Below are 144,179 nucleotides of genomic sequence, written 5' to 3'. Positions count from 1 at the left end.
AGTTAATAGAGGAGAGATACTTACGGCCTGAAAATTGTGAGAACCTTTGTGTTCCTAGGGTGAATAAGGAGATTTGGACTGCACTGCCTCGACAGGCCCACACTGTGGATTCTAAAATGCAGGAAACCCAAAGATACTTTGTTAAGGGGTTGACCCCCATTGTTCAGTTGGCTAATCATTATTGTAAGAATGAGCCATTAGATGTTGATAATACTAGAAAGCTATTGTCAGATTCTATTTGTTTATTAGGCCATGGTTTTCTTTCTCTGACGCAGAGGAGACGCTCAGCTCTTAGACCTTATCTTAATGATAAGTTCAAACCAATTTGCAATTCTGATGTTCCGGTGGATTCGTGCTGATTGCATGAAGCAGATGAAGGAACTTGGTGATTACACTAAGATTCCAATAGCTAATCCTAGATTCCTTGGTTGAGGATCCAGGTCTAACAATAATAGCGCTCCAAGCAGCTATAGTAGAGACCAATATCAGTCTTTAAACTCCAGAGGCCCTGTCGGCCGACAGGGCGGACGGCAATTCCCCTCCCTAAGGGGCAGAGGGAGAGGTTTCCCGACAGGAAACAGAGGATCTCAAAGAAGTCACAACTCTCAGAGAGGGTTCTACCAGAACAACCATTTTCGACAATAGTTAAGGTGAGAGAACTTAATTATCCCAAATAGGAAAATATTACAAGTGATCTATGGATATTAGATACAGTAAGAAATGGTTATAAAATTGAATTTGATGTTGTGCCACAAGGTTCATCTTTTATGAATGAGATACATTTCCCTTTACATAAGGTTGAAATAATTTCAGAAGAAGTTCAAAAATTATTAGCTAAGAGAGCTATTAAAGAAGTTGTTTCATTGGACAACCAGTTTATTTCCAATATTTTCTTAGAAAGATGGGTCTTAAAGGCCTGTTATCAATTTAAAAAATTTAAACAATTTTGTGGCTTATCATCATTTTAAGCAAGAACATTTATCATTTGTTTTAGATGTAATTCAAAGGGATGATTATCTAACATCCATAGATCTCACAGATGCTTATTTTAGTATTAGCATTAATAATGATTTTAAGAAATATTTGCGTTTCATGTGGAAAGGACATTTATATGAATTTCAGGTTCTTTGTTTTGGATTGGCTTCTGCACCAAAAGTTTTTACTAAGGTTTTAAAACCTGTCTATGCATTTTTTCGAAAAAATGGCATTAGATGTATTTATTACATTGATGATTCTCTTATTATGGATCAGAATTTAGAAAGTTGTATTGTAAATACAGAAAAAATGGTGCAGAAGCTTGATGAACTTGGTTTCAGAATAAATTATAAGAAGTCTGTCCTTATTCCTTCAAAACGCATTGTTTTCTTTGGTCTCATTATTGATACTGAGTTATTTAAGATTTTTTTGACAGATGAGAAAATAGACAAAATTATCTCCCTTGGGAGAAATATTCTTCAACAGAAGTGTGTTACTGTAAGATGCTTTGCATTATTTATTGGTCTTGTTGTACATGCTTTGAATGCAGTATCTGTGGGACCATTACATTACAGAAAAATGGAGAGAAATAAAGTTGAAGCACTGAATAGTTGTTATGGTGATTTTGACTCTGAAATTATTATCACACAAGAGTCAAAAATTGAAATTTTTTGGTGGGTTAACAATTTAAATTCTGAAAATGGAAAACTGATAAGAACCATACAAATAAATTTTTGGATTGAAACAGATGCCTCATTAGAAGGTTGGGGATCCAAATTTGAACGACAGTTTGCAAGTGGTAGATGGAGCTTGTCAGAACGCTCGTTTCATATAAATTACTTAGAATTGTTGGCTATATTTTTCTCTTTAAGAGCATTTTTTAGTCACAAAAACTCATGCCATATTGGTATACGATCAGACAATACAACTGCAGTAGCTTATATTAATGAAATGGGAGGCATGACCTCATTGTCACTTGACAGGCTTGCTGCAGAGATTTGGGCTTGGTGTTCAAAAAGGGATATTTTTATCACAGCTCAGTATATTCCTGGAACAGAAAATTTTGATGCTGATCATATGTCTAGAAATTTTACAGACTCCACAGAGTGGCAATTGAAAGTAGAAATCTTTGATAGAATTTGTAAACATTTCTTTGTTCCAAACATTGATTTGTTTGCTTCACGTTTGAATTTTCAAATCCCTAGATTTGCTTCGTGGTCTTTTGACCCACAAGCTACTTTTTTGATGCTTTTACTTTTTCATGGTCTGATTTTAGACCATATATTTTCCCACCTTTTTCTTTGTTGGGGAAAATTTTAATGAAAATTATTAGTGACAGAGTTGAGAAGGCTATTTTGATTATTCCTGTTTGGCCTGCACAATGTTGGTTTTCTTTGCTCATACCTATGTTAATTTCTTTGCCAGTTAGACTGCCTCAACACAAAGATTTAGTTATGATGCCGCATACAGGAGAATGCCATCCATTAAGGAAGAGCCTTAATTTAACCGTGTGAATTGTATCCGGAAATCGCTTATTGATAGAGGATTTTTAGAATCATCTGCAGATGTCATCACTGCATCTTGGAGACCTTCTACAATCAAGCAATACCAATATTCTTGGAGAAAAATCGTTATTTGGTGTGTTCAAAGGAAAACCAATTCCTTTCGACCATCTGCAAAGGATGTAATAGATTATTTGATTTTTTTTAAAACAGTAACTTTTCGTATTCAGTGTTAAATACTACTCGGTCTATGTTGACACAGACTTTATCCTTTTTTGGAGTAGATGTTACTAAATTTGTTTTTGTTGACCGTATGTTGAAAGGTTGCTTTAACCTGAATCCGCCAAGAGCGAGATACTCTTTCACTTGGGATGTGAATTTAGTGCTAACTTTTTTAAGTTCTTTATATCCATTGGAGGATTTAACATTGAAGACTTTGACTTTTAAACTTGTGTCTTTAGTTGCCTTGACTACAGCTGCTAGGGCACAATCTATATCAGCTCTGGATTTACATTTTATGTCTTTTAGTCAAAGACAAGGCACTATAGTTTTTCATATACAGGAACTTTTGAAAACTACTAGACCTGGTTTTAGTCTGCCTAATGTGGTGTTCAAGCGTTTTGATAAACCAGAACTTTGTGTTGTTAAGACAATGATTAATTATGTTTTGCGTACAAAAGATGTCAGGAAGACATCTAGTTTGTTTATTTCTTATGCAACTTTTCGTAAAGTTTCAACTTCTACATTATCTAGATGGTTAAAGACAGTTCTACTTTTAGCAGGCATTGATATCAACATTTTTAAGGCTCACTCATTTAGATGTGCCTCTACTTCAGCTGCATTAGCTTCAGGATGTTCTATAAAAGACATTATGGCAACAGCTAACTGGACATGTGCTAAAACATTTTATAAGTTCTATTACAGGGAATTGAATAATACTGGCACTAAGGACTTTTCTTCTGCCGTAATTACTGGATGATCTTGTGATTGTTTATACTCAATTAAATGTTGCATTTGTATGAATTTTGGTTTTAGTTTGTGTCTACACTTTAAACAAGCTAATTCATTACTTGAGACCGAAAGGCGAAATATGAATAAGAATGTTCCTTCATCCAGGCATATCTTGGATGTGCAGGATGAAGGTCATTCTTAGAATATGAGCCTGAGGCTCGAAAGTAATTAATTCCCACCCTAGGGATTATCAGTCAGACCCACCCTTTTCCTATTGGTTTTATGGTCGACACAAACTTACTTTAAATTATGACGAGTTATTATGGAACAGGTATTTATATATTAGGGTCATAGTCACTGGCTATCTATGGTCTGGTGGTTATAGTTTGTATCTTTAAACAGAGTTATTACATGTTAACTTCACCCCTCACACAAGTTAAGCTAATTAATTACTTTCGAGCCTCAGGCTCATATTCTAAGACTGACCTTCATCCTGCACATCCAAGATATGCTTGGACGAAGGAACATTCTCTTACAAAACACGCTTGATTTACATACAAAAACGATTTTATTTGGAGCTTTGTTAGAAGGAACAACAACATATTTATCATAAATAGATAATAGACATTTCACAGCTTATTTGTCTCTGAAAACGGACTTTTTTCTATTATTTGCCAAAATTAATAATTTTTGAATCTGACGTTTAGTCAGACACCTGATTGTTTTGACACATTCAGACAGAGTGTCCAGTTTAATTACTTCTCGTTTGGTGTATGCTCTGGCGAAGTCCTCAATGGACATGATGAACCACGAATTTGTTTAGACCAATTAAAGGTATGTAGATATGTAGAACGTATTTCAGATTCCACGATCATCCTTTTGACTGCATTTGAATTATGAGCTTGTTCACTTGTATGTTCGTGAATTGGTTATTTTCTAATGTTGCGACAATATTATGGGAATACATGTTTTTCGTTTCAAATAGTTTTTAATAGTTTGACAAATTATGACTTTAAAAAAAATAGTTTGATCTATTCAATCGAGGATAATGAATGACACAGAAATAAAAAAAAAAGTCAACAGTTATGGATATCATTTTCAGAAAGTTCAATACAGTTGAATATAAGTACTACAGTTGCATACATATGCATCGCCTTATGTTGGAAGGTTGATATTTCCATTTAGCATGTTTAGCAGTTTAACAATGAAAACAACTTCTTTATTTCAGTTTCAAATTTAGTGAAACGTAAAAAAAGACACACAATACCGAAGAATGATGCATTTTTATTACAAAATTGACAACGGAAGTATTGACCAGAAACTTCGTCTGCCATTTCTTGATATACATACATGTTACTGCAACCACTGATGTCACATTTATCGCAGTGAAAAATGTGGTATGATTGCCAATGAGACAAGGCCCCATAATGACAGATTTTAAACAATTGAAACGCGAAAAAAAGCGACCTACGAGCACCAATAGGGACATGCAAAGAAAAATAAATATTGTGCGCACAAAAAAAAAAAAAAAATGTTTTGCGCACAATTTGAATATATTGTGCGAACAGTATAAATAGATTGCGCACAAGTCAAACATATTGTGCGCACAGTATACATAGATTGTTCACACAACATACTATATTGTGCGCAATAATACATTTTTAATACAAAATCACGAAGTTCACACTTAAAATACCTACTTTTAGTGTGTGAAAGTGTTATTGCTAATTATTATAAACACGATAAAATCATTTTCACACAAAATTACAAAATCCTTCACGCATGCAGAATATTTTTTTAATATATGTGTTGTAAAAAACAAAGCCACACACTCATACACATAATACAAACACAAAAAGATATATCTTAAAACTTTATTGTAAACTTTGTCATAACGAAAAAAAAAACCAGTCATGATAAAAAAAAAGGTGCATTTAAATGGATAACTAATTTTTAAGAAACCATCAACATGTAATTAGCATATATGCTGCATTGTGAATGTTTAAAAAATATCTGCACTGCAAAAAACATTAAGACTGGTAATCCGTACTATATGTGTAACTCAGGTTTCAGACAGGGTGATTACTGTGACATTCCCAGCTGAGGGCTTATATCCCCTCGCCTTCGACTCCGAACATATATAACATATATAATATGGGTATATAATATCAGTGTATTATATAGAAAAATGGGTACTTTGTGTGAACTACTTTATGTTTATGAAACTTGACAAACTGTGCGTAAAAGGATGAATCAACAATATAATGGTTTCTATTTCTATAGATATGCAAATCCTATAAGAATTGTTGACATTTAACATAAATTTTCAATCAAATAATAATTTTACCTGTTCTTTTAGAATCTAAAGACAAAACTCTCGATTATTGGAAGACATAATGTGTTTTCAATGTCCCCCAAATAGTTTTGGTGCATATAATAGAGTTAGTTGCGTTTTTTTTTTCTATTTCAATTATAATCATTATAATCATCACCTTTTGCAACGATGTATGTTGAGGAACAATACTCAGAGACGACATTAAACAATACATAATACTATGACAATAGTGTTTGATATATAATATGGTTAGTTCTTTCTGTAGTAGCATTCAAATACCAAAAATACATAAGAAAATATTTGTTTGCTTTTATTCTTCTTCAAAGTATCAAGGTATAGTGTTGCTTATTCGAATTTAAATGTTTAGTTATGTCATGTTTTCTTTGCAAAAGAATTTATAATCATTATTATCATTACATGTGTAGCAGGATCTGCTTACCCTTCTGGAACACCAGAGATCATCTCCATTTGTGTACTATTGTTTATCTTTAGTGTCTGTTTCTTTTTTAGCCATGGCGTTGTCAGTTTATTTTTGATCTAAGAGTTTGAATGTCCCTCTGGTATCTTACGCCCCTCTTTTGCATCGATGTTTGTTGAACAAAAAACTCAGAGACGGCCTTAAACAATACAAAATATTAAATAGTTATCCTTCTTTTTAACTGTTATACTTGTCTAGAAGCAAAGTGTAACAACCACTTCAGTTGCAAAATTGACGACAATTGCATTGGTGAATATCTAAGGTGCGATGGGAAAAACGACTGTCTAGATGGTTCTGACGAAGAACCGACTATGTGTAGAGGTATGTACATTACATCAAAATTTTCAAAGGAAATGGTGTATTAATAATGTATATGTATTACTTGTCCGATGTGTAAAATATATATACAATATTAGGTCAATGTCAGAAAAATATATACTTTTTTTGTATGAGGCTAAGAAACAGGGGAAGGGCGAGGTTCAACAGAGCACTTCCCCAGTTTTGCGCCGAATACAAAAAAGTTAATATTTTTATGACATTGACCTAATGTTGTTTGTATGCTGCAACTTAAATTAATACATTATAAGCTTTTTTAAATCGTAAAACAAATGTCAAACTTATTTTTATCCCTGGATGAACCCCTGATTATGCAGAAAGTGTTACATGATGAAATTGACATTGCACAAAATATAGCTGTGTTACTTTATTAAGGAAATAAACACAACTAGTTACACTATAAAATATAAGACTATATTTGCAGTATTTGGCAAAACCTTTCGGAAATTTGGGTCGCCAATGCTCTTATACTTTGTACTTTATTTGGCCATGTTTTTTTTATTTAAGTGACGTTCACCTTCATGGACAAACAAATGGAAAAAAACAAGCAACAAAAAAGTAAGGATAGTTTGACAAGTTGAGTAGCGGCCACATTATATTGTTTGAAAATCAAGTTTCAGAACCTGCATAAACACAACATCAAATTTATATTACACTACCAAATGCAAAGATAATATGCAATGTGTATATTTAACCGTTTTTGTGACGGAAAGAAGGAATGCTACGATAAATCAGACGAAGATATAAAATTCTGCAAAGGTAATGTCTAAGGATTGATATAAATAGAAATCAACACTCAATTTCTTCCCCTCAAACTAATTCTACAAAATAAAGATAAATACACCTGTATGTTAAAGACAGTCGGTGGATTCTGAAGACAAATTCAAACTTCATCAGTCGAAGACAAACTGTCAAAGCCAAGGTAAAATATACGGATTGAGGACGAATGTTTAAACAAAAGATCTTTAAAACAAATATAGAAAACTAAATACTGAGCGAAAAAAAAAAATGCAATCAATACTTAAAGATGATATCAGGTGCTGAATACAAATACACGTATTCAACAGTTTGAAGGATGACATTGAATTTGCTTATGTACATGATGTAGCAATTAACAAAATAGAAAGTGAAACGGAGTCTTGTAAATCTTTTTAAGTAAAGCTTGGATTTATTGTCTTTTACAAATTAATTTGTTTTCAAAATTACCACACGTATATAATAATTGTACTACAGACAAAAGCAAGATTAAAAAAATATCGGCTTTATATACCTAACAATAAGCAATGTTCTTACAGCGATCAAATGTGATGAAGGCTGCGTCAAATGTCGGAATGGTTTTCAATGTGTGTATCTCGGGAGTATCTGTGATGCTTAATATAAGCCTTGATGCAAAACATTTTCACTTGACTCATAGCATGTTACATTTAACACAATTTCGGGAAAGACTGAAACAAATGATATTTGACTACGACAGCGCCGTAAACCACATTAAATTTTACAAATGATTGCGGATATCATGTTTTTTCACAACCTTCTAAAGTGTTGGAATACACATCAAATAACTGTTTCAACAAAATAAAAAAAAAGTTACAAACCTTACAGCTATTAACAATTGATTTTTGCAGTAATTGTTATTCTTCCACAGACTAAGACAGTCATGCAATGAATGTAACTGCTATGGATAGTTGTTTCATCGTCCATTAATGCTGGCTTGTATTAACATTACAGAGTACGGGTGCCATTAGTGAAGCAGGACCTGCTTATCCTTCGGAGCAATTGAAGTTTTCCCCGGTTTTGATTTGGTTCATGTTACTTAGCCTTTATTCTTGCATACAATTTTATTATACTATTGTATATTGTTGTTTGTCTTTTTTGGTATTATTCTTTCGTTTTAGCCATGGTGTTCTCAGTTTATTTTCTACTTATCATTTTTAATTGTATTGATATATCCGACAGGAAATATGTTCTTGTGTACGTCTAAAATCAACTCAAATTAGCATTTCCTGCGAACTTTTTGTTTATATAGCGAAGAAATGTCCTGAGGACTTCGTGAAATGTAAGGATGATCTTCAGTGTCTTCATCTCAATGAACTGTGTAATGGTAACCGAGATTGTCGTGATAGTTCTGATGAAGATCATGACTTTTGCAAAGGTAAACTTCTAATCAATATATATGTGCTCAATTTCTACTTTTATTAAATACCATGTACAGTAAAGAAATTTATAAAAATTGTAGAATATGTAGGCACAAATAGCAAGGGTAGAACCCTTGCTATATTACTTAGCTTTTAGTAAAGGCATTGTTTCGCTCATATATATCTTTAAAATTTTCAGACTCCTTGAAACTAATTATTTTCAATTAATTTTGATCTTAAAAAAAAGTCGACATGGTCAAATTGATAATTTACTCATCACAAGTGTTCACATTGTTGATAACTGACTTCCAAATTTTCATGAATAGACATTCCTTTTACAGCAACAAAATGTGGTGAACCATTTGTAAAATGCAAGGACGATCTTCAATGTTTGTTTCACTGGGACCTGTGTGACGGAGACAGTCAGTGCCCTGATAAATCAGATGAAGTTGAGGAATTTTGCACAGGTAAATGATGAAATAGTATACTACGTTCATTGCCTGCATCAATCGTAAGGAACACAAATGATCACTGTATCATCTTGATCATTTAATCGCGAAAGGCACTCGAAAACATAAAAATAAAGTGTGCATTTGAAAAATCTGTTTGATATATTGAATAATAAAAACAACACAAAACGTCAAATCAAGCAACCACAAATGCATCAGATAAGTAATCATACAATCGTATATGTTGTTATCTATCAATTTCTTAAATATCAGTCTTAAAATGATATAAGTCAAAAAGTGCTGAGTACGAGACGAGTTTTATTGAAATATAGTTTGTTGGTGTTTGAGAAACGTTTTGCACGAGTATACACTGATTTCATTAAATTAGTATTGACGTGTGCTTATCACATACTAGTAGATTGCCCTTTATGAAATGTTGTAATATGAATAAAACCTGAAATTTGTATGTGGATGTCCATTTTGAAATAGTTATTAATGTAGCATGGGACATTGATATACCGTCTTAAATTAGATTGTTCTATGTTGGCAATCTGTCGCGTAATATTTAGACTAAAAGACATCCGTACTCACAAAGTATTGTCTGAAAATTCGTCAATTTTGTATATAATCACATGATATTCCAAAACAAGGCTGACTCTTGTTCAAGTAATGTTTTTTTTTACATTGATATCAATTTTCGGATTATAACCTATATGTTATACTTCAATGATGTAACCAGGTTATATTATATTTCAAAAGGCTACCATGTACGTTATTATTTGACAATATGAAAAAATCTGAACACTTTCCAAAATAATCTTACACAATTCTATAAAATTCATTAAAAACATCATACTTACTCTTAGTATATACATGTTTAAGACGGATGTTAACGAAAACGATATATAAAATTTGTGAATCACTAACATTTTATATTTCCTTGAAACACAATTTGGCTTGTTACATAGCCCTTTAACAGTTGTATGTTAACAATACAAGGCAGCAACAAGTTTAAATAAAGGGTGACTTTATTTGACTGATTTATGTATGTATTCAGAGGAAATGAGAATTGGTTGATAGCCTACATGTATGGACAGTGACATGAAATATATTTACCTTTATGTTTATTGTTTATCTTTTATGCTTCGATTAATTGTATAATATTAAAAAGTAAAAAAAAATATACTTGCTTACAATATTCTGAACACATTGTGCTGTTTTGTTATCCTAATTATAAAATTACCCAATGAAACATCTTCAATGAAACTACTGAAGGTGTGAATCATTTCTCCAAAACAAAAAATGGGAAGTAGAATATTGTATAGTCAGACCCATGTTAACGAAAAGTGGACATTGAATCAGAATCTGTTAAAAGTTAATATATTTTCTGATAAATGCATAAACGTTAGTCTATGTTAATACATAAATAGTGATATCTGAACTGAATTGATATCAGTACCAAAGTATACACTTAAAATACGTAAAATTACAAAAATTCCGAATTCCGAGGAAAATTCAAAACGGAGAGCCCATAATCAAACGGCAAAATCAAAATCTCAAACACAACACACGAATGGATAACATAATTATATTCCTGACTTGGTAAAAAAAGTGGAGTTAACCTGCTTTTACAGCTATCTAAACCTCTCACGTGTATGACAGTCACATACAATTCCATTATATTGACAATGGTGTGCGAACAAAAACAAGCAAGCATAAAAGATCAAATGCAATCAATTGTTTTCTCTGCTTGGTTTGTTTCTTCGCTTTTCACTTTGAAGGTTTCACACACTAGTAGCAATATTTAAGTCTGAAACGGTCATTTTGGTTTGATCAAGTATTAATCGACTGGATTTACTGCTAGCGAAAAACGTCAAGACTTTTTCAGACTTTCAGACGCTGTCACGATATACTGTGTTAAGTCCGTTCAGTCATGTCAAGATAAACAAGATAGATTCCGCTTGCATCCGATTACGACTTGATCAGATCATGTTCAGATCAAATCAGACCAAAGGTAAAAATGCTGTTTAGATTTTGTAAGATCGTGTTCAGTCGTGTTAAGATTTTAAATAATCGCATGCAAAACGGGCGACACTTTCTTTGTGTTTATCAGGGGTTGTTCCCCCTTTATGAATAAAATCGGCAAAGAATGGAAGGTATTCTTTTGTGGTCTTTTAATGTTATATTGTATGTCTATTAATTAAATAACGTTTGCAAACTTGCAATTCATTTTTTCCGATGTTTTTTCAAGTCAACATTTAATTGGTTATATAAGAAAAAAATAATTGTTGTCACCGGAAAAATGTGTAAGTCATAAAAACTTTGCCGTCGTGCTTTCTGGCATTAAGTAATTTAATTTATTCATTCCGTCTGTAAAGTTATAAAGATTAGAAATAAATATAAAAAATGATCTTAACAAATTTTCGTCTGTGATTGAAAATAGATGTTCTTTTATATATTCTGAGTATCTTATTTACTTTATATTTTTCAAATTTTTGACAGATAACAGATGTTTGGTGAAGGTTATTTACATTTCAATATACGGATTATCTGAGCAGTCAACCGAAACGGGTTGTCAATCACTATCTTAATAATTATAAATACCCGTGCAACGCTGTGGCTGTTTTATCCATGGAAGTTAAGTGAACTATATTTCCATGTTTTATCATATATAAGGATACACCGGATAAAATTATTACATTTATAAATTATAAAACATTATTTCAAAATAAATGAACAAGAATGCAAGCATATTTCAAAGATCTAGGTAACAGTTTATATTTAGTATAAGTACCTATAAAACCCGATTTTGATACTTCTCTGACCTTTTTTTAGCATTAAGTCTTTTTTAGCAAGAACTAATAAAAGAATAAACTGTATTATAGTAAAATATAAAATGGAATAAGAAATGATTGGTAAAAAGAATATGTACATAATTATAAATCTAGTTTACAGTTTATATTTCTGTTTCGTAGCAGATTTGTTTTATATAGCACCCGTGTTACTTCTCATTTTTAAAAAAAAAGTCAAAGTGGCTTGGTACCTTAACGGCTTTACAATGCTTAAAAAAATATATCTTTTTAATAATTAAAATTTAATAAATCTTCATTTATCAAGGCCAATGAACAATTTCCCAAACTGTAAAAAGAAAATATGTAATAAAACGTAATTATTTCAAGATTTTTCTCTTATATATTCAATCAATTGTCAACAAATTATTTGTGACTTTTTGTCCTATAAAATTTGTAACTTTCTGTCCTGTGACTATTTGTCCGTTGTCCGTTAGAAATGACCTCCCGCACTCAGGGAGAGAAAGCTGCCGAGACTACCAATGCTAATTGTTAGATAGAATAATTAGTACATCAGTAATTCTCAATTTCATATATATATATTCATAATATGCATGCTGGTGCTTAAAAAACCTGTTTCAAATGTTTAATTAAGGAATTCTCTGATTTCAAAACTTAAATAATTCTCTTTTGCTTTCGGTTGATATCATTCACATACCATGTAATATTGTTCGCTGAACATTCAACTAGCTTATCCAAGCATGTGCACTGCGGAATGCAACCTTTAGAAAATAATAAACCTGTTTTAAATTATGTACATTGTGCGAGTGTCGTGTACGACTTATAATCCTTTAATCTTTGAAATAGTCATAAATTACTATGAATATAATTATTCTGTTGCATCTACGTAACTCTATATGCGTGTGTTTTACTTAAAAAGATGTGAATATATTTTAATTTTCTTTCAACAAAATTTCCTTCTTCAATTTGCTACTCGTCTAAAAAAAAACCCACATTTATTGTTGAGTTTTTGCCATCGAAGTTCTTGATAGATATGTTTTTTATGATCTATCTATCAGGTAAATACAAAAAATGAATCGAGAGTTTTGCAAGTACATTGACAGCTGTGAATTATAAGGATTAGTTTCTTTATGGAAAACTCATTTAGCTGAATGGTAATATTAACCTTAGTCTGTCTTTTAATAATTTGATCATTTTTCCATCTTTTGCAAATTATAGATAAAGAATAAAATGAAAATGTGTTTTCGATTGCATTCAGGCAGAGAGAAACATAATTTGTTTTTATTTCAAATAATTGCAGAAGATTTTTAGTCCAATTTGCAAATATAATTTTGTGGGTTTTTTTTGCACATGGTAGATGAAAATTGTATGATCTAACTTCTTTCAGAGGTCTGTCAAATCTTGAAAATATGACAATTCCGTGAATAACACATTGCTACATAGAATTCTTGCAAAAATCAGAAACTTGCGGTTATATTTTATATTTCTCCGTTCAAAAAGAAAGTGTTAAAATTAGAAGGTGAAAACGGGAAAAGGGGGAGGGTTGTTACACGACACGTTCTTCGCAATTAAATGTTGAACAAATAGAAACTATCTTACTTTTTTTAAATATCGAATACACAATCAAATCTCTAACTTGTAATTTTTTGCTGTCATTATTTTATTGACAAGTTTCTGGAGGCATTTGATTGGACATCAGATTAATGAAGGCGTGGCAATGTATCACTTTTATCCAATCAGCTGTTTTATAAAACAAACCTGTGTGCGATTATGCTTGAATTGAACAGTGTCAATAATTGTCGGCATAGTTTTTTTATAATGAAATCTACATTAAAAGGATGTTGTTGCTACTGTGGTCTTGTCATATAAAAATAGACAACATTTATACCTATATTTATCTTCCACTGAGTATATTCATGGCTTGAGGGAAATTAACTCGATAACCCTTACAGTTATGATTTAAAAGTTATCAAACGGAACTCAAACTGTTGGAGATGTGGGTTACACGTCAATATGACAGCAATCGAACAACAAAAACAACATAAGAACATATAAGAACCATACAGATTAAATGACATACACCGATTTGCTTGCTCAATAACTATAACATATTAAACGCTGTCCTAAACACTGCTAAGGTCTCCTTTGTGCACTAAGGACTTATAATATGCCACTAAGGACTAGAAGGGGTGCTGTTACATATACATTGTTTTCATATTATGGCAGAAATTGATATTAAATACATAAATCTCAAATTTTATAGAAAAAGAACCACAAATAAATGAGTAATTGAACAATATATAGTGGCACGTGCCTTTTTTTCTTTGATGTTGCCGAAAATCAGTGAAACGATTGACACGAGCCAACTTATATAACAACTGTTAAACAATCATAATCTTTTTCATTTCAAATAATTTAAAACAATTGTAAAGACTAGTGCTAAATATGTATAATTAAATATTTTGTTCTTATTTACAAAGATTAAAAGGACAAACTATTTTGTTTTTGTTTTATTTCTCTTCCGATAAATTTATCTGCGTGCATGGCTATGATGTGCATCAACTATTAAGTTAGAATGTGGTCAGCTTTTAATATGTTTATGTATAAAAGAGTTATCAAGACAAAAGGAATAAAAATGTCGACAATAATAAAAAATGATATTCTATGCTCAAAATAGATATAGTTGTGGTATGAGTGCTAATGAGTCAACACTCAATCTAAGTCACAATTTGTAAAAATTAACCATTATCGGTCAAAGTTCGGCCTTCAACACGGAGCATGGCTCACACCGAACAGCAAGCTATAAAAGCCCCAAAAATGACTAGTGTAAAACCAGTTCAAACATGAAAACAAACGGTCTAGTCTATATGAAAAACGAGAAACGAAAAACACTTATGAACCACATCAAGAAACGACAACAACTGAACAACAGGTTCCTGACTTAGGACAGGTGCAAACAAATGCAGCGAGTTTAAATGTTCAAAAGCCTTATTATACGAATAATTCCCGAGACTTACCTTACAATGCTCTTAATATTTTCAGAATCGTATGTGTTAATTTAGAGTAAAAGATATAATTTTGTCAGAAAAAAATATGATTCGTACAAATTTAAATAGCTTAGAAAATATCCAAATGATGAGATTTTTTTTTAATTTGTAATACTTATTACTTCATAATCTTTCTCTGATACGACTTCTATTCCAGAATATGCATGAAATGTTTGCCGCTGGACGTTAAGCAGTCAACACTCAATCACTGATCAAAGTTTGCCCTTAAAAATGAAGTAGACAATATAAGCTACAATTGTATCCATCACTTGGTGTCTGTTGTCTGTGTGTGCCGTAAACATACTGAATTTGTTTTTTTCCAGAAATATATTCCTTAAACGAGTTCAAGTATGTAAATATGTAAATATATTCATAGGGTTATGTGGTAGTTGAATTATTCAGTGCAATCATTTTGTGTCCGTCGTCGTCTTTCATACATCAAATGTTGTATCCACTGTTTGCTCTTCGTGTGTTCGTCGTCTGTTGTGTATGGCAGTCAGGCCTCGCTCTTTAAATTTTAGCCTCCACTTAAGTAATGACCAATCATAGGGGTGTGCTTTTTTTTTCTCTCGGGACAAACTTTTTTTCTTTACTAAAAAAACACTAAACAATTTTCTATATTTTATCATAAATTAACCGATGTATACTTTAGATTTTAAACTATAGAAGTTGAATTTAAAAAAAAAAAGATTTAAAAACAATGATAAATCCTTAAGTATTTTTATGGTAAACCAATCTAATGTTTGGGTTATTTTTTTATGCAAATCATTAAATTTTCATTTTATCTAATCAGTTATGTCATTTGACACGTGTCTTACGGTTCACGGATTTTCGGCAAAATCAAAGAAAAACCGGCACGTGCTTAAACTAGTACCATTATTCATTGATTTGGTGTCTTCAACCTATACCAACAACAAACAGGGACGGATTCAGAACCTTGATGTCCAGGTGGGGGTGGGGGGGGGGGGGGCACCATGAGACCAAAATTAAATATTTATTTAAAGATGTATATATGCGAGTGTGGGTGGTAATGGTTTGGGGTGTCAGATCATCGTTTTTATAGTTCTAGATCTTTAAATTTTTGTATTGTTTATTCTTCTGCCAATTAGTCTGTATTGTAATTGTTCTAAACATTCATGTAATATTTGCCACTGGACGTTAAGCAACCAACAATCCCCTCTTTATTCTGTTATTTATATTTTTTATATTTATTGGTCCCATTATTCTCTTTTCTGTAAACCCCATCAGTGACCCCACTCATATCCTCATAAATGGTGACCCATTCCTAGCCTCATACATGTATGTACGTGGTTATTGAAACAGGAAACATATACTGTCATATATTAATGTATGCTTGGACTATTGGATAAACGTTACGGTATTAGTTCCAGATTATGTTTTATAACATACAATTGCGTTTTATTAATGATTATATATTAGACAATGACACTCATTTTTTTTTATGGAAAGAGGAAAGAGGGGGGGGGGCAGTTTTTTGAAAACAAATTGTTGGTTTTCTTTGAAAATAGAAGTGAAAAGAAAATACCACATTCAGTTTAAAAAAATGTTGTTTGAAAAAAAAGTTTGTTGTTGAATAAAGTCACAAAAAAGACAGTTTTGAAGAAAGAAAAATCACAAAAATGGTAATGTGAGAATTTTGTTATGAAGACATATCCCATATATCGATACTCACATTTTTGACACTAAACATTTATTTGTACATATTTGTTTAAAACACAGATTTTGGATAGTAATGTCTTTCCTGAGTTCACCTGTTAATCGATCTTAATCTGTGATATTGTATCAAAAACCAATAAAAAATATTCGTACTTTTCCAATCAACATGTACCTGTATATATTTTACATCTAATCTTTTGAAAAAAGACATTACACAAAGCTGTTAATATTTACACACCTACCGATAAGTGGTCATACATCACACATGTTGAAGCTGGGGTTAATAAACGGCCAGTTAAGAAGTCAAATCAAGCTGTGAATAATTTCTGACCAATATAGCGAAACAAGTAAAGTATTTACAAGTTCATGAAATTTAGAATCAAGGCTGGGACTATTATACTTTTTAGTATAATAGTCCCAGATCAAGGCATATACATGCAAAGCTATTTTCTTTTGAAAGAATAATTTTATGTAATTCATTTTGTCTTTGTTTGAGGTAAAGCTTTATATGATAATATAGTGTCAAACAGTTGTAGGACAATATAAGGTGCCAGACTTACTTGTCATGGTCGCGATGTTAAGACTCTATAGATGTGTAGTATGGCGTCAGAGGAGGGACGACACTCTGCACGCAGATTTCTCTCGGTCGCAGCAAGTATTATACTTCCATGCTGCGACTGAGAGAAACTGCGTGCAGAGTGTCGTCCCTCAATATAATACTTCCATGGTCGCAGTGATATGTGTCATTTGTTATTAGCCCGTCATGGAGTGAACATAGCTGTTGTCTGTTCTATGGTCGGGTTGTTGTCTCTTTGACACATTCCCCATTTCCATTCTCAATTTTATAGATATAATAGCCATGGCTATTATATCTATGGTGTGAACATCACCTGGACACTCAAAATTTGTTGTTTGAAATTATAAACATGAGCAGTAATACACAGTTGTAGTTATTATACAATATTCCTACATGATAAACAAATTTGGTAATTGTCATTTTTTGCGGGGAATAAAATAATTTTTCCCGTTATTTAACTGCTAAATCCGTTGAACTTACCGGTATTTCGTACGACATGTTGTGTACATTATGTACATAAATCAAATCGAATACTCGTTTTTTTTTTTATTCTTTGAATTGAGTTTAAGTTTTTATTCGGGACAAAATTGTATTTGATACGAAATTATCAATATTGGAATTGTTGCATTTATCAGTACAAAAAAACACACAAACGTTTTATCGGCTTACTATGCAGCAACGAATATAAACTTAATGAGACCTGTTATGTTCAAGGTTGTATGAACAAAAAATTCTTTTAATAGTATAAATTGCAATGATGTTTACATGCAAACTAAAGAAATATTAGCAAAAATAAGTGCCTTGTATTTTTACAGAGATCGAACACAAATTCCCGTCACTATGGGACATTAATACAATTTTTCAAAAAGAAGTAAAAAATCATTAAATTTCTTATGTAATAGTTATTTTCGATCTTCAATATATCTTTCTATGAGAAAACTCACTATAGTTTTAATGAATTCAATAGAGTATATTTGATATTAAAAAAAAATATGCACAAATCGATCTTTTTCATTATTCAAAATTTCCAAACGCGGGAGCTGAAATCGTACCACGTGATCTGAAAAGTTTGCACGCCTGACCTAGGCTGTCTTCCTTCCTCTAATACCAACTATACAAATACAAGAAATACCAGATCTGCGACTTTTCGTATTTATATTTTCTCTCATCAAGGAATTGTATATTTAAAAGGAATGGAAACGCGGCTCGAGATCAATTGGGATACCCGCAGAGCACCCGCAGAGCTATAATTCATGTCTGACTCGGTCGCAAGTATGATAAATAATATAAAGAATCATGACGGTGGTCCATTTCCTGTCATATAGATCGGTCTTTTAAATTCACGGGGTCATCTTGCTTGAGAAGATATAAAGGAGAGAGAAACCCAAAATCAAGAATTAACTTCCATTCCGTGAATAGTTGAGACCTTAGGTATCATTTTAATACCTCATCGAACATACGTTTGTAATATTTTATTATGAAAATTCTTATTAAAATAGACCTCGGTCTTGAAACTTGAGTGAGTTTCATCCGCATTACAAAACAAAAAATACAGTGTTTTGATATAAACATACAATTCCTTTCTCTCATTAATATTTTATGCATAATTGCAATATTGGGAATGATTTATTCCCCAACAAGCTACCTAAATAAATTAATCAACCCTCTAGCTGATCAGACGTTAATACAACTACTATCAGTCTATACGGAGTGAAGTATCTTTATTTCTTCAAATAGGCTTTTTGGGGATCATTGTACGTCCAGTGGCATATATTATATGCATATCGGAACAGGAAATTGACAATAGGTACTGTTAGAACCATGTTTACATTATTATACATTATAGCCAACAATTGTGTGATGACGAATTTCTTAAACTGTTCGAGAACAATCTTATTGAAATATAAATCTGTGATTTTACTATGTCCATATCTTCGACGAACCAACGCAAGTTAGATATCGACCTGTATTTAAATCCGATTGGTTCTGGATGTTTCTCTCTTATATTCAATATACATGTATATATTTTAAATTGCGACTATCTATATAAATTTGTTATCATTTCGATAGATGTCACACTGTATAGCAAGTGATATTGTTCGCTGAACGTTAAACGAGTCACAGTAGTCATAATTAGATTAACTATGTTGGAAACGTCGAGAATGGCAATTTAAAAATGAAAACAAAATAAGAATAATTTTAGGGTCACCATTCCGTATTATATAAGCGGCCTCGGTGGCCAAGTAATCCAAGTAGTCGGACTATTGTGTCACTAGCCTGTCGAATTCTGCACTTGACAGGAGCCCTCGACTCCAATCTTAATTTACAAGGATTATCAGTTTTCCTACCGAAGGTCTGCGGTTCTATCCGGGCATTCCGGCTTCTTCCCCCAATAATATAACCATCACGATATGGCACAATAGTGCTGAAAGTGGCGTTAAACACCAACAATCAATCAATCAATCAGTATTATCTTACCAATGTATCGAGATTGTTTTGTAACAAACGAAAAGTTTTCTGCTTTTATTAACACCGCTGGGCTTCCACTTGAAATTTCCACGGGAATTTATGGTCTTTACTTTAGTCTTGTGTTGTCATCCGTATCAATAAAATTGCAAATTTGAAGTGAGATTCACAAACGTCTTGGATAAGTGAGAGATGTATTTATGTCAGAACAGTAGTATCAAATATACAATATTAATATTGCACACAATTTTGTATACATATTTTTAAAATAACGAAAAGGCTTCATAAGCATATGCGTGCCTAAGTTGTATGATATTGTTGGAATATATTTCTATTTTGAAAATCGTATGCATGTGATCTGTGTTAAATCTGGTGATGAATCAGTGGTCAACGATTGTGACAATGATTTTCCGTGTGAATTGGATTTGCAAATTTGAAAATGATATATTTGTTAATTCCTGTTCTCTAAGATGCTTTTAGTACATGCAATTAGCATCTGTCGGATGACATGTTACCATTACGTTGTCCGAATCACTTGCAAAGGACGAAAAGATGAATTACGGACTAGATCTGATTTGACAATCTTCTTTTTGAGACATTTAGGTTTAAAGCGATTTCATGTATGGACTACTAGCCAAAATAATTGCATGCATTTTTCTTTAGTATATGTCTTTTTTTCGACACGAATAGCTTATTTCAAGATAACATGGATTCGTATTTGCAGCTTAAAAAATCCGTTAAAAATACCTTAAAATTGAGAATTTTTATAATACACAAAATGTACATTCTACACAGATACCGACATTTGTTCATATCATTTTTTTTTTAATTACAGAATTTAACCGCAAATCTCTGCCGCAAATAAAAAAAAAATCTAAATTATGTTTATTTCGGTTATCCTTGCAAGTAGTTCGAACACGGTTGAAATGACACGTCTACATTCACCTTTTGTCATTATTTGAACGATTTGTATTACATAAATTTGATAACAGAACCTGTATTGATTTACATAGTCTTAAAATTTCATGTCGTTTATATACAATTCAATTTTCTAAAGTGCATAATGACTTAATATTACCTGAGAGGAGAGGACTGGATCGTAACTCTTGCCTAGCGAAGATGAAAAAGAAAGAAAGAAAGAAAGAAAGAAAGAAAATAGATAAAATAAATAAATAAATAAATAAATTTATTTTAATAAATTGCTGTTGAAGGCATATAAAAAAAAACTTCCGAACTGTACAAGTGTTTGTAAAATTTTGTATCGAAGGACATAACTTTGGACATAACTATGAATAAAAAGAAATAATGTATTTCCAAAAGACGAGATGTAAAAAATATACTGCTTACTCCGGAATTTTGGTTTTTTACTGATTACAGCTATTCTCCAATCTTTTAAATGACTACTCAAAATTGCGGTTTTGCAATATCTTCATGTTTAGGGTTAACTGTGTCATTTGTAGTCAACTTATTTTGTATTATACATATATGGATATTTATTCTTTTTTTTTTTTTTTTGGCTGTTTCTTTGTTATCGATATCAACCACACTTGCATTAAAAGGCATAAGATATTTAAAAAAATATTAAAGATTCTTTATGTACATATTCTTTAAGAACTTAAATAGTTCTCATTAATCTTTTTTTTATCTCATTGTTTGTATTGTATTATAAAAATTATTGATGTTGTAATGTTTATGCCCTTTGGGGCCCATCATTGAAAATAAAATCTTCTTCTTCTGTAGTGTTCAGAAAGAAGCCATTATAATATTGTTCGAACCTTAAACTACACACACCGAGCTATGATACTATGATAGATGTAATTGTAAAATAGTCATGTAATTAATTGCCAATCTTCTTTCATGCGTTATGGATCATTGGGTTTATAACCTGTTGACCCGATTGATTATTGCACGTGCCATTGATCTCATTCTTTAAAAACAGAACATACTAAATTACGACAAGGACATGACCGACCGTGCAAGGGCTGTATAGCCAGTCAAGGTCGTTAAAAACTTCCATATATACGACAAGGATTTGTATAGTAAGAAGGATTGGAATCTCGTGTGTTATCGTTTTATCTTACTATATACATCATTGATTAATTATTATTATGGGTACTGAAAAATAAATAAGAATATTGTTTTAATGAGAAGCTCTATCCGGTGGTATTTTATTTATGATTTTAATACTGTCTCATCACGGACTAAGTACCGTTTTAGAAGCTTAATGCACTTAGGCGGCCTTGGTAGCGTTTAGATGCACAACTGTGTGATGTAAATCATTGTTAAAAAATATATTGTACAATACAAGGTAAGAAAATAGAAACTTGTCCAAGTTTTACAAAGTAACCCGCACGAAAGTAACAAGTTTATGAAATGCCCTAAAGTAAATTTCCAGTTTAAATACAAGGAAAGTATCAACAGATAACGAATTGTAGCACCTGACATAAAACATACTAAATATGTTGTAATAAAAATTGCTAACGTTCACTTCACTTGAAATATGACGGATAGTTCTCTCATTGGCAAACATACCACATCTCCTTTTAATTCATATTGTTAGGTTTAAAATTTCCAGTGCAGTTACTTTTTTTTCAAAGACATAAATCAATATCCGTACACATTTTATTTGGGATAACGACAACATGTTTTACCTGTCGGTTAAACAACATGTTAGGGTGAAGTGTATAACATACATATCTTGTAAGTAACGATGTAACGATTGCATACAAAAAAAACCGATTTCCCAAATACACGCAATTTCCGTCTATTTCAAATCTGTTTTAATATGGTAAATTCTGAGGGTAACTTTTATAATCCTTAGTAAATATACATGTATACATTTTATATCTTTAAATACAGGTTTCAGCAAATAATAGTAAACTTTTATTCGCCGATATACATTTAATAAATAATAAAATAAACTAACATTAATTTGAAAAATAAAACCAACGACATTTATAGACGAAAGTCCTCAACAAAACAACAACAGAAATAAATAATCAACAGATGATTTTCTTTATTTATTTATTCGAAAGTTACGCTTTTAATCAAAAGCAAATATTTCTCAATTTAAAATGTATCATCAATCAGAAGGGGCGTAACTCGTAGTATCATACTAGCAAACTGAACGGATCTAAACACAGTCTGACAAATTTGAAAAGATTTTTTAGGTTTGGTCTGATTTCGTCTGAAGCCGTCTTAACAGACTGAAACGGACGCAAGCATAATCTGTCTTGTTTATCTTGACATGACTGAACGGACTTAACACAGTATATCGTGACAGCATCTGTAAGTCTGAAAAAGTCTTGACGTTTTTCTCTAGCGGTAAATCCAGTCGATTAAGACTTGATCAGACCAAAATGACCGTTTCAGACTGATATCTTGCTACTAGTGACACCATCAATTAAAAATCCTTATCTATTCGATAATTTTTTTTTATTTTCACAGATTTCTTGATATTTTACATTAAGTTTAACTTCGTTGAAACAAGGTATAATATGGATTGTACATGTAGCCCCTTTCTATGAGCCAATTTTTGACCGATGTTGAAGGTCTTGTACTGAACGTTTTGTAGTGACATATACCAAAGGAAATGTCTTGATATTGACTTCTAAAGGTGTCACACCACCATATAAAAATCTCTATATTTTCAACCATTAATTTGTTTTTTTTTTTCTCATGTTACAGTTTTCTAAATCAAGGGTTATGAAGAGTTATGGAATATTCCCTACCATTGCCTATTGTGGGCATAATTTCATTAATACTTAACATATGTCAATGTAGCATTTTTCAATTACTACGAGTCAATGATATTGAAACTGTTATTTAAAACAACTTATTGGTTTGGAATAAATTTGTTCAGGTTCTACATAAAGCTATACTATCAGCTTACACATGGCATAAGGCAATAAGAAACCGGCAAAAATCAAATATATTCATGAAATCGTTATAAAGACAATTTATTTTGATAGTTTATAACAATCTCTGTTTAACTGTGTGTTTAATATCCATGAAACAACTTACTGTGCATTGATACCAATTTCCGACATGCGTTTTATATGCATGTCTATTGTACGGGTGAACAAATTTAAACAAGGTAGCACACATTTAGGTTAAATGGTTTTATTCAGACAATATGGAATAATTTTGCCCAAAAAACGAGGCAGTGTGGCTACCTACATTTGAAATGATCAGGAAGGGAAAAAATTCAATTGTTTTCTGCTTCTTTTATTGTGTCATCGCTGTTAGCTTTGAAGGTTTCACACCATCAAATTCTTATCTATTCGATAATTTTATTTTTTTTATTTTCACAGTTTTCTTTAGTTTTTTACTTTAGCATGTTAAGTTAAACTTCGTAGAAACCAGGTATATCCTCGATGGTACATGTATCACCTTTTTACTAGCCACTTATCGACTGATTTTTAAAGTCTTGTACTGAAACACAATCGTTGGGAAAAAAACTACTTCTAAAAATAAATCCCTGGTATTCTTCAAATCTTAAAAAAAGTATAATATGGAGCACATCAATTATTATATTACATTTCTAATGCAAATATTAGCTCAAACTGTTCTAAATATATGTCTAATTCACCAAAAATGTCATTTCTGCAAGTTGGTTGGTTTAACGTCAACAAGGACATAAACATAATATGTTTGTCTAGGAAGTGCTTTTAACCATATGTGGATTCTTAAAAATTCTAAAGAACTTCTGGACAATTTTAAATCTCGGTCTATTTCTGAAATTAATTCTAACATAACTTTTGATTTTTTAACCCTGTATACCAACATTCCCCATGTGAAATTATAAAATTGTTTTGAATAAACATTGAATGACAAAATTTCTTCTTATGTGACGTTTACATTTTCTGACGTCAGACACGCGAAGCAATGAATGTGGATTTTAATTTGATAGATGCTTTTGTTCTTTTTTGTAAATAATTGTTTGTTTTGATATTGTAACACAGTGATGACTGCTGTACCCATATTTTGACTATTTTATTTATAATGTCTGTTTTGTTCACGCATCGTTGTAAATATAACGGAATTTAATAAGACTGTCGTACAAGTGCGAGGTTTAGCGCTATAAAACCAGGTTCAATCCACCATTTTCTACATTTGAAAATGCCTGTACCAAGTCAGGAATATGACAGTTGTTGTCCATTCGTTTGATGTGTTTTGTCATTTGATTTTGCCATGTGATTAGGGACTTTCCGATTGAATTTTCCTCGGAGTTCAGTATTTTTGTGATTTTACTTTTTCTCTTACAGAATATGTTCTAAAATGGAGTGGTTGAATTGGTTCATCTGACATCCAAAATTTAATTTAAAAAAAACATGTTTTACGAAAGGTTTTTTTTTCTTCTTACAGCAACCAACTGTCCGAACGAACATGTTAAATGTAAGGGCGATGATCTTCATTGTGTTTACTATGCACTGTGGGATGAATACAGTGATTGCACAGATATATTTGATGAAAATCTGGACTTTTGCAAAGGTAAACTCCATATAAGTATACATGTTCAAAGTTTTTTTTTGTTATCTAATACATCATTGAATTATCTTATTTCTACTATACATTTGTGTCATACATAAGGTTATAGAATATCAAAATTTGATTGAAAAAGCGTATTAAAATTTTGAAATTGTATGTGAAGACAAGTAAGAAATAGTTAAAATTTACATACTGATACGATAAATAACCTTTGAATATTGTTTATACATAATGGTGCATTGCTGCAAGCAGAACATTTTACTTGTTTCTTTATAAACAATATTCTACTTTGTATTTGATATGACTTTCCAACTGTTGATACAAACGCGGCTGATAGGCCTTTTTTGAGTCGACATCTCGAGATGCTTCAAAAGGGAAGACACAAAAGGCTAGTGTTTCTTGTTTATTGTTAGAGTTGTGATTAGGCCGTTACTTTTCTATTACTACTTATTTTATATCTTGTCATCCTTTGGTCTTCTGTAGGTAACTCTTTGTTATTAGTTTAACCCTTATCATTCTAGAGAGAATTGAAATGATTGATACGAGAGTAAGAATCATCCTAGTCGGAAAAACATGTTCCTCATTTCTTGTTAAACAATTTAACTGATCATCATTATATGCAGTTTTTATAGAATTAGGGATGGAAATGGGAATTATGTTAAAGAGACAACAACCCCACAAAAGAGCAGAAAACAGCTGGACCTACATAAAAATGTGTACTAGTTCAGTGAAAATAGACGTCATACTAAACTCCCAAACATATAAATGAACTAAAATTAAGTAATAAACATAAAAGACTAACAAAGGCCAGAGGCTCCTGACAGGCACAAACATGCGGCGGGATTAAACATGTTTAGTGAGATCCCAACCCTCCCCTATATATTTAGCCAATGTAGAAAAAATTCTGTAATTCTCACAGTAAAATACAGTTCAAAAGAAGTTCGAGTCCGATGTCAGAATTGGTAACAAAAGAAACTAAGCAAAATGACAATGATACACAAATTAACAAAGGACTAATAGCAGTTACTGACATGCCAGCTCCAGACCTCAATTAAACTGATTGAAAGATTATGTCTGCATTATATGAAAATCAAACACAATCCCCCCAGTTAGGGGTTTCGTATCATACATGTCATACTATGCTTGATTTGAAAATTTCCAACAATTGAAAAAAAAGTTAACATGGTAAAGTATAAAATGTAAGACCTTTGCATTATGAAAACTCATTCTGATAGAAAGTTAATTTGTAGATTTTTTTATACGGGACTCTTTTGCTTGATTATAATAACGTTGAAAATGTCATACTCACTCTTTAAGGAATCGCAAGTATACAAATTGTGAATATTTGACCTCTAAAAACGTGGTTATTACAGCAAACAAATGTTGGGAACCATATGTGAAATGCAAAGATGGCATGGATGTGTGGATCCCAGGTTCAAATGTGATGGAGACTACGACTGCCATGATTGGTCTGATGAAGATGATGATGCTTGCCAAGGTAAATAATGAGTATACTACGTACATTGTTTGCAAATTTAATACGCAAAAAAAAGGTATTACCTGAATCCTACATTTTTAAGACGCGATACTACATAATAGTAAAATTGTTAATTTTTCACTCAGTTCTTTTCAAATGTTTTTTTTTTTCTTCAAATTACCTCAAAACAAAGTAGTTTATATGTGAACGTTAATATAACACTCAAATCAGTTTTCTAACAATTTACAAAATGTGTATAGATAATGGAGATTATTTCAAAAGTACTGACTTTTGTACGAGTACTGTATGTTAACAACAATACTCATGTTCCATTTATGATTTGAATGATATAATTAAAAAAAATCATCTGATTCTATTTCAACTCAGACAGATTCGTTATAACGTGACATGTGAGTGGAACTTTACAAAATAATCTATAAATAGATTTCCAAATTTCATGTTGCTTAAAGGTATACCCAATCTACAAATATTTTTGTATTACCTGAATATTTCACATTTTTTACTTCAAAGTTTAAAGAAGACTACGTCTAATCAGGCTTTCTTTTACACGCTGTACCATTATATTGTTTTCTTTTCTTTTCAGAAACTAAAAGATCTTTTCGTGATATCCTGGTTTATAGCAAACAAAATTGAAGACTGTGACGATTGCATGCTGCAAGCTTTAATTTTTGCACTCATATTTCCTTGTCAAATCATTGATATTATACTTGTAAAAAAGAAAAAAAAACTAATCCTTATATAAGTTCTTTGTCGAAAGATGTCATTGATATTCCATTTACATGGAAAAAAAACTCATGTTTTTCCTTATCAATTGCAGAAAGATATCAAGGATAATTGAACTGAAACCAAAATCAAATAGGAACATAATTTGTTTCAATTGTATAAAACAATAATAATTTCGTCCTCCTACATGTGACTAGTAGTGTCTTACTGCAAAACAAACTGTATTTAGCAAGTATGTTTATATAGAAATACGAAAAAAAATAAAAAGGAATATACAGTTTTAATTCAAACATTATCTCGTTATCATATACATGCGAAGGTTGTATTATATTTATAGCAAACAAAATTGAAAACTGTGACGATTGCATGCTGCAAGCTTTAATTTCTGCACTCATATTTCCTTGTCAAATCATTGATATTATACTTGTAAAAAAGAAAAAAAAACTAATACTTATATAAGTTCTTTGTCGAAAGATGTCATTGATATTCCATTTACATGAAAAAAAAACTCATGTTTTTCCTTATCAATTGCAGAAAGATATCAAGGATAATTGAACTGAAACCAAAATCAAATAGGAACATAATTTGTTTCAATTGTATAAAACAATAATAATTTCGTCCTCCTACATGTGACTAGTAGTGTCTTACTGCAAAACAAACTGTATTTATCAAGTATGTTTATATAGAAATACGAAAAAAAATTAAAAGGAATATACAGTTTTAATTCAAACATTATCTCGTTATCATATACATGCGAAGGTTGTATTATATTCTGTTAATGTAAGCTGCAAAAAAGCAGTCCTTTCATCTATTAAAGGTGTTCACTTCTTACTTTTTTGATACTTTTTATCGGATATTCGTAATCCTCTGGTTTATTCATGTAGTGTCATTAAAAATGTTTCCACTAACCTTACTTCTCTTTTTATATTTTTATAACATATAGTTTAAAAAGGCGTGTTTTGAAAATCTAATTCAATCCTTGTTATAATCAAAGTTTGAGAAAGACGGCAGCAATGTTAAATGTATGAAAAATATAGAGAACACAATTTCTCGCCTTATTTGAAATTAATAATATCTATAAAAAACAAAGAAAAAGAAAAAAAACCAGGCCTTTCATTTTCGTTTGTCTTTTTTAATATCGTTATTTGATTACTATCATTTTATAACAGTCTTTTTTAAAACTTGTTTTAAAACAGATGAGCGAACATTATAAAGTAAGGGGAAATTAAACAGAAAGGTAATAAAAGATGCATTCTAGAAACTGCATTTTTTTTTTATCCAAAACAGCTTTTCGAGTTTCATAACAGACTGTATGGTAATGCTTACTTCGAAAAAACACATTTAGAAGTAAAACGTTTAATTAAATCTCAATTGTACCATTGATGCTGCTTTGTGTTATTAGAAAGGTTATATTCAAGTTTTATTGAATTTCAATTGAAAATGTTTCACGCAAGTATTGCTATCTGTTAAACCAATGATGGGATATAAAAACAATTTGTTCTCGGTTCTGTAAAACAGAAATCGCAAGCACGACACAATATCGAGATGTCAAGAATAATTTCAATCATAGGACATTATATTACTCCAGGAAAACCCAATGACGTAATACTTTAAGTAAATCTAATAGCTTGCTCATACTTATCTTTTCTTAATGCGTCATATATAATTTAATAAGCAGTTTCAAAATTCTTATAAAACCCTTTGTATTTTTCTCATAGTCCTAAAGAGAAGAAAAGTGCCAAAAATAAATAATAAATTATAAATGAAAATTCCAGGGATATTGATTAACTGTCAAATTTGCAATAGTTTATAAAAAAAAAATGCCTGTACCAAGTCAGGAATATGACAGTTGTTATCCAATGTGTTTGAGCTTATGATTTTGCCATTTGATTAGTGACTTTCTGTTTTGAATTTTCTTCGGGAGTTCAGTATTTTTGTGATTATGTTTTTTTATTTATGATAAACAATGACACCAATCTTTTATCATTTTCTCTGCTTTTTTAAAACTTTAATTTACACGATCAATTAATAAACGGGATCCGAAAAATAACAAAGGGATAATCAAACTCAACAGACATATAATCGTATACAAAACATGCAAAACACACATAGAAAAATATAAAACAGAGACACACAAAACATTTCAAAACCAAACAACAACCCGGAATGAAAGTGTATATACGATTTTTTCAAGTGAGTTTTTCTTCTGTCTATAGAAAGGTTTTGTATGAAATCTGTGTTACAAGTCGCACAACAGGGAAGAACATTGGTATCCACTTCATAACGAATTATTTCTTGAAATAGCGATATCATCCACAAAAACTTAACAGATATATTAGCAAATAGTGCATTATGTTCATGATATAATTTCCGGTGTATTGATGATTCTTTTCAAAGTGCGCATTTCCATGACCTTACACCAGAAATGTATACCTACGATTATTAATTTTGGTAAAAAAGTTCTGTTTAATTAGAAGTCGTATTCGATCTTTCAATCAATGATCATACAGTACATACATCGATAACATTAAAAGTGTTAATATTACTGCAAAATTGTCAGGAATATGTTTTTTTTCTAAAAGCAATGCCCATATATACATAGCAAATGAATCTCATTGTCTTGAGACGTCTCGAGACAGTCTTGAGATATACAACTTATGTCTTGAGACATAGCGCATACGTCTTAAGACATGAAACCATTTAAGATGTGTCTTGAGTCATGGAATCTATGTCTTAAGACATGTATCTTTAAGACATTATTGAAACTTCAAAAATTGTATCCTCTCATCCAAGACGTCTTGAAAAAAAAAATGTTGGTGTCTTGATGACATTGAAACAAAAAAAATACCAGTGGCCCTTAAAATATATTTTAAACATATAAAAAACGTTTTTATATGCAAAATTTATTTTGTTAGAAGACAACTGATTTTCAGAAGATTATACGCGCGTCTGGCGTATTAAATTAAAAACCTGGTAGTACCATTTGATAGCTATTATTTGTGTGCTTCTCTGTCCTATATGTTCTCCGATTTATTTGTATTGTAGTAATGTTGTCATTTTAATGTTATATTCAACATTGCCATAAAAGCGAGAGGTTTGGCTAGCCACAAAACCAGGTTCAACCCACCATTTTGTTTCAAAATGTCCTGTACCAAGTCAGCAAAATGGCCATTGTTATATTATAGTTCGTTTCTGTGTATGTTACATTTTAGTGTTTTAGTTCTCCTCTTATGTTTGATGTGTTTCCCTCAGTCTTAGTTTGTAACCCGGATTTGTTTTTTTTAATCGGTTAAGTTTATGAATTTCGAACAGCGGTATACTACTGTTGCCTTTGTTTAAGGTGATATACGTGAATAAGGGTAAGAACTTTTTTTGACGAAGAACAAAATTTTATAATAACATTGATGCAATTTTAACTTGTTCTGAGAGCAACAATGATTCCGGATTTTTTTTTAAGGGACAACTAGAATTCTAAAGTTCCTATGATACTATTCCGGGTTAAAACATGTCATGGAGGATAGAATTTTTTATACTTCGCTCATGAGATACTAGGATGTTGCTCCACAAATAACCAATATTCAAAGATAAAATGTCTAGAAAACGTATGTCCTAGATATAATGTTTCCTTCACATTCATATTTAATTGAACCTCCAGTGGTGACTTGGGAATAAAAGTCTCCTTTGTACCAGCAGTTAAATCATTGCAAAAGTGGGCCATCCATTTGAATGTGCGGCACTGTAAAAGTAAGCAGTCAGAACGGGGATGTTCAATTTTATTCCTCGCGTAGAGACAGTGACACCCTCTGCATGTTAAGAACCCTTGCAACAAGTGGTGGCCTTTTGCAAGGCGAAATTTCTGTACTACCTTTTCACTATACCCTCATTTTCAAGTGGAAGTTTTAATTTTAGACCTTCATTCCCGAAGGCTTTTATTAAGATCTCTCTACCTAGTATTACATGTATTGTTAATTTGTTCTTCTGTTTTACACCTGTCATTTTGGGCCCTTTATATCTTGCTTTTCGTTGTGAGCCAAGGCTCTGTGTTGAAGACCGTACTATGACCTATAATGATTTTACTTTAAAGATTGTGACTTGGATGGAGATTTCAAGTTGTCTCATTGGCACTCATACCACATCTTCTTATATCTATGAAATATTAGCCACTGCAAATTTTAAACCAACCAATCAATCGCATTGACATATTCTTCTGATATGCATGTACTAGTAGGCATAAGTCTAAATAATAAAGTGTTTTATATCGATTTTTACGAACATCTGTATTTTTGTTATTATACCAGAAGGATATTAAATGAGTTGGTACATTACCAACCGTTGATGTATAAACACTATTGAGGATGAACTGGTTAGAAATTTATTCCAAAAAAGTAAGATAAATAACAGAAATAGTGTTTATCAAATATAAAAAATATAATAATATGTCATTGAATAGTATACTTTTGCTGCATTGATTACTAATTGGTAGAATTACAATGTATACTAAAAATGTACGGTTAAAAAGTGCTATGAATGACAAGAAAATTTGTCCATGTTATTTATATGAAACATTTAAAACTGAAGATCACAAAAAACAACCTTAAAAATGTTCCACTTGTAAGTAATAATCTATTATTTTTTTTTTAAAATACAACATTTCAATACTACAGAACCATGATATAACCTGTAGGTGTCAGAAACCTTTTATGAATTTTATTTTCTTTTTGTATGTTTTGTATTTTTTTATAAAAACATTTTATGTTTCTAATTATATGTGTTCTATTAGTTTGAAATTCAAGCAAAAAAAAAAAGATAATTTCTACTGACTAGCACATTAGTAAATTTTATAATAAAAAAATAAGCCTATAAAGAATGAATACTGCGATTAACATTTTTATTTTTGAAGATTTGAAACTTTTAATAGTATAATTCGTGTTTATTAATTCAAAAATAATACATAGATACAGTTGAGTAGATAAAATACTCTACCAATAGGTGATAAACATTAGGGTCGCTAAGAGTGTATAAAAATGGACTCTTATCCAAGTATAACTTGGAATATGAAGGATGAGAGTCATTCTAGTAATGGAGCCTGAGGCTCAAGAGGATGTTACTATAGCATTCATTTACCGATGTACAACGAGGCATCTCATTTAAAAGAGGTCAAAATCCTTGACCTATGGGTATGACGTAGCTATACCTAGCTATAAATACTGCGGCTATTACCTGTGCCAATCATGATTCAAAGTTTGTTTGTGCAACCAAAACAATTGGGATGGGCAAACAGTACCCTCCAAACTGGGTGGGTAAATTGTAACATCCTCTTGAGCCTCAGGCTCCATTACTAGAATGACTCTCATCCTTCATATTCCAAGTTATACTTGGATGAGAGTCCATTCTACTAATTACGCTCCTCGGCTCTTCGAGGATGTTACTATAGCATATTCAAAGTGTTGGCACAAACAAGTAGCTCCCTGAACAACTAACAGAGAGCAAATCAGAATTTGCTGAATCAGTCCAGAATATACTGGAGACTAAGATAGTAGTCAATCTAACTTATCTCTCTGACTTAATAATAAATATAATCTAAATATCAAGTTAAAGTACCAATATTGTTAGTCCAGGTATAAAAGATAGTTTTAAAAACATTTAAAGTAATTTTGAAAATGAAAACACAACAAAATGTATATTTCTCTCAATATATTTTGTAGTCTGAATTTCACTATTTTCAAGAATAATAACTTATTCTATACATTCAAGACAAATTCTCTTAACTATATAAAGAGCATAACACTCATACCACATCTTCCTATATCTATATAACAAGTTTTGAAGTTTCAAAATACCATTTGCCTGATACTTGCTTACAAACTATTAATTGTATATCTAAATATCTACTGACATATTATTCGGCAACACTTTTCTTAAATATTTGAAAGTGTTTAATTCTTTAGCCCTTATTTTTGTACTCTTCTAACATGACACTCTCTGTAGTTCAGATGTGTATGAAAAAACAAGAATTTGAAGACAAATTCAGGAGACAGTAGTTTAAATAACGATGTAAACACAGCCAGATACAGATTTTCATTAGAATTCTGAAGCTTTCAATATTATGTAGACATGATTTATCTTATATTAATCCATGGTAAAATATATATTATATTTACTAGCTAAAAACTGTCACTGCAAGTTCTACAAGTATTATCTCTTTGCATGACATTTGCAATTCAGTCTGTCTTTAATATTGTAAGAACAGAAAAATTGATTCAAAAGCTCAAGTAAGCAACGAAAGCTTCAAATAGTGTGAATATTCATAACTTTAACATAACTTAGCAATCAAAAACTCCTCTCTGAGTCATATTAAAAAGTCATAAATAGGTGATTACTGTCACACTAAGGTCACCTGTTAAGTAAAGGTTGACTTATTTAAAACTACATGCAGTTGTCAAAGATGAACAGCCTCTACTGTAGTTCTTATTCAGGACACTTAATAAAGTGACTATATTTACAAATTTCTTCTTATTCATTTGTATCTGGAAATACCAACTGCAATATAGTATTTGATGTCTGGTTCAGTAAATTTACATTCCATGTTTGTTTATGACAATGAGTATGTAGTATATGAGTAATATAAATATATATCAAACAGTATTGATAATAAATTGAATCTAAAAGTACAACACTTCATACAGACTAGGTCTACATATACATACTGCATCTAATGTACCATTCTGAAGTAAATCATTTCAAAAGTATCATCGTTATGATATTTCATTAAGTGTAAACAAATTTACAAAAAACAGTGTAGCTATTTAATATCTTATGTTATAAGAATTAATATACATCAATATATCCAGAATTAAAACTTGATCCAGCGTGTTTTAAAAATCCTAAGATTTAAGTAATACTGTTCTGTGAACACTCATCTGATAATCTGATAATTTTCTTAAAAAGAACTGGAGAAGGGTTACAAAGTTTATACTTCATTGTAAACTGTAACATTTGAAAATGACCTTCACCCATCCTGATATCCATACACATGTTAGATATTGAAGGAATATAACTATTTCTGTATATTAACCTTTATCAGTCAAGACTTAAACTGCTCCTTTGTACAATATGCTTATGATACATCTTACATGTACTATTTTTTCTATATATATACATCTAATGTTATATATGGCTATGAAATATTTAGAGCAATATAACTACATGTAACTAAGAAAAGTAATTTCTATCTGAACTGAAAAGAAAATTCAGTGTACATATTCAAAATATAAGTTTGTAATTTGCTTTGCCCATTCTAATGCTTTATAGAATACTTTGCATTTCTCGATGGAGCATAAAAATATATAAATGATATATAATACATATATATATATATCATACCATGAATATGTCAATTCTTATAAACTGATGATACAAAAGCATCAATATAGCAATTCTATTTCAAGTTCATGGAGTCTAGAAAGATCAACATTTTCAATTTTCATTTCCATCAAGGATTTCAATAATACAGATGCATAGATGCAATATTATCATTTGCTTATCATTATAGAAACTTTATAAATTCTACATAAATTCATGTAATACTACTTTCTTCAGTATTGGCTATCTGACACGAAAAATGTGTAGGAGATTAGTCCCCTAAACATTATATACAATTGTTTACAGTGATATGACTTAGCCTATAACAAGGCAACATTTAGTCACATAAAGATTAGTGATGCACATATCTAATGTACATTATAGTATTCCTTTTATAAAAAGGAAAATATGTCAGATATTTCATGTCCAACATCAAAGCAAAATTTGCATGTTGAGAGAAAAATCTTCCTGTTTTGTATAGTTCTTTAACATTCATTGCTGCTACCATTTGCAATTTAATAAATATATATTATAGCTTATCATATCTAGTATCATTACTGAGATTGTAAAGCGCAATTTTTCTTATCAAAATAAGCACATTTATACAATATTTTCTGCAAGTCAAAATAGGACTTTTGGAAAGAATCTTCCTTTCTTGGCAGAATCTAAATAATTTTTATAGTTGTATCTCAAACTATATTTTACAGTAAAAAGTTGTTTACTATTACTGATACCTTGTAGACAACAAGATCAAGATCTACAATTGTGTTCTGATTAATGAGAACAATAACTTTGAACTATTTCTTCAGAAAAGAGTAACTGTTTACCTATTCTAAGGCTTTGTTTTTTATATTTAAGATATGTTTGATGCACCGTACCTGCATTGTCACAATTTGTATCAAATATGAAAGAACAAAAGCCAAAACCATCTTCAATACCAGCTAAACACTTGTTGATCTAATAAATCATCTTAGAGGCTGTATATTTGCATGTTTTTTTTCACACACTGATTTTCTAAAGTATACATATCAAAATAATAACATGCCACTAAACTGATTAGCTGCAAGTCTACAAACCTGTTTTTTGTTTTTTGTTTTACAAAGATATGCAAATATTGTGCCCAGTCTATAATCAGTGTTCCTGAATTATTCTGTACGAAACACCTTATATTCTATTAACACTAATCAGTGAAAATAAAAACAAAGTAGATAAGCAACCAATCGTGTTATAGTACAGATCATGTGACCACACTTTGCTTACAAGGATCTGAACACACTCCATTCTACTTTATGTTCTTGTAATTATAACTTTAACCAATGAAATTGATGCCTTTATAAAACCAAGGAATCCCTAAAGTCTTTTGAACAAAAAGTAGAAAAAAGTGTCTTCCTGTATCGTAAGCGAACAGTGAAAACAGGATTTGTCGTTTAATCAAATCGTTATAAAAGCGGGTACATATCCTGATAAATAAAAACACTCCAGGTTATGATAATTCATAATTTCTATCTCTGGACTTTCGACAATGAAAACGAATTAGGAACAAGATACACACTTTACGTTTTGTATTGACATATTAAACATGAATTGTATTTTTATTGACGTCCAAAATCAAATAGATGACCATTCCTTTAAAATTATATTTTTTTCGTACAGCGATCAAATGTTTGAAAGGATTCGGTAAAATGTAGGGATCAGCTTCAGTGTGTGCAGACCACTGGCCTATGCGATGGAGACGAGGATTGTCATGATATATCTGATGAAAATGAGTACTTTTGCTTTGGTAAACCACACTCATATATATTTGTGTACAGTTTCAACTTTATACAATATACATTTGTATTCCCCTACTTATTATACATTTGTGTTATACACAAAGTTACAGAATATCAACATTTGTTTAAAGTACCATATTTACATTATTTACATCAAGACCAAAATAGTGAAAAAGACATTAACCGATGGGTCGATGAATAACCTAAGAGTATGATTTGTATATTTTGATGTTGTCGTAAGCTGAAAATTCCTCAAGTATCAGCATTAAGATATAGTACGCCACTTAAAGAGGAAGACTTAAAAGACTTATGTTTTTCGTTTAGTGTTGGAGTTGGAACGTTGCTTTTGTCTAATTAATTGACCGCCTCTGTGGTGAAATGTCTTCCTATAGGCTGTTACCTTGTAAACTAGCATGTAAAAAAATCCGGCTCGGCGTGTCAGTCTAGAACAAAGTTGGGTTAATATTCATATTACATTAAAATGTTATCGTCCTGAATATGCATATCAATTTGCCACTGGACGTTCAGCAGTCATTCATCATCAGCATCATCTAAATAATATTATTTTCAGGGTGGCAAGTGTTGTGAAGAATTAACTCTAAAACAAAACCACTCTTCTTACAGGAAACGAATGTGAAGTACCGTATGTAAAATGCAAAGATGGATATCAATGTGTGCATTACCGGTTCTTGTGTGATGGAAAAAGGGATTGCCGTGATGGATCTGATGAAGCTTTGGATGCTTGCCAATGTAATTGTTGAACCACTATAATGTTTAAATTGTTTATCGTTGTATTATCATGATCATACCTTTTATGCTCACCTGGCCTGAAAGGCCAAGTGAACTTTTCTGGTCACTTGGCGTCCGTCGTCCATCGTCCATCGTCCGTCGTCCTCCGTCGTCTTCCGTCGTCGTCGTCCGTTAACTTTTACAAAAATCTTCTCCTCTCTGACTTTTGGGCCAAATTTACCCAAACTTGGCCATGATCATTATTGGGGTATCTAGTTTAATAAATGTGTCCGATGACCCGGCCCAACCAACATCATGGTCGTCATGGTTAAAAATAGAACATAGATTGATTGATTGATTGTTGGTTGCTTAACGTCCAGTGGCAAATATTTCATGCATATTCAGGACGAGAACAAGTTCACAATAAATACAATAGGTAGGTTCTGTAATAGATTAAGGGATTCAGGTCGGAGAAATTTAGACTGCCACGGGAAATGAGGGTATATTGGATAGGGACAGAAATTTAGCCTTGCAACAGGTCACCTACGGACCCCTCAAAGAGTTGTTGCAAGGGTTCTTAACGTGCAGAGAACGTGGCACTTTCTTTACACGAGGCATCGGATTTAACGTCCCCATTCTGACCGGACGTGGCTGCAAATTTGTACATCCCGCACAGCCAAACGGACGCCCCACTTTAGCACGGGTTTTACTGCCGGTCGGAGGAAGACCAATGGTGACCATACTTCTATTCCCCAGTCACCCTTGGGGGTAGAACATAGAGGTGAAATGTAGATTTTTGCTTATATCTCTGAAGCCAACATCTATCTACACTGGATTTTTCAGACGAATGTTGTTAGGTTGCTGCCCCTAAATTTGTAATTTTAAGAAAATTTTGCAGTTTTTAGTTATCTTGAATATTATTATAGATAAAAAAATAAACTGTAAACAGCAATAATGTTCAGCAAATAAAAATATCCAAAATGGTCAGTTGACCCCTTAAGGAGTTATTGCCATTTAAAGTCAATTTTTAACAATTTGTTGTAAATTCTTGTAATCTTTTACAAAAATCTTCTCCTCTGAAACTACTAAGACAAATTTAACAAAACTTGGCCACAATCATCATTAGTGTATTTAGTTTAACAAATATGTCCGATGACCCCTCCTGCCAGTCAACATGGCAGACATGGCTAAAAATAGAACATAGTGGTAAAATGCAAGTTTTGTCTATTTTTTGTACCGTTATAAATAGAAAAAATCTGAAAGGAGCAAAAATGTTCAGAGTAATGAACTCTACCAATTGTCCACATACGTCAACACTGTTAGACTGTTTATGCCTTATATGATTTAAATTATAATAGATAAATAAAGACTTTAAATCACAAAAAATAACAACAAGGCAAGATCTATTAAAAAGTCAAATTTTACCAATATAGTTAGTAGACTGTCACTCTTCATAGGAGTGATTGCCCTTAAATGGGGATTGTTTTACCCTCTTTTGTGTTTTGAGCAAAAACTAAAGAAGATAGATAGAAACTAAACAGACTAAACGATTAGTAATAGAAGATCAACAAAATAGAGATTTTTGTCATGATGTCTATTCTCGTCTACAATTTTGGAGAGTATCCTTTGTTTGATATGCACATAGACCAAGGTGAGCGACACAGGCTCTTTAGAGCCTCTAGTTTAATTACACAAGACAGCACAATTCAAAAATGTGTTTGATTCACCGTAACTGCGTAAGGAAAATTTGTTGATAAATTGATTACTAAAAGCCAAGCATAACGTCAAATACAGCTTCCACTGGTGAATCTGGTATAAATAGAATCGTCTGGTGCCACTTAATAGATCTGACAACGCAAACAGAAGATTTTTACTAAGATATAGCACTTATATATGATCAATTCAACTCCTTAAACATTAAAAAAAAAAATTATCCTCCAGGAATTGCATTTCATGGGCAGGAGTGTTGTCATCCGCCCAGTGGTGGAAATTAAAATTACATGACACTGTTAGTTTAAAAAACAGAAAACTTCGAAAAAACTATTTCTTTTCTATTTCCTTTAGTCACTCAGCTTATCAATACTTATGCGTCATTGGTTTCCAATTGTTATTATTGGTTTGAGAGTTCCAACTGAAGGTAAATCCAGAAAATGCTTCGAGTGCACCAAACTTAGTAGGTGTTTTTTTTTTTCATTTTATGACTTAATGTTGGTAATCATATAATGTTTATTAACACTGTTCCGTTAAGAAAATTTAGCTATCTTTCCATTTCAGCTCGTAAAAGATCTATTTCTAATTTCAAAGATTATCACCAAGCAGAGCGAAGATGAAAAACAAAACGAAGACATATTTATATTACTACTTGAATTTACACATTGTTTCTCTTTTTTTTTCAATTTCTAATTGCTCATGACATACTATAGATGCAATATCAATTAATAAAATAGTTACACATACAATAGCATATAGTTTTATATTGAAATAGAATGTTTTGTCTGATTTGTACTGTTTAATGCCACTTCTCGACCCTCGGTCATAAAACTTTAATCAGTACTCGGAGTACAAAGTTTGTGCTAAAAAAAACACAAAATCCAGCATTTTCATTGGTTGATTTCTGAGTCTGAGTACGATTATCGTGCTCAATAGTTTTATGACCGCATGGTACACAACATGTAGTTTGTTTGTTCTATCTCTCTATTCCCCAAAAAGGTTTTGTCGTCAATTTTCAATTCAAGTATCTGCATTTTCTAACAAAGAAGAAGAGAGAAAAAAAGGACAATAATATTGTATTGACTTGACATAAAAACAATATAACGATAGTACTGACAATACAATACAATAGTATGAGTTCAGAATGACTAAAAATGGTATTGAGCGATTGCTTTCAAGTCTTTAAGTTTTGAATAAAATTGAGAATGGAAATGGGGAATGTGCCAAAGAGACAACAACCCGACCATAGAGCAGAAAACAGCCGAAGGCCACCAATGGGTCTTCAAGACAGCGAGAAAATCCTGCACCCGGGGCGGGCTTCAGCTGGCCCTAAATAATAATGTGTACTACTTCAGTGGAAATGGACGTCATACTATACTCCAAAACATATAAATGAACTAAAATTAAAAATCATACAAGTCTTACAAAGGCCAGAAGCTCCTGACTTGGGACAAGCGCAAAAATGCGGCGGTGTTAATAGAAAATGAAAGGATATGGAGTAAATGTACATGGGACAAAATCGCACACAATACATAGTAAAAATAAAAATTTATCAATGAACAGGGCTTTTATTCCTGTTCTTCATCTTGACAGTTGATGTAGGGTCTTCAACAATGAACGAATCATTAAACATGTTTAGTGAGATTTCAACCCTCCCCCTATACCTCGAGCCAATGTAGAAAAAAAACACACAGCAATACGCACAGTAAAACTCAGTTTAAAAGAAGTCCGAGTCGGATGTCAGAATAGGTAACAAAAGAAACTAAGCAATATGACACTGATACATAAATTAACAAAGGACTACTAGCAGTTACTGACATGCTAGCTCAAGACCTCAATAAAACTGATTGAAAGATTATGTCTTCGTCATATGAAAATCAAGCACAATTCCTCCCATTAGGGGTTTAGAATTGCCAACAACTGGTTTTAGAATGAATGTTTTAATTTCCGATGCGAAGACCAAATGAGTGAATCAATATTAATACCAAAATATGCCATCTTAAACACATGTTTAATGACCTGACAACAGTATCGTAACTATATCTCTTCTGATAAGTCTGTTTAAAGATTTGGTTAGCTTTTGAGGTGAATGCCGACTTTTTTGTGTTTTGTAAAGAATATTACAATAAAAGATTGGATGTGAAATACCTGTTGTTACATACACGAGCGAATCGAACAAGCTGAGATATATAAACACCAAAAGATGGCGACAAGGGAACGTCACCATCTAAAAATAGATAATTAGCAATAGGAAATGAAAAATCATCTCTTTTATCATATATTTTGGTATTAGGCTTCCTGTTAAATATATAGATATCATGATCCAGGAAAGGGCAGTGTTCATTGATAGTATTAGCTTTATTCAAAGTCAGTTCAGTCGGATAAATCTCTTTAGTGTACAAACTGAAGTCGTCATTATTGAGGGCAAATATATCATCAAAATATTTAAAAGTGTTATTAAATTTGTATTTCTGATGTTGTTTCGATGGGTCTTTGCTGATTTTGGTCATAAATTGTAACTCGTAACAATACAGACACAGTTCCGCAATAAGTGGTGCACAGTTAGTTCCCATTAGAATTCCGATAATTTGACGATATACGGAATCACCATAGCGAACACAAATGTTATCTTGTAAAAGTAAAAATGCAAAGGCAGTTTTAGTATAACGCAGGTCCAATTGACATAGTTATTTTGTTTGTTGTTACTAAAAAATGACCTAAAAGAGTTTGAACATATATATATTCGCATTCTGACTTTTCAAATCCCCATTTATTTTAGTGTATGATTTTTTTCCTATTACGATTATGAGGCAAAGTGGTATATAGGGTGTACAAATCAAAATTTTGAGCAGATTCGAAATCACCAATATAAGCATGCAATTTATATATAATAAGCAAGTACTTCAAACGAACTTTTTGACACTCCAAAAATAATAAATTCCACTATTCTCAAAAGCCTTATTTGAACAATGTATTACCAGGTTTTTGATTGTACCAAGTGTACTAGTAAGTAGAATAAACAGTTTAGTAGTGGAACAATGGCTTGAAGACGGAATAAATCCATATTTGTAAGGTGTTTTGTGCAGCTTCAGAGGCCAGTACATAGTTGGAACTTTCACTGTATTTGGTTCTGCTTGTAAAGAAGTAGTTAAAATTCTATGTTTGTTACAGATGTCATTTTCCGAAAATGTAGTCAGTTGGAATGTGGGTGAATTCGTGATTTCCTTTTGCAGAACCTCAATGTAATGGATATTATTAGCAGCCTTATCAGCCGGGACATAAATATATTCCTTGGCGAGTTCTTTTGGCTTATGTTTGATACAAGAAATAGGGGTATTATGGTTGTTGGTAGGAGTAAAATGTTCTTTAAAATGGTGTATACGTATATCAACTATGTTCGTTACTGAATTAAAAAAACAATTTAAGGTATCCTTGTCAGCTTTTTCTCGTTTTATCCATTTTGAGCAGTAAGTACGGAGTGAGTCGTGAATGATGTTACGACAATCATTCCAATTAAAGGTTGACGGGAGACGATATTTAGGTCCTTTACTGAGGAATTATTTCAACTTTCGGTCAAGAACGATGTTAAGGTCTCCTGTTATAATATGGGAACTGGGGCCATAAATGTATTCGGAATTACTACAGTGAGTGTATTGTCACTGATATTTACATCTTTATACACTTCGCAATAATTCAAAACATATTTCCGGGTAGATTTTGTGTAAACATATAACAAATAAGAGGGAGTTCAGTATTATCAAAATAGCCAGGAATTTGTTCTTTAACAGAATGATCATTAAAAATGCCGCCAATATTTACAAAAATCAAAACCTTTATTGTCATATTTAATTTTAATAAGATATTTTTTATGATCTTCAGGTCGATCAATTTTGGGAAACTGTTTAGAATAACAATATGCAATTATGATCTGGACGATTTCATACTTAGGACTGCAATATGGAATTGTCTTGCAATCCTCTAAAATTTGATTTAATTCATTAACAGGTAAAGAACAGAGCTTGATTAACAGATAATATCTGCCGTTGTTTTTTGAAATAGAAATTAGGTCCGAAATATTTGTATTGTGGGTACGAAATTTTCTTTATTGCGATTTATGCTACGCCCATGAGAACGGTTTTTACGAACAGTTTTAGAAACTTTATCCAAAATGTTAACAAAATCGGTTTTTAATATTACCAATTCCCGTGATATTATCATTAAGACCGAGAGGAAAGACTGTCTGTAATTTTTTAATCCAATTTAATTCAATTATTTTCCGTGATCGTACAAACTTTGAATGAGATTCCCCAGGCTGCTTATTTACTACTTCTAAAGGTTGAACTGTTAAATAACTGTTGTAATAAATGTTGTTACATTCCAACAAAACAGATTTAATCAATCCGTTGACGCAAAAGATCCATTCAAACAGGACGACACTGGAACCACTGTCGAAGGTAACGTAAGCTATTTAAAATTGCTAAGGGAGGTTTTGAAAGATAGCCTTGATGAACTAAGTCTTAATGGTATTTATTAAAAATGTTTCCAACCATACCGATCTTATATGTTAACAATGGCATCTAATATGTTAACAACGATATATATTAACAATGACATCTAATTTGTAAACAAGTTAACAATGACACCTTATATGTTAACAATGACATCTAATATGTTAACAATGAAATCCGACAACGCATTGTTCATGACTCAGTTAGCGGATATATATTTTGTAAATTATTTTCATTTTAAATTGTTTCTTGTATTTCATGTCTACTTAAAATATCAACATTAGCACTTATATTTTTTTTGTATATGGAATTGACAATGGAAATTGGGAATGTGTCAAAGAGACAAAATAGAAGAAAACAGCACAAGACCACATATGGGTCTTCCACGCAGCGAGAAAATCCCGCACCCGCTTCAGCTGGCCCCTAAACAATAATGTATACTACTTTGGCGAAACTATACGCCACATTAAACTCCAAAACATGTAAATAAACAAAAATTAAAAAACACACACCACTAACAAAGGCCAGAGGTTCCTGACTTGGGACTGCCGCAAAACTGTGACAGGGTGAAACATGTTTTGTGAGATCTCAACTATCCCCTTACACCTATAGTCAATGTGGAATAAACAAACACATAGCAATATGCAGAGTAAAACTTAGTTCAAAAGAAGTCAGAGTCTAGAATAAGTAACAGAAGAAACTAAGAAAAATGACAATAATCAACATAAATCAATGGATAGTATACTGCACATTGCTAGTAAACGAACAAATTTTGCTGCAAACGTTGATCATGTTGATCATGCTGATATTTTAATACAAGTATTTATAAAAATATGAAAATATATAGATTCGCTAACCGAGTTTATGTGAGTGAAACCGTGCAGTTAGCATAATGGGATTTAGAGGGCAGGGTCCAAGGCCCCCCTTTTGTGTGAAATATTTTGTGGATTATTTAAGGAATCACTGGAGCGGACCCCCTCTTATGGCAGTCAGTGCCACAAATTTTGAAAATATTATGAGGATTAAACATGAATAACCTCAATTAAATATTACTTTCGGATGATCCATGGTGAGTCTTTAAGTAGACATGTTAGCATGTCGGACTCCGCGAATGTTTCTTAGAGTGACTTTAACCTTTAGAAAGTCAGCAGTGACGGATGCAGACATTTTCATAAGTGGGGACCCCCCTCAAGTCATGCTACAGTGATTCCCTATATCATCAACCAAATTTTTTCCACAACAGGGGGGCCTGGACCCCTTGCCCCCTTATATCCGCCTCTGGTCAGTACACCGTACCTACAGATTTTGCTGAAAGTTTACTGCATCGATTAAAGGATTACGTATTTCTAGAGTTGCAGGAGGAGAATCTAGATCCTGTTGAACAGGTAAAAGAGCCAAACGTCCGTATCATGCAGATACTGAGATAGGATTATGAAATTAACGATGTCTTCTCTTTTTGTTTCGTTGAGTCGTAGGAGTTTAGTCTAATTGAAGCCGAAGAAAACAGACAATGCAAATACCAAACAGAAAAGAAATGAAACAAAGAGATGAAACAACTGTCTCACAACACCCTATACAGAAAACTAAAGATTGAACAAAATAAGCCCACAAAATCGAGGGAGGGGGATTGAGTTACAAATGTAGGTTCTCCTGAATGGTAAACAGTCTTAGATACATAATTTGTTTTATTAGTTCTGCTCCAAGTGACAAGCCTGTAATTTAGTGGTTGTCGTTTGTTATATATCATTGTTTTTCCTTTATTGTTTTCTAGGTAAATCAGGCGTTAGTTTACTTATTTGAATTGTTTTACATTTGTCATTTCGAGGCCTTTTATATATAACTAAACAGCGGTATGGGTTTAGCATATTTATTGTTGAAGGCCGAACCATGACCTATCGTTTTAAACTTTTACGTCATTTGGTGTCTAGTGAAAGTTGTTTCAATGGCAATCATACCACATCTTTTTATTTTTATGAGGTCAAGAGTGACAATATGTTGGTAATGGACCCATTCCGATCCCGTGATGCTTCTGCATACAAAGTGTTGGGACTATAAGGGAGCTACCGTTTGATTTTTATTATGGGGGGCGGGGGGCTAGGATGAAAAATGTTGTCCTGCCTTTTTATTTTTCCCTCTATTTGGTCCTGCCTTTTTATTTTTCACTCTATTCGGTCCTGCCTTTTTTTTTTAAAGTTTATCCTGACTTTTTTTTTACCTAAATTGTCATCCTGACTTTTTTTTGCAAGTGTCTCATCCTGCCTTTTTTTTTACTCAAAACTCCTGTCCTGCCTATTTTTTACAAATTTCATCCTAGCACCCCCCCCCCCCCCCCCCCCCCCCCCATAAAAATCAAATGGTAGCTCCCTAAGTGATACTGTACAAAAGTTCTGCACCGATCACAAATCAAACAATGTTTTATTATAATAGACAAATGATAGAGGTCAACGCCAAGGTCAGTGTGATACTTCTATGTACAAAGTTCTGTTCTTCTAAGTACTTCTGTACAAAAGTTATGCACCAAACACAAATCACTGATTTACTCTCATAGGGTCAAAGATCAAAGTTAGGGTCAGCTTAAACTGCCTTTGATATTTAAAACAACCCCATCCAATGATGCATCAGCATACCAAGTTTCGTCATCCTAATGTGTACGGTATAAAAGTAATGTGCAAGACACGAATCAGAAGAGGTTTTACTATCATATGGGGTCAAAGTTCAAATTCAAAGGTCAGATTGACCGGACTTTAGTATGTTGCACACCCTCAGCCAATTATGCATTTGCATATCAAGTTTGATCAACCTATGTTCTATTGTACAAAAGCAAAATGCGCATGACACAATTCAGACAAAGTTTTACTATCAAAGAAGTCAAAGGTCATGTGTATGACACGAAGTCGGATGTTTTCCATAAAAGAAAAATAATTTTATGAAAGGAATTGCATGGAAAGCAAGCATAGTTCTTTCTCTCAATGTTGAAGGGTTGTTTTAGCTATAGAATAAAGAACAGCAATTAAATTACTGATCCTTTCCTTTTCTCATGTGCGAGTAGTTATTCTGTGTCCTATGTCATTAATCCATGGTAGGCACAGAAACCCGGCCTGTACTCAAGATTCCGAACCAGGACTTTGGTCAGAAACCCAGAAATATAAGGAAACTTCAAATATCCTGCAAATCATTTACCACTTATTAAATTTTCAGTATGTATTCAAATGTTGGTCATAACTAAAAAGATCAGAATCTACCTCTAATGGACTAACACTATTCTGTGGATAATTTAATATTTAGTTTGCTTGGGCCCTTAAAACTGACTAAAGGGTATGGGTTTTGCTCATTGATGAGGACTGTATTGCTTACAACCATAGCATATGGGATCTGTTGGATAGTTTTCTCATTTGGCAACCATACCAAAGCTTCTTATTTTATACTGTCTAATTCAAATTTCCAATTCCTAAATCAACATATACAATTCATAAATATGTGACTTATGACATTTTTTAAAAAGCTTGTGGTATGATATAGATGTAGGTTTAATGTTGATAGTGGAATACCTATGTTTAAATGTTGATTTTGGTAAATTGCTATTGTTGGGTTGATGTGTATCTTGTGTTGAAGAAAACAGATTTGAAAATTCTTTATAAGTATTCATAAAATTTTTAAGCACAACTGTAGTAAATTGTATATGATATACAAATAAAATAAATACATATATTGATTTATACACCCATAAGTGTAGACAAATAGTTTGCTATGAAGCAAAAAATTCAAAATATGTCAAACAAAATTTAACAATAAACCATCATATTTCTAATCATCCAAAACAACATTCATTACATCAATTTGAAAAATTACAACAAGTTTAAAAATGCCACTTAAGTTAGTTTTTAAGATTAACACAATTACACAATTGGACTTTTTCTTGTAATATCATATTTTTTCATCATGCTATCCCTGCTAGTTTATTACTCCCAAAACTATTTCAATTCATAAGAGAACATTTTAATCTTCAAAACAAGTGAAAAAACTACAACCATACATGCTACTCTAGATCTGTTATCAGATACATCAATATGAATTCTAAATGGAAAATAAAATGGAATAGGGGAATGTGTCAAAACGACAACAACACAACCAAAGAGCAGAAAACAGTCCAAGGCCACCAATGGTTCTTATTCTCAATGGTATTTTTAAAGATGGAGTATCAGTACTTTTGAATCATATCAACAGTTAAGACATCATCATGATCATCAGATGACTGTTAGACACATATTCATACCCATACTATCAAAACACATTAACAAACTATAATATCAGTTTTTCCCCTATCCTAGAATAAAGATCATTTATAATACAGTGAATTCAGAAATTATTGTGCACATTTATTATTGGGATTTTTGAAGAATGGACAATAATGCGAGAGTAATTATTTTGAGAAAAACGTATCAGATATGGGAATGTGAGTTCTTATTAATGAGATTCTCACACAGTTAATTCACATTAATAAAAACCTCGCAATAATTTTTGAATTTACAGTATATTTATTGCATTAACAAAAGTCGAACAATGTAAATAATTGAGCAAAACATGAAAACCATCAGACAATCTTATTTTGTTAAAAACAGAGAATATAAACATGATAAATGAACACTTTGTCAAAAGAAAGGCTGTGCAGGGGTTGAAATATGTTTCACATTCCCACACCTTATATAAGTTTTTAAAAAGTAAAATAGACTGTTCAAATAAATTCCATCGGCTTGAATAATATGCAATTAAAACCATTTGTTTTATGTTTTTACATTGTAAGATGTTGACTATGGTTCACTCCATGTACTCACCCTTTCTCTTCTAAAACAATCTGGCCAGCATGATATAACCAAGCCTGCTGAAAGTGATGTTTAACACCAACACACAATCAATCTAAGGTGTTGATTTGACTTTAAGGGAGATAAATTTGTAAAAATTAAAACAAGGATGTCTGGGACCTTAATTCATAAAAAAATGAACACAAGCTGTGCACCAAATTTTGGAATATTAAATAAATAAAATGTTTGCTGCATTGTTAGCTGGTACAAGATAAATCATAATCTTCATTAATATCATGTCCCTTCTGTATTTTTCTCATGATACTGTGCTCTTGTCTCTTCTAATTCCTTCACCCATTCTTGTACTTGTGGAGTTTTGAACTTTCCTGAAAAAATAATCATGAGATCTTTTCTTGCTGGTCATTTTTGCTGGTTTAAACAAAAACACTAAAAATGGATAAAAATTGCCATCAAAGGGCAATAACTCCAATATGAGTCCATCAGGCGATTTTGGTGTTACTTAGTTTAAACAGTATTTATAAACCCTTTCATGTTCCGCCAAATTGGACCTAAACTTATGAAAAAGACACTATCCAAATTCGATGGAATATAGCATTCGCACCAAAACTCATACAAAGGTAATTTTGGATCCATATAAAAAAGATAATTGAATATTTCAAAAAATTTAATAAGAACAAAATTTGTCTTTTTAAGTCAAGAGGTATCTTTCCAAAATTTAAAGTCACCTGACTTGCAGGAAAAATGTGAAAAATACAAAATTCTTGTGGGAACGTTGTGTAGAGAAATTTGTATGCGCCAATAGAGTATAGTTTTGGTATCAAAGCTAATAGAAACAGAAAAGTTGCCATAATGGTATAGAAAAGGAAAAATGTGCTATATGCCTCGAAATGTTGATGCCCGTAACATAAAAAATAAAGGACTTCAGCAGTTTTTTTTTGTCTAAATCTAATCCTTGACATAAATTTCTGGCTTAATCATGTTCATTCAAACAGCAAACAAAATTTAGCCTTTACAAGTAAAGATTCAATGATTTACCAATAATAACTTGGTGTTGTGGCCAATACAGGACTGTAGCAATGGCAAAATGAGGAGGGGGGTGAAATTAGGCACACAAATTCTTTTAAAACAAGCATAAATCGTTCTTAACCTAATTTTTGCATATATTGAGGACTCTTTTCGAAATTGAAAGTAAAGTTAAGTTAAGTTACATTTAATATAGGAAATTATTTTTCACCTCCAGCTATGAGATTCGAACACGCAATCTGCCTGTTGTGTGTTGGTTCAGTTTTCCACTGCACCACTGGAATACTTGGTCAAAATGTTGAAATTTTAGTAGTTAACTGTACCATTAATGAAGTGAGAGAAAAAAAAAATCAAGCCTGTTTTCCTTTAGAAATTAAGTGTTGAGATAATACATAATTGTTGCCAATTCCATCATTTTAAGCAAAAATAGGAGGATATCATACCTTAGTCTGGAATTTTTTTTCTTGGCATGTGCCTGTTCCTTTATTTAAACAAAGGTGTTTTCAACATGACCATAAGCAAGCACTTAAAAAACAATGTTTCGTTACATCTATTTCAACTTCGGGAACAAATTTCATGATATTTTGGGTTTTTTTTTTCCCTTTTCAATTAATTCTGTAAGAAATGACCAAACATTTTGAGTGCATTTCAAGTTTATGATTGCATTGGTACACTTTGAATCACTTATTTAACTCGTGTACAAGTTTTAATCACAATTTGAATAGTATTCTTCCAAAATACACAACACATTTAATAAAAAAAAAAGTCAAACTGCCCCCGAAATCAATAAAATTGAGAATGGAAATGGGGAATATGTCAAAGAGACAACAACCCGGCCAAAGAGCAGATAACAGCCAAAGGCCACCAATGGGTCAACGCAGAGAGAAAACCCTGCACCCGGAGGTGGTCCAGAGCTGAGACCTAAATAGAAATGTGTACTAATTCAGTGAAAATGGATGTCATACTAAACTCCAAAACATATAAATGAACTAAAATTAAAAAACATACAAGACTAACAAAGGCCTGAGGCTCCTGACTTGGGACAGGCGCAAAAATGCGGCGGGGTTAAACATGTTTTGTGAAATCTTAACCCTCCCTCTATACCTCTAGCCAATGTAGAATAAAAAAACACACAGCGATACGCACAGTAAAATTCAGTTTAAAAAAAGTCTGAGTCCGATGTCAGGATAGGTAACAAAAGAAACTAAGCAAAATGACAATGATACATAAATTAACAAAGGACTACTAGCAGTTACAAACAATTGCCAGCTCCAGACCTCAATTAAACTGATTGAAAGATTATGTCTTCATCATATGAAAATCAAGTACAATCCCTCCCGTCAGGGGTTTAGTATCATACCATCATAAAATATATGAGAAGAACATAACCTGTATCATGCCAAAAACTGGTTTTAGAATAAAAATGTTTATTTCCGATGCAAAGACCCTATGAGTGAATCAATATTAATACCAAAATATGCAATCCTTAATAACTTGACAACAGTATTGTAACTATATCCCTTCCAAATAAGTCTGTTTAAAAGTTTGGTTAGCTTTTGAGGTGAATGCTGACATTTCTGTGCTTTGTAAAGAATATTACCATAAAATATTGGATGTGAAATACCTGAACGTATAAGATGTCTGCATGTTGATTTATATTTATGAATGATGTCCTTGTACCGATGATAAAATTAAGTAAATATTTTGACTAGTTTGTGAAATCGAAAACCCTGGTGTAATAATTTTTCAGTAATACAGAGATTTCTTTCATTAAAATCAAATATGTTGTAGTATACTTTATCATACTCTATGGAAATAGTGTCTTAAAATTATTTAAAAACAAGAGTGCTCTCACTGAAATGTCTCGCCAGCTTTACTGACCATTGATTTTATGTTGAAAGTCTTAAAGGTAAAAGTTTTACTAAAAGCATTACAGAAACTTAACATTTTTAAAGATCTATGACAATGAGAATAATAAGGTCAAATAAATCCTGTCAGACAGACATATACACCTTACAATTTTTATATACTCCAAATATAGATGACCTATTGTGTATGTTAATTGAAAAACAGACCAAAACACAAAAACTTTACATTGACCAATGAACCACGAAAATGAGGTCAAGGTCAGATGAAACCTGCCAGACTGACATGTACCCATTACAATCATTCCATACAATAAATATTGTTGACCTACTGCTTTTTGTATTTGAGAAACGGACCTAATCATGTAACTTCAACCTTGATCACTGATCCATGAAATGAGGTCGTGGTCAGATGAACTCTGTTTGATGGACATGTAGATATTGCAAGGAACCCATATAGTTAACCTATTACTCATAATAAGTGAGAAATTCACATGACAAAAAAACTAAAAAAAATTTCCAGGCAGTCGCTGAACCATGAAAATGAGGTCAAGAAAAATGGACATATGTTTTGTAAATTTGTAACACATTATTGTGTCATTGGACACGTTTCTTATACTTAATACCCCAATGATGATTGTGGCCAAGTTTCAGAGGACAAGATTTTTGTAAAAGTTAACAGACGTTAGTGGACGACAACAAAGGATAACGGACGCCAAGTGAGGAGAAAAGCTCACTTGGCCCTGTGGGCCAGGTGAGCTAAAACATAATAGAGACCCTAAAATGCATGTTTTTCCTACATAAATTTGTTGAAGTCTGACCGCAAATTAAGAAATTCGTTTGTGCATTTATCATGTTTATTATTGCAAGTGTTGAACAACTAACAACAATGTGACATTATTATTATGATTTAAAGAAATGCTGCATATAAATAAAACATCTTTCCCTTATTCTCTGTCGACCCCTATCACAGGGCCTTCCTATTATATTTATTGTTAATTTGTTTTTGCCCTGAACATACATTAAATATTTGCCACTGGACATAAAGAAAACCACATTTAATCCATCAATCAGGATTAAGAATTTGTTTTATTTTTAGTACAAAATGTATGTATACTATCAATGGTCTATGATATTATACACCTGTCTTTTATACATAATTCCACCTTATGTAATAATGCTGTATTTTGATTGGATGAGAGACATGGTATTTTTCACCAATTTCTATGTATTGAGATTTTCTTTTCTCTGCAGGGTATTTGTCATTAGGAAATTCCATGTGCCGGGGTATTTGCAAGCTAATTACACCTTATGTAAGAATCCTGGGTTTTGAATCAAAACTTCCAAAACGGTCATATATGCCGGACATTTGTATAATGTCCGGTAAAAGTCCGGCTGGGAAAAGCATGAAACGGTCATCTACTTTTTAGTTTTCAAGGCTTTCTTAAGAGACGGTCATTTTAACATAATTCGCAATCTTTTTGACCCAACATTTTGCCTTTAACAGCCACATATTTCCGGTCATAAAAGTGACATGATCATTAAGTACTATCAAAACAACCCCTACTTTAATACCTTCTCATTTTAATCAAGGCTAATTAGTTGTCGAACAGCTGAAATTTACCTGTTCAGGTGACAGGTAAACTATTTTGAACTGGACATTGATCGGTCTATTCAAAGTTATTTTCTTACATTTCAGCGGTTTGCATCTAATTAATTTAGTCAAAAAGATTTAAATTATCAGAAATACATTTACAAATATGATTTGATGAAAAAATTAAAAAGGTGAAAATGAAAAATCGTCATAACCACATTGTTTGAACCAGAGACATGTCTCTGTTTGAACTAGTACACGTGTGCGCATGTGCGCAGGTGTGACATTTAATTATGCATCCTAATTTCTTCAAAAAATGCATTGATACCTTTATCTCAAGTTTATTTCGAATATATTCTTGAAGAAATAACGTAGAAAGATTTCATACTTTGCAAACGTCTACGGAATTTACGTATCCGTCTCTGGTCCATGTTTTACCATTGTCAAGATAACATCCGGTATTACTTCAAAAAACGAAAGTAAAGTTTTTGACAACGTTATTTTGCACAAATAAAGAGTCTAAGGCAGATATAAGTACGCTGATGTTGCACACTTCGAATGGTGCACTGCTAATTTAACAGTTTACGTCAGAACTTCAAATTTGAATCAAAGAAAGTTTAATATCGTTTTTTTTAATGTCAATCATTGGGATGGCCAACTCTGCAACTGATTACCATAATTGCCTTTCGTTTATTTTGTCTTAAGGGATTAAAATCGGGATAGTATATAAAATGTCCGGCTGGCTAAAAATAATTTTGGAAGCCCTGGTTTTGATTGGTTGATAGCCAGTGTATTTTTCACCAATTTACTGTTATCAAATGAATATCCTTCATTTTTTAACGCAGCTGGGGTATATGCAAAAAGTATATGCCTTTTTTACTCTCTCTGCCATGGTATTTGCCAAAAAAATACTCTTTCCGACTGGACGCTTGTAACGTCACGATCATCAATGCGTTTTTGAACATTAACATTCTGTGTAATTAAACAGATATAGCATGTTCTTGAGGGGTATTTGCAAAAAATACCCCTCCTTAATATGATATATCTGTTCAAAACGCTGACCTATAGTCTTGTGTTTGGTATGTTGATGTCTTATTGATGTACATGCCAAATATCAAATTATTCAAATGATCCATCTCTTTTTGTTGATCTTGCATTGCTAATAACATTTTCTTTTTTCAGTTTCTCTCTATCAATTATTGTTTTTTGAACAGATATATCATGTTATAGAGGGGTATTTGCGAAAAATACCAGTCAAGGGACTGTAAAATTCCCGAGCCGCTAGGCGAGGGAAATTCGGTCTTAAGACTGGTATTTTTTGCAAATACCCCTCCGTAACATGATATATCTGTTTAATTTCTCTCGCCAAGAGGCTTGGGAAATTCGGTCCCAACTTCCAAGACTGGTGTTTTTCGTAAATACCCCTCCATAACATGATATATTGGTTTACATGTTTATGCATAATTTTGAGGATAAGAGGATATTATCATAGAACCGCTGGGAATTATACATGTACTAATATGCGTTAGCTCGCTTTTTTATGTAACGTCATATCTGAAAAAAATTTGGCGGGAAGATGCTCAAGAGTGTAAAAAAGGAATATCCAAAATGGCAAATACCATGGTATTTTAGGCAAATTCACCAGCAGTGGTGAAAAACAGTCAAATTTATTTGAAATGAGGAAAAAATATTAAAATATGCAAAAAATACACTGGCTATCAACCAATCAAAATCTGGCTTTCTTATATAAGGTGTAATTAGCAACAAAATACAACAATGGGTAAAAATCATTATTTAAAGCCTAAATCTTCTATAAGAAAAGGATATACAAGTTCAACTTTGTTGATCTATTTGAAGATCTAGTCTAGATGATCAATTGTGCTGTTTACACTTTCCTTTTTTCTTCTATAGTTTTTGCCAAACACATAAAAAAAGGTAAATATCATTATTTAAGGGCAATTACTCCAATAAGGAGTCAACTGACAATTTCAGCAATGTTTAATTATTTGAAGATCTTGTCTGAGCTAGTATTGCTCACCTAGTGAAAAGTGTCAGTCTCTTTATGAGGACTTTTATCTGCACATACTAGTTATTTTCTTGTGTTACTGAGATTTTTTGCAAATAACACTTTTATCTTTTACAGTTTTTGAAATAACAACAAAAAAAATCAAAAAAAAAAAAAAATATTTCAAGGATAAAAACTTCAGAATAGGTTGTCTGATTTCTTAAATTTCTGAGTAGATAGATCTTGTCATGCTCAATCATCCTTTAAACAATTTAAATGTTTAATCTTAAACTTACTTCTATAATGTTCAAGATAACTGCCAAAAACTGTGAAAATTGGTAAAAACTTACTTTTCAGGCGCAATAACTCATAAAGGGATCAAAATTGATTTTACAGATATAAAAATCACAGATTAAATAGAGCTAATTGTGTTGACCATTTTAACCCAATGTAATTTTTTCTCAAATTCATTGCATTTTCAAGGTATTAGCCAAAAAATGCATTGATATATTTTGTATCTATCCACTGTAGTTATGCTTATGTAGGTTGATCAACCTGGACGAAAATTATAAAATTTATAGTAGATTTCCTAACTATGAAGTAGACAAACTTTGATTTAAATCCATTCAGTGGTTGCAGAGGAAGAATTTGAATAGAAAAAATTAACTGATACAAAGTGATGGCAAAAGTCCTCTGGCCAGGTAAGCTGAAAATGAAAGATAAAATGGTAAAAAAGTCATCATTTTAATGGATTTGCATGGCTTTTATTTAACCCTCTGAGATTATCCTTTTTTTATTCATGACAAAATGCACATTTTTCATTACTTATTAAGTAGAAATTCTGAAAAACAGTCATTAAAAATACAGCAACCAATGAGTTTTCTCATGCCTACTGTGAATGTACTTGACAATATATTTACCTTTAGTACTATCAAAAAATTCTTGTAGAGATCCTGGTTTGTTGGCTAATTGTTCATACTCATGTGCTTGGAATACCATCTCAAACTTATCAAGATCCTTTACAAACACTGCTTCTGGTGTAGTCTGGTGCTCATATTCCTAGGGAAGTAAAATGTAAAACTTTCATTTTTAGGGTTTTTTTTGTCCTTTTTTCTATGTTAACTCTAGGCGACTGTCATACAAGTAAGAGGTTTAGCTAGCTATAAAACCAGGTTTTAACCACCATTTTCTACATATTAAGGAAATGCCTGTACCAAGTAAGGAATATGACAGTTTTTTTTTTCTTTTTTTTCGTTGATGTGTTTGAGTTTTTGATTTTGCCAATTGATAAAGGACTTTCCGTTTTGAATTTTTCATTGGAGTTCGATATCTTTGTTATTTTACTTTTTAATATCTAATATTTAAGTTACACAAATTTATATAATGATGTGATATTGGTACATTAGATTTGTGAATTTTTGTTTCTGCAATATTTTTGATTATTTTGATTTTAATAGGACCTAAACGGTATTTCTATAAGTCAAAGCATACAAAAAAAAACACCTTAAGAATGTTTTGCTGTTCCCTTTTCCTCCCCATGAAGTATTTACATTTTCATATTGAATCAGTTTAAAAACTAATAGCAGGGTAAATATATGATGTTTTAATAATAATAACAGATAATACAAATTTTTATGAAAGCAGCTAAAATATATATATTTTATCATGATAGAAATGAAAAAAAAACAGGAATGTTAACAGTAAGTGTGTGCACATGTGTAAAACATATTTTGTGCTAATTAAAACATGACTTTTTCTTTACAAAGCAAATTAAGGAGGTCATATTAGACTGCAAAAATTGCGACAGGATATCCAATAGGTTTAAAGAAGTCGTATTAGACTGAGAAAACTGCAACAATATATTCGATAGGTTTCTCAAGAATAAAATTGAAACTCTCATTTTAAATTTTGATAGCATTATTAGTATGCAGCATTTCCTGAAACCTAAATAATTAAAAGGGCATTTCTGTCTGTACAATGATGGCAATAACAAATAGATGCAAACATTTACGAATTTACAGTAGATTACCATATAATTATAAGATAAAAAAAAACCTTTTATTGTTGGCATGAACATCCAATTCTTTACAGAACATTATTTACACTTACCTGATATACTACCCACCTTCTCCCCTAAGTAATTCTTTTGGCAATCCGTTTGGATTTCGACGGGAAATACTGAAGGGGTTCTCAAGCTTGATCTGATTCCCAGAGAGGTTTGAATTCTTAATCAGTCAAGCGTTTGAGCGAGATGTGACCAAATACAGGAAAGATAATCCATAATGTAAGGATATCAGGTAAGTGTAACTACGTTCACAAAATTCCAATTTGTGAACTAAATTGTACAATTTTATCCATGTGATCATTTATTATAGAATTGTTATTTCTTTGCTATATTATATTTTGTTTTTGAAACTAAATACAGTTAACTCTCGTTGTCTCGAACTTGGTTGACTCGAAATTTCGGATGAGTCGAAGTATTCTCGTGGTCCAGAACTTTGTTCCACATAAAAACATGTATTTCAACTCCTCGTGAGTCGAAATTTCGATTGATTCGAACTGAATTTACGGTCCCAAGGTTAACAAAAGCATTCAAAATTCATTATTTATCTCGAACTAATACACATATGTCAAAACATGACCTCTGGGATTTAAATGGATTGAAGTGTTAATCTGACAATACACATGTAATTAAATTTCTGGTCACTGACCACTGTATTGATTTATGACATTCTTTTTCAACGAATGTTTACCTAAGATTATCTTAGATCATTGTGATAAATAATTAATGATAATATTTATGAAAAGTTATTTAAAATGTTTTAAAAACAATTAATCGTTATCATACACTAATGAGCTTGGCTGTGTATAAAGTAGTGATTAAGACTTCCGTTGGTGATCAACTCAAAACTACTATATCGGCGTCTTTATCTATTTGTGTTTTCTCTTGCAGAAAAAGATTGAAATAAAAGAAATGAAAAGAAATCTAATTTTTATAAAAATCTCTAGTATACAGGAATGAACAATTTTGTCAACTTTAAATAATGCTAAGATCGATTGAAAATTACTCTTTCGGCTAAAAGCCACAGGGAAAAATTGTAACTGTACAAAGAAATGAATAAGAGACATACAATGTTATTATAATAATAAAAGATTATAACATACAAATACATCGATCTGAGACCAGAATATCGATCCCCTACCCATATTCATCCTTTAGACTCACCAAGCTAAGCAAGAGTTGTGTCCCTAGGTCTATCAAACTTCCGGTTTTCATTTGAGTCAAACTAAGGGTATCTCGAAATATTTCTATGGTCCGGATGACTTCGAGATAAAGAGAGTTGACTGTATGTTTATACCGGTATGACAATAAATGGTAGCCAAGGGAAATAACTTCAATTGTAATTTAGTCAATATAACACTATCTATATGATTTTGTCCTTACCTCCCATAAAGAGTACAGTTCTTTACCTAAATCTTCACTAACCAAGTCGGATATATGTTTCATAGCCATCTATAAAAAAAAAACTTCAATGTCATTACACAATTGCAAAAAAGAATAAATTGTTTGTTTTTTCAATAAGAAATTTCTTGTTCTATACCTCCTATGGTATCATCTTACCTTATTTTACTTCAGTAGTCCTTGAAGTTACCAAGTTCTTATGTTTGTCGTATATTTAAAATAATGCATTACAAATTTTTGTATTATTTTTTTCAACTCTTCTTGAGGAGTTTTAAGTTTTGGACCTGTAAAGTACTGTACTATGGAATGATTACATTTTTTTGTTGTTTTCAGTGAAACTTGCATACCTTAGACTGATATCAGCACTGAATTTTACATCTCATCATAAGTTTGAACCAATTTATATGAACTTTGGTACATTTAGCCTGTATTAAAAACACAGTTTTATGTATCATTTGTCTTTATAAATTTGGCCTCTGTGGACCAAAAAATATTTTAAAATTTACTCTTGTCACTGAACTTTTGATTTAGTGTAGATATTTTGATAATTAGTTCAAAATTAAATTTTGCTTCAACAAATCAATCCATGGAATGTGTTCTAAGGGAGATAACTCCATTCAAATAATTGCAGAAACACTAATTTTTGTGTCAAGATTATATTCTTATCTTAAATAAATGACAGTAGATGTTCATTTTTGGATAAACTTTGAATTACAATAAAATATTTCAGATCTGAATTATCAATTTGTTCTGTACATCAAATCATTAGACAGAATTTTATCATCCTATATCGCCAGCAACTGAGACTAATATTACACGTGTTTAATATATAAGCCTCAGCCGGCAATAACCTTTTGTTTCACTGTATCCTAATTTGTTTCACTGTATCCTAACCAACAAGAATGATTTTACATCAATTCCCATATACGCCTGCTGTAAACTGTAATTTGTCATTAACACTTTTGTAGTCATTGACTCAAACACTGTGGAAACTATTTCATTTACTAAGAACCTCATTGCAAGAAATATAGAAAAGTTACTAGATTATTTTGGTCATTTTCACTAAACTTTCAAACAATAAACTTTACTGCTAGGTGAATGATATGAATCTGTATGTTGAGACAAGTAAACAGGTATGAAAAATGTTTTGGCATTTGTTCAAATTGTTGTCATAAAATTATTTAAAATGACACTGTTCTCATAGCTGTTAAACATTTTCAGGGTTACAGTATCAGACCTGGGTGGTTAATTTTGATAAGGAATTGGTGGAAATCTGGAGTCTTCTATAATACATGTATACTTAATTGAGAAAACTGTAGATAAATATATATTAGGTATAATACCACCATTGATTTTCCCCTATAAGTCTTTGTTAAATTTGCACTTTTAAAAAAAATTGTGCAGAAATTATCTTTGTTTCAAATAAAGAAATACTTGGCATGAGTAAAGTTTTATCCAGTCCAATTCTATAGAAAAAATTTCACATAACATTTCATTGCATATAAGAAGATAACCATCACTAGAAGTTAACCAATCAAATTTTCCCCCTTTTTTAACCTGTGTACAAGCTTTAGTAACTATGTAATCTCAAGTTTCCAAAATATTCTATAGAAACCCCAAATAAAAAAATAATGGTGCTTTGAAATACCCAAGATATATGTTTATGACCCAGAAATGCTTTACTGCAATGAAATGTAGGATCAATTACCTACAACTGTCAAATTCAAGGGAATATTTTTTTCGACCTATTTTCGTATGCAACCGGATGTGACGTACATGTACTATGATTTGGTGGTATTACACCTAAAGAAGACTTTTTTGTTAAATAAACTGAATGTGACTTTTTTCCTTTGTAATACTGGTTATTTCAAGCATACCTGTCAAGTTTTGTCATAATCAGTTCAATAGTTTGAAAAAAATCAAGTATAATGTAAGACAACATCTACAGCGATTCGAGCAAAATTTCTTCCAAATATCCAAACCAAGCCGCATCATGATAGAATATAGTGTGGACCAATAAATGGTCAAATATTTATCTCATCTGCCTACAAAGAGTTGAATATGATACAAAAAATGACTTTAGGATGATAAATACTACTAATGGACCTCTTTGTCTTCCTTATAAGGTCTCTTTTGGTCCATTTATACCTCTCATTTCCTCAAAATTTCTACTTTTTAGGCCAATAAATAAAAATTTTGGGGTAACTTTCACTCATTTATGATAGAAATGTTATAAAAAATGATCAATTGAAGTATTCAAGCTGAATGAACTATCCGTATAAAAGTTTACTGTCTCCAAGAAGGTTTCAATAAGTCCTTACGTAAAACTTAAATTTATGCCGCGTTCCAGAGAGGGACATAAAAAGCTTCTCTTTTGGTGAATAATTTGTTGTTACTGCTTTAAAAATAATTTCATTTACTTAATACTATATATTTATTAAAGTATTTCTTAGGAAAAATTTTCTAGTATAGCAGAATATAAGAAATAAGGAGAAAAAGCTCCCCAAAACTCTAAGTATGGCTTGTTCTGTCAACTAATATTCATGGTAAAGTCCTATTTCAAGAAAATTTTCTCATAAAATGTGTTTTGGAGACTCAATCCACTCAGAATATTTCATTATTTGTAATATTTCACTTGAATAGAAAGAAATTTTAACACATGAGAGTACTCACAAGGTCAAAGGTGCATGTACAGCTTCCCATATTAGGTGTAATACCACCATTGATTTTCCCCTATTAGTCTTTGTTAAATTTGCACTTTTAAAAAAATTGTGCAGAATTTATCTTTGTTTCAAATAAAGAAATACTTGGCATGAGTAAAGTTTTATCCAGTCCAGTACTATAGAAAAAATTTCACATAACATATCATTGCATATAAGAAAATAACCATCACTAGAAGTTAACCAATCAAATTTTCCCCCTTTTTTAACCTGTGTACAAGCTTTAGTAACCATGTAATCTCAAGTTTCCAAAATATTCTATAGAAACCCCAAATAAAATAATAATGGTGCTTTGAAATACCCAAGATATATGTTTATGACCCAGAAATGATTTACTGCAATGAAATGTAGGATCAATTACCTACAACTGTCAAATTCAAGGGAATATTTTTTTTCGACCTATTTTCGTATGCAACCGGATGTGACGTACTATGAGTTGGTGGTATTACACCTAAATGTGATTTGATGAAAATTTAAAAAGGTAGTAATAAAGGTTTTAAGTGAAAAATTGTCAGAACCACATTGTTTGAACTAGTACACTCGTGCACATGTCCACAGGTGTGAGATTTAATTATGCATCCAAATTTTTTAAAATGCTAAAATTATCATGTTTGTCAAATGCTACACATATTTCAACAGCTTTGTATTCTCTGTGCATTTTGAACCTAGATTCAAGATCACCTCTCCTATAAAGTCAGTTTTCTCTATTCCCATGGGTGACCTTTATATGCAAATTCGACAGCGCATTGCTACTTTGTATTTTAAAGCATTACTTCTTCTCGTATCTGTTTCTCTGATTTATCAATACGATCAGCTGGTGTCAGATCTCCCACTATGCTCTCTGCCATATCATGTACTAATGACAACTTTATACATCTGAAATATATATCAGTAAACAAGCATTAAATGTGATTTTCAAGGCCGATGGTAAGGTGTTTGTTTGAAATCTTTATTTCACATGTTTTTATTCTGTTTCGTGCAAATTAGTTAAAAAGCAAGGTGAAAGCCATTTTTTTATATTTTTCTTCATCATGAAATGAGCATTTTATTTACCACTCCTCCCTGCATACATCCACTCCCCCTTTTGTGTCCGTCTTTAGGAGGTATACCTAGCGGTTAAGTGACATACACCTTATGTGAACTATGGCAGCATTTGTGAGATTTTTTTTGCCCGTAAACTAGAAATGAAATATAATTTGTTGATATTACTTCTACCCTGTGTTATTTAATGCTGACATCGAACAAAGAATTCTGCTCAGACCTATGTTTGGATTGTCTTGAAATTGCAGTGAGATGTTAAATGCCATTCTAAGACACAGATGAAGAACAGCAATAAAATCTCAGTTCCTTTGCATTCAACAAGTTTGTGTATAGATTTTGTGTCTTAATATACATGGTACACCATATCCATTCTTTTTCATTAATATATTAATTTTTTTAATACATGTACAAAAGTATATGAAAAATTAAAATAACTGTAAATGTTGAATTGGACAATAAAACTGATATGCTGAATGAATGATTTTACCAATGGATCTGCATAATATGACATTTAACAAAAATGGTATAAATCTACTATTAATTCTGGACTAAATGGTTGCATTAATGATCTAAATCTTTGACAGTTTACAACCATGTGACATATATATGCATCAATTAGGGATCTGCTGACCCTTCCTAAGCACTTGAGATTACACCTGTTTTTTCGACTAGTTTGTCTTGCCCTATCTTTAGTTTTTTATACAGTGTTTTGTAGACTTGTGTTTGTTTTTTCATCATTTTTCTTTTTTGCCCTCATTTTGTCCCTCTCCTCGACTCATGGGTTTTGATTCTCAATTTGAAATCGTCTGTCTTTTTAGTATTAAGCACTATTCCTGAACATGCTGCAGTAATATATTACATGTACCAACAAAATTTCAAACTAAGGATTTAATCTTTGTCATGCAAGTAAAGTCTGCAACAAATTGCATATTTTTTCTGAATTCACAATTTTGATAAACAGTTTTAAAATTAATGAGTTAAAAGACCGCACAGGTACATGAGGTAAAACATAAGTTTTTTTCATAAAATTGGTTCATTATATATTACATACACATGACACTCATTCATGTCATGTAGGATTAACCAATTAACAATAAATATTTATGAGATAACTTTGGACTGATCTTGTAGCAGACATCCCATTTTTCCTGATTGATGAGGGACTTCCCTAATGAAAGCCAAGGTGTTGACCTGACTTCATTATATAAACTAAATATCCATAAACAAGCATTCATTAGAATTTTGATCACATTTAAGCACATATATAGATATTAGAAGATGTGGTATGAGTGCCAATGAGACAACTCTCCATCCAAGTCACAATTTGTAAAAGTAAACCATTATAGGTCAAAGTACAGTCTTCAACATGGAATTACAAATATATATATATATACTCATTTATTACCATAGAATATTAGATTAAGAACACTTATTGTTTTAGATGTTTATTTGGTCTTATTCTGTTGATGTTGTTATATTTCCCAATGGAAATGTTCATGGAGATAAAATATTTAAGAGTGGTTGGATTTTGTAAAAACATGAAAGAAGGATGAAATACTTAATAAATGGGGACAATCAGGCCCTTGGTTTTTCTCTTTTGAATTGATCCATATTTTGTCATACAGGGCCCTTTTACAGCTTACTTCACAGTATTGGTTTGTCTTCATTGTTGAAGGCTGTATGATGAACTGTTCACATCTTAGTCCTTTTGGGTCTTATGATTGTTGTTTCACTGGCAAATCATGCCACATCTCCTTATTTTTATACAGAATAAAAAATTGGGACCCATCATTTATCAAACCACTTTCAGTCAGGGGTACTACTTGAACAAATTATTTTTGTTTACTTGAAGAAGTAAATAATAATATATTCATAAAGGTAAATTTGTTTTATTCATATATTCTTATAACATGTATAAGGTTTGAATAATCTCCCCTTAATTTTCTCAAAAAATTTACTTGTATAAGTAATTTTATTTTACACTCCCTAAAATTCTCAAGTTTCTGGATGTAAAAACATGCCTTAAACAATTTTTCTCTGGTTAGCTCATAATTTTTTATTAAGAGTTTAACATTTCATCTCATTAATTCAACAAAGAAACTACTTGCGCAAAGATCTTTAGTAATTGCGCGAGGCCTGCAAAAATTGCCCCTTGGATGCTTGTAAATGTTTTGAAGATAACAGACAAATGAGATTTTCATTGTCCATGAAATTGCACTTAAATAATTAGTAAAGACATCTGCAAAAGGACAGACAATTAAAAATTCTATTAGAGCAAAGAAGTCCTGAGAAATTCAAGAAAAGAAGATAGTATGACTTATTTACTTGTATAAGTAAAAAAATCTGACTGTCTAAGGGACATACATTTGAACTAAGCCATTTAAATAATTTACATAAACAAGTAAATAAAATACACTCATATAAATATCTTACAAATTTTCTTATATAAGTATATTAATATTTACTTCTTCAAGTAAATAAAAATAACTTTTACAAGTAGTACCCCTGACTGACTTTCCTATTCCAAATGTTATATTTTATTTTACTCAATGATGAAATTTTAAATACTTTTCTTTGTTCAGCCCTGTACTGGGGTCCACCAAGAAAGATAAAGTAGCCATTCTGTACATGTGGTCAGATACACTCTCTGGTTCATTTACATGTTTTAACACCCAACCTGTTCTCTTCACTCTCTGAAAAACATAAATCAATTATCAATATATATATAAAAATAAGAAGATGTGGTATGATTTGCCAATGAGACAACTATCCGCAAGAGATGTACATACAATGTATCATGCATATGCATGTCATAAGATGTGATATAAAAATCCATGCCAAAGGAACCCAACAACATTTTTTCATAATTTTGCCAATGTAGATCAATGGAGTAGAGGTCACAAAAGTCATAAGATTATCAAGGATATGAAGAATCACACTGCATAACAAGATCTAAATTTCACTGTGTGTACAATGTGTGGAAAAGTTGGCAATCTGATTTGTTTAAAATACAGATTCTATTTCCAGGTTTCAGGTACCATACAAGGATGTGACAGTGCTCAAATTTTTGGGTGCTCCAAGTCATTGAAAGTGTGTACTTTTTCCACAAAATCTGATGGTCCTAACAAAATTTCAAACAGAAGTTTGTTGCAGATTCCTGTTTGAGACAGAAAATTCTCTTTTTCTCAATTGTGATCTACAGACTAATTTGTAATTGCCATGAGTAACATGATGGGTGCCACTGGTGGAGCAGAAACTACTTGTACCTTTCCAGACAATGCCAGAGCACCTAACAAAAAATCAAATGTGGTTCGATTGCCAATGAGACAACTTAGTTAACAACTATAGGTCATGTCAGGGCCTTTATAGCTTGTATTGTGGTATGGGTTTTCTCATTGTCAAAGGCTGTATGGTTACCAATAGTTGGGAATATCTACCTCATTTTAGTCTCAATGGCAATCATACCACATCTTATTTTTTACTAACACATTTTCAGGTTTGAACATTTTCCATTTTTTTAATTTAAATAGATAGGTATGGACATATATCACTGTATATGATTATACATGTACATGAACCATCACTTCAGTATGAACTCATATCAATTGGAAACTAGAAAACATTTTAAAAAGTTATATTGAGAATGGACACATAGAATGTATTAACATTGATCAAAGAGACAACAACCTGAGAAAAGAGCAGCCAACGGCCACCAATTGGTCTTCAAGGCAGCAAGAAAATCCTGCACTCGGATTAATGTTATATATCCTAACTTGACTTCAATTTATAATCTAAATATCTCAAAACAGGACTTCAAATGAGTTAACTTTACATGTATTTATTTAAGCACATAAAAACTCATTTTAAACCATAGCATAACAGATTAAGAATAAGTACATTTATGCCATATGTTTCCAGTGCTTAGGAAAATATTTGTATGTAATAAAAAAATGTTGATCGGGAGGGTGGAGCATATAATGTTGGACACCATGGAGAAGAATTCAGAGGAAAATCGTTTCCATCTTTAAAAAAGTGTGATGAAGTACATAATTCTTTATTTCAGCAACTGTAGAAAATGGAATTTCCAAGTTTTCAAACCATGTCCATTAATTTCTTTTACTTCACTGTCAGTTTGAGCAAGTTAATATGTTTCATGATTTTCATTTCAATAGTCTATACTAAGTATTCTGAACGCGATTAACAACCTTCAGTTGTCCCATCAAAGACATAAATTCAAACAACTTTCCAATATTCGATTTGGCCATATTTTGTCAACAAACTGGTATTTTAACTAGCTTTCCACGGACAAAGAAAGATGATATAAAACGGATCCAGTCATCGAACCATGTGCTTCCGGTTTTGATTGGCCAATCACGGTACTGGTTATATAGAAAATCTAACTAAAAACCAAATTAAGAGTTACAGAATGCAATATATGCCATTGATACCAAATTATGTTCACCCGCTGAATATCCAATTATATTATGTATATATGGACGTCTACGAACTACAAACAACAAAAAGTGTAGTCCTAAACATCTTCAACAAACAGTGCAAACAAGAATCTTTTAAATGGGACAGAACGATATGCCATCAGTTGAGAAATCCACACATCTAGGCCGGAATCATTAGCACTACATCACTCAAAGGCAAGGAAGTATGATATGAAACAGATAGATAAATCATGTTCATACATGAGGGATATTTCCGAAAAATTCAATTATCTCAAGAAAATTTCCTTCTATTGCCGCTGATGACTGATGGTTTTTGGCATATACCACTGCTGAACATGATATATCTGTTAAAAAATATTTTTATCCAATGAATTAAGTTCGTAATTAATATCCATCTAGACATTTTGCACAAGGATAACTTACCTTCAAGTTCGTGGTAGTTGCGAAAACGTTTATGTCTAACGTTATTTTATTCTTCCCGGAGACCTTTTTCGCTATTAATATCTAGACAGCGAAATAATAATGGAACAAAATTAATTAATCTGACCATCTGTATGAGGGTATGGATGGGGTTTACAGAATAGGGAAGAATGGGCAAACAGTGCAGAATAGAGGCTTAACACTGAAGAATAGAGAAACATTGGCAAAAGATTAAAGGAGATAGACAATATTAGGATGCTAAAATATGAAAGAATATAGTGAATCAATGGCGTAGCTATATCATTTTTAAGCCGGTTTACGCCCGAACCTCGGCAAGGGGCCTACGGGCCCTCATCGGGTCCAGGACAGAGGACCTCCTGGTAGAAGGTTCCAGGGGGCAACGCCCCCGGAAGCTCACGCGTTATCGAAAAAGAGATATACCACTTCTGTCATCAACAACTCATAAATAGAAACATAATTAAGAGTCTAATTTGTTTAATTTTGTGTTAAATTCATTCATTTTGTTTATTTGGAATGCAATGATCATTGGTCTTAGAAAAAAATGTGAAAACCAGTTACTGTAAAATATGTTAAAAAGGAGATGCATGTGAGGTAAAACAATCAATCGTCAAAAAATCCAAAGTATTGTAGATAGTGAACAGCAAGTCTCCATTCTGGTCAATGATGTCGTTCATACAATATAAAGGAGTTGGATTGCGATAAGAGAAACTGGGAATAAGCTAGTTGCGACCGGATGCGGGAGTCAGAAGTGGAAGCGTGGACAAGGGGTCGGGAACGGGGGAAAGGTGGGTTAAAATAGGGATTGTTGCAGATGCCATCCATTGCTTTCTAGAATGACAATTATATTATAACCAAAGAATATCTCCAGTTAACGATCTTATAAATATGAACATACACATTGATATTGAAACACTATTGTTTGGAAAAGATGCATATACTTACGAAACTAACTCTAAAATGTTTGATAAAGTTTTTTTTTCTTTCTACCCATTTGCTTTATTTAAAGTTTTTGTTTGTTGCCATGTTAACGTGTGACTCCTTCCTTTATTTTCTATAACTGATGCTATATTATGCATGTGTTTGCTGTCATCAAATATGTGTATTGTATTTGTAAGGAGAGGACTTAATATAAGTTGTAATAACTTGTGTCCAATCCTATTGCTTGACTTATGCAATAAGATATTATTAAATACAAAATAGGGATATACTTAAAAAGTTTCTTTGATTGATTTTCGTCTTGGATTAAGAGAGGAGGGGAAATTAAGTGGGAGTTTGTGAGGGGGGTCAATGATCTCCTTCCATGCATTCTTCTACATTGGCTAGAGGTATAGGGGGAGGGTTGAGATCTCACAAAACATGTTTAACCCCGCCGCATTTTTGCGCCTGTCCCAAGTCAGGAGCCTCTGACCTTTGTTAGTCTTGTATGTTTTTTAATTTTAGTTCATTTATATGTGTCGGAGTTTAGTGTGACGTCCATTTTCACTGAACTAGTACATAATTTTATTTAGGGACCAGCTGAGGACCATCTCCGGGTGCAGGATTTTCTCGCTGCGTTGAAGACCCATTGGTGGCCTTCGGCTGTTGTCTGCTCTTTGGTCGGGTTGTTGTCTCTCAGTGACATATTCCCCATTTCCATTCTCAATTTTATTACCCTCATAAAATAAGACTGAAACAGTTGAATCTTAACATCGGTAGAAAATTTGTTAAATTTAGCTTCAGCATATTAACCTTTCTGCATTTATTTTGAAATTGTCTCTTTATGTCAAAATCATCATTTAAATCAGTATAAACAATATGTCCAAGATATTTAAATGCATTAACATATTGTTTATGTATGTCCTATTTAAATAACAACCACCATTAAAATTTATTAATCTGCATTTAAAGTCATTTATACAAAATAAAAATCGGGGGAGGGGGGGGGGGGCTATTAATATCGTCCATTGCTGTTTACTTTAATTTTAGTAGACCATGATATTAGTTGTCCAATCAACTCCACTTGTTATTTTTAATTTCATTGGACAACTCATGATTTAAAAAAAAAATGGCTGCCTCCATGTTGTCAACAAGAAATTTGTGCCGATTCATAAATTTTCGAAACAGAACTAAGCTCGTGTCATTTATGTGTTCATCTACAAGTTCAGACGACCCTCCAACAACACAGCAAACAGACAACCAATCAGAAGATAACCAACATGTTCATAAAGTTGTCCAAGCTTTCGAAAAACTAGACAAAATCGCCCACGACGTGAAGGTCGAAGATGTACCAATTAAACAAGAAAAACGAGTTAACCCAAATGAAAGCTTTGCTTCCTTGCTAAGAAAATCAAAATTATTACAGATTGGTAAACCTGCAGGAAAAGTTGTAACTGGAAAAATAATTGAAGTGCAGGATGCAGATTTGTATATTGACTTTGGAGGAAAGTTCCATTGTGTTTGTCCTAAACCAGCAGTCAAGCCAGAGTAAGTATTATTTGAATCGCATTGCTTTGCACAGGCACTTGTCTCAGAATTTTTTTCCCCTATATACCTTAATATTACACTAGGTACTTAACTCGCATTTTTCAAAAAAAATGTGACCCGGCTTCGCAAAATTCCGTTATATTTCGATTTCTCGGTTGTCAACTGCACTTAAACTTGATATGCCATAAATCTAAATTGATTTATCTACACAATGGTGCATAACATGCCTACCTTTGTTGTTGGAATCAATCGTAGCATGCCTACCAAAGTATGTCAACCATAATTATTTCGTCTACCAACACCCGATTGGAAATAAGACTCACAGTAAATGATTAATTATAAAAAGTATTTAAAAAAAACCTGTTAGTTTTTGTCTGATTAGAACTTATCATCCATGTCATGATTGTCATCCAGATAGTAAATTTGTAAAAGATTCTGTGAAAAAAAATTTAACAAGTTTTATTTGAGGTATGTCTAATGAGCAGTGTTGAGTTACAAGCTTCTTTTTTTAGACTCAAATTTTCCCATTCCATCAATGTCATTCAGACTCTCTCTGGACTTAACATATAAAATGAGATATCTCCAAGAAACATTTATTTTTAGCAATAGACATTCCCATAATATTTGACCAATCAGAGACCGAGATATATAAAGTGGAAAAATACCTTTTACTGCGAGTCTTATATTTCCAATTGAGTGTTGGTAGACGAAATAATTTTTATGGTTGACAAACTTGGGTAGGCCTGCTGTGAATGATTCCGACAACGAAGGTTGGCGTGTTATACACCATTGTGTCGATAAATCAATTTAGATTTATGACAGAACAAGTTTTAGTGTGGTTGACAACCGAGAAATCGAAATATAACGGAATTTCGCGACCGGGTGACAATTTACAAAAATGCGAGGTTAAGTACCTTGTGTTATATTAAGGTAAATAGGAAATTTTTTTCTGAAAGAAGTGCCTGTGTTGCTTTGTCATCATGGTCATGTTATATAAATGTGAAATCTTTTGAGATTCTTTATCCAGAGTGATTTTCTGATTTAGCCACCCTTAGGATCCCGCTTTCAAGACGTTTCAACCACAGTACCACTTCTCCACATCAATTCATAATCTTATTTACGTATGTACATAAATATATATTTGATATCAGGCAGGTGTTACCTGTGAAAGGGGGACGAAGTCCATGTAAATTATTTTTTTAATTCAAGCATACATTTGTATTTTAACTACAGAATCTGTTGAAAAAGAAACGGAAATATGGAAACATTTCCGATGTTGGTCCTGTTGTTACTGATTTTAGTCAGTCAGGGGACTTACTTAAACGAGTGATTAAGAAATCACTGATTCAATTAACATTTTTCCAGAAATGTTGGAAGTAAGAATAGTCACCTACCATGCCTACATTTGTATTAATTAAGTATTACAAATAAATCAATAGACTAAGTGATTTAATTTTATTGTAGCTTTAAATATATAATACTAATGATCCAGGGACTAATTTTGTTGCTAAAATTATCAGAACCAACATCTGTGTTTATAGGATGACCAGTCATGTCAGGTGATGACCTTGTACTGAATCTGAGATAATGACATGAAAATCACTTCAATGTTTAAGTATCATACCTCTAGTTTCTTTAAAAAAAAATCACTTCTTTAAGTATTATTATTTGAAGTACCCAAACTAATTTCAACACCCCCGAACAGTGAAATTTTGGTCATGAACTTAATAAAATTGTGATAATTTATATCTTTACACATGTTAAACGACAAAGATACTAAGACGGCTTTTTATTTTTATCAGATACTGAAATCTGAAGTTAATTGATTAGGTTAGTTTCCCAAGAAACACATTTTGTTTACTATAAAATTGTATGTTGATCAAGCTCCAGACTCATTTTAAAATGTAAGGAATTTATTTTAATTGTTACATGTAAACTGGCAGTTTTTTTCCGTATTCAAAAACAACAAATTTGCGGAAACAATATGATGCTTCTTCTTATATGTTATTCAAAGTCCCGTGAAAAACAAGACTGGAAGAAAGAAATAAATTTGTGCACAAATGCGGGAAACTGAAAAAGTTAGAAAAAAAAGGTTAACGAATTTGAGTTCATTAGTAGATTGATTTTTTAAAAAATTTTTTTCATTTTATTGATTTTCTTCATGTTCTTACTGTCATGACTGTAATTGGGGATTTCTTCCCCATGTTATGATCTGAGGTGGCCAAATCAGATATTCGTCCGGACTCAGAATTCCAAAAGTGATTATTATGTACACTGTATTAACTATCATGACTATTGAGATAAAAGTTTTGTTTTGAAAATGATCATAATTTAACAAAATGTCATTTTGTCATAAAGTGCCAATCTGTATTCTGCTGTGAAACATACCCATGACATGCATGAGATTGTTGTAACTACTAACTACATGTAATTTGATTCATATGTGTATAAGAACGATCTAAACAAGGTTCATTTTGTTTATTGACATATGATACATTTTGTAAATAGCAATAATTATATACTGTACATAATAAATACACATGTAAAATGTTAACCGGAATCTGAATACACAATCAGGATTTTAACCAAAAAATTATATAAAAAATTCACTTACTGTCAAATCCACAATTGACATGTTTTGAAATTTTGGGCCACCAATGCACATGATGCACAATTTAAAATGTTCAACAATACAAAATATATATATATAATTGACATGATTGAAAATAAAACAACACATACATTTGTTTACATGTACCTCAAAAGTTTTAACGAGATATTATCCAAATCTGATCCATACAAGTAATGAAATTACCTTTGGTTTGAGTGTTTTCATTTGTATTAAATCATGTTTTGGCATGACATTGATACGCCAATATCATCCATGAAGTTTTCAGGAAATTAATTTTATCTTAAATTTATCATGTTTATACTTACATGTATTTCAGGCTCTAATGTACTATCAGTACATGTATATATTTCTTTTTGTGATGCATAAAAAAAAAGAATAACAGCATTGTAATTGAAGAGTTGCTGCCGTCAATTTAAATTTGACAGTCACATATATCTGTTTTATCTTCTCTGCTACGCATTGCCAGTAAATCTGCATTTGCAGCCCTAAAATCACCAATTAACGACAGCAACTCTGCAAGTACAGTAATAATATTCCTTAAGTTTAAAATCTTTACCAACATGACGAAGGGACCCTTTAAATTTAAAAAAAGGCTAACCCTAAAATGTTATCATTTATATTTTTTGGTTTTAAGCAAGCAAGCTTTTTTCTGTATTTTCATTTCTTTTAACAGATTCTATAGTTTTGAGCATAATATCTCTTTGCAATTTGAAAAATTTTTGAAACAACTTGACCAAAGTTTTGTAGTCCGCAATATCACAGCTTTGTAATCAGATACATGTCAAACATGCTTGACCTGACCTTAATAAATTTAAATCTGACAATTTTTATACGACCGCAAAAATTAAAAAAATTTTGGTCGTATATTGGTATGATGTTGGCGTCGTCGTCATCGTCCGAAGACACATTGGTTTTCGCACTCTAACTTTAGTTTAAGTGAATGGATCTCAATGAAATTTTACCATAAGGTTCAATACCACAAAAGGAAGGTTGGGATTGATTTTGGGGGTTATGGTACCCACAGTTAAGGAATTAGGGGCCAAAAATAAGCATTTTTGTAACTTCCAGACATAACTTGTGTGTAAGTGTATGGATCTCTCTGACATTGAACCACAAGGTTCCATATCACAAAGGGAATGCTGGGATTGATTTTGGGGGTAATTGCCTCCAAATTTTAGGAATTAGGGGCAAAAAAGGGGCAAAAAACAAGCATTTTTCTAGTTTCATGACAATAACTTGTGTGTAAGTGTATGGATCTCTCTGACATTGTATCACAAGGTTCCATATCACAAAGGGAATGCTGGGATTGTTTTGGGGGTAATTACCTCTAAATTTTAGGAATTAGGGGCCAAAAAGGGGGAAAAAAACAAGCATTTTTCTAGTTTCATGACAATAACTTGTGTGAAAGTGTATGGATCTTTATGAAATTGTACTACAAGGTTCCATATCACAAAGGGAAAGCTGGAATTGAGTTTGGGAGTAATTGCCCAAAAAGTTTTGGAATTTGGGGCCAAAAAGGGGCCAAAAATAAGCATTTTTCTAGTTTCCAGACAATAACTTGTGTTCAAATGTATGGATCTCTCTGAAATTGTATTGCAAGGTACCATACCACAAAGGAAAGGCTGGAATTGATTTTGGGGGTAATTCCCTCAAAATTTTAGTAATTAGGGGCCATAAAAGTGCAAAAAAACAAGCATTTTTCTAGTTTCAGGACAATAACTTGTGTGTAAGTGTGTGGATCTTTATGAAATTGTACTACAAGGTTTCATATCACAAAGGGAAAGCTGGGTTTGAATTTGGGGATAATTGCCCTAAACGTTTAGGAATTTAGGGCCAAAAAGGGGCAAAAAAACAAGCATTTTTCTAGTTTCCAGACAATAACTTGTGTTCAAGTGTATGGATCTCTCTGAAATTGTACTGCAAGGTACCATACCACAAAGGGAAAGCTGGGATTGAGTTTGGGGTGATGAATCATAAAGGGGTTCAAAAAATTGGGGGGGGGGGGGATTTTTTTTTCTTTAAAATTTTCCATTTTAAATTGGTTATTTCTGATTTATATATAAAAGCAAATAATAATGATATGGTTTGAATAGGTAAATTAAAAATTTTTAAGTTCTTAGACTACTTTCATTCTGTGTGAGAAACCTATGCTGTGTCAAATATTTAATTACAATCCAAATTCAGTGCTGTATCAAGCTTGAATGTTGTGTCCATACTTGCCCTAACTGTTCAGGGTTCGACCTCTGCGGTCGTATCAAGCTGCGCCCCAGCGGAGCATTTTATTTGTCACTAATGTCATGTTTGACCCAAACTTATCAAGTCCTTTTTTGTTTCACAGGTAAAATAATGAAAATCTATGTTTATATCAGAAAAATCACACACACAGGGCTTACACATGTACATTTATCCCTACAGTTTATATGTACCGATTATCAGGTTGTCTGCATATTGATATTGTAAAATATCAGCTGCGAGTCACAATATGAAGCTTTTTGTCCAGTGAGCGCAGTGAACGAGATCAAAAAGCCTTCATATTGTGTCGAGCAGCTGATATTTTACAATCTCAATATGCAGGTAACCTGATAATCGATTTATCGGACTGTATTTGCGTGTTTTGGAACTGTTTTCTTTGTTTCACCAGCAAACCGGAAGATGACTTGATAAGTTCGGGTCAAACTTATCAATGTCAGTTCAAACATTATGACGTTGCTGATATGTCCGGGTCAAAGTTATTAAGGGCGGGTCAACGTATTTGACATCACAAAGCCGTGATATGCAATTTTATTAAGAGCTGAGCAGAGTGATATAGACAGTGGGACGACCGATAAATATAGTTATTTTTCTATTTCAGATTATACCACAGAGGAGTTAAAGTGAAATTAGTACTCAAGGATTTAGAAATGTCATCATCTTTTCTTGGTTCAGAAAAACATTTAACTTTGTTAGAAGCTGACGCTGTATTATTAGGATTGTTAGACAAACAAGAAAATAGCAGTTTAAAGAAATGATATTACTACCTAATATAGTGTTTCCTTTATTTGTAATGAGGCCAATATAAAGTGTAAGGGGTACATGTACATGTAGACTTATGGTGAGGGACATAACTCTTCCAAATTATCTAAGCTTTTAAATTGGGGTCCTTCATTTCTGTATATATTTTTTTAGGCCATTTTTCTCTAGATTTTATATTTAAGCAGCTTACTATTCTTTATTCTATATTTTTGTTTACCTATATTAAAATAAGAAGATGTGGTATGATTGCCAATGAGACAACTATCCACCAGAGACCAAATGACATAGAAGTTAACAACTAAAGGTCACCATGCGACCTTCAACAATGAGCAAAACCCATACAGTAACACATACATGATATATACACCTATAAAAAGCCCCAAAATGACAATTCAAACGAGGAAACTAAAACCTGATTTATGTACAAAACAAAAAAAGAAAAACAGATATGACAACAGCAACACATGACAACCACTGAGTTACTGGCTACTGGCTTAGGACATAGATATAAGAAGATGTGGTATGAGTGCCAATGAGACAACTCTCCATCCAAGTCAAAATTTAAAAAAGTAAACCATTATAGGTCAAAGTACGGTCTTCAACACACCAAATAGTAAGCTATAAAGGGCCCCAAAAATTACTAGTGTAAAACCATTCAAACGGGAAAACCAATGGTCTAATCTATATAAAAAACGAGAAACACTTATGAACCACATCAACAAACGACAACTACTGAACATCAGATTCCTGACTTTAGGACAGGTGCAAACAAATGCAGCGGGTTTAAACGTTTTAATGGTACCAAACCTTCACCCTTTTTCTGAAACAATAGTGTAACATCACAACATAGAAAGACACACTATAAAATGCACATACAGAATGTGGCAGTGTTAAAATTAGTTGCTGGCGCTAAAACCTCCCCATAAACTATGACAGTGGTTTAGCAGAACAACATAAGAACAAACTATAAAAATCAGTCGCAAAGGGCTCAACTTATCAGGCTATAGGCTATTTTTCTATATTGTTATTTCTGTTTTTTTGCCATTTTATTCTACATGTTTTTCCCTATCAATAACCCTATTCTGTGAACTCCTTCTAGATCTTATTATCTGGCAGGTTTGTGTCAAACTGTTTTACAAGTATATTGTAAGCTTCTAATGTTGTCTGAGAAAAACAGATTAATTCAAAAGTTGTTGATGAAACTGACTATATAGCCATATAAAATAAGGAGTGTGATATAATTAGGAAATGGCTCGCTAAGTACAGTATGTCTGTAAGGTAACATAAAAACGAATTGGATACACCTGATGCTGCAGTAATTCAAACATAACTAACCAACAGCTGCATATTGCATGACAGAGCTCCAGTTTTCCATGTATTGTGTAGGGTTTCCGTCAAATATTGAACCCTTTCTGTCATCTCTGAATTGGTGTTTTGAAACCCTCTATAATTTTTTATATACATTTGGAATTGGAAAACACTGGAAAGGATGGCTTTCTTATTTATACTCAAAAGTAGTAGGGGTTCATGATTTTCCAAAAGAGGGTTCAACAAAGATTTTCCTGCAAGGAGCGAATTATTTAGTAAATTGGAAATCCCATTTTGTAGTAAGTGCTACAGAAATGTCATGTTTTTGCAAATTTCAGTTTTTATTTTTACTATCTTCATGATCTTGAAGACTATAACAGATAGAGAGAAACATTTGGCAGTGAAAATGACCAGTACGATAAGATCTTTGAATAATTAAACTTGGCAGAAATCGTCAAATAACCCCCTAGAGGAGTTATTGTCTTAAAATTATGATTTTTACCCATTTCACTTTTTTTTGGAAACTGAAGTTCATAGAATCTGTCGATGGTAAACATGTCCAACAAAATAAGATCTACAAGGAAGTGTCGTCAATTGACCCCTTATAGAAGTTATTGCCTATAAAAGATTAATTTTTGGCGTTTTTTTTTTTATCAGAAACTATAATAGAGAGAAATTGTAAAAAGCAAAAGTGTTCAGCAAAATCTTAAGCACAATAATTTCGACAAATAAGTCAACATGTGATTGTCCGAAATAGTCAACTGGCGCCTTTTAGGAGTTATTGCCCCTGAATGAAAATGTTTACCCAATATATGATTTTTTGCAGAAACAAAGATCGACCGCAACAATATTTAGCAATTAAATTTTTCACCAAAGTAAGATCTACAAATGAGTCAACATCGTTTCAGGCTTTTTGGGAGCCTCTTGTATAATTTATACTATTAAATTAGTATGAATTGAATCTTTGTAAAATTGAATTAGGAACTTGATAAATTATGTGATTTAAAAGCAATTATAATTTTAGGATTACTTAAATCGCGGGTTAAATCGCTGTTCATTTTAAAGTTTGGGTTATGTCCCTTCCTACGATTTGAGAATAGAATATATATGCGACTCGTTCATTAGAAATTCTTTTCAATTTGTATAGAAAACTATTTATGCTTAGAAGTTAAAATTTAACACTTAATTTGAATTATCATTTCTTTAGGTCCTGGATATCTTATAATAAACTTTTTTACTATATGATCCGATCATGAAAAACTTGAGTAAACTAAAACAAATACCATCTGAAAAAACCCTAATAAATCTGCGCAATGTCTCATGACTTGAAAAAGTTTAACTTTTTGAGTATAATCCCGAAATATCTTACGTTTCGGGATCCTGCAGAACAAATCTGCTACCACTAACATAAAAATAGAAATAAAATAACGAAACCTACCTTTTTTTTTGCGAATTTAACGAATTTTTGAAGTATCAAGATTTAATATTTTGAAAAATAAATTTAAAGACAAAAACCGACAAGCTTATAGACAAAAACCGACAAGCTTATTTAGGAAAAGAGACAAATAGGTAAAATTGGAACTTTCAATTCTGCATCTTTTTAGTCACACATTTTCTTAAGATTAACTTCAAATCCATCAATACCACATAAGGTTAAATTTGATGGCTTGTTATAGCCGGAAACATTTTGTTTTGCACAGTTACTAAAACTAGTTAATATTGGCCACGTCAAGGTCTAGGAAATTTCCAGATATTTGAATAGATAGGTAGACCAATTTTTACCGAATTTTTTTCATACACAAGTGCCATTTACTAAATATCTTTCAATCTTTATAAAGATTTACATTATCACAGTTTCAAGCTACAAAATTGTATCTCGACTAGGATTGCAGGTTATCTCCTGCTCCCTGCACCAAATAAAACTGTCTGCCAAGTGGACTTAAAGTGGCGTTAAACACCAACACTTTTTTTTATTAATTCTTAAATCAAAGAGATTCGTGTGAATTCCATATACATGCATTGAGATATATAATTATGTATAAAATAAATTGTCGGTAATTTATATGTATATTACCTGTGTAGTTTAATAGTAGCACTGTACCACAGTAGTGGATTTGGTCACCACATACTTCTTATTTCAGTTTTAAAAAAATGTTGACGCCATCCATCTATTATTATATCATATGGGAGAGGAATTTGTAAAAGTGAAAATTCACTTGTTTGTCAATCCTAATAAAACTGTCATATTGTAATGTTTCCGTTTATATTTTCAAAAGAAAATATTGTTTACACTAAAGATGGCCAATTTTACAAATATTTACGGGAAAAAACCATGAAAACAGACTAACAGACCAACACTCCAAGGTAAAGCTATGTGTTGTCTATCAGATACAAACTTTACGTCACTTTCATTGGTGATATAAAAAAAAAATTGCACATGAATGACCTACAATTTGTATCATGGTAAATTCCACTGATTTTACTATAAAAAAATCAGCAAAAACTTGCAATTATTCCTCTTCCAATATTTTACACAAATCTAGGAGAGCTAATCCCAATTTATACCATATTTGCTTTTGTTTCAAAAAAACTTTGTCGTATGTTCTTTATACCCAACTTTGTCTGGACTTAAAAAATATATACAAGCTTGTCAATTTTTAAAGGACTTGTTGCAACCATTAGAGGTCCCTTTCCTTACATTTTATATATTTTTGATATTTGGATAATTGACTGTTAATGGCATGTTTCTTGGTTGTTTCTGTTACATTGTCTCACAACTTTTTTTATAGAGTACGTGGGAACTATTTTAACAGTGCCTGGTTGACATAATTACGTGACATAATTGCGTGAGCATAATGTATAGACGCTAGATTGTCCCTTATTAAATACCGTATTTTGACTTCGACATTTATTCTGGTTATTTATGTTGTTGATCTGCTTTCCTCATTGATGTATACATGTACCCACATCTTCTTTTAAAGCCGCCTTGCAGGTTTCGTAATTTGTGTGGTCGCGGATAAACAAAAAAACTTGGAAATTGGTATAAATTGCAACTTCTCCGCCAAGAACGTTACGTTTAGGAGTTAAAGCAAAGACTGGTCGGTTCAAAATAATGTGTCTGGGTAGAGTGACATATCTTTCTGTGCACAGTAACTTTGTGAACTAGCACGTTAAAAACCCGGCTAGGTGAGTCGATCTAATAAAGCAGGATTCATATTTATATCACAATAACATGTTTTCGTCCTTAATATGCATATAATTTGCCACTGTACGTTACACAGTCATCTATTTCATTTCGATTGATTGATTGCACTGAAAAAAATACCTAGTAAAGATTACTAGTTTGGCTAGTACTTCATTAAAAGTCCCTAGTAGATTACCAAACAACTAATTAGACTAGTATGTTTACGGTACATTAGGGAAATAGCTATAAGAAATTGCACTGCTATGTCACTATACATACAAATAAAAAAAAAGGATTCCTTATCTGTACCATAACTAGCTAGGTTAGAAAAAGTACCATATGAGGATGACCTGGTACCTGTACTTATAGCTAGTAAAGTTACTAGTTGAATGAGGTATTCCTACTAGGAAATGTTTGTAGAATTACTTAAAGCTAGTAGAATCACTAGTCTTACCATGTATTTGCCACTAGGAAGACCTAGTTATGTTACTAAAAGGTAGTAATATTACCTATTCAGAATAGTAAACTCACCCAGCAGCCTAGCAAAAATTACTAGGGACACATGATGTAATTACTAAGTAGCCTAGTAAATTTACTTTGGAGGCCTAGTATAATTACTAGGTAGGCTAGTAAATATACTTCTGGCCTAGTAATCTCATGGACAGTAAGTTTACTAGTTTACCTAGTAGAGATTACTAGGTATTTTTTTCAGTGTGTATGATTGTTGTTTAACGCCACTTTCAGCACTTTTGTGCTATTTCGTGGCGGTCAGTTTTAATTGGCGGAAGAAATCGGAGTGCCCGGGGAGAACCACTGACCTTCGGTAGGAAAACTGACAATCCTAGTCAATTAAGATTGGAGTCGAGCGCACCTGCCACGTTCGGGATTCGAACTCACAACCTCAGTGTTGACAGGCTACTGAGACAGTAGTTCGACTACTTGGACCACTCGGCCACCGAGGCCTCCATTTCGTTTCAAAGGAGTGGGGTAGAGTACATCATAAATACAATTTAAGGTTTTAAATAAAACATCTTTTGAATTATAAATCATTTTATTATGCACCTGTCATTCAAAATGTTAAACATAATTATCAAAGCCTTAAATAAAACAACCAAAAGCACAGCAAGAAGTTAAAATACAACTGTACCGCTTTGTCTCAATGTATAAAAAATAATCTAAAGAAATCAAGAACTAAATTATGAACGGAATAAGACAAAATTTGAAAACATTTCAGATAAATGTATATTGGAGCAAAACAATATACATAACGAAAAACAAATAGATATAGACCAATTTAATATTTTGACTAATTTCAACCAAAAACAAAAAAAATGAATTTATAACTACATTATAAATGAATTTGGTATGCTATGTTACGAATCATTTTCAGCGACTTCAAATATAAAAACTACTGTAAAAGTATCGAAATCGTCCAGATCTATTAATTTATATATGTTAGTACAATATAAAAATTACAAAAGCAGCACTTGTTGGTTTTAGAAAACTTTAAATTAAGGCAATCACAAAACAATTATTGTTATCTTAAAAGGGAAAACAAATGTATAAGACAAAAATCAACAAAATGTAAAAAAAAAGCAACTGAAAAAATAACACAACGAAACAATAAATAAAAAAATACGGAACTAATATAACAAACAAAAGCGTTGTGAAAAACCTGGTACCAAGTTTCCTAACTAAAAATAGCTGTAGTCAAATTCTTTGAAATTAACTTTAAATTATTTAGGATACATCATGAGAACCAAGAGGTATCTGTATTGTGACGTGAAGTAACAAAATGATAATTTTAGGGGAATTTATTTCTACTACGATAATGTCTTTATCCTAAATTAATTATTTGGATTAAAATAATTGCACGAAAAGACTCCTTTCTCTGGAACGTACCAGAAATTTATCTTTTAAAAGAATGGATACAGACAATTCCAAAAACAAATTTTTTTAGTAAAAAAAAATGACATTAAAGTAAACATATTACACAAATGCATGGAGTTTATATAAACAATTCAAAATAGTGTATTATTAATCTTGCATAGCACTTGTTTTGAGCACAAATAACAATGTAAAAAGTCAATTCTTCACAACACCAACAATATGTACAAATATGTATAAAAATCGTTGTAATTATATTGCATAAATCCCGAAAATGGCACTTTTTGATTAAAAATATACAATGAATTTGTTGCTGCCTTTTGAATATCATAAACATTTCAAAATGGAAGACGTTTACGTCGTTGAAAAATATCAAATACCACAGAAAAATCTGTTTGTCAATAAAAACTAAGAGGGTTGCTAAAGGGGATATGTAAAATACAAACTTTCATTTCAAGATGAATGCCCTCAAAATTTGTCATTTTCTGAATAATTTCATACTTGCACCGAATATGACAAACAACGGTGCCTTAAGCACGTGAAAAATGGCAAATATATTGCAAATATAATAATCCTTTACTACCCTCAATCTTTATATATACATGTTTTTCTTCTAATACAGTAAGCCTTGTTTTCCGTAAACATGATAAACAATCACAAAGTCATAAAAAGCGCGGGAATCTAATAAGCAAGCTCACTACCCCATGGTCTGTAGGGTTTTGATGAATTGAGGTCATATCCGTTTGCACCGTTCTGTGACATCATTGATTGCATAGATTGCATAGGGTTCATGTTAAACGACATCGGAAGTTGTCTATGTAATTGCGGAATGGAGGGAATAAGAGATGATGATGGTTGCTGATTGGTCGAATTCATCGAGCCCATTTGATGATGGGACTGGATATTTCCGCCGCCGCTTAATCGCATATTGCCTTGAATGGAAGATGGCGGTTGGATGTCACTATGTGAAAGTCTTGAATCTGTAAAGGCACTACTTGATAATCCATGATGGGTTGTTTGTGGGGTCATGGCAAGCTCTGATTGGCTGTTTTGTTGTGTTGTCACCATTGAACCCATCGTCGAAACCGTGCTGCTACCATATTGGCTGTTTATTGTCGGGTGAGGTGAAACGGAGTTCCACGAATTTTGGAATGTAGTTTTGGAAACGATTTCTCGTTGTGCAGTATAACATTGAAGATGACCCAACAGACGCATTCTGAGAGGATCCTGAAGGTCCATGCCTTCTACTGCTACAAGATATCTGGCAACCTCTGAAGCACACTCACGAAATCCCACTGATCTATAATCAGCCGTTAAATGAGGGTCTGGATAATTGTAGCTGTTCAGACCTGAAAGTAAAAAACAATAAGTTAATAAAACCCATTAGAACTAAAGATGAAAAAGTATCATTTTGTCCTTTATACTGATTGAAGGTGTTAAATACTAGTACATAAATCGAAATATAATTCAATTATCTGAATCCAATATAATTTAAACATGTAAACCCAGATCCCTTGCGCCGAAAAGAGCTGGCCTTCTATTCTTAAAATATTTCCTCTTATTCTAAATGACGCGTTTCAAATCTTAGTTAAAATACTGTCTTCGGAACGGGTATGAAATTCAACAGAAGAACAGCTATGCATTGATGCTTTTAAGATGCAATACGAAGAAACTCTTGACCATAACAGCTTTATTAATTCATGTTTTTATTTTAAACAATTACAAAATATAAATACGTTTAGCAATATTGGTAACACATACCTTTCTGGTGTAGCATTTTCAAATGATCAACCGTCATCTGAAGTATTTCTGCTTTTTCAAGTTTTGCTGATCCCTGAAAGTAAAGTAAAATTGTAATATATACCGAAGACATGACATAATTTATAATTCTTGTAAATACATGTAAATGACAAATATATGTACAAATATTTTGTTTATACCCAACTGCAACCCACAATAGCAAAATAAAATTATCAACTTTAGGAATAGGTGGAATGCAATGTAATGGGAATCAAATGCAGAAAACCTATTACTGGTTTCCGTGGCATTAAGATTCATAGACCGCTAATCAATAAAAAAAGGGAAGAGATACTTCGGTAAAAGTCAAAAATCGTAAGTCGAATGAAAACAGATAATAATATGACCAAAAAAAAAGAGTGTGCTTCGCGACACAAATAGCAGACAACCGAAAATGTTATATCAAAGAATGAAATACAGTGTGTTAGTACAAACGTCTGCATGTGCATAGACTACATCGTAATTACTCCATGTATAGTAAATAACATTATTGTACTGTATATAAAAGTTTGCATTTGTTTCAAATGTTTATACACCTTTTTCTTTCAATGTACAATATATACTTATGACTGTGCAATGTACATGGTGTATAGTTGTTATTTAATTAACGACCAGTGGCAAATATTTCATGCATGTTCAAGATAATGCAAAGTATGAATAACAAGAAGATGTTATGTAAACACCAAAGACATGTTAACCTAGCAATACAAATCGCTAAAATAAATATAGAGGCCAACAAACTATAAGGTCAATGCAATATAAATTGGGAATTTACCTGTTTTTCAAAAGCAGACGGCACCAAGCGTCTCAGTTCTGATAAACTACTGTTAATTCTGTCTCTTCGCCTCTTTTCTATCACCTGAAAAAAGATATAACCGTTTAAAATTGGAATTTATAACAAATTTTATATAAGTAATCGTTTCGTGAATGTAAAATGAGTTTAACGAGGCGAGGCATATTTCTCATAAATTTGATTAATAACGAAGTGTCACCGAAATTATTTTATTAGTAGTTTGAAAAGACCAGTTATCTTTTCGTGATGCAATATATGCATTTGAGAAAAGGGAAGGGTTGTTCATGAGGGTCTGGATGGGGTTTACAGAATAGAGAAAATAGTCAAAATGTGCAGAATAATGGACCAAAAATATAAAGAATAGAGAAAAATGGGCTTAAAATTTAAATAATACAGAAATGAAGGACCCCATCTACACCCTCTTAAATACGACTCGACCCAACGTTTCGTTGAACAAAATGTGAGGGGAGAGGGGAGAAATGTCTTAATATTCGCCTCGTCATTTAACCTATCTGTATGATTCTCAGAAATTATAACATGCTTATAAATATCCAGCTTTCCCAACTCCTTAAAAATGAATTTGTTTCTGCGCCAAGAATTAAAATAATATGCATTAACTTGTATATCTACCTACCCCTCGTCTTTTCTTTCTATCTGATACCTGACAGCTTTGAGACGGCGAACTGTAATAAAAGAAACAAACAAATATATAATATCAGTCTATTAAATTATACTTCATGCACAACGATGTAAAAAGAGTGAAACGTTGGAGGTATTCATTCTAAGTTTAAATTTAAGTGTTTTTTTCTAGACAACGCTTTCTCTATTTTCTCGGCCCGTAGTTTCACAGATAAATATTTAAAGTAAACAATTCTTTTTTTAATCATATATTTTGAGCATTGGAAGACAGAAGATTAAAATGCGGCAGTCACGATTTGTGCAAGGACCGTGTGAAAGTATGCAAAAATGTGCAGCCAAGGTTAACATCTGTGAAATCATCCCACGGAACAATTTCTCCGTGTTTCTAATTATCTAATGACCGTGGGAAAATTTCGGTACAACAAAACGGTAAAATAAATTACAAGTTTAAATGTTCAATTTCACTTTCATACGATCTTTAATTAAAGGAGAACAGTTGTACAGAACATTGTTTACTGTCATTTTGTGTTGGATTTGACCGACTGTATTTGTTGCCAATATTGAAATACGGGGTAAATCTGTGAAAATAAAATTGGAGATGAATGACTGATAAACTTGTATCAATCGATTTTCAAGACCAGGTGATAAATTTCAAACACAAATATTTAAACTTGAAAGTCAAGTCATTTGTATAAAAGCTTCACAACTAAATGTTCATACAATCGTAAATTTAAAATAGCAGAAATTTTGACTAAATTATTTCGTAATAGTTATCATTTATTTGAGAATACACTTTATTTCTGCCTCGTTTATCAAAGAATTATTATTAATGCATTTCAATACATCTGTTTCAGATCGCGATATTAAGTCCTCATTAACATTATCATATTGTTAGTATATGTTGCATATCGGTGCAAACATATTTTTCCTCTTATCATTAAATTTCTCAGGAAGCTTGTCTTACAACTTAATTAAAATTCATTTGTTTATTTTAGTATTTGTTTAATTGCTTCGTCAGTATGACATCAAATATAAAATAAATATATTTATAAATCGTCTGGGAAAATCTCAAATTAAAATATATCTACAGCAAAGCATGGTTTAATCGGAGTACAATCAAATAATCCCTATTTGTTTCTTTTTAATTTGAAAAACAATACAATTAAATCTTACGATGATAAAATCTAACATCGATAAATCCTTTTGACTCGTCAGATCACGACCTGCCAAATTTCTTAATTTCCCAATTCTCCGGTCAATACACAAAGAAATTATCTAATTAGATAAAATTATGGAACTAATGAACTTAATTGTTCTTATTCAGGAAATTAGCATGTAAGTAGCCAAGTGTCATGCCGCTTGTTATTGATAATGTGCCCATGTCGACCTCATGCGGTCACGTGCATCAAGTAAATAAATAAATTTCTGCAATACACAACTTACCTTGCTTTCATGCTTTCGTCATAAAGATCATCACTGTCGCTGTCACTTAAGCTCCGTTTCATTGTTCTATAACGGGAAGCTAACTTTGTAAAAAATAAAACTTTAAGCGGATGTAGGTCCTTCCTGGACGGTGGTCGAATAAAACTGAACTCGTGTTTCCCACGGTATAGCCCATTAAAACTTTGTCCGAGGATTATTTACACACCGCCCATCGTTTGTTGCAGTGTATTGATTGACAGATAAACAGCCGCTAGACATGCGTACAGACTGCCGGTGTGCTGCTCACACGCGATACGATTGGCTGTCGTATGTCATGCATTCGTCAGATGTTAGGCCCCGTGTCATGCATACTAAACACGTAAACAAGGATGACATGTGCTTTGACACCGTTAATGCGTTTGCCAATACATGTGTTATTAGTGCCACACGTCAAAATTATTGATCAAAGTGAGTCGCAAGGTGAAGTCTTAAATCAATAATGTATCTTAGGCATCATCAACAGCTTTATTTCCGTAAATCTTATTATGCGGCAAATATTAAAAAATAAAAAAATAAAAACACGTTTTGACGGCAACACTAAATATACATGATGCGGACCTACCTGCTGTTTGGGATAACGACATACGTCATCCACGCGCGGGTCGTGGGAAACCGACTGCTACTGCTTTTCCAGATTAGCAGCAATATTATGACGGAGGTTGTATAAAGAAAATCAACACTCTAGGTTTAATTTGATTACAAGGAAAAGGACCACAGGAAGAGATTGGTGATGGAATGGCACGATTAAAAGAAATAAAGAAAAGACTAACTAAATTTGAGGACTAGAGTCAGTCACTTTGGTAGATATATCCTTTGGTATCCCCTTATAATGATTGAATGTTTTTCATGTAATTTTTATCAAACGACTACCGTTCAAAAGTCCCGTGTGAACCTGACTTTGTATCTGTAAATAATTGATATATTAGTACTGGAGTGTTTAAATATTCTATTTACTTTGTCAAGTCGGTATTGAAATAGTATTTTTACTGTGAAAAGTATTATTTGTAAACATAGTCTGGAATAGAAGCCTTAACATTTTTTTAGTCGATATTAATATCACTTATGTTATTTATTGACAAAGTAATATTTTGGTTGAGTTAAACTTATTGAGATATTTTCCACGTATTGTCGAATGTTGTGTCATTTAATTTGTTTTGAGTTTTTTTTTCTTGACTTTTCTTGAAGGTGTTTTTTAAATATTTATATAAATTTGTATCGTGATTATAATAAATACACAACATGTATGATGAGCAATATTTTCTTGTGTCCATATTTCTTAATTATTAAACTAATGTAGTTAATTGTCCGTGTTTTTGCAATAACTTCCAATGTTAAATAGCATTTTTTCATATTGTATTACTTTTAAATAATGCATGCTTAGTATAAATTGTTCATTTATCATGTTTATCTTGACGGATCGAGATTTATGTTGATTTTTTAAATTTGTTAAAATTTGATCTTCCTTCGTGATTTTTAGTTTTAAAGACATATATTTAGAAATTATGTACAAGATGTGCTATTCCGATTAAAATCCTTACACACGCCAATAAAGTTCGTTCTATTGACTACTACTTTTGGAGACCAAATCCTGATCAGCCAAAATTAGCTTATTTATCGTCAAAGGCCAGCGTTTTCTCACCGAATTGTTTTCATTGTTTTCATTGCTCTTCAACTTCGAGCGTCACTGATGAGTCTTTTGTAGACGAAACGTGCGTCTGGTGCAAATACAAAATTTCATTTCTGGTATCTATCGATGAGTTTATTTACACAAGAAAAAAAAATATTACAAATTTACCTTATATTGCTGTCACAAATGAGTTAAAAATTTGAAAGTTTTCGAGAACGACTGGAATTTACTTAGAAAAAAAAGTATAAAAAAGAAGAAAATTTGTCTGCGTTTTTGCATCCATAAAATAAGAATGTTATTTTCACCAATAATCAGAATAAGTTCATAAATTGTTTGATATTTGAAAGACAATGCTGAGATTTTCTGCCGACGAAGTTTAAGTTTAAAATGTTCATATCTGTTTTGGATAAGCACTCACAGTTATTAGCAAAATCTTCCAGAATTGCAGTTTAGAACCATGTTTAACCATTTTATATACGCGTGTTACTTGTACAGAAAACACCACATTATGCTGACAAAATAAATATGTAAAAAAAGACACATATAGTTGTGTTACTGAATCATTTAGTAAAGAATGCTGAATTTTGTAAAATGATCCATGTACTTAAACAACCCAAAGTATGACTGTATATATCCACTACTCTATGGAAATTATATGTTACTTTTACTCTGCAGACTTGATTGATCCTTCAACCCGTAATGCAGATACAAAAGTAAAATTTAGAACTGAACTAAACAATGTATACATTTATCAGTTTAACTTTAAAAAAATATATGAGCCAAAACAATATGCGTTGGAAGTAGCAAACTATATTATAAATTACCTTCTAACCTAAATTAGATGTTCTGCTTTTTGCATAACTTATTATCTCTGTCAATATCGTTTCTGATCCAACTTACCGCTGTTTCGCATCATTTTTTTTGAATATATATAATAATTCAGACCGAAGACCATTTAACTTCAAAAGGGGGGGGGGGGGGGGGGGTTATGGATTTTTCCAAAAAAAAAAAATTCTGATCCCCAATTTGATGAAAAAAATATTCTGGTCAAGCAGATGACAAAAACAAATATTCTGAATCCAGATTTTCCCCATACCTTAAAGTGTTAAATTTTGAAAAAAAATAATTTAATTGATAGCGTCGAAAAACTACAATAAAAATTTGTTTTGACTCAGACAAAAAAACATAATCCCTCACTTAGACAATCTTAAGCTTGCTCCCAAATGACTGTCCATTTAATGTACTTACTCGGGACCAAAATTAAAATATCCTTATACATGTTTTGATTATTAGAGGGTCGAAAAGAGTCTTTATTGTTTAAATACTAAAACATGACAACACACATATATCGTCATCTAAATTAAGCTCTCTTTTTTTGTGTTTTTTTATGTCTTTTTTCAAATAATTTTCTGTCCAATTTCTTAAAATGTAGAAATAATATTCAATGTATGCTTGGTTTTATTGATTGTCTATATATTTTAAATGGAGAAAACTTCATATTTCCGTTTGACTTATATCTAAGCCAATTTGTATTTGAGCAAATAGCAAATGTTTAAACTTATTAATTAAGGGGAAATTGGTCATAACTCTCTTACGATTACACTAAAAAATATGGTAACATAATAAAATAATCCCAGCATTAAAATCCTATTTTAATACTGTAACTGATAAATTAAAACCATGAACTAATCTAAGTAACCTATAACTCAGGTTAAAAAGGTAGTCAAATTCACCAGAAGTACAAACACAAATAGAATGCAGACTGTTTTAAAAGTTTTGTGATTTTACCGTTTAAAGTTAGCAGTTATACATTTGAGCAGTTCTGTACTTTTGTATCTTATATATATACCCACTTCACAACATTTATTTTGTTACTATTTGAAATATCCTTTGAATTATCTATAGAGATATAGGACTATTTTTATAGTTATAGAGTTTTACCCTTATTTAATAAAAAGTAAGATAAAATCCGAATAATCCTAACTGTTCATGTTTTTTTTTTCTTAATTAAAAATATCTGATGATATTAAAAATGGAAATCTCTGTTTATTTTAGAACACTTAATCGTAATATTTACTCATTTTTTTTTTCATTCTGTCACTTTTTCTTATAGATAGTGTCAGATCAGTTTTATCCTAATTTTATTTATTTATGCCTATTTTATTCAAATTTATATACCCAATACAAAAATAACTTTAAATAAATTTGAAATATCTTTTTAAAGTATTGAACCATGAAAGTGTCAACTCATACCTCCCACCTGCCTGTTTGAATTAATAAACACCTGTATCGATTGACACTGACAATACACGTGTACAAGGTATGAATTTACCGTTATGTTTATAAATTGTTAAAGATATGCCCGAAGGTACTTGTACTTCACATTATTATAACACCATTAGGAATAAAAGATACTTATACTGTGATAATATTTGTAAACAAAGTCAATTGTATTCTGTATAAAGGAAATGGGCTGTACAGTATATGATATATTTCAGAAATTGTTATTCAATATCTAATGAACCCATAATCATAATAATGAAATAGACATATCTAAATTTGGATACTTTCTTGGGAAATAAAAATTAAAGACTGAAACACATTTAAGCCTACATTTAATATTATATGATCTGGATTTGTGTAACGATTTTGAGTTATATATAAGGTTTAAAGTTGTTCACGAGAATTATACTTTTACAAACACATTTTTTATGTAAGAATATAGCCAATCGCACGGGGAAATAGGAATAAAATGTGTTTAAAATATTACATGTAAAAATATATAATTTTTAATGTCAATATTTATTCTAAAATGTATAATTAACTCTAAACCGTAGTTATTCATTTCAATTCTTGCTTCAGAATAGGAAGTCAGATTAAAAGGATTTCCATATAATTATCAAAGTTGCTAGTTTATATAATTAAAATATAAAGAGACTCGGTGTGATAAGAATAATTTTTTTCAATTGATCAAAATGAATAAGAGAGAGGTTTTACTTTCTGTTTTAAACATATATTGACAAATAACAACAAGATTAGTTATCAATATGAAAACGGACGACAGTTCTCAAAACCGCTTAATTCATTGTATGTGTCTTTATTCAAAACGCCATCACATGACGTATAAAATATTATAAAGAATGTCCGAATTGTTAGTTTGTTTTTGTGTTTCTTTTCATTTATGTTTGTTTATTTGTATGTATTTATTGTAAGAATATACCGCGTACTATCATAATAATGCAGTTTGCAAAGTAGTGTGTGACCACAATTATGCAGTACAAATAATACTTAATTTGAAAGGCATGAGGAAGTAGGAAATTTTCTTCATCAGATACAAAATTATTTCAAATCTCAACTGTATAAAACCAGGCTTTTTCATGTTTTGAATTGTAAAGTTTTTTTTTTATTGTTTTCTTAAGAGTTAATCGCACTCTGTTGTTGACGCATATTATACAAAGCAATATATTTTGACATGCGTTTAAAAGGTGACATCAGAATTAATTCTCTATCTACTTAGAGATTGATATAGCCTCAGAATAAGTGTTTCAAAAAATCGACAATAGTTTTGGTCAAATACTGCATATTCAGATATGATCTCCAGGAGGTTATTCTATAGGTAAAGTTGATCTTATGGCAGGCTTTTTTTCTATTTTACTCTTTGTCTAAGCATCTGTTTGTTAAATACCCCTACGTGTGTTTTTATACATCTTAAACTTTCAAAGCTTGAAACATTTCATTTAATCATGCAAAACCCCCAAACGTGAAAGAAATTTTGATTTGATTTTGATTAACTAACAATTGGTATAGACAATATTAAAGGTGGATCGTTTTTTTTTTCTTTTTTCTTCTTTTGCATAATTCGCACAGTGATTTATTTTTTAAAACAATACTTATTTTTGAGATACATGTATAAAACTTTTTAAACTCTCAATATACAAATATTAGACGTTTAAATCCTTGAAACAGTGTTAGCCCTGGAAATTATGACAGCTCTTCAGAACCTTTCAACGTTCTGCATGCTATTTGTGTAAACATATTTATATGCATTTCCAAACTTATAGCTTTGAGCCTTTTTTTTTTTCTAATGTTTTATCCAAAAATAAGAGATTGCGAACAGTAAGAAAAACAAGACATTTGGTTTATACAAGATAAAATCGGAATACATTGGTTTTAATAGGGATGTCAACTCGGTGAAGATTTACTTATCGAGTACTCGTTGGATTTACCGAGCGATACTCGAGTACTCGCTCGGAAAAACATCTACAAAATGGACACACACAATTATACCCATTTAACGTATTGTGGGACGTTGACTTATGGACGTAAACCCTCAATTTTATTACCCAGTACTAGATTATAGTCCTAGGACATTTATACCATATACTAATTATGTAAGCTGGCAATGATCTAATCAATTAATTAATAAACATCTATAGAAAAAAAGATTACTCAAACAATAGTAATTGGGAATCCTAAAAAACACATTTAATGATCAGCAAAGGGTGATGATTAGAACTTACTGATGCCTTTAATCATTTTCACAGGGTGCAACAAAATTGTTCTTATTAAGTAATATTATCTTGTCAGCTTTTTCTGTGACGAGTCGATTCTCAACTTTGTTACGTAATTAAAAGTCCTGCTGATGAAAATATTTGCTCTGACGGTACAGAGGTAGTTTAATGACTCAGACACGCTACGCTAAAAGTAAAACTGTAAGTCTTGGAAAGGTGCTCTTGTTCATAATCCACCTATGTTTGGAGGAATTTTAAATGACAATTAAACGCAAACATTCGAAACGTAATTTTGATTAATTATGATTAATATTAAATTTCCCGGAAGGTGCTCTTAATAAAAATATTATTTCTTTAAGAAGGCAACAACATTCTTACAGGAAACCGATTAGTCTAGTATCATTTTTGTATTCGATACTCGGTACCACCGAGCGATACTTGAGTACTCGAGTACTCGTTGACATCCCTAGTTTTTAAACATTAAATTTTTCCTTTTACATCAGTCTCAGGCTTTCCAACTGTTTTGATTCGAGCGTTATTGATGAGTCTCATTTCGATAACACGTGTCTGGCGTACATAATTATAAGCCAGGTATCTTTGATGATTTTTTTTTTAGTTTTTTTTGCTCTTAAACGTTTTAGATCTTTGTCTTCTTGAAAATTTGGTCATGAGCCAACCCGATGAAGGTTATTTGTGAAATGTGGTAAACATGCCTTGAAGATAAGCAACGGTTCATATATAGATTACAAGGCAAAAACGACGGTTTCAATTATATAACATTGATAGATCTAGTCAGACAAAGTTGATCTTCAATGGATTTGCTAATTAATTTTAGTTCCTATTTGGTTATATAGCTCTTCGACTGTTTTGGTTCTTATACATCCGTGGCTTTCAAATATTCGGCTTTGAGCGTTCCCGATGAAGGTAAATCCAGAAAAGCTCGTCGCACATTTTTTAAACATATTTTAAGAATCTATTTCAAAGGTACAAATCAAGGTTAAAAAACTAGAATTGGAGGGTCGAAGCCTGGTCGGGTGTTTAGAAAAAGCGATACAAAGCATTATAAACATTGAAACTTGTACATCTTTGATACGACTAAGTATATGATAAAGATAGAATTTATGCTTTATTGAGCTGGTGATGAAAACACAAATATATTCATTACTGTTTTAAGGCCAAAATACTCAAATCTCATTGATAACAATTTGATAATCATGAAGAGGTTGAAATTATGGATACATTTCACATAATGTGCATCTAATGATATCTTTCTAGTACCATGTTTCATTTTGAATTACTATCTTCATAGTACCATGTTTCATTTTGAATTACTATCTTCCTAGTACCATGTTTCATTTTGAATTACTATCTTCCTAGTACCATGTTTCATTTTGAATTACTATCTCCCTAGTACCATGTTTCATTTTGAATTACTATCTTCATAGTACCATGTTTTATTTTGAATTACTATCGTCCTAGTACCATGTTTCATTTTGAATTACTATCTTCCTAGTACTATGTTTTATTTTGAATTACTTAGTATAAAATGTGATAGTATTTTCTAGATAATTGTAGGAGATATGATATTTGTGTTGCAGAATGTAATGTGTATACATGCTTTCATAAATATAAATTTAACATGTGTGCAAGATACGATTAAAAAAATCAATTATACAAAATGCATGCATTCATAATGTATTGGAATATAATAATCTAGAAATAATACATTATAAATTTGATGCATTCAAAGCACTATTTGGATTTACCGTAAAGGTCAGATATGTACATAGAATTCAACCACAATATTTCGTTTTGTTAAAAAAAATCTTAGATCAACGAAGGTATTTACTCATCCAGAAGCAATTGCTTTGACGCTTGTTGTGTTAATGTTAACATATTTGCACGATCAATTATTTAATGTTGTTATTTTTATAGAACCCTGAGTTCCAACACCTTTATTCAAAGCTGAATTACAAAACATTTAAATGTTCAGTTCGTGATTTATTTTACCGTAAAGTTGTACTTTGAGTAACTCCTGATGTATATGTGGTTTAATTATTTGTTTTGCTGCTGTCAATTAACTCACTGTTTGGTAATGAAAAACAATCAGTTTTAGAAAAAAAAAACGTTTTTATTCATTAAGTGTATTTATTCTAATAAAACCGTTAGTACCTCCATGTTAATGTGTATTGTCATATTTATAAGCTTAGTATTCCTCCATGTACATGATTTTGGTCATACTTAATCTTTTGATGTTTCGTCAAACAGTTTGATGCCTCTGGCCTTTGTTAGTCTTGTATGTTTTTTTAATTTAGTTCATTTATATGTTTCGGAGTGTAGAGTGATGACCATTTTCACTGAACTAGTACACATTTTTGTTTAAGGGCCAGCTGAAGCCTGCCTCCGGGTGCGGAATCGTCTCGCTGTGTTGAAGACCCATTGGTGGCCTTGGCCTGTTTTCTGCTCTGTGGTCGGGTTGTTGTCTCTTTGACACATTCCCCATTTCCATTCTCAATTTTGTTTATGACACAATAATATTATACTTCGTTTTACATTAGCATACTGCATTTGTTTAGTTTCTACTTTATTCTACTGTTATTGATATTGCATGATTTTCGGTAAATTTGTATTAAGTTTTTAGAAATAAAGTATCTTTATCTGTACCAGAAACAATGCTGTTTTAATGAATTTACCTGTTATTTCGTGACTGTTTATTTTAAACTAATGCTGCAATATTTTTTTTCAAGTACACATGTTCATCATTTGAATTTGCAAATTAGAATAGGGATAGTTTGAAATATACACTTTCCAAAGAGGTCCATGTTGGCCCCAAAATCGTATTTTTTCCTTTATCTTGATTTGATTTCTCAAATAGAAGATATCTTTTAGGACTTGTAATCAGAAATAAATTTAATTTTTAATCAACAAACAACAACTTAATTTATCAAATATGATTTGACATTTAAAGATGCTTTTTTCTAACTCATTTGGTCTTTAGTGTGCATACGTTATATGTTCCAATTTATAATATGTTCTTGCACATTTGAATTTATAGACATGAAAATGTTTTTATATTGATATATTGATAATGCATGTCAATGACATTAAACGGATAAAGACTTTGCATATGTGTGTCGCTCAATCTTTAGTTTCAAGTGTATTTTTATGGACATCTTTGTTTTTCGTCGTTTTAATTTAGGAATTTTTTTTGATCGACCAATTGTATCTCATTTTGCTCTCTGATTTTAAATAAAAACTGAAATACAAGTAATACATTCATTCTAATAAACCTTTTTTTCTTGTATTGTTATTTATGATTACTTCAAAGGTTTTCTTCAAGGAAATTATAGAAAAAATGCACTCACTCAGGAGATATTCAAAGAGGATTGTCTGTCTTACATTTGAAGCTTTATTGAGATTTCTTGTTCTGTTAATAACAGAAAGAACAGGTCTATATCAATATGTACGATGTCAACTTTACACCAGTTGTGGTAATCTAATAAGAGACTGTGCCTTGCCTGAAAATATTTTCCGATTACACAGCTTTGTCTGTTATATTTTTTGTTTGCCAAATTGTAGTGATGAATATGAATTTTATCATTGCATGATTTGTCTTTTTAAGTTTTTCCTATCTTCATTTATTATATAACTTATTTTAAAGCGTTAATACATGCACAACAGATTCATATCAAATGAAACTAAAAAAAAAAACTAACTCATCAGTATTAAAATTTTGTATGCTGAGACTTTTGTAGACTTTTTTAGTGTCTTGTACAGAAAAACAAAATTCTACACATTTCTTAAAAATTGACAATCTCTTTTTTACAATTACGGAATAAGAACTCGTGCAGCCGGAATATTTCATATGTTGTAGTCTGTTAAATATGAGATAAGAACATTTTTCTCTCTCCGTTTTCCAGTGAAAAGCAGACGTTCTTAATAACTACAAAAGAAATTAAATCAACATTTTTTTACATTGTAATTAGCTTATCAATGTTCTCAATATTTTCGAACATCATTTCAAAGCAGCGCAGCTACGAGATGTATAATGTGTCACAAATGGCCTGCAAATGTAAAAACAGAAAATCACTTTAGAAAGTAAGCGCTTTTTTTGATTTACCTTCATGAAGAACGTGCAAAACAAAACAATTTGAAAGCCAGGGATGTATAAATACGTAGAAACGTTAAGAGCTATTTGAACAAAAAGGACATAAAAAAGATAGTAAAAGTTATCGAAGGTCATCTTTGTCTGAAGAATGTGGATCCGTAGTTTCTTAGTAATTTCTGACAATTTCGAAACCATTGTGATATGCCTTGTTTGTAAATGTGTATTCACATTTAATGGTTCAAATTTTATGATTACTGAAGTTAAGGGTATTTGCCATTTACAATACAGATTTCAAACAACTCTAATCTCGATAATAATGAAATTTTGCTTTTTGATTAACAGCACTTAAAATTTTTCTTCATCAATTTTATTATGTAAAGATGTATATTCAATTTGAAATGATATGTTTGATACAAGATGTAGATGTTATCACGAAATGCTGGCGCTATCCCTCATCTTTATTTATTCATGCTACATTCGGCTGGCGCCTCGCATAATACAGTTATCAAAACTCCATGTATTCCCATAATACAACTTAAAATCACTTTATAACAAGTGTGATTTTCAGTTATGATCCTTTGGACTAATATGACTATAATGTGACTCAAATCGATTGGTTTTTTTTATATTAACATAATCGTATAAATTACCAATGCTGATTTTCTTGGTAGCCAATGCTTCCAATCGATAGAAATAATTATTTCCTGTAAAATAAGATAAATGAATAATAATTGAATTACAAAGTAAGTACTGAATTCTAAATAATAACTCAATGCATTAATTGAAACAAATGAATTGAAATAACGTTAAATGGTTAATATTTGATAAAAACAAGGATATTTAACGGTCAGAGCTTGAATATTATACTATACTGGCTGTAAAATTTGGATCTTAAATATCAAACGAATAAAGGCTGTAAAATCCGAATTCTTAGATATCAAACTTTTTTTTTTATTCAGAATGTATAACCAGTAAAAAGTACAGCTGAAATGAAGTAAAGAATATTTTAATAACTTAAATGTTGGCACTAGTCTTAGTATAATTAATATGTTATATTCAATTAACCATAAAAGTGTCAGATTTTAAATCCACCTGCATTTCACTAATTGAAGAATACCCTTATTGATTGACACGGGTAAATAATGTGTATCGGGTGTGTGCTTTACCGTTATATTACACACCAGTGACAATAGCTCACGGTCAATTTACTGTCGTATAAACATCTGGCCGATTCATGTCAGCGAGATGTCAATTTGGTTTCATATGCAAATATGCCCTGGTGACACGATATAATGTGGCACGCGACAAGTTACCTATAACCTTTTAAGGAGAGGTTTATCGATTGATAAACACTTCAATACATTGGCACGCTTATAAATACAACGCCTCACTGCTTTTCCATTCATGGATATTATTGAAATATAAAACGCACCTGTCTTTATGTGACGTCACTTGTACAAAAATATAGCATGTCACTAAATGTCAGTACACAAACGCGAAGTGTCACAGGTAATGGGAGGAAGACTTCAAGTCAGTGTCTTAGGATATGAATGGTGGATTTTGATAAATTTTTAATATTTTTTTTTGTTTTGGCAAGTGACATTTTATAGTATTTCGATCATCCTTCAACAAGAAAGGAAAGGAGCATCTGCTGTTTTATTATTTATTGTCGACTTGTGCGTGAAGTTTGTGAAGCGATTCATATTTTTAAACATTTTTATTTTAAGAAACATGTTACATTTCAACAAATACAGTAATTTAAAACTAACATTTTATTTTTTTTTAATTTTGATAAAATAAGTCTGTTCCGCTAAATTTGAAATTCATGTTTTCAATAAGCCAGAGAGATTTTGACTTTATTAGTATATAAAATGATTTTGGTTTGAACTGATTCATGCTATTTGTGTAACATTTTTTAAAATGGAACTTTCAAACACATTTTGTCCTTCAAGTTATGTATGTATTATTTCGCATTACCTTATGCACGGACGTGATAAGGTTATTATCTGCGCACAATATAGCATATATATATATATATATATATATATATTAATTTTTCCTATGTTTGTATATTGTTTTACACTGAAAATTCTCATGGTGTCGGCTTTCGATATTTATGGGAATCCATTCTTTTCTTTGGTTTTTAAAAATAATGGTCATGATTCAGAAAATTTTTGGTCCGTTTATTTACGTTTTGAATCATGTATGGACAGCGGTGATCGACGCAGGAGACTGCATTAGGCAACTTGCTACACTACCAACTATACCAGTACATTTATTATTATTGATTTATTATATCTAATGTTTTGATATTATTCCATATTAATTCATATGTGTAAATATGTTTGACTATGGAGTTTATTATGTGAAAGTAGATTTGTTTAAAACATCGACTTAATTTATATATTTGATGGGTCTTTCGTCTCGAGATGATGTATGCATGCGTGATGACACGGCTCTAATATATACCTTCATAGGTACATCTATAATGGTATCATTGCGCTTAGTCCCATAAGGTTCAAACTTTCATAATTACATAAACGGTACACATTGTACTGCACCAGATGCGCAGTTTGACAATAAATGTCTTTTTAGTGATGCTCGAGGCCAAACTATTTGAAAATCAAATAATGCATTTATTCCATAAAAAAAAATCGTATAATATGATACCACGTATGCATACAGTCGCCTCTTTTCATTCACACTTTTCAATTTCCATGCATGCATTGTTGTATAGTACTCACATAGAGTTTTATAACACTTTTAGATATTTGGATGATATATTGGCTCTCAATGATGACGACTTCAGTATGTACATTAAAGAGATTTATCCTGCTGAACTGACTTTAAATAAAGCTAATAGTAACAATGAACACTGTCCCCTCCTGAATCTTGATATATCTATATCTTTAACGGGAAGCTTAATATTAAAATTTACGATAAAAGAGAGGATTTTGCATTTCCTATTGTTAATTACCCAAGTGACGTTCCCTTGGCACCATCTTATGGTGTTTATAAATCACAACTTGTTCGATTCGCTTGTGTATGTAACAATGTATTTGATTTTAACGAAAGAAATTTCTGTATTATTGAAAAAATTATTACAGCAGGGTTTTCGATATCACAAACTTATCAAAACATTTACTAAATTTTATCATCGGTACAAGGACATCATTCATAAATGTAAATTAACGTGCAGACATCTTATACGTTCAGGTATTTCACATCCCGTCTTTTATGGTTATATTCTATACACAGCACAAAAATGTCGACATTCTTCTCAAAAGCTAACCAAACCTTTAAACATACTTATTCAGAAAGGATATAGTTACGATACTGTTGTCATATCATTAAAGATGGCATTTTTTGGAAATAATATTGTTTCACTCTTAGGGTCTTTGCGTCTGAAATAAACACATTTATTAAAAACCCAGTTGTTGGCATGATACGGATTATGTTCTTCTCGTATATTTTATGATGGTATGATACTAAACCCCTAACGGGAGGGATTGTGCTTCATTTTCATATGATGAAGACATAATCTTTCAATCAGTTAAATTGAGGTCTAGGCAGGCATGTCAGTAACTGCTGGTAGTCCTTTGTTAATTTATGTTGATCATTGTCATTTTGCTTAGTTTCTTCTGTTCCCTATTTCAACATCGGACTCGGACTTCTTTTAAACTGACTTTTACTGTGCGTATTGCTTTGTGTTTGTTTATTCCACATTGGCTAGAGATATAGGGGGAGGGTTGAGATCTCAAAAAAACATGTTTAACCCCGCCGCATTTTTGCGCCTGTCCCAAGTCAGGAACCTCTGACCTTTGTTATTCTTGAATGTTTTTTTAACTTTGGTTCATTTTATGTTTCGGAGTTTAGTGTGACGTCCATTTTCGCTAAACTAGTATTCATTATTGTTCAGAGGTCAGCTGAAGCTAGCCTTCGGGTGCGGGGTTTTCTCACTGGCTGTATTAAAGACCCATTGGTGGTCTTTGGCTGTTTTCTTTCTATTCTTTGGTCGGATTGTTATCTCTTTGACACATTCCCAGTTCCCATTCTCAATTTTATTATGTATTTATTTATCTTCCAATTGCTGTTTAAAGTGGCATTAGTTTCGATTTTGACAGCATTTCAAAAAGTTAATTTTTTGGCTAACATTAGAAGAACGGAATATTGAACAGTTAATCGCTATTATAGTGTCAAATTTGTACATTTGTGTCAACTTCACTCTACATAATTGTTCTACTTTATATTGGATCTATATTTATAAAATCTGGGTCAAATGCTTATCAGCAACCTTCGGAGTTCTTGTCAATGATTGATTAGATTGCGTCCAGTCCAAACATGTTGATACTTTAAAACTAATCTGTACATTGCTGGTTTTTTCCTGCGGAACTTTGGTAATTCTGGCGTACGTTTAAGTATAATTTTATTTGATAATTTGGGTAAATTATAGATGAACATCCACTTAGGAGGGTGTAAATGGGGGTTTACAGAATAGAAAATATTTAGCGAAAAAAAATAAAGAAAAGAGAAAATGGGCAAAATATATAAAAAATAGAGAAAACTGGCCTAAAAAATAAAGAATACAGAAATTAAGGACCCCCATCCATACCCTCATATATGGACATTTAATAGTTGAGTATACGGTATGCGTTTTTGCTAATTTTTGAAATCCGCTTTATTTGGACTCTTTTGGGTAATTGTTTCATTGCAAATCATACCACATTTTCTTGTTTTAAGTAAATTTGGCTGCCAATACTGCTTTCATAAAACTGCGAATTTGCAAATAAAATTCTAAGAAAAGTAATTTTCTTTTTTCTTTTGACAGCTTCTCACCTTATGCCTGACTGATATTCAATTGGTTATCCGATCAGACACTTACTTAAAACAAGAACATTATTATGTTGCGCGGATAAATCTGATGGAAAACTTACTTTTTGATAATGTGTAATTTATTTCAATTCTACTTTAAACAGTACCTATACATCAATAGAAACAGTTTGTTTTCGGCGTTTTGTGCTCTTGTAGATATGTAGTCGTTTGTGTATAAAAATTAGGATATGTTGTATGATTGTAAAGTGAGACAATTATCCACTGAGTCTTAAGGTGGATGGGGGGTCTTAATTAAAATCCATAGGACTTTTTAATAATTTGTTAAAATGTAGTTTGTATCATGCTTTTTCCAAAATTTAATAAAAAGTATAGTTCACCGGACTTTTTTTCACGCTACAGGTTGTGCAAAATTGTCAGATTTTGTATAGATTATGCATGGAAAATCCAATTTTGTGTGATAAAAAGAAGCTTCACCATAGAATTTTAAGATAAAATGTGAAAAGGTAGCTCTTATAGCATGCTTTCAGATAAGAAAAACAAAAAAATGGGGTCACCAGACTTGTTTTCTTGCTACATATTAAAATAGGTTTTTTCATAACACTTTCTATTATAAAAATGACTTTATCTGAGTTATCTCCCCTACTATCTGAGTTATCTCCCCTTATAGTGGAAAAGTTGAAAAAAATCAAATCAATCAAAAATAATGTTTTTTTTTTTAGAAAAACAGCCGTAAAGATGATAAAACACATAATTTTGTATATTAGCGTGAAAAGTCTTACACATGAATTACATAGTACTCTCAAAATTTGCACATATCATTAAAGATCTAGACCAATTGTTATTTGCTGTTTCAAAATGCAAGATGGAGGAAGACACCCCAGCCACCTTTAGCCGACCGTGCGAGGGCTTTATAGCCAGTCAAGGTCGTTAAAAACTCCCATAAGTAGCCACCTTAATGACGTTGATGAAAGCAACTACATGTATAGTCACCGTATAGTTCCAAAATGAACAAAACCCATACCGTATAGTCGTATATAAACGCCCCGTATAGCAGTATGTTTTAATTTTTCCTTCACTATACTGACTTTGGTGGATAGTTGTCTCATTGGCAATCATACCTCATCTCTTTATTTTCATATGTGTAGATTAGTTTGTGTTTAATGTATTGACCTGCAAATGACAGCGGCTTATAGTTCAGTTACACGGCTTTTATTTATTTAAGATTGGAGATAAATCAACAGACGATCACTGCACTTCACCTCTCGTGTGCTTTATATTGGTCTCGTGCATGGTTTATACATCAATTTGAACCATAGCCAATTAATAACAAACTGTGATTTAATTTAGTTTGCTATTTATACATATTCCCGTTTAGAAATCAAGACAAAGTCCGTCCTTACTGATATACGGAGAATCAAATTCTTGTCATATAAGATAACATTTTTTTAAAGAAAGAGCAAACTTTGGAATATAATTATTCAATTTAAAAGTAAACACCTAGCAAATTAATCATAAACAAGTGCAATATAGAAACTGTCTTTGAATGAAATCCTTCTGTGCTGGCTTATTATCATAATTTTATTTATTTATTTATTTATTTATTTATTTATTTATTTATTTATTTATTTATTTATTTATTTATTTATCATTTATAGTGACTGTGTTCCTTGTTGCCACAATAGATTAATATGTATTCAAAATGAAACATTTTCGATTGACAAGTCAATAAAGCTATAAATAATTAATACGAATGAGTAAAATGTTGTAATTTCACATTGTTCGCACGTTTAATATTCATAATACCAGTTTATCATGTTCTTACAATTTCCTTAAATTGAAAAGGTCAGCTTCTGATATGTGTCAAAGAAATTGATAAAATGACCTTAAAGATCAATCCGCACAGCTAGTATTGTATGGGAAATCTTGTACTACCAACTTTCTCATAATTAACTTCAAGCCGATTGTCAATAAAATAGATTAAGTCAATTCAATTGCCCAAAATTTATATAACAAATGGATGCCGTTGATGATATCTAATTTCTTAATGATTTCTTGACATGTTATAACTTTGCATTGTAAACAGAATCTGTTTAATGCAATAATGTGAATGTCTTAACATCATACGTGTTTGAATAAAAAAACTCATTTATATTTAAAATTTATATGAATTATGAGTGGTTTAACAATAGTACTTAGTATAGTAATAGGTCAAGAGTGTTTCTCCAATCCCTAATTCCCCTATTATTTCATATAATAACACATATTTTAAAAACATAGTCAAGTCTTATTTGAGGTTCAATTTTGATGAAGTTTTTAATGTCAAATTCATAAATGTGAACAGTTTCTTGTTGTTATTATGAAATATTTTTATGACATTTCATTACTGAGAAATCATTATGTGTGTACGTACAAATATAGAATCGTAGTGTCATTTTTGCCTATATAGCCTTATGATTTTTCCTTGCAATAATTCATATTTGTCTTTATATAGTTCCCTAAAACTATAAATCATAAATATGTTTCATAATTATTAAAATAAACAACCAGACATTTCCGTATTAGAATAAAAAAAAATATTCATTCAATTTGTCTAAGAAAATCTTCAGTTTAATGTTTATTAACAATGTGTTTTTATTGAAATAATAGGGGAATTTACGATATATATATAGCTGGAACACTTTTGACCTAAGACTGGATAGTTTAAATGACTTGTATCATTGTGATTTGTTTCTTTCATTCAGAAATCGTTAATCGAATGAATGCTGTCAGTTATGCATTTGTTTTATATTATTTGCTAAATAGTAAAAGCTTTAGAAGTATACTATGATATGCGATGGCCATGTAGGAAGGAAGGAACGCAATTAAAATCTTCTATTCTTGATCCCTATAGTTTCGGAACATGTTCAATAACAATTCAAAGAGATTCATCGTTTCTTTTGGAGCTATTTATCAAGGAGGGTCTGGATTTTTTTTTTGGGTGGGTGGGGGGGGGGGGGGTCCTTCATTTCTGTATTTTTTAATTTTTTAATACATTTTCTCTATTTTTTATACTTTTTGCCAATTGTTCTCTGTTCTTTATAATTTAGCACCTCATTATTCCCAATTCTTTAATTTTTAGGTCAATTTTTCTCTATTCTTTATATTTTTTGCTCATTATTCTCTATTCTGTAAACCCCCATCCACACCCCCACCAAGAGCTTGCACCTATCGAAAAACTAGCGAAAGCCGGACTTCATAGCGATGGCTTAATTTTAGTTTTTAAATATTGACAAAAAAAAGATAGAAAAGAATTAAAAAACAAATCGTTAAATAAAAGGAAAAGCGTGTTTCTGATTTTAGTACATATAATGCATGAGGAAATTTCTTTCTTAGAAACACATATACTGATCAACATCTTTAGCGTATGGCGTAAACTTATAAATATTGGTTAATTTGCTTCTCAAAAGGTTTTTTTTTAACAAGTCCGTCAGGTTTATTGACATACAGTGTGTAAAGTTTACAAAATTTTAGATGATGAGGAACACTTTTTCCTTCATTGCCAAATCAGCAGCAATATTAGAAATTCCCTTATAAATGCAATTAAAACCTATTAACCTAATTTTAACCAGCTTGACTCAAACTCTAAACTTCAAAATTTTTTAGATCCCAATAAAGATATTTTGTCTATTGTTGTGGGCTATATAAAACAATCCATGGAGTTGCGAAAATAAGGTCCACCTTGGTCAATTATCTATATACTTATATATATATATATTATTAATATTAACTTGACTTGTTTAGAACTTTTTTAATGTATTGTATGTTTCTTGTGTACATGTCTGTTATGTTTGCATTTTAACCCGTCAGGGTTTTACCTTTTGCAATAAAGTTACTTTATTATTATTAGCCATAATTACGGTACATTGAAATGAGAACAAAATCTCAATAATCAAACCACATGCGAATGGTAAAAAGACGGGTGTCACATGGAGAGAAAAAAGTCAAGTTTGCCCGTATGGAGCACCCGATGAGATATTCTATTTGCGGTTTCGATTTAAGTGCTGCCGCGCGCTCTATTCGTAAATATATTATGTTTGTACGTGCGTCTTGTTAGTGCCTACACTGCCATTTGTCTCTGATTTTATATTGACTATGATTTATACTAGTCAACAAAAGAAACGCTTCAATTAAGGCAATGCATTTCCATATATTGAAATTAGATACACCGTATCAAGCTAAAAATTGAAGAATATTTTATTTAGTCTATTGTTAACAGAATGTTGTTATCTATCACAAACCATTTAAGGCAAAAAAAAAAAAACACAAAAAAAAACCACAAAAAACAAAAAACAAAACCAAAAACAAAAATAATTAATTGGTTTCAAACATTTTTCTTGTATCATCTCAAATTGTAAACAAAAGCAGGAACATATATATGGTACTGTTCCCAGACAAAAGTAACTTGTATGATGGCATAACTTGTATGATGCCTAATGAAATAATTAAATTGTGAGATGCCAATAAATCTTCTAATAATTCAGTATTCATACGCGAAAGATACAGAGAGACTATAAGTAATGTAAAGGAAGCCAAATTAGGTTCCAAAAAAAAAAACCAGCACTTTTCAACGATATTTATTAAGGCAGTATGATGTTTTTGATGTAGCAGGAATTGAAAAACTCATTCGCAAAGGACAAGAAATTATATATGGCATCACACAAGCAATAACCTGTACAAAGTTTTTGTACAAGCAATAACTGGTACAAACTAAAAACATGTACACGACATATAAATTATTAAATCAAGCGCGATGGTAGAATATGTGTTTTTTTATTTGATGCTCATTACGACTCGTATATAAACCCGGTTTAATCCACCATTTTCTACATAAGGAAATGCCTGTACCAAGTCAGGAATATGACAGCTGTTTTGCATTCGTTAGATGTGTTTGATGTTTTAATTTTGCCATTTGATTAGGGACTTTCCGTTTTGAATTTTCCTTGGAGTTCGGTATTTTTGTTATTTTACTTTTGTTTGAAACATAATGCTCATTACGTCCTGATTAAAATAAGTTTGCCTGTAGATATTTTAAAATAAAATTTACATCTTCGAAAGTGTATTCCAATTTTTGGTATTATTTTCCGTAGAATGAATTTGCCCATTGTTTCTTTAACACAATATCTTCTCATTAATAACCGGGTTGATAAAACAGTTTTGTTTTTTCTTATCTTTATATCATATGATAAATTCGAGTTCCAACTTGTATTCATCACAAGGGTGACTCGGGTATAGAAATATGGTAACTTTTGATCTACTTCCGACCGGTATTAAAACTTTTGACAAAGTGGGATGTCCATTTGGCTGTACGGGATGTATATAGATATAAGAAGATGTGGTATGAGTGCCAATAACTACGCAGTCACGTCTGGTCGGAATGGAGATAGTAAATCTGAAAGTCTCGTGTAGTTAGAGTGTACACTAAGAACCCTTGCAACAATTCTTTTTAGGGATAGTCATATTGCAAGCCTAAATTTCTATATATCCCTATCCAATATACCCTCTTTTTCCAGTTGAAGTCCAAATTTGTCACCATTCATGCATATAGACCCCATTATAGGACCTACCTATTGTGCCTATTGTTAGTTAGTCCTGAACATGCATGAAATATTTGCCACTGGTCTTAAAGCCAATAAAAATCAATCAATCAAACCTGTATATCGTTACTTTTGTTAACAAGTATCATGTATATTGTCCTACAGATTATCACATCCCTTTCTATAAGCTAGTTAAATTCAGTATTATTTTATAATGAAACCTGTTATTTTTTTTTACCATGCACTAATGGCTCGGCTCCTCTGTCAATTTTTTTTATTGTATAAAGTACTATAAAAAAAATCTGTGAAGGTATAAGCATCATTAATTTCTCAAAAATTAGTGATAATTTTATCAAAACATGTATTTCTGGCCTTTGTTAGTCTTGTATGTTTTTTGATTTTAGTTCATTTATATGTTTTGGAGTTTAGTATGACGTCCATGTTCACTGAACTAGTACACAATTTTATTTAGGGGCCAACTGAGGACCACCTCCGGGTGCGGGATTTTCTCGCTGCGTTGAAGACCCATTGGTGGACTTCGGCTATTGTCTGCTCTTTGGTCGGGTTATTGCCTCTTTGACATATTCCCCATTTCCATTCTCAATTTTATTTAGTTTTTAGCAGAAACACATTCATTTAGAGGATAGTTAATTATTGAACATACAAGCAAATGGACAGAAAAAGTAGACACCCGCTAAAATGCAAATCATACAAAATTCAAAGGTCAACTTCTATTTTTTTTTTAAATCTGATTTTAAATTCTGACATGAACATTTATTATAGTAGTTCTTTAAATGAAAACACAATTAAGACATATCAGATTATTGCACTTGGTCAATATTCAAAGTGTTCAGACATTTCAAAGATAAGAAGTAATATAAATCAGGAGTTTGAAAAAGGGATTTCTGAAAAAACATGGAAGTGGCTAAACAGGGACGATTTTAACATTATAAATATATAATAACATTCATTTAGATTCAGAGTGGGCGCACCCGGCGCGTGACCCTCTTTTTGCATAAAAAATAAAAACGGTAAAAAGGTAAAATCACAGTTAATATAGTGTATAAAAATAAGCTCCTTTGATCCCAAAGTCTCAGGAGCACCACCTCTACATCAAATAACTGACTCGCGCCTTGATAATGAGATAAACTCGCTGCGATATATTAGAAGAAGAAAAGGATATGGGGTATCCATAAATAAAATTGAGAATGGAAACGGTGAATGTGTCAAAGAGGCAACAATAAAGTTTACAACTAAAAATCTACATTTAGGGATTTTAAAAAAAAAGACATATCTAATCTTTAATTCATAACAAAAGGGTGGAAAAGATATTCTCCATCCTTAAGCAAGTGACATTTAACAAAAGAGTTAGAACACGTGGGCTCCTATATTAAACACTCGTTAGTTCTGAGGACAGGAGAGTCGTAATTTAAATCTTATCAATAGACTATTTTGTATTCTTTTGTGTGATGTTGTTATCGCTTGTGTTCATATTTGGTTTTCTGTTTGCCACAAACTCTCAAGTATTATTTTACAAGACGTATTTGATTCGATTTGAATAAATAAACAAACCAATAATATTAACAAAAGAACAACATCACAACATTATATTCATATAGATTTAAAGATAAAAGCAACTGCTTTAAAAAGATTATAATCTCGGAGAAATTCACATGCATACTACAAAAACCCCAGAAAAATACAAATAAAAAAATATAGAAATATTAGTTTTAAATAAAAGAAAATAAAACAAAATTAGCACAAAAAAAAAACAAAACAAAAACAAACACAAACACAAAAACAAATAGAGGGGCCCTATTATAACAGACCGTGCAGAAGGAAACATAGCAATGACAGTGAAAATTAACAATTTATCCTAAATATACTAGAAACTAAAAGAAAATAATCATTATATGGCTTTTTCAATACTACACCGGTAGCAATCCGGAGAGCTCTGTTCGATGTATTATATTTGTTGAGGGTTGAAACATGACATGATTTAATACAATTAAAGGATACAATAAAGCCTTTTCGACCATGACTGATATCGATATCATCATAGATTTTTCCAATTCAAAATATTTGTTATAGTTCAAATATCAAACGTACATTTAAACAAAGGGATTGGACAAAAGGCAACGCCTATGCAAATCCTTTCCCATAAAAGATGGATTGAATAATCTGATAGTATAATTATAATATATTTCTGATAATTCATAGATCATTCATTATTGTAGTGAGTCAGGGGAGGCAATCCCCCCACTTCTTGAAATATTCATCGCGGATGACTGACACAGAACGATTGCCATTGGTTGTATTGCCTGGGACTACTATTGCATGTTATAGTACTAGTCTCGGGTATAACACATACAATGTACTTTTATTTAATACAAACTATACAATAAAATGTTTTATCAATACACATTTTCATCCACCGAATAGACTGGTTCCATGTCCTTTATCTGTTTGGCTCTGACAGATACATGGGTATCTAAGATACCCGTATGTTGCAAAGGAGAGGACTAGCCTAATCCACTGAATTGATCTCTCCCCCTTTTCATAAAATCAGAAAAATAACAACAAATCAACAGCGTTTCTTTATAATTGAACTGAGCTTCAAATAATGCAGACAGTATTTTTAGAATAAAAGGAAGTGTGGGGTTAACGTCAATGAGACAGCAACCCAAATAGAAATAACCAAAAACAAATCTAAAGGGCAAAAAAAGTTCAGAGTGTATCTGACTTATTTAATATATTTTTTCGGAATTATATACATTTTTTAATCAAGCACGGTGGTAGAATAAGTGTATTTTATTGTTACTTCGTTGAAGAAAAAAACGTATTTCAATATAATTAAACGTATTTAAGCATTAAAGACATGAATCTTATTCTAAATATATGAGGGTGCGGATGAGGGTATACGGAATAGAGAATAATGGGGGGGGGGGATAAAAGAATAGAGAAGAATGGGCCAAAAAAATAAAGAATAGAGAATAAGAGGTGGTGCTAAAGTATACAGAATATTGAAAAAAGGCATAAAAAATTAACTATCAAATAATGGCACTGCATGACAGTACTACAAAAATGTATCACATTTACCTTTTATGTATTATATAGATATAAGAAGATGTGGTATGAGTGCCAATGAGACAACTCTCCATCCAAGTCAAAATTTATAAAAGTAAACCATTATAGGTCAAAGTACGGTCTTCAACACGGAGCCTTGGCTCACACCGAACAGCAAGCTATAAAGGGCCCCAAAAATATATCCTTTCAAAAGCTATGATAAAAAATGATACAAATTACAGTGCGCATGACCAAATAAGTGTGTTATAAACTTCACTGGTTGTGATCAGAGGTTTGGGTTCAGTAGCAAATAGATATTAATATATATAATAATTATAGAGAGCACAAACACTGAAAATGTCATAAACTGACGAACCAAAACTTTCTCTTAAAGAGGGTCTGTATGGTGTTTACAGAAAAGAAAATAATCTGTTGTCATGGACAATAAATGAGTATCATTGGCAAAAATTAGGAAGCAAGAACTGAAAATTATGGGTGCTAAATTATAAAGAAAATGGCCTAACAATTAAAGAATACAGAATTGAAGATTCCCAAACCTCCCATCTAAACCCTATGTATAGGGGTAAATTCAGTAAAAAATCTCCCATTGACTTTAATGCAAATCTATGTCTTGAATTAAATTTATACCTGGTTTACGTTTAGAAATCAGAAGCTTTCATATATCATTCATTTATAAAGTAAAAATGTAGCTCCATCTTTTGCAACAATAAAACATAGGTACGTCATGCGGCATTTTGGGGCATTTACATGGCCTTGTTTACAAATACTGTAGATACTATAGGCACTTAATTTTAATTCCTATACTGACCCCCGTTACTTTTCAACCCTGTAGTAAAAGAATTAAGAGCATTCAACATTTATTTTTTTCTTATTTTTTTTAACTCTGGTCTGATACATCTATCAAAAAATATTTATTACAAACATTATCTACCAATCAGAAGAGCACAGGACTTCAGTGTCATACAGAAAGCTCTCCCCCAAATGGGCGGTCCCTGATGACGTATATGTATTTACTGAATTTACCCCTATAATCAAAATGAATAAACCTCAATGGTGACTTGTGTATAAAAATAGTCACCTACATGAACTTATTCCGATCGGTAGTGCGGCGTCCGTTTGGAAGTGCATAAATACGCAGCAACGTACGGTTAGAATATGATTGAACGTTTAATCTGATGCACAGATAGTACCACGCTCTGTTTGTGTTAAATAACCCTTGCAACACCAACTATAGGGATCCGTAAGTGATCTATTGCATATCTATATCCCCCATTCGGCAAATCGTCAAATCGGCAAGTTTAGCAAAAAAATGCACTTAAAAGAGAAGTTGTTTATTTATAGATTATTACATGGCATTTTCCATATTGGCCCTGGTATCAGCCCCAGACTCCCATACCAAGCCAGAGGGCTCGATATGGGTCGAGGGCTGATACCAGGGACAATATGGAAAATGACATGCAATAATCTATTTATCACATATTTTCAAGCTGGAGAAAAAAGAAAGCATATATCAAATTATGTTTAATATTTTCAACAAAAATTCAAATAACATTTGAAGAAAAAAATTAAAAAAATGTATCACAGTGAGTTAACAAAATTCGTATCACAGTGAGTATAAACAAAGTTTTTTTGTGAAAAGTTTAACAAATAATTAACAATAAACATTATTTCTCAGAAATATAAATATCTGCTTCAGATGCCATCTTGTTTACAAATAGTTTTTGATTGACAGGCTACCGGAAGTCAAATTCGGGGGCACGATATGGATTTTCGAGGGCTGATATCGATATTGGCCCCGAGGGCAAATAACCAACCTTGACTTCCGCCTTTTATTGACCATGCAAAAACGTACATATTAATTAGTACAAAATGTGTGATAAATTATTGATATCCCCGGCCCAAATCAATGTTCATCAGTGCACATATATAGACATAGCGTGATTACCAAGCAACACATAATTTGATTAAAACGATGCTAGGAGCCGTCTTGGGACTTGCAGTGAGATATAAAGTTTTGCTCCGTTTTGAAGATTGCGCTCTTTTTTTTTAATGTATAACAAAGAAAAAAGCGATGTTCCCTTACTTTTGTTTTGTCAATTGTTCATTGTAATTTCTTTTCTTGAATATTTAATACATCTATCTTTTCTTGACCATAATCGAGCTTGGCATTATTTAACCAGGGAAAATCAAGCTACACCCAAACCTTGCTACGTTTTGCTACACTTCACTCACGAAGAAAAACGTAAACGTCTAGAATATTTTATGAAGAATAAAACTAATTTTGTCCACCAAATAAGGCCATACAGCACAAAACAATATGACTTGATTAGATATTAACATAAAGACGTTGGATGCATGGTGTTTAATTATAATTTAAACTTAAACAATACTACCAGAAGTGTGCACATTCTTTAAGATAACATTGAAGTTTAATTCTGACCACAACCCACATGCTCCAGAAAAGTGCATAACGACTCATCTGCAGAAGACACTGAGAGCAGCGGTGCTTTATTCCTACCTTTACATATTAGAGATCAGTCAAACACACATCTCTATAACTTATATATAATTCGTCTAAACAACAGCTTGATCTGTAAATTTGCGGAGGCAAATTTTTTGTTCTTCCCTTGCCGGGATTCGAACTCATGCTACTTGCACTATGCCCGACGCGCTAGACTTATGCTCTATAGTAATAAAGCTTTCGGTGGCCGGGTGTTACCTTTCCTCGTCAGTTTTTATCTAGCGTCGTAACAGAGTACATGATAAATAAGGCATGACGATGGAATTGTTATAGATCAGCTGAATTATCTATTGTCATTCTGATTGTAAAGGATCCTACAAATTCATGTAAGATACAGTCACAGAAATAATTATATTATAAGTACGTCTGAACCAGTGACGACTCTACATAACGTATAAAGCAAAAATATTTGATACATCATCTCGCTTCAGATTCTATTATTTGTATATGTTTAGGCTACAGGTTGATATAATAGCATGAAAAATTCATAGTACTAAAAACTGAAATAAATGGGTTTAGTGAAATACCTTTCTAATGAGTCGTAACAACAGAGTAGGTGTGTTTGAATAACAAGTTTTTACTATAATTACTTGACGACAGACTTTACAAGTGGATCTTAAAAAATGCATAACTTAAAAAAAACTTCATTTGTTGTGTGTATTATCTAGGTCTATTAGTCTTCAACCTGAAATTTTTTAGTATGCCCTTTCACGAAGTATTTAATTAGATTTTTTTTATATATCTTTGAACTTTCGAAAATTCCCCTGACAACCGATCGGATAATAGTTTTAAGTTGATTGACCACTGGCATACAAGTACATTAAATGATGCCCAATAGCTAGTAGATACAGTTGTCTTTTAAATTACAACTGTGATATAAGGATCGTAATGATGTTATGTGGATAAATTTTCAAGGTTTTCAAGAGCTAAATTGACAGCTCTTCATGCCTACAATGGCTTCCATTTTTAAGATTGTAAGAAAAAAATGTGGTGTTATCAGGAGATAATTTTCACGAAGTAGAATCCTGACTGTATTCGGACTCGGGTCGGAGTCCTTCATTTATTGTAAATCTCTAGTAGAGAGACTATAAACTACCAAAATCTACTAGACTTAGTATTTATACTTCATTTTTACGTCTATTAAAAGTTTGGCAAAAAATCAACTAAATAAACATTATGGACTAGACGCGTCTACTTTTTAAATTTCTATTTTGTCATTCTATAGTATCTTTGTGGAAACGAATCGAGTTGAAATACTAACAGTAATTGTATCCACAAGACAATGCCCCCATTTCCATCGATTCATTTTACGAATATTAGCATCACTTTGATTAAGTATAATCATTAGGTTTTAAGAAGAATACAGTTTTTAATTACTGCGTATTGTGCTGTTTACAACTGTTTGGTAAATGTTCACTTGTGTGTGAAGTTTTTATGCCTTATTTGATTATAAAAATGACAGTCAAAATTTGTTGAACGTTCACACTGATCTCTTTAGACGAACTTCGAATTTGTTTCTAGAATCATAAAAATGAGCTCATTCTGATGATTAAATCATAATTAAGACTGTCCTTTTGTTTATATTGACTGGTATCCATTTCAACTGTTTAACATGTTTATAACCATTAGATAGCGGGTGATGTAACTTTCTCAGTTTTGAAGGGCAGCTGCCGAGTAATATTCTATCATCTATACAAACGTTTAAAAGATGAAGAATTCTAAGACTGAAATTAGTGTCATTAAAAACACATCATTACGAAATTAAAAATTTAAATGTTTTTACATTGAGACTTATGATCCTGATTAGAAACAGAATGGATACTTTGAAAAATGTTTTGGCCCTAGTAACTGATTTGAAAGTAATTATACATTATTGTCGCCTAGATGCTTCGATAATATGGTTCACCTATTAAAGAAAACACCCTAACAGTGTCATTTTCGACTGTCTTGCATTCTATCTCCTTAAACTTGCAACACTTAATTACTATTATTTGTTACGAGCTATTATGCACAGTTGTTGGCAATTAAAAAAAATAAGACCTCACGTCAAAGGTTAAAAAATTCTATTGAAAAGAAAACAACCAGGAATTATATTTTTCTTTCATAAAGAAAATATACTGAAGTTGTAATTTATCTTTAACAAAAGTGTTTAATTTGCTGCTTTGAACTGCTTGTTATTTGAGTTATTGCAAAACTTTGTCTGTAATATATTTCAGGTGTTTTTTTATGTTTTATTTTTAACCTTTATTCATAAGACGCAGAACTTAATCATTAGGTACTTTGAATGTACACAAAAGCAAAAAAAAATTCGTCACAAATTGCATGGACCTTACACCGAAAGTTAATTACAGCTCTAGAGAAAAATCGTTATAAATATTATTCAATGAAACAAAATCTTTTTTTTATATTTTCCAACAAAGGCATCGTAACCAATACCCGAGTCCAAATGAACGTAATAATTAGTTGATCATAATTTGTGTTTTTTCTGATATTCGAGGTAAACGGTCCGTATTTCAAAATAAAATTTTAAAAAGTTTCTAATATTAGTTTTTTTTTTTATTTCTGATCAAAGTTTTAAAATATCAACATTCCAATTTTTTGAAAATTTTTGAAAATTTTGAAAGTTTCATCAAATAATTAGAATGATAAAATTCTACTATAGAATTCAAAATTTAATAGTTAACAAAAATGAACGTGCCGTTTTGATCATTTCGCTTTTTTTGAAAATTTGAATTGTTAAGTGTAACACGGACCGTAAACATTGTATTTTGATCTTGTCATGCTTATTATGAAAAATAAAACGGCAAAGAAAAAAATATTTTTATCTTTTAACGCAGCTCATTTTGCTGTAGGCATGTACACATCGTCGTACATGAGGGTCTGGATGGGGTTTACAGAATAGAGGAATATAGAATAATAGACAAAAAGTGCAGAATAAAGGGCAAAAAATAAATAAATCAAAGAATTATAAACAAAAATAGACAAATAAAAAGAATAGAGTATTGGGGCGCTTAAATATAAAGAATAGAGAGTAATGAGCAAATTAAAATATATAAATGATAGAGAAGAATGGGCTAAAGAATTATAGAATACAGAAATGAAGTACCTACCCCCTCCATCCAGACATTTTTTTTGCAAAATCTATGGAATCATACTTATAGAAATTTTTTTAAATAATTATACCGCACGGAACAAACCGTAGGGTATAATGTTGTTTGACCCGTCCGTCAGTCCGTCAGTCTGTCCGTCAGTCCTGTTCTTGTCATCGCAACTCCTCTGAAACAACAAATAGAATTTTCTAAAACTTTGTAGATAATAAGAACATACTTTGCATATCGACAGGAAATTATGATTCTATTTTTTTTTCAAACTCTTTTGAACTCAGAATTGTGGCCTAAATATACTACTGCAATAGTTTGTCACCGCAACTCCTCTGAATCCACAATACAGAATTTCATAAAACTTTGTAGATAATAAGGACATAATATGTAGATGTGCATATCCACAAGAAATTATTATTAGTTGACTTTTGGAGGAGTTATGAGTCTTTGAACTTAGGAATCTTGTGAGATTTTGTTTGACCACGGACAATGTGGTGGCGTGGGGAATGTGAGCGTGCTCACAAAGGTTCTTTAATTTTAAGATAAATTTAATAAATGCATTAATTTTTCGATTTTCAGTTAAAGTTAAACGAACCAAATTTGTATCCAAAAATTAACAAAATCTGTGATATAGCCCATTTACTGTACTGTGACTCTAATAACCACTGGGAAATATCTTTATTACATTAAGAATGACCATTTAGTTGATAAAAACAAAATGAGGTCAGCCTGCATGGTATACCATGACTCACTGCTTGACCACCTACTGCAGCGAAGCAGAGAGTACGTGTATGTTAGGAAGTCACATTAACGACACGTCGTATGGGTCCTAGTGTTCTATGTCCACTTTTGATGAAAAGAAAACAAGTTGCTTTCTTTAAAAAAAGAAAAGCAATACGTGAACCCAAGACCGTTGACTGGTCACAAAAAAAATTATTGCTGAATTTTTGTTTGCTTTTTAATTTAAATAATTGACCGCGAATAGAATAAGATAATGATGATGTTAAAACACCTTTATTAAAAATGTGTAATTGTGTGTAGATTCTTGCACAAGTCAGTTGAAAGCAATGTTGAATAGATGTGAATAGAACAGTGAGTATATACAGCTACTATTTGAACATACATTTTAAGGCTCGACTATTTTAATTATTACTTGGGAGTGTACATCATTTTTTTCATAATCCGATTGCAAATCCCAGTTTCTGCAAACCGGATATCTAATGTAAATTGCAAAAACCAATCGCAATATAAATGTAAGCACTCAGTTTGCTTTATAATTTGCAGGATGCATTTATTTTACATATCTTCATATTTTGTTTCCTGGATGCCTTCTCTTATTCTTAACTCGTTATTTTAACTGTCTGTACTCATGATAGATGTGTATAGATAAATTTAAAGTCCAATTTCAATTTGAAGTGAAACCCTGTGGTATGCAACTTATAAGAAGGTTTCATATATTTTCTTTGAGAGTAACACACCAGCTTCATTGAGACCTCTTATAATGAGACTTATTTTGGTCTCACAAAACATCTCAAATATTAAGGCTTTCCTGATTTTACTTAAATCAATCCAGATATTCTACAGGAAAACTTGTTTTTTGAAGAATATCTTATTTTCAAAAGTTTTATGAATTCCTGAATATACTCTCAAAAGAACCAATTTATATAAAAAGATACCAGGATTAAAATGTTGTACGCCAGACGCGAGTTAAGTCTACAAAAAAACATCAGTGACGCTCGAATAAAAAAAAGTTAATAAGGCCAAATAAAGTACGAAGTTGAAAGTAATTCAGGACCCAAAATTTCGAAACAAAGGTTTTGCTGAATACAAAGTCATCTATTCCTGGGGTAGAAAATCCTTAGCATTTCGAAAATGTCAAAGTTTAATAGGACAGTGACTAAAAAAAAAAAGAACAGAAAAGAGAAACACCTAGAGGTCAGAATATCGTAAGTAATGATGACCGTGCTTGAAAGTCACATGCCAAGCTCTTACTGCCGTGTCCTGAATTTAAAAAAGAAAAGCGAAAATTAACATTCGCGAGTGAAATTAGTATTTATGCATGCACATGGTATTTTTGCACAAGAGCGTTATCATTATACTTGATATTTAATAAACATTCACATTATTAAAAACATATATGTTTTGTCAAAAGGCAAATAGGTTCTAACATATAAATGATTTTTAGAATGCAACCTAGTCTTTATTGTTTTACTTTCAAATCTACAAATGAACCGTGTGTCGGATTGTTGAAATATACAATGTCACGTTGTAGCCTATCCATAAAGGAACCGTATCAAAGACATAAATAACTACTTATATAAATGATGGAAAATTTTCCAGACGTTTCGAGAATCTTGATTCCGAGGATATCGAATGGCCCATAGACACTTCCAAAACTCACCAATATATAGGCATGCACCCTCAGGGGGTTCACGCAAAAAAGATAGATGTGTATTTGAGATTAATACAGGATAAACAAGTTGCTTTCTTTAAAAAAAGAAAAGCAATACGTGAACCTAAGACCGCTGACTGGTCACCAAAAGATTGTTGCTGAATTTTATGTTTGCTTTTGAATTGAAATAATTGACTGTGAATAGAATAAGATAATGATGAAAGAAAACTACCTTTATTAAAATATGTAATAGTGTGTACATTCTTGCACAAGTCAGTTGAAAGCAATGTTGGATAGGTGTGAATAAAAAACATGTATATACAGCTACTATTTGAATATACATTTTAAAGCTCGACTATTTCATTTATTACTCGGGATTGTACATCATTTTTTATAATCCTATTGTAAATCCCAGTTTCTACAAACCGGATGTATAATGCAAACTGCACAAACCAATCGCAATATAAATTTAAACACTCAGTTTGCTTTATAATCTGGATGCAAATATTTTATCTATCTCATCTTTATATTTTGTTTCAAGCTCATAAAATATCTCAAATTTTAAGGATTTCCTGATTTTACTTAAATCAATCCAAATATTTTACAGGGAAACTTGGTTTTGAAGAATATCTTATTTTCAGAAGTTTTATGAATACCCGAACATAGTCTCAAAAGAACCAATTTATATAAAAAGACATGTAGATATATAAAAAAATACCAGGATTAAAATGTTGTACGCCAGACGCGAGTTAAGTCTACAAAGAATCATCAGTGACGCTCGAATAAAAATAGTTAAAAAAGCAAAATAAAGTACGAAGTTAAATAATCTATTCCTTGGGTAGAAAATCCTTGGTATTTCGAAAATGTCAAAGTTTATAAAAGGACAGTGACTCAAAAAAGAAAACAAAAGAGAAACAGCTAGAGGTCAGAATACCGTAAGCAATGATGACCGTGCTTGAAAGTCACATGGCAAGCTCTTGTTGCCAAGTCCGGAATTTAGATAAGAAAAGCGAAAATTCGCATTCGCGAGTGAAATTAATATTTATGCATGAACGTGGTATTTTTGCGCAAGAAATAGTAAATAGAAAGCATACGCACTGATACTCTGGATAAGAATACGCATTCCAACGTTAATAATTAAACTAACAACGTCATGGTTAAAAAAGAAAAAAAAAAACCAGACAAACAGCAGTACACAAAACACAACATAGAAAACTATACTGAGCAACACGACCCTACCAAAAACTGGGGGTGATCTCAGGTGCTCATGAAGGGTAAGCAGATCCTGTTCCAAATGTGACACCCGTCGTTGTGAGGAATAACAATCAAGGAATAACATTTTCAGTAAATCATGCATCCCGATCCGATATCCGCGGAGGGATCTGAATCCCGAGGAGCAATTATACGATACCGCAACACGGTGTGTAAGTAAAATCTTGATCAGATTCCCACGGACAATAATCCTCCGTGGGAATCGGATCAACATTTTACTTACAAATTGCGCTAAACAAAATGTAATTACTGCTCGGGATTCGGATACCTCCCTGCGATGCAGTGCAGAATTGTGGAATACTACAACATTCAAAAATCTATGGGGGTATCTCAAAAAGCAAAAAATATGAACATTATTTCTTTAAAAAAAGGTTCTTATATTGTAGTGTTCTATCAACAAGCTATTTTTTCCATTTAGGGTGCTTGATTATTGAAAGTTAAAGTACACACAGAGTTGCTCTTTTAGTTGTATTCGTACATAACTTCCAATCTGATTAAATTTCAGATCTATAACAACTCGCGTGGCACTGCTCATATATCAAACATGAGGATAACGAAATCAGAGATCTATATTTTAATTAGATTGACATAACATTTTTTTCTGTAGGGTTCATGAAACTAAATTTTATTATTATGTGTGGTGTTTCTGGAATTTTGTTTGTCTGTTCGTTATTTTTCGATTAGCCTTTTGTCGTTCTTCAACGTTTTTGTTGTCCTCTTGGTACACGATTCTTCTCTTTTCTTTTGAAAAGTGGAGAATCTTAATGCCGGGAGAAGGGGGATTGAATATATCCTATGGTTGATCCACTGCTTCAGTTTTTCACCCAGTATCGAAATCGAGAGTTTTAAAAACAAAACCAAAATACCCGTGACCTAAGGTCAACACCGAAAGGTAAAAAATACACCATCGCAATCAACAGAAAGGAATTCACAAGAACCACAGGACTTTGTATAGATTTTAAATTTGACATTCAGTTTCGTATAACATAGCGAGATAAGATCTAACAGTTTTGCAATCTTATATAGCTGCCAGGTTTGCAATCTTATTAAAGCTACGAGTTGTGCAATCGCATCATAGCCACTCCTTTTGCAATCGTAGTATAGCCACAAAAGAGAGGTGAGAGATTTCTACAAGTTTTAAAATCTTTTTATAATAGCTACTAGTTTTGATAGCTGTATTCATTTAATGATCAATTGAATATAACGCCAACTATCTGATTCCTTACAAAATTACCGTTTTAAATAAACATTTCAGCGATCGTTGTTTTTCAATTATTGTACGTCTTTGTCCCCAGCAGAGCTATAGAAAAACAGTACATTAACGGGTGTTACACGGACACTATTTAGATGATACACGGACACTTTTTAGTTGTTACACGGACACTTTTTATGAATAGAATAACTCGTGCATGATCAGTGAGTTCAAGGGCACTTTAAATTTCAATTAGATTTGAACTCTTTGTTTCACCGACATATTTCCTGTATTTTTTATTAAAATATTTACGTTGGCATCAATAACTATTTTTTTTCAAACAATGCCAGTATTTTACTATTCATATCAGTACACTAAGGGATTGACCATTTTAGTTCAAAAGGAGGGTTATGGTTTCTTCCTAAAAAAATATTCTGATCCCCAATTTTACTAGAAAAATATAATTGTGGTCAATCAGATGACAAAATAATGTTCTGATTCCTGATTTTCCGAATACCGTTTATAATAGTGCTCATTTCGAAAAAAAATATTTGGGTGATAGCGTTGAAAAACTAAATAATTTTCTTACTCAGAAGAAAACATACCCCCTTTTGAAGCTAAATGGTCGGTCCGTAAATGTAATTTTTTCTTCTTCAATATATGGACATGAATAGTATTCTGGACAACGCTGAAAGTAGAGAAATGCTGGTACCGACGTTTATATTTCAATAAAAAAGACAGGAAATATATATAAAAAAAATCAAATCTAATCAAAAGAAAAATACCCTATCAACTCACCAATGCACGATTGATCCTATAAATTAAAAGTGTCCGTGTAATACATGTTCAAATGACAAATAGGGAGCAAATCTTGAAGAAAATCATTCAACTTATGTCACCAATTTTGGACGGTAAGCTGCGATTGGATCATATTGTGACACGTGTTTAATCCTGATCAACACTATCAGAGACATATAGAAACCTATAAGCATGAATTTGAAAAAAAAAAAAAAAAATCCAAAATATACGCCTATATATATCTAATAACAAGACAAAATCCATTATTTCAGAACATTTCATTTACTAATGAAAAAGGAAATTCATTCTTTTTATACATTTATTTTGATATTGAATTCATATGTATTGAATTCCTATATATATTGAATTCCTATATATTGAATTTATATATTTGGGAGCAAACGTACGATTTTTATTATTTTTTAAGGGGGAATGGGGGAATGGAATGGCATATCCTGCATTTTTTCAACAAAAAAAAAGGATCAAGCCTGTTTAGATAAATTTTATGTTACCCCCCACCCCCCCTTTTCCGTTTGTCCACAAATAAAAATCAAATGTTAGCTTGCTTACCGCTGAAATCTTTTTCATACATTACTTACTTGCGCAGTTGCATTTTAAAAGTCTCAAATGTGTACGACATTCATCTTTTACTTGACATGGTTCTTTTTTTTATAAAATTATTAGATTCTTGAATTTCTTGAGAAAAAAACTCTCGGCTGAAGGGAAGTGAAAAAAAAGTTTGTTTAAACTGTAACTTACATTAACTGGTATATGGCAATTTAAGTTTCTAATCTGTTTATTTTTCTACCACTTCTAAATGCAAAATGTACTTCTTCTTGAAACGTCGTACAAGTCAGATACAAAACAAAGGTAACAAAAAAAACAGGCCGGAAACAAACTGCCGTATAGTTTTGTGGCACTTGTAGTCAGGTCAAGGTCTTCACCTGACTACTCGTGCAGAAAAACTACTCGGCAACGGTTGTTACCGGCCTGTTTCTTTGTTACCTTTGTATTGTATCTAATACATATTGATTGATTGCTGGTTACTTAACGTCCAGTGGTAAATGTTTCATCCATCTTCAGGACGACAGATTGAAAAGAAACACACAGCAAAACAAATGATAACAACAGTCATAGTTGTCGCCCGAGCATATCAATCGATGATTAATTCTGTATGAAATATTATAGTTGACAAAAAAAAATAAAAAAAAAGGTAAAATCAGTGAACCCTCACACCAAAAAACCCTACAACAACAAAAAATCGACATATAAAAGCAGCGCAACAAGGTTGTATCACTAGCGCATTTATTTCAGAATAATGAGCAAACTCGAATTAGTTTATGATTTTATTATAATATAAATTGATATAATAACATATCAGTGGACACGTGCCACATAATCGAGTTCAATATTGCACATTATCAGATCATTAGCACGTACTATCGTCTGCAATTATATCCTCTCGTCCGCGAGTTACTTCCTCTGTGTATACAAACCGAATAGATATCGCGACTGAGTTAAATGTTTTAAGATTGTAATCAAATATAACTAGATCAAAACATTGTTGTCTTCGTCAAATTTGTTTACTATAAAAATGTATGTATTTACTACCGCGAATAACTATAGCTTTTCTTCTTCTGAAATTCCATTATTTATTGAGTCTTTAAGGAGTATTAAAAAATGATTGTCCGTTCATTTGTTCAATGATTGAATACAAATGCATCGAATTTACACCACGGGTCAGATAAAGGAGAAAATTGCACATAACTAATTCAATTATATTTTTATTAAACACTGTTCATCAGGACAGGATTAGATTTCCCACAAGTTCCGCTGTGAAATATTGTCATAATCGACTTATTATTTACAATAATTATTCATATAATGTTATCAGAGGCCTGAACTTGCAATCATTGGGTGCAACCCTTATTTCATAGCAAGTAATAAGATCAGAGAGGTCATCTCGGAAAGTGCAAATTGACAGAAATCAATAGTGTATTAAGACAGGTCTTTTTGCGGTATTACCAATTCTCAGGACAAACTACATTGAAAGCAACACTTAGAAGCAAGTCGACAAATACCGGTTGCTCGAAAAAAAAATGTGCAGACATTTTTGGTGGTTGTCAAAGTGCAACGACAATAAAAATGTTGTCCTGTATTTTTTTTAAATTGTAATCTCTGTTCTGCCTTTTTATTTTTCACTTTATTCGGTCCTGCCTTTTTTTTATTAGTTTATCCTGACTTTTTTTACATAAATTGTCATCCTGCCTTTTTTTTTGCCAAGTTGGTCATCCTGCCTTTTTTTTTACTCAAAACTCCTGTCCTGTCTTTTTTTTCAAATTTCATCCTAGCCCCCCTCCCCCATATAAAACCAAATGGTAGTTCTCTAAGTATATACATCTTTTATATGAAAAAAAACATGTTGACATCTGTATTTCCAAATCTCAATCCGACGTGTAAATGTCTGTTTCAATGTGATATAAAGTCTTTCTTGGATATACCTATAAGATGGAGATATTTTTTATATTTAAGATAATGCTCGGGAGATTGAGCAATGTTTCGGGCGACTTATAATTTTTTTAGCACACACACACAATGAGATTGTACCATACACGTTTTTCTTCTTTCTTCATACACCGCGTGTGAAATCATTATTGAATATTTAGTTAAAGATACCAGATCACCATGTGTGGTTGTACTCTTTGTCACGTGTTCCCTCGATAAGATTGGATGAGTTTCCTTGTCCTCGATTGACTAACAGAAGTTTTATAAACAGTGTCATTGAAAACATCTAACAATTATTACATGTAATAGACATTCAACACTTATATTTTTATAGCGGATAAGAACCAGTGCATTTCGTAATAAATGGTAAAAATTTCATACATAAATACAAACAATCGTGTTTTCAATTTAGGTAATTGAACGTAGTTAATAATTTCAAATTTCAGAACGTTGGTAGGTGTGCAATCCTTCTTTTGTAACCTCGTCATGGTACATGAACCCACCCTAAAGTGCCGTTAAAACACATTTTAACGTCATATTACCACTAGAAAACAATATATGAACATTTGGGATTCTTCCCGACACATTTTTTAATTTATGTAATAGATATAAGTTATTCTTTACGATGAGATTTCTCACCGGAAGCACTTTATTTCGACTCCCAGTGATGTTTTAATATCTATATTAATCCATATCACTGGAGTATGAATAAGGTGATCGATGTTTGATGTAACCAAATTTAAAGGTCACCTCACTTCAAGTTTGAGACACAATATTGTTTGAAAAAGGTCTGCAGTGAACATTTTTTTCCAGCAAATTTCTGTGCAACAACTAGACCACAGATCTGTTTTAGCATAAATAATTTATGCTATTCTGTTTTTGGCTATATAGGTGGCCTGTGGCAAGGCACATGAGTTGTCTGTCCTACTTATTGTATTGGTTGCTAATTTCGTCTCGTCCTAAATATTTATGAAATAATTGGCACCGAGCATTGAATCTTTCAATAATCAGTTTATAAATAATGTCGTAAACATACACAGGGATACATGGGAAACCTTGTATTATATCATGACACAAAATCTTACAAGCCAAAGCAAAATATCATCGCGTTTATTTCCGTTCCTCACCTCGAATACACTGTGAGGCCCTCAATAGTGTTTGCCTATATAGGTGGCCTGTGGCAAGGCACATGATAATTGGCACCGAGCATTGAATCTTTCAATAATCAGTGTATATATAATGTCGTACACATACACAGGGATACACGGGATACCTTGTACTATATCATGACCCAAAATCTTACAAGCCAAAGTAAAATATCATCGCGTTTATTGCCGTTCCTCACCTCGAATACACTGTGAGGTCCTCAATACACAGCAAAGTCTCATACCTTAAGGTAGATAGGGTGTCTTCCTCCATCTTGGATTTTGAAATACCAGAAAACAATTGGTCTAGATCTATAATAAAAGGTGCAAATTCTGAGAGTAGTAAGTAATTCATGTGTAAGAATTTTCATTTCAATATAGAAAATGACATATTTTATCATATTTATGGTTGTATTTTACAAAAAAACAGAATACTTTTGTTTGATTCTATATTTTCCAACTTTGCCACATAAGGGGAGGCAACTCAAATGTAAGGGCAGATAATTCACATAAAGTTACTTTTACAATAGAATGTGTTAGGAATTTACCTATTTTATTATGTAGCAAGAAAACGGGCCCGGTGACCCCATTTTTTCTTTTTCTTATCTGAAAGCATACTATTAGAGCTATCTTCTCATATTTTATCTCAAAATTCTATGGTGTAGTTTTCATTTTATGGCAGAAAATTGGGTTTTCCATGCATAATCTATACAAAATCTGTCAATTTTGCACAACCTGTAGCGTGAAAATAAAGTCCGTGACCCATTCTTTTTATTATTTTTTTAAAAAAAGCATGATATAAACTACATTTTGGCAAATTATTAAAAAATTCTATGGATTATAATTTAGACACCCCATCTACCTTAATCAGTTTGATGGGGATTCTTTTCAAAATTTCGAGACGTTACACACAGTGTTCCAGTTATCCATGAATTTGTAGAAAATTTGACGTTTTTGGGGGTTAAGATTATGTGACTTCTGTTCTTCACCGTTTTATTAAGATATGAAATAACAAAAAATATCTTAAAACTCTTGTCTTTGTAAAAAAAAAAAGATAACTTAATAAGTTATTGAATTTTTTCATTTTAACTTGAACACTAGAGAAGAAAAAAAAAAAAACAGACCCTTAGTATTTGTTTTCCTTATTTTGATCTGTCAAAATCCATGGCGGACAAGTAATTGGACTATATTTTGGAAGAAAATTTTTATACCTTTGAGAAACATACTTGTTCATAGTATATTTTGAAATTAGGAGACGAATGTACTATTGAACTGATTTTTGTGAATGAAATGATATTTTCATCAGTGCCAAGTTAGACAAGATTGTATCCATCTTAAGAAACATTGCACTCGACTACTGCTGTAGCTTATGTAAACTGTATGTTTTTACCACAAACACCAGAATTCGAAAACAATTGTTTTATGACATTAAAACGTAGCTTCAGGTAGCTGTAAACCATCCTTTGAGAATAATTCAAATTATTAGCATATGCACCAGTGATAAATTGTTATAATTGTTTTTTCGTGGAACGCGCAACACTTAATTTTCCGACGTTTTATATTTTTTTATAAAATAGTGAAATCGTGAATGTAAAGACCATTTCCTTGACTTATTATACAGTATAATTTTAGTATTTAAAGGACTTAATATACAACTATGATCATTTAATTGATATATAAGATTGTCACAATATGACACCTCGGTTAGAACTGGAACAGTGATATGTCAGAAAGCAACCATGCAACACCGCGTGCAACGTCCATACATTTATACATTGAAGCACACAGATATGCATGAGGTAATATGAACTAGTTAATGACTACAACGAATAAAGAACTCTTTCAAATAAAATAGGTATTGGTTAAATCACTGAACATGTTAAAATGATCATCATTAAATGAATTTCCAGAGCTATTAAAAATATACTGACTACGGTCATAATTTGATAATTCCCAGTGGCGGATCAAGAAATTTTCATAAGTGGCGGCCGCTCCAGTCATGCTTCAGTGATTCCCTATATTATCAACCAAATTTTTGTCACAAAGGGGGGGGGGGGGGGGGGGTAATCCGCCTCTGATTACTCTATTATATCTTTTGTTGCATATACTTCCATAATGTTTAATTTTCTCTTAACTGATTATATATTTTTTTTTTCTTTCCTCTGGTGTCTTCTTTTAAATTTTAGACTGTTCTATGTTTAGTCAGTCTTTTCACCTCTATTTTGTTCAGCTGTTAACTCGTCTCTTCCCTTATTTCCCAAGTAACGAGTTAATCACAGTAATGCCCATTTGAGGTGACATCAGCTTCCAAATTCTTAACCATCGAATTTACTCAAACTCTCAAATTAAACTTGATATATACATGTAAAAACGCATTTCCGAATTACAAAATTTCCATAGTAAACTGTAGGTGTAATACCACCCTTGATTTCCCCTATTGGTCTTTGTTAAATTTGCAAATTTCAAAAAAATTTGCAGAATTTATCCTTGGTTCAAATAAAGAAATACTTGGCATGAGTAAAGTTTTATCCTGTCCAGTACTATAGACAAAATTTCACATAACATTTCATTGCATATAAGAACATAACCTTCACTGGAAGTTAACCAATCAAATTTTCACCCCCTTTTTTTCCTGTGTACAAGCTTAAGTAACCATGTAACCTCAAGTTCCCTAAATATTCTATAGAAACACCAAATAAAAACATAATGGTGCTTTGAAACACCCAAGATACATGTTGATGACTCAGAAACTTTTTACTGCAATGAAATGTAGGATTAATTTCCTACAACTGTCAAATCCAAGGGAATATTTTTTCGACCCTTTTTCGCATGCAGCCGGATGTGACGTACTATGATTTGATGGTATTACACCTAAATACAATGTCTGGAATTGTTATAAGGTATCAATATTTTTTCATCTAATTAAAACTATCGACACGTCCTACGAAAACTGTCGTTGGGAATGTGAGCCCGTTATAATTACATTTGAAATATAAACAGAGAAGTAAGCAAAAATACAAAAGACAGGTAAGCAACAGATTCAGGTCGATTTCTGCAGTTTTGTTTCATAAATAAAAATATTTAAATTATGTGTAAATCGTTTAATCATAACCTGTATAAGATTGATATTTTGTGGTTTGAATCAATCAACGAACTCGGTCATTTCTATCGTCTTACCAAGTACTTTTTCGGCTGACATTCATTTTAATCACTGTACATGCTTAGCACATACACAACTCATCAACATCAAGGGTTAAATCAAAGGTTGCATGGGTACTGGTTTAAAAGAGGTTTAATTATTGACTTGCAAGCCAAATAATATATCAGCGATTTTCTAAGCTTATTTTGACATAGTTAATAAACCAAACAGACTGTTAATAGCGAACAGCGAACTATAATTTCAACATACATCTTTTATAATTGTTTGAAAAATAATAAAGTCATATACTATTATTTTGTCTCAAGGCGAAGTATGTCAAGTATACGCAATTGCACGCCTCTAACGGAATTTTGGATAAACAAACGTGCGTCGTTAGTTACGCGAGTTATCTCCCATACTCCAAGAAAGGAAGAAAGGGCACATGAAGGGGAAATGACTTCGTGTGGTCTATCACAAATTCAAACAACTATCTCAAACTTTTAAAAAATTATCAGAATGGCTCCAGTCAGAAATCTGAGTATCCTATTGTGAGTTAGTCCGACTCTATTACCACTGTTTTTGTTTTAGACACGCAGGAGCAGGTACACAATACGACTCGTGTTTATTTCAACAGAAAGTAAAAACGCATAACAACAAAATTATAACCAAATAAACAAATAAACAAGTGACAATTCTGCTTCTTTTCGTATCAAATTCATTAAAATTAAACCAGAATTGACCCCACAATATTTTTTGAAAAACCATAGTTTTGAATGAAATTCACAGTGTAGCGTAAAATTGTAGGTAACGAATAACTATATTGCATGTAAATTTGTGTGTTGAACTAGAAAGACGTTAGCATGTCCGTTTTTTATGCAATTTAAAATTTTAGGATATGATTTATATTTATGTAAAAAGTTTAAAAGATACTAAGTTCAATCTTTAAATTTCAAGTTTTATGAATGTTGTTGTATATTGAATGATACTTGGTAAAATATTTTTAAAACAAAAAAAGTATTTTTTCAACATGCATGACCAGATCGGACGATCAGAAAAAGACAACCGATCTTCCTTAAACTGTGGCAGATAGTTGTCTCATTTGCAATCATACCACATCTCCTTATTTTTTATATTATATTAACAAAAAAGCAATTAATTTGCATTGTATACAGGCACAATTCGTATGGCACTACACTAGGTAATCTCGTATAGCATTACATTATGAACAGTCTCCTTGCATTACGCTAGGTACATTCTAATAAAATTACATTAGGTACATTTTTTTTTTATCATCATACTTGATGGTTACATTCTCATAACATTGCCCTTGGTACATTCTTATAGCATTATATCAGTACATTTATAGCATTACACCAGTATATTTATAGCATATCACTATACACAAAGCTTTAGCATTAAACTATACACAATGATATAGCATTACGATATACACAATGGTAAGACATAACACTGGGAATGATCTGTGCTGCGGGAAGTTATATCAATAACTCCGATCTCTTTTATTTTGCTGAAATTCACATGCGGGTTCTTCTTTTGACCTTAATACAGCCGTAAAATTCTCAAGATAATATGCAGAAGCAGTTTTCTTATTTTTTGGATGGGATATTTAATAAATAATGGTACAAGAAATTATTTCCTTTGTTACTGAAACTCCAGCAAACATTATATCATGCTTTGTCGTGTAGTAAAAAAATAGGGAAAGCGATCGAGACACAAAAATTTTGAAATAAAATTGCGGAGTTGTGTCACCTACACGTGCGTTAACCTGAAAAAATAGAATCGGTTTTGGGCGCAATATCTCGAATAGTGCCGAAAATGGTGAGGATGAAAAGAAACAGAAAATTATATTTACTTTTTTCAAATACAAACATGCAGAAATAAAATTTAAAAAAGACGTTTATACGCGATCCCAATATTTTAACCGATTATTTAAATATGTATAAAATCATTATGTCAACGCTGTGTTAACCGGGACAATTTCAAACTCGATATTTGATTCATAAAAATTAGAACAATACAAACATATAAAAAAAAGATGTGGAACCCTGTCTAATTTAGAAAAGATGGAGTTAAAGTCTGTATAGCAACTTTCTTTCACTTGCAGCATATTTATTTGCCAATTTGCATTTTTTTTGGCAGCAGAAATATCCTTAAAAATTAGGAAAATGGGTTATACACACTCATGATTTTGTTACGACACTGTACGGCATAATAGCGTTATAGAGTATAGAGTATAGAAGTTGTGGTGACGTTACAGTAGACATCAATAACGTCGCCGATTATTTTTCATTTTTTCCGCTAAAAATCAAACTTCCACATGATCTGATGATATAGCACGGTTGCTAAGGACTTTCTTTGCACCAATGGATTCGTCGTTCATTTTTGAATCGTATATCGATTTTTTTTTTAATTCTGTGGACCAACGAAAATTTGATAAAGTAAAAATATCTGCCTTTTTTATGATTTTCTCTATAAATCCTTTGTAGTTTTGGCGTATCCATACTTTTAATTTCAACAGCTTGTATCTGAAAAACGAAAACGGTTACCCCTTTTTTATTTTATTTCCTGATATATTTTTACAAGCAGAAGCCGTATGTAAAATTTAAAAAAAATTCTGTGGAGAAGTTTATTACGTACACTTCGCCTTAATCGAAGAGAGTTCTCTTTTATGTTTATAAAATGGTATGTTTATATTTTCGCTTTTCTCTATCTTTAAATAATGTTATTCTAACTTGATATATAAAAAGCGTTAACTGTTTTGTAAGATCACTGTCAATTAGAGCCAGTTTTGGTCTTATCTGATGTTTTGAATATGCACGTGCATACTCTATCAAACAAACCACGCGGTGTCAAATATCTTACAGAGACCAATCACTGTTTATGGTACGTTTATTCTCCAGCAGAAATCTACAATCTTATGCACGTGTATTGCACGCGCCATACACCTGGTCAAATATTTTTGAAAATTTCACAACGATCATTGTTTGAACAATACTGTTAGATTGAATACAAGCCTTTGTTTGGTATAGTAGATTTATATAAATGATAAAATTCAAAGTTTTACACCAAGTTTTAACATTTAAAAGTGATGTTTTTTTAATCTTCCGAACGCTTACGTTTTGTGATTCATCTTTCTGCTTAACATATCGAATTTTGGGAAAACGTATAAAGGAACATAAATTTTGTGCTTTTATTTTGTGACAACATTTTGTTTGCCTAGCTGATTAAAAAATGCTGCATTAATGTGATTTTATTTATTCAACCATGCATGTGTAGTACCTCATGCATTGTATATATGTGTGTATTGTCCTTATGTTATGTGTATTGTTTTGTCTTAAATTCCGCTAAAACCGGTGCTAATGGCCGTCTTAAACTAGCAGTGCACGTTTTTGGTCCGTGTTGTAGGCCTCAGTGTGACTTTGAGATGAATAACATGTGCTAATTTGATTTCTGTCATGGATAGTTACCCCATATTCTTTGATTTTTATTATGAACTGTTTTGTTGTATGTCGTCAATTCAAAAGCTCTTCAGAGCTTATGTCATTTGAAACAAGAGGGACGAAAGATACTAGAGGGACAGTCAAACTCATAGATCGAAAACAAACTGACAACGCCGTGGCCAATAAAAATTATGCACATCGACTTTAAATAAAACTTTTGACTTTGACTTTGGCCTTGATTAAATGTCTTCTGTTTATGTACGATGATGTGAAGTTCTGTTGACATGAGTTCCAGGTTAGAGGGAGGGTTTGGCGCCAGCAAATATGTTTAACCACGCCACGTTCGTTATGTGACTGTTCCAAGTCAGGAGCCTGTGGTTGTCGCGTGTAGCTGTATACCATATTTGTTTTTCGTTTAACGTTTTGTACATAAATCAGAACATTGGTTTTCTAGTTTAAATTGTTTAACATTTGTCATTCCGGTGCCTTTTATAGCTAACTATGCGGTTTGGGTTTGCTCATGGTTGGAGTAATACGGTGACCAATAGTTGTGAACTTCTAGATCAGTTGATTTCTGATAGAGAGTTGTTTCATTGACAATCATACCACATCTACTTATTTTTATACATCAATCAAAATACTAATACATTAGAAAAATACCCGTAGCAGACCAGTATCAACATTTCAAATGGGGTTTATTATTAGAATTTACTTCTTGTTTTTTCCATGTTTGTGGTATTTTAAATTAGCAATTTATGTGATATTTGTTCATTTGTTATTCATGCACCTTTCTTAGTCAGCTGAATCACTAATTTTAGTTTAGTTGAAATTGAAAAGTCCTTTTTTACCATAACCTTTTAAATTAGCAATTTTGTGATGATAATGTGCAATTATATTCTAATCTAAAATTTCTCTTCACTATTACTATTTATTTAAAGGAAATCACATACTATTTGATAACTTTATATCAATCATATTTTATATTAAACAGACATCAGTGCGCCAAATTTTAAAGTCTCGATTTTTTACCAGTCAGTATTATTTTAGAAAAAAAATTATTGGAGAATATTTTTATAATATTATAACAGGCGTTTCGCGCGACCCTGCTATATCAAATGTTCTGGGGAGTAGCTCACAGTATAAGTAAATAACACACCAATTCGGATACCAAATATTATATTAATTCAATTTCAAATACAGCCACAATTATTGTTATAATTCATACACGTCAATACACGGCAAAGTCCAGTATAAATGTTTGGTCACCACGGGTTTCCGTAGACGTAGACGTATAATATCAACGTCCGTGCCTTAGTCTGTCGGGTTCCTAACCAAAGCTCACACTAAATCTTATTTGAATTATCTACTACATTAAATATTACATCATTAGCTATAAACCAACAAAATACAAAAACATCCTAAGTGTTAAGATAATAAATTTTAAATTCTCCCTCATGATTTCGTCCGAATTTAAAACATTTCTATACTAAATACATGGCTAAATAAGAGACAAGTCATAATTTAGGTTTGTTTGCTCGCAGTAACTTTCATATTTTCTCAGCGAAACAACATTTAATATCTTGTAAACATTTTACAAATTACAAAAATATACCACAATTCCATCTATATACATTCACAATGTCCTCTAAATACATATCAATACAAACATAACTGTAATATATTATGCAGAGCTTAACGTTAACTTCGTCTATCAAAGTTACTGGAGCACATCGATAATAATCAAACGTAATCAGGACTTATATATGCCTATAAAACCCCACCCGTACTACCGCCCTCGAAATATTCGTGCAGAAAACAACAGTCACATCAGACCACTTCTGATTTACATACTAGCCAAACTTGTACCACAAGTCTAAAGATAGAAATAGAATAGGGAAATTCCAAATATAACGGAATAGAAATAAATGATCGTTTAAGTATTTAGACAATAGACAATGACATACGTACGGATTATAAAGTACGTAATGTAAAAAACGGTGTAATTAGCACATATGTGTAGTTTAAAAAGTCTTTTACGATGAACATGACTGACAAGAAAGAAAACGGAAGAATTGTCTGAAAGATAAATTAAATTAAATAAATGAATCTTAAAGTTTATATTTTCACATTAGAAGTGAATGGAAAATATCACTGTCACAATATTGTAGACGTGAGTTAAGGGAATCGAAGTTGAGATAAAATCGATTGAAGATTTCATTTAGAATATTATATACTAAAAAATGACAATAAATTGTGACATTTTTATGCAAACGAATTATCTTCCCGATACTTGATCCGTATTGAAAGGAGATACAGAAAAAAAAATTTTTTTTTTATGTAGATAATCATAAAACAATACACAATTAAACAGATATATATTCGACTTGACAAAATGTACGTATTAATACATTTGAAGATAATATTTCAAATATTACATTCCATATTCAATAGATATAGGAAGATGTGGTTTGAGTGCCAATGAGACAACTCTCCATCCAAGTTACAATTTATAAAAGTAAACCATTATAGGTAAAGGTACGGCCTTCAACACGGAGCATTGGCTCACACCGAACAGCAAGCTATAAAGGGCCCCAAAAAATTACTAGTGTAAAACCATTCAAACGGAAAAACTAACGGTCTAATCTATATAAAAAGTCAAGAATACTGAATTTCTGTAATAATCCAGTTTTTTTTTAAATTTCATCCGGCAAGTTGTCTTCATCTTTTTTTCGCTTATTCTATCATTTAAACCAAGACACAACTAAAGTTGTACTCTTGATTTTTAATATTGTTATTTGCCGTTTTGAATATCAGTGAAAATAAACACACCAGTCTAACCGAAAACTGATAAAAATAATTTAAAATCCCAGGTGTCCTCATCAACAATGAAACAGCAAAATAACGTTTTATGAAATAGGTTGATGAACAGCACAAAGAAAGAACTAATTGTCCCGTTAGAAGGCAATTGTCGGACGACGTGACGTCAGTCGCGTGCAGGTCGCGTGGCAAAAGAGACGTCCGCATTAACAGTATTACTAATTATAATTTTCTGTGAATTTAACGTTATTAATTGTTTCTGATTCCTAGATTTCGAAAGAAAATTTAAATGTCTTTTTTTAGAATGATTGTCTGTGCTTTCTTAATGTAGAACGCGGGGTATGATGACGAAAAGGCGCGTGCATGTCATGAAGGTGCACGTGCGTCGTCTGATCTTTCTCTCTGCGTCTCGGAAACTAAATAATGGACAAATATTAGTTAACATAATTGATATCTACCGAGATTGAAAGCATAGAAGTTAAAGAGCTGTCTATGATTTTTATAACAAACGGACAATATGAAATTAGAAATTGGAACTTCTAACGTGCGCGTGCATGGACGTCGTTCGCACATCTGCTTTCCAGTTCAAGCACAATAAACGGAAATAAAAAAGAGCTGTATTAATATTGAAGCATACCTGGATTACTAATACGGGTATATATTTATTATTTAGTCAAGTTTATGTTAATTTTCTCTGAAAATGATTAATAGACCACCGAAGAGCATTAGCGTTGCTCAGGATATACACATCGATTTTTTTTATTTATTTGAAAAAGATCTATAAATAATGGCATGATTAATGTTTCAAAGGACAACGATAATGAAAATTGAAAATGATCTGAAATATCTTAGAGAATTTATGTTTATTGCAATTTTATTCTTATTTTGTTTGCTATTTCATTTAAAATTACATAATGATATCTTTTAAATGTCAATGAATAACCCAGTTAACAGTCAATTAGAAACAATTAAGATTAATAATCTATATGTTTAATGAAATATCAAAATCTTAAGAAGACACATTCGGAATGATATTTTTCGTATGTTATTAATACAGATGTAAGCAATCAACAATTAATAATAAGAGATACTATAAGATTAGAGTGAGAACGCGGTATCTTTTATCGTTAAAAGAAGACAATTTTATACATTTCCAACATACCAAGTATTGTCCCAAAGCGATCATAAATTTGTTTATCGTATTTGTGTATCTTTGATTTTGATAAATCAGAGACGAAGAGTAATACGAAAAAGTAAAATTCAACTCTTATCTTTTTTACTTTGTTGACATACACCACAAGGCGATTCAGTCAAAGGGAAACAACCGTGTTTTTTCATGTAAAATCATATAAAGTGAACAGAGTTATGCCGCTTTGCATATCATTATAATTCACTCAGGAACATATATATTGACATATATAGATATACTGTTCACAGATTCACTCGTACGCAAATGAGGTACAACCTAACTGGAATGCAAAATCTTTTTATGCCCAACCTAGGGGCATTATGTTTTCCGGTCTCTGCGTCTATTCGTTTGTTCGTCCGTTCGTTCGGTTCGTCCGTCTATCCCGCTTCATGTTAAAGTTTTTGATCAAGGTAGTTTTTGATGAAGTTGAAATCCAATCAACTTGAAACTTAGTACACATGTTCCCTATGATATGATCTTTCTAATTGTAATGCCAAATAAGAGTTTGCACCCCAATTTCACGGCCCATTGAACATAGAAAATGAGAGTGCGAGTGGGGCATCCGTGTATAATGGACATATTCTTGTTTTGTGTTTGTGTACTGTTATTTGTCTTTTGGTCTTTTTCTTTTTTGTCTTGGTGTTGTCAGTTTATTTACGACTTATTAGATTGAATGTCCCTTTGGGTTCTTCCGCCTCTCTTTCTAGTTCGTTTTGCATCGATTTACAATCCAAAAAGGCAGAACAACAAACTCAAAAATAAAATTATTATATCATGCATATATATGTTTTGCGCATTTTTGTTTTACACCGAACGCTATTAAAACAAACAGAAAAAAAAAACAAAAAACAAAAAAAGATTTAGTATCAAACTGTAATAAATCATCATCTACTTTATTTTCTGCATATTTTGTCCATTATCAATTCTGTAAAACCAACCTAGACCCTCTTCCATCATAATAACTAGAACGTAAAGTAAAAATTACAGAAAACGGTTGATCGATTGCTGTTGGCTTAACATCCAGTGGCAAATATTTCATGCATGTTCATGACGACAGGACGAGAACAAATTAACAATAAATCCAACAGGAAAGTTCCATAGATGGTCAACCAGGATGAAGGTCGCGAAATGTTGAGTCCACTGGAAATTTAGGGAACATTTGGATATAATGGCCATGCACCTGCTCACCTACGGACCCCAAAAGAGTTTTTCCTTACCTTCAGAGAGTATGACACTATCTCTACACGAGTTATCAGATTCATGGTGGTACCAAACACTTGGACTAAAAATAATTTGACTCTAATATTTTAATAAAATGTTTACAAAACATTTACATTGACCTTTTGACAAAAATATAAAAAAATCAAAAAAATTGAACCACACTCTTTATCAGAAAAATTTCATTGGATATATACCAGTTTAACCAACACTAATTTTGATCATTGAGATGCTTAATATTTCCTTTTAACAATAGAATGTGATTAAAACATTCCGCTGAATTTTACAGAGTTATCTCCCTGTAGTGTTATGTACCGCCTTAACGTCCTAATTCTGACAGGACATGACTGTGTACTTATACATCCGGAACAACCAAACGGATGTCTCATATTGGTAGTAGGTTGGTTCCCTCCGTAAATTCAGTATGCCTTGAGAATATACAAATATTAATGTCAAGCTTGTCAAAAACGACCGGGTATCAGTCTACATTGGTAGGGGTTAACCTCCCGTCGGAAGAAGACCAGGAGTGGCCATATTATCGTTTCCTCAGTCATCCCTGGGATGAATATGAAATCAGTTTGATTCAAAATTGTTCATGCTTAAACAAATCAATGATACTGTTTTTAAAAATAAAATATCAATTGGTTATATTTTCCTCCTTTTTTCTGACTTTAGGAATTGAGATTGAGATGTACGTACAAAGTGTGGATTGATAAAATATTTGACTCAAGAAAACTTTGATTATATCGTTATCAGAAGCTTTAAGAAAGAGTGGTCAAGATCTGTATTTATGTTAATCTTTGATTGTATACTTTCAATGTGGTATTTCCTAACTCAGTGTATAATCTCCCACAATGCAATGTTTAATGGATATTTGGACCACTAAATATCAGTTTAAATTCGATGTTTGTCGTTTTCACTTTTACCGTCCAGAGTAATGGTCCTGATTGTTTGACAAGTTCAAAAAAGGGCGTTTTTTCCAGATGATAGATTATAGAAAACCCTGTTTTTAATAAATTGAAATTTTAATGGATTTATTGGGCTTAAGTTCATCGTTTTCATCGGCTTTCGCCGTTCTAGAGTTATGATACTTGATTATTTGACAATAAAAGGTATTTGTGGTTTTATAGTGTGTCTTTCTATGTTGTGATGTTACACTATTGTTTCAGATAAGGGTAAAGGTTGGTACCTATTCAAACGTTTAAACCCGCTGCAATTATTTGCACCTGTCCTAGTCATTTTTGGGGCCCATTATAGCTTGCTGTTCGGTGTGAGCCAATTGAAGACCGTACTTTGACCTATAATGGTTTACTTTTATAAATTGTGACTTGGATGGAGAGTTGTCTCATTGGTACCCATACCACATCTTCTTATAACTAATTAAAGGAAATCCGCTTTTTGAAATTAATTGAAATTTTAACGGAACTTCGGCAGGTTAAGTTCGATTAGGGTTACAGAGTACATGATGGTTTGCGGATAAGAAATGGAGATCCCCGTTTTTATATAAAAGTGACACCTAACATCCACGCATTCCAACATCAATCCGAATTCCGATAACAAAAAATCTTATTCGGAAGACTCCATATACACACTATTAGTATATTATTGTAATTGTATTACAAAATAATAATCACATGACGCTAGTATTACTAGACTTGCAATTGCTTTACATTATGGAATTATTTGGACCACAAAACAAAATCATGTCCTATAAGTTATCCCGGCGGGCGTATCTATGATCACTCTATTATTATTAATATATATTACATGATGTTTTGGGCGGCTTTCCTGGTACGGAACTTGCGCCCTACTCTAGGTTGATTTAGGGCCTTTTTGTCGGAGCTGTTCTAAGACATCCCGTAAACAAACACATCGAAACTATCTAGTATTCTCCTGATTAGCTTAGAGGCCCCTCATGGGGGTGTCCAAGTAATCACATAATGACAAGTTTTTTGCAAAGATATAATCTCATAATCATTAATGTTTTTTAACAAGATAATCAAATAATCAAAAACACAGTTCTAGATGATCAAATAATCAAATAATCATGAAATTTTGGTCAGGTTATCAAATATTCACTATAAAAACGGCCAAGTTATTACATAATCAAAAAACCCACGAGGAGGCTCATCTTAGATAGGCTTAAAAGAGAATAGAAAGTTGGAAATTAAACATATGTAAAAATATATCGAACTTCACCTATAAGAACAATTGTCCTAACAAAAATAGTTCGAAATAGCTATCAGTATTAGAAAAGAAAATATTTTTTTGGTATTAAAGTAGTTTTAAACTAGGGAACGACCATTTAACTTCAAGGAGGGTGGGGGGGTATTGTTTTTTCCTAAAAAATATTCTGATCCCTTATTTGGAGAAAAAAAATTCTAGTCAAGAAGATGACAAACAAAATATTTTGAATGCAGATTTCTACCACACCTTCAAGTGTAAAATTAAAAAAAAATGATTTGATTGATAGCGTAAAAAACTAAAAAAAAAATTGTTCGGGCGAGAAAAAAAATTTCTGACTCAGAAAAAAACCATACCCCTCCCCCCTTTTGAAATTAAATGGTTGCTCCCCTATATGAAATAAAACAAAAAAGATTCTAAATGTTTGATAAACCCACGACCACTAAGGAAAACACAATTGTCCGAAGATGGTCTTAAGACATGTCCTTATCCTAAGACTGCTTCGATAAACATGTCCCTAGTATAATCTCTTTGTTTACATGAGTATACATGTACTAGCGAATGTAATGTCAATTCACAGATAAAAAAGATAAGGAAACAACAATCTTTAAATGATGTTACGACTTTTACTTATAGCTTTTGTGTGGTATTTCATTGCAAATATTGGTATGTAAAATTAAATTATTGTCACGTAAGTATTTTTTTCAAATCCATAACACATTTTTAGAATATTTGAAAGCTTAAATTTGATATTTTAATGCTCCGTTTTATAAATTCATTGGGATGTAAAACTGCTGATCGAAGCATATTTTGTATGAAGCGCGGAAGCTCTTCACATTCAAAATGTGCAACGATCAACCCCTTTTTTTAGGCACTATAGAATTCTAAAAAGCAGCATCACTTTCTTTCAAGGATGTTTACTCCTCTTGTTTTTGAATTTTTGCTAGTTATTCAGAATTCTCTGGCTTTATCCATGCAGAGCTATTAAAAATTTGCCTCCCCTAACCCCTGCTTTTCCTTTTAAATTTCATTATATATAATAGTTTAAAAAGCCATTTTTGAAAAGGCTATGAAATCCTTGTTATTTTTCATAATCTTTTAAAGAAAATTGATGTCAAAGTTAAATGTATGAAAAGTCTAGAGAGAATTGATTCCCGCCTAATTTTCAATGACTTATATCTCGAAAACAAGCACACGGACCCTTCTGTTTTTTTCTGATATGTTGGTTCCTTTATTTATATATTATCAATTTATAACAGTTTTTAATAAGCTTGTTATTTTAAAACAGAGTAGCGAACATCCTTAATACATGAATACTGCATCTAGAACATTTTCCGTGATGCTATGCATCAAATATAGTAACAAAGAGACATTTTATTCAATGTCGATTTTTATTTTCTTCAAAATCTTAGGTTCTCTTAGGGATTGAAATAAGTTTTATTTGTGTGTTAACATTTTATGACTATAATTATAGAAATTTATTTTTACCTGCGGTATAAAAGCAATTTCAGGTCAATGTCAGAAAAATATTTTTTTTTTCTTTTTAAATTCGTGTTTGGCACAAAAATGTTGAATGGTAAACACTCCCCCTTTTGCGAAATTTTACAGATTTGTACAAACAAGTTTATTCAATTTCTGTCACTGACCTTGTATTGTATACGATGGATGGAAGGATGGATGGCTGCTAAACGTCCAGTGGCAAATAGATATGCATATTCAGGACGAAAACATGTTAATGTAATATGAATATTTACTCTGCTTTGAACTAGACAGACCCACTGAGCCGGATTTTTAAAGTGCTAACTCACAAGGTATAATTGTCCACAAGAAGACCTGTCACTTTATCCGAACACATTATTCTGCCCCTATCTGACCAGCATTACAGGTTTTTGTTAGTTTTCTATGCAATTTTTCTCTTTTTTGTTTTTTATTTCTTTCTGTCCATCATTATCTATCTTATCCATTATTCTCTATTCTCATTATTTTGCCTATACTTGTTTATTCTAGTTCTTGTTTTAAACCCCCATACAGATCCTCACTCGTGAACAGCCTGGAAACAAGACAAGAAACAATGCGGTAATTGAAAATAGATCATAACGAACGGTTACTGTAGTATTAAACTTTGACTAATCGTAATGTATTCCTGTATGGACTAGGGTAGGGTTCAATTTCAATATTAGCTATTCTGTACAATATTTTAATTATCAGGTCTTTCCAGGACAAGACACTCATTTTCAAAATCCTCCCCCACCCCATAATATCACATGGTTGTCACCTGATGAATTAGAAATATTAAAACAATTCGTATTCGAATTTCAGTATATATACAACAGTACTCAGCTATTTGACTGGATAAATTTGCTTCGAACGTATAGACTTTGCCATACAGAAATATTCATGAACTAACTTTTTTTGTCTACATTGTAGCTGAGATCTTTAATTGCAGGACTTGTATCGTCGGAGTGTCCATCAAGATGGCGGCATTATAATAGTTCATGATACTTTTTTTTTCATTTGTCAGCGTTCTAATTGGTTTTTGGCGGAGGTAATCTAATTATCACATTATTTTGTCAAACTTATAACTTTAATTGCAGGACTTGTGTTGACAGAGTGTCCACTCGGATGGCAGCATTATAATAGTTCATGCTACTTTTTCAGTTCCGAGAAATTAGATTGGTATTATGCGGAGGTAACTTAGTTATAGACTCAATCAGAAGCTCGGGTTGGGGTGAGGGGGGGGGGGACTTCCATACTTTATTCATACGGGGTGTCGCTGGTGTTCTGTTGTCCAACTCCTGTCATATAATTTAGATTTTGAAAATGTATACCGTTTCATATACATTTGTATTGTGTAATCTGTTCCAATATTTTAACTATGAGCCCAGGAGCGGACGAGAATCACATTATATCATAAGGAAGAACAATATCACCTTTGCTCGAAGCTCAAATATGAGGCTCAGATTCCTTATATAATGTTTATTTACGGCGAGACTTTCGGCTGTGAAAAAGTTACAGGGCTTTTCATATAATATGTTATGGGAACATTATTGATCTTATCATATATATTTCGGACAGTTTTTTCCCACACATTCATTTACTTTCAAGCTGGAAAATGTGACCGATGCCAGCAGCACGTCATATCACCTCTTATATAGAGAGTGAACCCCGAGATCAGAAACGATGTTGGCATATATAGAATCATTTCTATAACAACGTGGACGTCCGCAAGACTTATGTTGTTAATAATACTGCATCATTTACCTTTAACTTGTTCGTCATCAGCTGTCGATAACAATGATTTTACGCTCAATCAGTCTGTCAGAGGACTTTCAGTGGGGATTTGAATAAAACAAAAGAGTACATGCAGGTGCACGAGAAGAAAAAAAAGAAAGTTTAAATATTCAACATCTTAAATCAACACAAAATGTTAAGTCCTCTGTTAGTTATTCGTATTATTTGATTCCGGCATTTAGAACCCTTGGCGACCCCACAGTTTAAATATCTATAACACGTACAATTTGGCAAGTGGGCATTACAGAACAGCGTTCACCTAAATTGACCCAGTTAATTGATAACCTGATCGCGACCAGACTAGGTCGTGTATGGTTCAGACTAGGTCGAGCATGGTTCAGACTAAGTCGAACATGGTTCAGACTAGGTAGGTGAAACATGGTTCAGAATCGCATAAAATGGTTAAGTACTGATCGAGTAAAGGTAGAATACAAGTTCAGTATTGTTCAAACTACAGTCGAGTAATATCAATTAACTTTCAGTCCAATTCAGAATGGTCGAGCACAGATATAGGCCATTTCAGACTTTTACTGGTTTGTAGTGTATATTACCACTCGACCCCGGGGTCCACATAAGGAAATCAATTTTATAATAACATTTGTTGTAGTTTGCCTGCAGAGGACATGATTCAAGGCTTGTTGAAATCGAAAGACTTTATTTCAGATCTGGCTAAACATCATCCTCACAGCCGTAAGTATTCGTGTACAAAAGCAACCCCTTAATCATGAAAAAATACTACAATAAAGATTGGGCGGTAAATGCTGCCTCTTGTATTTATCAATTGTATTAACCCCTTGAACCTGAAAAAAAATATTTTCAATTTACAAGCTTCACTTCAAATATAATTATGTCCGCTTACGGTATTGATAATATTGTGTCAGAAACCGAGACTACTGTCAAATCAGACGCCATCAACCTTTTTGTACGCTTTAAAATGAAACCAAATTTGACAAACATAATGTTTTCATTTCAAACATATGAGTGATTTATATGTAACTAGTAGGAATATCAACTTGGTGAAGAATTACTTATCGAGTATTTTCATAAAGCAATACTCGAGCACTCGCTCAAAAACAAAATTAAAAAAATTAAAACTCAATTTACGCTTAATTATTTATTCACCTACTCTAGAGGTACGCCTTACTGATAGTTCATGTATGCAAAATAACCTTTATACCCTATGCACAATGAACTCGTCTGCTGGAGAATACTAATTGACCAATTAAAGCAGGCTTTTTTTACAATTTGCGGTTACTAGTTGCTGCAAAAACAAACAGTTACGCGTACCTCCAGGGTACGTGAACAAACTGTTATCTTAACTCTCATACAATCATAGGAATATGATTGGTTAAAGGCAAATTCGTGGAGACCGTGTATATTCCAAATTAGGGTAGTAGGCAGGGCTTATTTCAATACACGGTTAGTAGTGGTGTTACGTTCATTTATAAAAACAACACGGTGTTGAGGAAAAATCTTAAAATTCAACAGACGTAGAAACTGATGATGAACGATTGAAATAAATTCATTAAACACATTTAAAGGTAACAAGTTGTTAATGGTGGCATTTGTTTTTGTATAGACCAATGGAAGTAGGTTCTTAATACTAACGGTATTGAAGACTTGATCACTTTGATAGGTCACTAGTCTAAATATAGGTTTCGCAACATCGTACGAACGGATGAAAATCGCCGTAACTTGACGTAACTTGCCGTAACGAGAAAAGAGGGAGCATTCATTTATGCAATAATTTTGGAATATCGGCTGTGCACATCCGTTAGAAATGTCTTTTACATAAAATATACATGCAGGGTTCTCTTAAACCATTTTGAGTTGTATACATATTATATTGACTGCAAGGACTATCAGATCTGTACTAAGTGTCTTTTTTTTTTGTTGGAATGGGAGGGGCAATGCATCTTTTTGAAAACTTAGCTTGGCTCAGATCCAAGGTTAAAAGCTCACGCAAAAAGAAAGAGGTAAATCAAATTGAGGAGTGAACGCCTCTAGAAAAAAAAAACAGTTTTTGATTTAAAAATACAACATCCTCGGATTCGGGATAACT

The 144,179-nt window shown here is 31.8% G+C and overlaps 3 protein-coding genes across 3 annotated transcripts; 1 reads left to right on the top strand and 2 right to left on the bottom strand.

Annotated features, from left to right (window-relative positions):
• Positions 1-47,146: 47,146 nt before the first annotated feature.
• Positions 47,147-66,392, bottom strand: LOC127723766 (5'-deoxynucleotidase HDDC2-like). The gene is made up of 6 exons (XM_052230514.1): positions 66,267-66,392; positions 64,630-64,754; positions 61,794-61,896; positions 58,283-58,351; positions 55,758-55,896; positions 47,147-48,715 (listed from the first exon to the last, which is right to left on the bottom strand). The coding sequence occupies exons 1-6, from the start codon at positions 66,324-66,326 to the stop codon at positions 48,624-48,626; spliced, it is 588 nt and encodes a 195-aa protein (XP_052086474.1). The 5' UTR covers positions 66,327-66,392; the 3' UTR covers positions 47,147-48,623.
• Positions 66,393-68,979: 2,587 nt separating this feature from the next.
• LOC127723765 (28S ribosomal protein S28, mitochondrial-like) lies at positions 68,980-75,072 on the top strand. The gene is made up of 2 exons (XM_052230513.1): positions 68,980-69,419; positions 74,903-75,072. The coding sequence occupies exons 1-2, from the start codon at positions 69,001-69,003 to the stop codon at positions 75,057-75,059; spliced, it is 576 nt and encodes a 191-aa protein (XP_052086473.1). The 5' UTR covers positions 68,980-69,000; the 3' UTR covers positions 75,060-75,072.
• A 5,515-nt stretch (positions 75,073-80,587) lies between these two features.
• On the bottom strand, positions 80,588-86,316 carry LOC127723764 (hairy/enhancer-of-split related with YRPW motif protein-like). Its single transcript, XM_052230512.1, has 5 exons — positions 86,115-86,316; positions 84,667-84,715; positions 84,015-84,098; positions 83,204-83,276; positions 80,588-82,791 (listed from the first exon to the last, which is right to left on the bottom strand). Exons 1-5 carry the CDS (start codon positions 86,174-86,176, stop codon positions 82,124-82,126), a joined length of 936 nt encoding a protein of 311 aa, XP_052086472.1. The 5' UTR covers positions 86,177-86,316; the 3' UTR covers positions 80,588-82,123.
• Positions 86,317-144,179: the final 57,863 nt, after the last annotated feature.

The sequence above is a fragment of the Mytilus californianus genome, unplaced genomic scaffold, assembly GCF_021869535.1.
Source record: "Mytilus californianus isolate M0D057914Y unplaced genomic scaffold, xbMytCali1.0.p SCAF_13, whole genome shotgun sequence".
In the NCBI taxonomy this organism is placed as follows: domain Eukaryota; kingdom Metazoa; phylum Mollusca; class Bivalvia; order Mytilida; family Mytilidae; genus Mytilus; species Mytilus californianus.
The sequence above is the reverse complement of the archived record's forward strand: the minus strand, read 5'-3'. Positions and strand labels throughout refer to the sequence as shown.

Excerpts from the sequence above, each read along its gene's own strand:
- LOC127723765 (XM_052230513.1), top strand. The coding sequence starts at position 69,001 with ATGGCTGCCTCCATGTTGTCAACAAGAAATTTGTGCCGATTCATAAAT. Across the intron at positions 69,420-74,902 it reads AAACCAGCAGTCAAGCCAGA|ATTATACCACAGAGGAGTTA; the intron begins GTAAGTATTATT and ends TTTCTATTTCAG.
- LOC127723764 (XM_052230512.1), bottom strand. The coding sequence starts at position 86,176 with ATGAAACGGAGCTTAAGTGACAGCGACAGTGATGATCTTTATGACGAA. Across the intron at positions 84,716-86,114 it reads GACGAAAGCATGAAAGCAAG|TTCGCCGTCTCAAAGCTGTC; the intron begins GTAAGTTGTGTA and ends CTTTTATTACAG. Across the intron at positions 84,099-84,666 it reads ATAGAAAGAAAAGACGAGGG|GTGATAGAAAAGAGGCGAAG; the intron begins GTAGGTAGATAT and ends ATCTTTTTTCAG.
- LOC127723766 (XM_052230514.1), bottom strand. The coding sequence starts at position 66,326 with ATGGCCAAATCGAATATTGGAAAGTTGTTTGAATTTATGTCTTTGATG. Across the intron at positions 61,897-64,629 it reads ACAGGGCTGAACAAAGAAAA|ATGTATAAAGTTGTCATTAG; the intron begins GTATTTAAAATT and ends TATATATTTCAG. Across the intron at positions 58,352-61,793 it reads AGAAACAGATACGAGAAGAA|ATGGCTATGAAACATATATC; the intron begins GTAATGCTTTAA and ends TTTTTTTTATAG.